This window comes from Pseudoliparis swirei, chromosome 1, assembly GCF_029220125.1.
Source record: "Pseudoliparis swirei isolate HS2019 ecotype Mariana Trench chromosome 1, NWPU_hadal_v1, whole genome shotgun sequence".
In the NCBI taxonomy this organism is placed as follows: Eukaryota; Metazoa; Chordata; class Actinopteri; order Perciformes; family Liparidae; genus Pseudoliparis; species Pseudoliparis swirei.
Window position 1 is genome coordinate 4089289 of NC_079388.1, and position 101569 is coordinate 4190857.

At 49.1% G+C, this 101569-nt stretch overlaps 2 protein-coding genes and 1 long non-coding RNA gene across 4 annotated transcripts; 2 read left to right on the top strand and 1 right to left on the bottom strand.

Moving 5' to 3' along the window:
- The first annotated feature begins 2686 nt into the window (after nt 1-2686).
- si:ch73-196l6.5 (riboflavin transporter 2) lies at nt 2687-6201 on the top strand. The gene is made up of 3 exons (XM_056416386.1): nt 2687-3696; nt 5561-5684; nt 5789-6201. Exons 1-3 carry the CDS (start codon nt 2687-2689, stop codon nt 5996-5998), a joined length of 1344 nt encoding a protein of 447 aa, XP_056272361.1. The 3' UTR covers nt 5999-6201.
- An 8125-nt stretch (nt 6202-14326) lies between these two features.
- LOC130193810 (nuclear factor of activated T-cells, cytoplasmic 1-like) lies at nt 14327-58779 on the bottom strand. 2 transcript variants are annotated; one of them, XM_056414569.1, is made up of 10 exons: nt 58327-58779; nt 56120-57101; nt 55682-55841; nt 50281-50486; nt 45370-45542; nt 43451-43591; nt 34396-34451; nt 30162-30294; nt 27555-28079; nt 14327-16166 (listed from the first exon to the last, which is right to left on the bottom strand). In XM_056414569.1, exons 1-10 carry the CDS (start codon nt 58343-58345, stop codon nt 16111-16113), a joined length of 2451 nt encoding a protein of 816 aa, XP_056270544.1. In that variant the 5' UTR covers nt 58346-58779; the 3' UTR covers nt 14327-16110. The 2 variants fall into 2 exon arrangements, with proteins under 2 accessions (XP_056270544.1, XP_056270551.1); XM_056414576.1 differs by lacking the exon at nt 58327-58779 and adding an exon at nt 58113-58313.
- Nucleotides 17397-24151, top strand: LOC130193825 (uncharacterized). The gene is made up of 3 exons (XR_008831713.1): nt 17397-20885; nt 21110-23145; nt 23476-24151. It is a non-coding gene; the product is annotated as an uncharacterized LOC130193825 (long non-coding RNA).
- Nucleotides 58780-101569: the final 42790 nt, after the last annotated feature.

Consider the following 101569-nt stretch of genomic DNA (forward strand, 5'->3'; position numbering starts at 1 on the left):
GCAGGCAGTCGTGTTTTTCTGTGCTGCATGCTGGGTGTTTGAAGCGGCTTCAAGCCGCCCTGTGAGTTCTGATGGAAAACAACCGGAGGTGGAAGAATTCGTGTTTCTGCTCTCAGAGGATCTGCTCCGAAGTCGATCAGCGTTCATCTCGCAGCACACGATGTCCACGAGGACGTAAACATTCACGTAACGCCCGTTTAAGTGCCGGCGCGGTCACACAGCAATCCTCGATATTTTCTTCATTTTATTGTTTTAAGTCTCTTCTCTGCTGCTGTGATGAGTTGAGTTAGGAAAACAAATGAACAGACTTTCATTCATAGTCTTCACATCGCAGTGTTTACCTGTAACCATCCTGACGGCACGTTGTACCTCTCCATCCTGATGGGCGACCTTGTGTGGAGCCTCTTCTCCCCGGGAAGGTCGTCTTCACATGAATAATGCTCTGGTGTGATTTGCAGAGATTTGGAGATATCGGCAATAAAGTAGAGTCTGTAGGGCTTTTAGTTTGTAGGGCTTTTAGTTTGAAGGGTTTTAATTTGTAGGGCTTTTAGTTTGTAGGACTTTTAGTTTGTAGGGCTTTTAGTTTGAAGGCCTTTTAGTCTGTAGAGCTTTTAGCCTGTAAGGCTTTTAGTTTGAAGGGTTTTAATTTGTAGGGCTTTTAGTTTGGAGGACTTAGTTTGTAGGACTTTTAGTCTGTAGGACTTTTAGTTTTTAGGACTTTTAGTCTGTAGGACTTTTAGTCTGTAGAGCTTTTAGCCTGTAAGGCTTTAAGTTTGAAGGGTTTTTAGTTTGTAGAGCTTTTAGCCAGTAAGGCTTTTAGTTTGAAGGGCTTTTAGTTTGTAGGGCTTTTAGTTTGAAGGGCTTTTAGTTTGTCATGCTTTTAGTTTGTAGGACTTTACGTTTGTAGGGATTTTAGTTTGTGGGGCCAAAAGCAAAGCAACATTTCTTTGTATAAATAGTTACTCTATCATACTTTTCAGGTCCATCCACGTCTCTCTCTCCTCAGACGTCTCCCTGTTGTGTATTCTGCTACTCATTAAAGAGGAAGTTCCTGTTCTCCTCCAGAGGAAACGGCTCTTTGAACCCAACGTAACACTTTGGTGATTGATTTATCTCTGTGAACGTTGTTCTTCGTAAACGTTCAGTTGACCCGCTGAGCCACGACTGGAAGCTCCTCTGGTTCATGAGTGTGAATACCGGAAGACTTTGAATACATCTTCATGGTCCCATAATTCATAAGGAATTGCAGAAAATACATTTCTATGAAAGCATTAGTAAATGACGTGTGAAATGGATCGTCAGTGATCAGTAAACATGGAGACGAGTAACGCGTGAGGAGAATATGTGGATATGTTCAGGTTCCTCCTCTGAGACTGCAAAGGGAACGTCTTTGAGTTAAAGGCCATTAAAGACGCCGTTGATTTTTTAACCTTGTTCTGAATTTTTATTAAAAATTGACGAATTGATTAGTTGAGGAAATAATAATAATAATCCACGGATTAATTGACAGAACTCGTTACATAATGACTAACATGTGCTAATAAGAACTAAAGACGCGAGTGATCCATGAGGCAATTAAAGGGTTTTGCCAGAAGTAGGTGATAAACCAAAAATATTGGACAAATTCTCTTTGCAAATTAATTTGTGATGAAATGTATACAGAGCTAAATTTACTAAGTTAAGGGGGACATTTGGCTCTTTTATGTCCAATTAAGTGTAATTGATAAATCAGCTTCAAGACCTACAGAAGTTGCCCCGTGTCCTATTTCCTTGCTGTCTAGTGGGAATGAGGGGGGGGGGGGGTGTGTCATAGAGGGGTAATAGAGGCATCATAGAGGGGTCAAACAGGGGTAATAAAGGGGTAATAGAGGGGTCAAACAGGGGTAATAGAGGGGTCATATTTGGGTAATAGGGTGATCATATCGGTGTATTAGAGGGGTTAAATAGGGGTAATAGAAGGGTCATAGAGGGGTCAAACAGGGGTAATAGAGGGGTCATATTGGGGTAATAGGGGAATCATATCAGTGTAATAGAGGGGTCAAATAGGGGTAATAGAGGGGTAATCGAAGGGTCATAGAGGGGTCAAACAGGGGTAATAGAGGGGTCATATTGGGGTAATAGGGGAATCATATCAGTGTAATAGAGGGGTCATAGAGGGGTCAAATAGGGGTAATAGAGGGGTAATAAAGAGTTATCGAAGGGTCATAGAGGGGTCAAACAGGGGTAATAGAGGGGTCATAGTTGGGGTAATAGAGGGGTCATATAGGGGTCATAGTTGGGGGCATCGAGGGGTCATATCGTGGTCATAGAGAGCTCATAGAGGCGATTAGATAGAAGGTGGCGTGCAATGCATTCTGGTACATGTAGGCAGGGCTCAGCAAGCCGGAGAAATCATCTTTCTCTGGAATTTGAAGCTTCAAGTTGATGGAGTTTATCATCTGTGGAACATGAATAATGAATACATGAATACAAGAATACATGAATACAAGAATACAAGAATACATGTACCAGAGTTCATAGCAATCAATAAAGGAGCTGTTAAGATATTTCACTGAAAACCTGAACAGAGTCTCGGAAAAAAAACACGTTTCAGCCTTGAGGTCAGAGTTCATTTGATAAAGTGTTGGATCAAACTAAAAGTGATTTTTGGAGGGGTGTTTGTTTCCTGGCCGTAGACGCCTCCACCATGTCCCTCCTCACCCACCTGTGGGTGTGTCTGTTCGGGATGGGCTCCTGGGTCTCCATCAACGGGCTGTGGGTGGAGCTGCCCCTCGTCGTCCCCCAGATCCCCGAGGGTTGGTACCTGCCGTCGTACCTCTCCGTCCTCATCCAGATGGCGAACGTCGGGCCGCTCCTCGTCACGCTGATGCACCGCTTCCGGCCCGGCGCCCTGAACGAAGCGGCCGTCATCTACGCCGTCATCGGCCTGGGCACGGCCGCCAGCTTCCTGCTGGCTTTCTTCTGGAAGGAGACCGCGGTGGTGGCGGGCGCCCCTCGCAGCGTGGCCCTGCTCGTCTTGACTTTCTTCCTCGCCACCGTCGACTGCACGTCCTCCGTCACCTTCCTGCCCTTCATGATGCGTCTCCAGCCTCGGTACCTGACCACCTACTACATCGGGGAGGGCTTGAGCGGCCTGCTGCCCGCCTTGGTGGCTCTGATCCAGGGAGTCGGAGTGGTCAACTGCATCAACGGCACGCGGTCTTTGGACCACACCTTGAACTCCTCCGACAGCTCGGTGACCTTTGACCTCCAGGCTCAATATCAGCCGGCCAACTTCTCCGCCGAGGTGTTTTTCTTCTTCCTCAGCGCCATGATGCTGGTGTGCCTGGCGGCGTTCCTGCTGCTGAACTACCACCCGTCCGTGGCCAGAGAGCGCCCCGTCGGGTACACCGACAGGGGGAAGGACAAATCTCAGCGGGACAGGAAGTGGGCGGAGCAGAAGCCCATGATAGATCCGTACAGAGCCGCGAGCCAGAAGCCCAGGAGCGGCTTCGGGACCGGCTCGTACAGCTGGACGCAGGTGTTTTACATCTTTGCGATCCTGGCCTGGACCAACGCGCTGACCAACGTGGTGCTTCCCTCGGTGCAGTCCTACTCGTGTCTGCCCTACGGGAACAACGTTTATCACTTATCGGCCACCATGGCTGCCGTGGCAAACCCTCTCGCCTGCTTCGTCGCCATGTTCTTCCCCATAAGGTCAGTGTGTGTTTGATTCACCTTTTCAACGACAGTCATCGTGATATCAATATATCAACATTATAAATGTGCCTTCAAGATAATAACTAAGATTATAATAAGGATGATTAATAATAATCTGGGCAGCCTGCGAGACCCTGTATCATCGACCCTCAGTTTGCATTATATATACACTACCGTTCAAAAGTTTGGGGTCATCCAGACAATTTCATGTCTTCCATGAAAACTCACTTTTATTTATCAAATTAATTGAAAATTGAATAGAAAATATAGTCAAGACATTGACAAGGTTAGAAATAATGATTAATATTTGAAGTATTAATTTTGTTCTTCAAACTTCAAGCTCAAAGGAAGGCCAGTTGTATAGCTTATATCACCAGCATAACTGTTTTCAGCTGTGCTAACATAATTGCACAAGGGTTTTCTAATCATCTATTAGTCTTCTAAGGCGATTAGCAAACACAATGTACCATTAGAACACTGGAGTGATCGTTGATGGAAATGGGCCTATACACCTCTGGAGATATTTCATTAGAAACCAGACGTTTCCACCTAGAATAGTCATTTACCACATTAACAATGTATAGTGTGTATTTTTGATTAATGTTATCTTTATTGAAAAAACAGTGCTTTTCTTTGAAAAATAAAGACATTTCTAAGTGACCCCAAACTTTTGAACGGTAGTGTAATAATTACCCCCGTTTGATTCTCTGCCAACCAGTCAAGTTGTAGTTTGTGTCCATGTCTGTCCAGGAATGTCATCATTTTATCCAAAAAGACATTTGCGTGAAATTGTTGAGATTAGCTAGCGGCAACCTCCAAAAAGCTGATGCGGAAGTGTCTTAAAAGTTGCATTCTCTCTAATGGCCATCAGGGGGCGACAATTTCAGTTGCAAAAAGAAGTCTGGTTGTATAGAAGTCTATATAAAGACTTCTTTATTGATTTCTTCCCTCAGTAAACATTGTAAACATGAGTTCATGTCTCAATCTCTAGTTTCAGGTTATCCTAAAAACAGCAGGATTGTTCATTTAGTAAATTATGGTCCATTAAGTGTCAAATAGACCACAATGTGGATACTTTAAGGCGGGCTTACTGTGATTGACAGAGCCATGTACGTCGTTTTTACATCACTCCTCCACATTCCAAATATGGACACTTCCATTCATTGGTTGCAAAAAAAGCCAGGACGCTGACGGCCGTATTTCAAGATAATCGACAGTGAAATCGCCGATCTCGAGGCTTCAAAACTACAGTCCACTAATTAATCTGTGACATCACGCTGACGACGTCCACTTCTAATATACGGTCTATTCAATTAGCGAATTCATTCTCGATTCATGGATAAAAAGTGACCTTTAATCATCAATTTCTACTCAGTTCATCCTTCAGTCCAGGTGGACATCCGTGCTAAATTTGAGGAAATGTCCCTCTCAAGGTGTCCCTGCTTTCACGAGAAGGGGACTAACAAAAAAGAAAGTTTGTAATTGAATTCTTTCTTTCAATCATTTTATTTTTACCAAACAACAAAAAACAAAAACATAGAAATGAAAATTCAGACAAGGACAGAAAATCACGGACATAAATCGAACATAAATCAATTGATTTATATCGGAAACCGAATAGCCCCGCCCCCTTGTTTAGAAATAAAGTCCAATCCAATGTGTAGGAATATTGTGTAGCATATTTTGTCGCCAGTCTTTACCTACATAAACCTAAAGGACTAATTCAGTTTGTCTGAGAAAGCTGCATCATTCTTTGAGCTTATAAACTTATTAAATCACAGATCAACTTGCCCTATTTTCTTTAATAGTATAATTCATTCACGTGACAGTTGCTCAAGAGCAATGTGTCGTTTCCACGCAGATCTCTGCTGCTGCTGGGAGTTCTCACGGTGACCGGAAGTGGGGTCGCAGCCTACATCATGAGCATGGCAGCGCTCAGTCCGTGTCCGCTGCTGGTTCACGAGACTTCCGGCGGCGTCGTCATCGTGAGTAGAACGCTGCTCGGCCTCATCTAATGTGACCTCCATTGTGTTCCTCAAACACCTCATTCGGTCATGGAGATATTTATCGGCTTCCCTCCCTCCACCAGGTGCTGGCCTGGGTCCTGTTTATTCTCACTCTCTCCTACGTGAAGGTGATCATCGGCCTGATCCTGCGAGACGAGGGCCACAGCGCCCTCGTGTGGTGCGGAGCGGTAGTGCAGCTGGGCTCCCTGCTGGGAGCCGTGACCATGTTTCCCGTGGTCAGCGTGTACAGCTTCTTCTCATCCGGGGACCCGTGCAACACCAGATGTAAATGAAGACATTTCTACGTAACATTTTTCTTCCTTTTTTTGTTTTTGTTTGTCATATTTTATGTCATTTGTTACAAGAAAAGCTATAATGTAGTAATATATACCGCGCTGCTTCGGATAGGATGAACATTAACACTGGTATTGGAACCTTATGAGAATACACCACTTACGAGTTAAACTCTTACAATAAAATAAAGTATCTAAAAGTGTATACTGTGCAGTGAAATGTTGTCAGTGTTATTATACATGATGTGATTATATTATACAGCAATGCATCCTATTCTATAAAATCAGCATGCTGAAAGAATAGCTCTCATGTGAGAAGCATGTATCTCTAAATTTAAATATATATATAAAACAGACCATTTAAAGCTTCAAAAAGATGCATTTTCCAGCTGATCCAACACACTTTATTTATCTCAAGAAGTTGGAGAATGTTCTCAACACATAGAGAAACACTTTTATCACACACATTAAAACATGTTGCATCATGCTGACAGACATGTAGTAAATGTTCACCTCTTGGAGGAGAAGTATAAAATCAAAATAAATACTTGTACTACTTAAGTAAACGTACTTATTTACATTCCTCCACTGTGTAAAGCTATCCCTGACAGCTGTATGTGTGGCTGCACTATTTAGCTATAATTATAATTATGGGGGATAAAACACATATTTGCACATGTTAGTTCTCCTGGAAAAAAGAGAGCATTTAGAAATTCACCAATACATTACATGAGAATATATATTTCATAAAGAGTGACGTTACAACAAAAATACAGACGCATATTTGCTCTTTGTTTTACTCGTATGCTTTCCTCTGTTATTTGACAAGTCTTCGGCCGAGACTCTTTATTTGTGTATTTAAACTAACATCAACTGACTAGAAGGCTAAAAACACGTTCGCAACAGGATGTCAAAAAACAATAATTCTGCAATCACATTTTTTTTCTTTGTATTTAATGTACATTTGCCATCTTCATATTGTTTATTCTATGTTATGGCATTAATCTATAAAGGTATAATCCAACATTACTAAGAGAACACAACACACTTCTTTACATTTGGTCCGAAGCAGAGAAAACAACCCCAGACCAAACACATGACCACAGCTCAACCTAAAACCATCAAAATATGCTTTTTTTCTGATTTTAAAATGTATATAAAATGTAAAAAAGCATTCAAGATATCAATCTTCTCTGAATTCTGAAGTCCTCCTAATTTACATAATATTTCCATTTGATTATATCATCATTTCCATACTCTATTATGCATTTCCTCAGGCAACTAAAGTTTCTATATAAGAACTATATCTAAATGTGCGTTCACACCAAAAGTGAAGCGATTTTTTTCGCGCGACCGAATCCCATGAAAAATCAATGGACAGACGCGTGTGGCTGCGATAGACGCAATATTTTTCCGGGCGGCGCGTTTGGGGCGTTTTGGGCGACGCGATGTGGGCGACGCGTTGACAGCGGCGCAATTTTCGCCCCTAGTTGAAATATTTCAACTTTGAGGCGGTAATCTCGCAACTCGGGCCAATTAGTTCTCGAGTTACTCCGCGCATCATCGCTGTTGAATCAGAACAAGACGGATAATAATGTTATGAATACAATAACATATACTTTATATTATAATGTTATGAACACAATAACATATATTATATATAATAATGTTATGAACACAATAACATATATTATATATTATAATGTTATGAACACAATAACATATATTATATATATAATGTTATGAACACAATAACATATTATATATTATAATGTTATGAACACAATAACATATATTATATATATAATGTTATGAACACAATAACATATATTATATATTATAATGTTATGAACACAATAACATATATTATATATATAATGTTATAAACACAATAACATATATTATATATTATAATGTTATGAACACAATAACATATATTATATATTTAATGTTATGAACACAATAACATATATTATATATATAATGTTATGAACACAATAACATATATATTATATTATATATACAATAACAGCGTTTAGATGTTCCGCTCTCGTAGCGCTGGAAGCGGAAGTCTTTCAGACGTAACAGTAACTTCATCGGTGAAAGTGACCGAGCTGAGTGAGCCTACGGGTGATGTCATATATAAATATATATATTACATTAATGTCATGAACCCAAACACGAGGGCGTTAGTGTGTGGGACGTCCACAGCAAGTATAAAGCAGAACTAGTGGTTAGTTATTCCGTGGTGGATGAAGGAAATGATAAGGGTATTTACGGAGACGAGACACGGAGATAAGCCCCGCCCCTCGCGGAGCGTCTCGACGCTTATGGCGAGAACACGGTGAATGGTCGAGCGAGTAAACTCACGCGTTTTGGGCGACGCGAAAAATCGCATCGCTTTTGGTGTGAACGCACCTTTAGAATACACGTGTGTTCGCATTCAGGTCAATTGACCGTCCCTAAGAGTTCAAGAGATGGCCGTGTTGCTCGGCATTGTCCCATTTGTTATTAATTTTAGTAGAAGAACATTTTTATCACTTTAAAGCTGCTAGAGTTTAAATTCAGAGCACAACTATATATCCTCCACATGGCTAAAGATGCTAACAGCTACCCACACAAAGAACAACAGTGCTGACAGATACCAGCACATTACTAATGGAGGAACTGGGGGGGGGGGGGGGGGGTCCTGGTTCCCGCAGGATCCGAGAGCAGACTCGGAGGCAGAAGGCTAGGTGCAGGAAAGGGTTTATTAGGAAGACAGCTGGTGATTTGGGTTATTTGGAAGACAGCTGGTGATTTCTAGGGCAGGATGTGATCGGTCCAGGAATCCTCGGCCCAAGGAACAGAAGTTAGTACAACGGCCAAGCGGCCGAGAGTCACACTACCACTGAAAGACTGGAGGACACCGGTTTGAGTAGGGAGACATGGAAGGTTGGGTGCACCTTTGAAGCTGGACCGCAGAGGGATTGCTGATCTTATCCACCTTGAAGGGTCCAATGAAGTAGGGTGCCAGTTTGCGGGACTCTACCTGAAGGGGTAAGTCCACACCTTCTGACCAGGCGATAGGTGGGTGCAGGAATTTGGCGAATCCGAACGCAGACTGGACCTCCCACCAAAATCCGCCGGTACTTTAAAAAACTGTCTTGAACGGAGGGCACCGCCTCCTCCTCCTCCTGGAACGGAAACAGGGGTGGTTGGTATCCTCAGGGGACCATGAAGGGGGACAGGCCCCAGGAATAAATGGTCCACGGCCGTTAGTACGCTGGTGTTCCCTTCAGGCCAGTGATGCAATCCACTGCTATGTGGGACCAGGGTCGGCTGGGACTGGGCAGAGGGTGCAACTGGGGTGGGTGGGAAGCCTTGCGGGCACACAGACTGAGCAGGCCGACACAGAGGCACGGCTGTCTGGGGGCGACGGTGGGTCAGTGCGGAGCTGGTTCATCTTCCACTCAGACGATCGGCGGTTCGATCCCCGCTCACGGCCGAGTCGATGTGTCCTTGAGCAAGACACTTAACCCTGAATTGCTCGCTGTAGCTGTGTCTACGGTGGATGATTGTAAGTCGCTTTGGATATAAGCGTCAGCTACATGAAATGTGATGATGTGGAAGGTACCTGCTTGATGGAACACTTTAAGGCTCTCATGGCCGACCTGGCTACGTCAAGCACTGGGAAACTCAGATGACCAAATAGGCTTTGGGAAGCTGGGTCAGTTTACTTCTGTCTAGCTTCCTTTAGTGTAAAACTAGCTGCATTGTCTTGTATTAAAGGATAGAATACAAATACAGTTGATGTTGTTATTATTAATAAAAGTAATATTATCTTTGTCTTTGTGACCATACGTCTCGTAGGGTCCATTGGACCTGGCTGTGTGTGATGCCTCCTGGCACGGCCCTGGTGCGTTTTCTTAGGAGTTGTTCCTGATCCCATGTGAGGTCAAAGGTCACGGATGTCACATGTGTACAGATTGAAAAGCCTGCTGAAGCAAATTCGTAATTTGTGATGTTGGGCTGTATAAAATATTCAACATTTAATTAATTGGAACGATTTTTGTTCATGTTGTTGTAGCATTTTCATATAATCATATAATAGTTTAGATTAATTGTATTGCTGTTATAATTATTATGACTATCATATCCTTAGAATTATTTGTTTTATAATAATTGTTATTATTAGTAGTTAGAAATGACTCCATTACATCGTATTTACAGATGGTTGTTGTGCTGCTACATTAATGCTCCGCATGGAAAGTAGAGAGCCTTTAGGTAGGCAGACAGCTGTCCCTGGGTGTAGAGGTAAAACATGGGGTGCACAACACTCGCAGAGGACAGACATAATAAATAAATGGAAATGAAGAGACAATTATTCAACCCTTCCAAACTACCCACAATGCTCTGTAGTATAGTAACCGGCAAGTAGCAGCACATGGTGATGATGGAGGTGGCGAGGACGGTCCTCAATGCCCTCTTCTTGACGGGGTGCATCTCGTCTTTTCCCGGGCCGCACTTCGTCAGCGCCCTGGCGACCCTTGCGCTGCAATACACCATCATCATCACCAGGAGCACCATCACACTCTGTGGGATATATCTCCACAACACTCCACTGGGCGATAAGGGAGAGCCCGAAGAAAGGATGGTCATCGAAGCCAAGGGCACGGAGAGGAACCACACCGTCAGGGCACACAGCTCCCTGCATCGGTATGTCTTCAGGGAAGGATAGAAGGTGGGGTGAATCACCGCCACGTATCTCTCCATGCAGATGAAGCACAGACCCATCGGCCCCCCGATTTGGACGTACGCTAACAAAAACCGGGCGATTTTACCATGTTTTGAGTTCATTAACAAGGCGATGAGATGACAGATGGAGATCAAGTACTGCACGTTGTGGAAGAGAGCTAAATTGAAATTCAGGATATCTGGCTTTTTGGAGTTGAAGGTGATGAGCAGCAGTTTGATGATCACCGGTTGTCCCATGATGAGAGTAATGACGTCGACCAGCGAGGCGATCACGATCATGTTCTTGTCAAACTCACAGAACCTCCCGCGATGGTCTGACTCATTGCTGGAGTTCGTCATCGTACCAGACGGCTGGAAGAAACAAGATGGACGTTTAGAAGTCTATATTTACTTTGTTTCATCTTTGAATATGAAAGCAAAGGAACATACACACAGAGAAACATAAACTGAGCTGAAAGAAGTATTTAAACTTGTAATCAGTATTTTCTATACAATTTGAATTCTATAAAATACACCGATTCACAGGGACGTATTATAATGAGGTAGAAATACTTTGTGTGGCAGCGGGGTGTGGTTCAGGGAACGGTGTCAGGACCATGTCCAATCGGCCTCAGCTGGCGGTTGATTGTTAATCAGCACCAGCTGAGGCTGATCTGTGTGTTTGTGTCGGTCTCCATAAAGGAGCAGTAGGGACTGAAGCGTAAGCAAGTGGAGAGAAGAGGCACAGTCTGCAGTCTTAATAAAAGATATGACCAAGTATCCATCTTGTCTGCTCGTCCTTTAGTGCTTGGGGAAGAAACCCAGCTGTGACGACCACAAACCGGTTACACTTTGTTACTGGACTAACCCTAACCCTAACCCTAACCCTTTTGGCTAACGTTCGCTAGCTCTCGTAAATCGCATGAGTCATTAGTGTCGGAGACGGATCGCTAGGGAGTTAGTGAGCTGAGGACGTGTTGACAGTTGTGAGATTGTTGATTTGAGTCATCTTAGTTGTACTCATTACAGCACTAGTTGGCTAACGTGAGCTAACTTAACGTTATCTTGCCACATATGATGGACAGGAGCTGCGAGAGCGCAGCCACGTCGGAGTGCGCAGGATGAACAGGACATTTGTCCGTTTCCAGTAATGACGACTGGGTTGTTACTTTCTGCTTCAGTATTGATCATGTTTTGATATTTGAGTCATGTTGTGGATGATCAGTTATGGTGGAAGCACGCGCCCAGATTCAGCTTGAGCAGAACCTTTTCCTGTTGCGTTCAGGGCCCAGAGGAGTTTACGAGGCAGGTTCTCAAGACACTGACCTGATGCACCAAGTTTATGTTTTAATGAACACAATATCTAGTCTGAATGAGCATACTTATAAACTGCTACAACTCCTTCATAGTGGCATATTGCTTTACTGAGAATTATGATGAGACGTTCATAGTAGATGCAAAAGTATACTTATGTATAATATATGATGTTGAACATTGTTGCTCCTGATGGATCACAGCCAACACAATTATGTTCAACACAACTCCTTGTGCTTAGTCATGGTGCCACAGCACTTACCAGAATAAACTTCATCAATATGACCTTTTGATTTTTTTATTTAGAGTATTTACTTCTACATTTAATTTCAATATTAAAGTACATTTAATATCAGAATATTACTTTTGATACTTATTACAGTAACTATCAGATATAAACTCAAGTAGTATTCTAGGTGACTTTGACTGGAGTCATTTTCCAGTAAGTTGTCTTTACTTTTAATCAAGTAGTGCTTTTAGGTACTTTATACACCACTGGTGATGCAAAAGTAATACAACCTTTCATCCAGTAGAAATTTATTTATCTAAAGATATATCTATATTCTCATATGTCTTGAACCAAAATAAAGCAAATCGCTTGATTCTCTAAAAATGCTCCAAAGCAAACTTGTTTGCAGTAAAATCATAGGCAGAATATTTAGTTTGGTGAAGACACCATAACATTTGTATAAATATAATATAAATATATGTACTTTTATAAATTATGTTACATTCATTTAAAAGACGTATAAGCAGATATACTAACTGAGTAATAACCCTTGAACTGTCAATTCATACCTTTAATCAGATAATTATATATCATTTAGTATTAAACACTCGCTCGGCTTACCAGGTGTTGCTCGGACCTTCCAGAGTGCGGTTTGAATCCACTATGAGGGAGAAATGAGGCTTCATTTTCATAACAGGTGTGAGGCAGCCGAGCAAAACCAACAAACATTACGCACTGATTTTCCTAATTGCAGTTTCTGTGGAGATCAGCCCCAAACACACACACACACACACACACACACACACACACACACACACACACACACACACACAGTCACTCCCCGTGCAGACCACACGGTGGCAGTGTAGCCCGCAACAGACACCTCAAAGAATATCAGATCTGTAAGAAACTGTAGCTGTTGGGACAGGTTCTGAGGGGTTATTCTTCAGGGAGCTATCGAGCATGAAGATTATAAAACACTGACGACTGCTTGTGGCTGCAGGAAGGAGACGAACGGCGTGTAAAGATGGATGCCCTGGGGTATCGGGAGGTCCCCGTGTGATAGTTGTGGGTTTACTTTTGTAGATGTGAGGTCCATTGGACCTGGCTGGGTCTGAAGCCATGGCCCTGCTGATGCCCCGCCCACTCCTCCTCTCTACCTCCATCTGCCTGATGGATCATGGAGGTCTGGATCGTGGTCCATGCCGACTACCAACTATTCATACACTCTGTCATACTCATTGAATGTGTTGTGACTCTGTAATGATTCCTTCTGGTCACATGACATCTATTGTTCTGTCCATCCTGGAGAGGGATCCTCCTCTGTTCTCTCCTGAAGGGTTCTTCACTTTTTTCCCTGTGAAAGGGTTTTTTGGGAGTTTTTTCAGATCCTATGTGAGGTCAAAGGTCAGGGATGTCTATGTGTACAGATTGTAAAGACCTCTGAGGCAAATTTGTAATTTTTGATAATGGGCTATACAAAAGAAACTGAATTTAGTTGAATCTCTGCTTTAAAAAAAGGTGCCAAATTACAAATTTAGAGCGCCATGGCTGCTGCGTTATCATCTGTATACCAGATGATATGGGAGCAGAGCGTGGGAGCAGTGCGGCGGCCATCAGCTCTCTGGGAGTCACTGAACTCTCCAGGCGAGAGCTTCTCGTGTTTCCCGTTTGCAGGACATTAACTGAGCAACAGCAGCATCCGATTCAGAAGGAAGGACGTGGCAACGAGGAGCTCTCGTACGCACCGTCCAGAGCTCTGGACTCATTCGACAACTTTTTTGTCGAATGTTTTTTTTCAGGAAGCATTTCTCTCCCAAACGTACAACTCCAATAATTCTGAAGGGAAATCATCACGCTGACTCGCAGAACTTGTTTTGTGTGCATGCAAAACCGTCGGTACGTCCTTTAACATGAAATCCAGCCCCGTGCAGCTGTAACCGCGACTGTGGACGATGCCACACGTCTTCCTCATTACCCCCCCCCCCTCCGCTGTGATATTGATCCACGTAGATATTTGAGATATTAATCAAACTAAATAAAAAGGTAAGAAACAAATGAATCGGATGAAAGAGATGAAGACGTATTTATTGACAATTACACAAAAATAGATCACAAAGCAGAGTTAGGAGTTGTTCACCAGCAACAACAACAACAACAACAACCAGCCTCCGCGGTAAACATTCCAGTATGGCTTCAGTTACAAAGATTAAGACTCATAAATACATATAAACCAGAGTGTGAGAGCTCAGTTTTACTATGAGAGCAAACGAAGGAGTAGATAGACCACGGTCTGCAGGGGACCGTGGAGAACGTATGATGAATGGAGAGCACATGCTAAGAGAATAAATATGAAAGTACAAAAAACAAACATTAAAGAATGTATATATTTGTATTGCTGTTCCCTGTTACTAAGTATTCATCGGGTTAGAGGCCCTCTCTCCTTGAGAGACCACCATGTTGCATAGCTTCCAGGCCAGCTCTGACCGGCTCTACTGTAGCTCACTCCAAGGCAGTCAGTATGCATAAGGGAGGTCTCATTATTACATTGTTTTGTTTACATTTGACATGAGAGGCAAGTCAGAGAATGAAAATCTGGTGATCTATTTTTCCTTTTTTCATCTGTGAAACAGGTGGAGAAAAAAAATCATCTGGTGAGGGAACTTATTTCGTTCTATTCGCTCCCAGGATCATCGACCTGACATCAAGCGTTTGTTGTTGTAATACTCATTCCGACCACAAGAGGCTGAAGAGCATCACTGCCACTGGCTCTGAATAGCCCCAATTTACATAACGTGCTAATACTCTGTGAATATGTACCTGTGTTTCGAGCTCATGAAGTACAACATGCATGCTCTTAGATGTTTAGAACATGGTGCAGTGGAGCCTCTAGTGGCGGAAATGAGTATTACAACAACAGACAACGTGTCGCTCGCCTCTGTGGGTCCAGTAGAATACATCTAAATGAGATCTGGGTAACTTTGAATCACCTGAAACGTTGTCGTGACCTCAGGCGACAAACTTACGAGTCATAACACACGTTTACTGATCAAGTGCTTATCTTTGGCTGAAAATACAGAAAATGTATTCATTTAGTAATAAACCTGAACTTAATTTGTCCAAACAAAGGCCGACAACATATTATTTAAAGTGAGACGATGCAACTTCTAAAATAAAAGACACATTCTTCCTTTCACAAATGAAAAGTTGACCTTGAGATGAAACGCAGCGTTGACCCGTTGACCTCGGGGCTCGTGTTGCTACAGCCTCACTCGGTCTGCTCCGACCGGCAGCTTTCGGTGGCTAATGTGACACCGTCTTTAAACGTCAATATCATCCCATGATTACCACTTCGTTGCCTCTATGACATCATCGCGCTGCGGAACATCTTTTGGAGTCGAACACGTTTTTTCAGTTTCCAGTCATAAAGGCACTTCTCTGATGAAACCGTCTCTGTGAAGCCACATATGCCGTGTATATATATATATATATTTATATACAAATTACATAACTCAAAAGGCACTGAATCATTTACAATCTGCAGCAAAAAAAAAACATATAAAAACGTTGGTCCTCTGAGAGCATAGGTCGTTGTTGAGGCCGGGGGGTCATGTGACGTGTCCCCGTGTGAAGGCGTCGCGTAGGAACGAGGCCTCCGGGTCACCTGACTCCTCGACGTTTGTTCTGCGCGTTTCCTTCTCGCCGCTGCTTCCTGCTCGCTGCAGTCCGAAGCGCGACGAGCGCGGCATCGAATCTTTTGTTTGGCGTTTCCTACATTGGGGGGTGGGGCGGTGGCGGGGGTCAGGGGGGTTTCCCATGTCAGTGTTGTGTCGCGCGGGGGGGGGGGGGGGGACTACGCCTGGCTATGGACGGAGATGCTCGACAGATCGTTCCTGATGATCTCGTTGACTGCAGAGGAAGAGAGAAACGAGGCGGTCAGTATTCACGATGTCAAACTCCGTGGGCCACATCGGCATCATGGGCCGGTGTAACTGAAGCAGTGTGTAAGCTACCCCCCCCCCCAACATATTGTTAAATAACTCTCTTTGCATTTGATTATTGTTTATTCAAGAGTAGAGATATTGTACACATGAACATTTCTTGAGTGTTATAACACAAATCCATTTAATTTGAAACCTTCAAAATAAAAGCACAGGATATAAAGGTGATCATATGTCTTTCAAGCCGTCAGGGGCCGCAGAAAACGACGCGGTGGGCCGCATTCGGACCGCGGGCCATGTGTTTGACACACATGAGTTAGAACATCGGCGCTCATCATGGACCCTCCTGAGTTCTGAGGTGAGGCCCCCCTGTCATAACCCACTGGTTGATTACTTAGTTGGTTCCCTGTTAATAAAATAAACTATAATGAATAAAGAGCGGTGAGAAAAACAAAAAAAGGTATGGACTCCAAACAACAAGCCAAAATAAGATGGGTTATGATATCCAGGTTATAATATCTATGTTATAATATCTATGTTATAATATCCAGGTTATAATATCTAGGTTATAATATCTATGTTATAATATCCAGGTTATAATATCTAGGTTATAATATCTATGTTATAATATCTATGTTATAATATCTATGTTATAATATCTATGTTCTAATATCTATGTTATGATATCCATGTTATAATATCTATGTTAGAATATCTATGTTAGAATATCTATGTTCTAATATCTAGGTTCTAATATCTATGTTATGATATCTATGTTATAATATCTATGTTATGATATCTATGTTATGATATCTATGTTAGAATATCTATGTTATGATATCTAGGTTCTAATATCTAGGTTCTAATATCTATGTTATGATATCTATGTTATAATATCTATGTTATGATATCTATGTTATGATATCTATGTTATGATATCTATGTTATAATATCTAGGTTCTAATATCTATGTTATAATATCTATGTTATGATATCTACATTATAATATCTAGGTTCTAATATCTATGTTATGATATCTATGTTATAATATCTAGGTTCTAATATCTATGTTATAATATCTAGGTTATGATATCTATGTTATATCTATGTTATAATATCTAGGTTATGATATCTATGTTATAATATCTACAGGCATGAAAACGGGTCAGGGGTGAAAAAGGTGAGGAGGATAGGCGCGGGGGTGTGTGCTGGTGGTGACTTCCACGAACATCGATGTTGGACGTTGTATGATAATCTATAGGTCCTCCATTCTGACACCAAGTCAGTGATCGGGCCCTATAATACTATAATAATAGTAATATTGTATATAATATGATCGTTCATGAACCAATTTCCTTTTTGTTGTTGTTGGCGTGAACAAGTCTTCAAGTCTTGTGCTCTGCTGAGCCACGAGTCTGTTCCTCGAGTCTGTTCTGCCTCTACCTGGTTGTCACGATCTTCTATACCATACCTGCCATAAATATCATGATACAATACCATAAAAACAGTATACCATAAATACGATACTGGTATATTTATCTATAATAGTAATAAATAAAATATCTGTATGGTTCACTTTTTACCAACTTTTTCAACACTTAACAAATAGCAGTAATATTAGTATTAATACAGCAAGATATTAATGAAACTACATGGAGCCATCATAGCATTGATTATACACTATGAGGCCGTTAGTCTCTGACCAGAGGATACAGAGTTCATCAGGAAGAGCAGCTGTAGAGTTACACAACTTTACAGACTGAACTTAAACATTTCACTTCTGGCATCTTTTTTTATTTTTATTTTTAAAGCCGAAAATTCCGCCACTTACACAAACAGCTCGACACGGAGCAGCGCGTGCGCTCTGATCGCTCTTTTAATGAAGTATTGAGACTAAAAATATGCTAAATCACATCGCTCTTAACGTACGGGTACTTTGTTAGCATCGCTCCACCGTGCAGCGCGACAGCAGCAGAAGTAGCGTCTAACATTCAAGCTAACCTAAACCACCAAACGCTGAAGACATCTTGACGCTGATTGGCCGAGACGCGACACGTCCCATCAAAGATGTTTTATTGCGAAGAGCACCACTCCACATTTTCTCCGCGTCCCACTCCAATCTCATAAACGCCGGCCGGCCAATTGACCCCCCCCCACCCCCATACTCCAAAACAAAAACTCTTCGGATCTACACGATTCACGTAAGTCACCTATTTTGGTTTCAAAACGGCGAATTTCGCCGAAAGGTGAGGGATTCTCATGCCTGTATCTAGGTTATAATATCTATGTTATGTCTATGTTATATCTATGTTATGATATCTATGTTATGATATCTAGGTTATGATATCTATGTTATATCTATGTTATATCTATGTTATTCAGCCAGAGGGGGTCTGAGCTGCGTTACTTCCTGTCCAGCTGAAGGACCCTGAACATGTGAGATCCTCAGACCCCCACGAGAGATGATGATGATGCAACCTCGTAAGGATCCAGGTGCACTTGTTTATCTCTATCACTGAGTTATTTGTGGGGCGGTCCAAGTGCAACTGAGCGGGCGGACTGAAGATAAGCCAGGAGAATATATATATATATATATATACAGAGACATATCTATTCTCCCCTCCCTCAAGGGGATTGATCGAGTTCATTCCTTCGTTCTGTGACCTCATTTCTCACGTTGAGGAGATCCAGATCCTCCGTCTCTAATCATCTTCTCATCATCGCCCCTTTTCTCAGGTCTTCTTCTTCTTCTTCGCAGGCCGTACGCTCCTCACAGAGCCGAGGAGGCTGCCATGGTTTAGAAAACAAACAGAACCAACGTGTCGTGATTAAAGCGGATTGGGTTCGGCCTCGCTGATGTTATTAATATTATTAATAGAGCATCTCACAAGAGTGTGTCACACAAACACTCTGACGGTGACATGCTGGACTCTACGCCTCCAAAACCACAACTCAGCGTTCATGTTCAGTTCCTCGTAGGAGCCATACATGATATGAGTTATTTTAATTATTCTAGTTGTTTGCTTATTTAATTTAGATCTTTATATATGTTTATATATTAGGATAGCTTTTTCTGCTGATAGTTTTTAGTTTAGTTGATTTATTTGTTGTTGTTGTTGAGATGCATTCAGTCTTTTGGTTGTTCATTGGTTGGTTCATTGGGTAGCGCTGGGGGCTCCTGGGTGACTGATGGAGTAGACCAGCATGCACCTGGGGAGGCTTATGTTTGTTTTTACTAGGGCTGTCAGCGTTAACGCGATAATCTATGCGATTAATTTGGCCGCGTTAACGCACTAAAATATTTTAACGCAATTAACGCAACTTTGTTTACTTCCGGTGTGCCTTGAAGTTTTTACACTCCTGAGTGTCAAACCGCGGCAGTACGGTTTAACACTGTTTCCGTTTTTAAAACAATTATTTCTCCACGAAAATAAGGAGCAGGAATCAGTTTAAACTCGTGGATGAATCAGTCGGGTTTCCTCCTGCTCCTCCTTCCTCCCGTCTCCCCCTCTGATACACAGCGGAACGGAGGGGCGACGTGTCGGGGGACGCGGCGCGGAAAGAACTCGTCACACGAAACCTTCAACGTGATTTGTCAATCCGTTTGTCTGTCAACATTTAGCGAAAAAAACAACCAATGAACACTCAGTAAATCACAAAGGACCTCCCACCACACAGGTGAGGCTCATTAGCAGCCTGTCAGTCAGAGAACCAGAGAACACGGCGCGAGGACAATGAGCCTTATTACAGAGCTGAGATTGTTCTGGAATGTTTGATGTAGAACACGTGGGTATGTGTCACATGCAAACGCCTTTAAAAGGTGAATTTACATGTTTTTGTAAAATGGAGAACATGAGCCCAGCCTCCAGAGGGTGAACAGGACATATGTGAATGTCAGTCAGTTCCCAAGGCCACTGGTTCTGCTGTTGTTTAATGTTAAAGATGACAGGACCAATGGGGTCTCAATATACTTTTTTTTTTTTTACTAATCTGGATGTTTCACTGAAGAAACAGTTTATCATCCACAATATTAAATACCTCGCTGGCACTTTATAGGTAGGAGCCTCTTTGAAAACACAGCTCTGTGGGAAGTTTTGTCTTTAAAAAGAAGAAAAAAAAACTTGTAATCGCGATTAATGAATTTCAAAATGTGCGATTAATTAGTTAATTTTTTTAATCGATTGACAGCCCTAGTTTTTAACAGTGAAGAAGAGGCAGCATGAGGAGCTCCTTTGTTTATTTGTTTGTTTTGTTTCATAAATGATCATAAAACAGAATCCTGAATGGACAAAGCTTTCTTTTGGCTGTGTGAACCCCGGAGCCCCCGGAGCCCCCGGACCCCTGGAGCCCAGCGGCCGTTAGCTCCACGTTGGCGTGTGGACAGAGGGCCACGGCAGTATTCTCAAACTCCAGCAGGTGAATCTGTTCACTGTCGTGTGGGCTTCTGGGTAAAAAGGTTTTCTGGGCAAATAACATTGACTGAAACAAAATGGTGCCATTGGTTGCATTCTGGGAAATGTAGGCTACGCATACTAGTGACTCAAATGCTCCAATTTCAGCCATTTGTTTTAAAAGTCTTCTGAGGCCCTGAACCTTACGCAGGTGCTAACACATCCCTGGAGAACCTTTAAAAAGGACCATGAACTAGACATCGGGCCCTGGGCCTGCCGCAGGTCGCCACTACGGGGTAATGACTCAGAATGTTCAGTTTATTTTGTTGTTGTTGTTATATTTAGTGCGATTACGCTGTTGTGAACACACATTAAAGACTCAATAACGATGCGTTCAGGGACGCTCATGCATCGAAGGGGACGGCTGTCCATCAAAACCCTTAAAACAAAAATCTATGAACATCCTTTATTATCAAATCCACCTGAAGACTTGTGCTGTTTGTATGTTTGTGTTTCACAGAAGCTGAATCGACACATGCAGAGCCACTTGATGTCTGGATGAGAACGCTGAGAACTTAAAGTTAAATTAAACGTAAACTCTGCCGTGACATCGCCAGAAAAAGACACACACGCGAACCAGAAGACGTAAACAGCCTAACCTCGTCTCCTCCCTCCTCGGCCCTGAACTGACTGACCTCCTCTCCTCTATGTGACCTGGCTTTGACCTCCCGCGCATCTGGAGGTGGAAGGACACGAGCGTTGAGTTCAAGAGCCTCAAAGGGTGACGTCATTACAACGAGCCCGGCGGCACATTTAGGACATCGAGACCACGTCGAGACCCCCGAGACGCGGAGACGCCCGTCCGGGAGCGAGCGGCTACTTATCCTCGAGCGAGCCGCGTGACATAATTCAGATATTAAATATATAAAACGTAGACCGGCCGGGCTTCAGACTCTTTATCTCGAGGCTGTTTGTGAGTCCGTTGCCATGGCCCTGTTTTCATTGGGCCGTCACATTTGTCGCGGAGGATCTAATTAGAAGAAGAAAAAAAAGAAAAGAGGCAATGTATTGATCTCGAAGTGTGATCGCAGCAACGTCCTAAAAATAGGCCGAGCACCAGCGTGACATCTGGGTCATCGATTTACGAGAGAGGCGAGAGGGAGATGCTTCAAACGGGGCGGCGGCCTCCAGCCGGGGTTCACTCAGGGAGATGGAACTGACTTGCGATTCAAATATGAGAAGACCAATCAACTTTGTTTTAAAGGGTATTATCAGGAACGCCTTTTCTTGAAGGAAATGGCGTTCGGTCGCTGTAGGGATCCCTCTCGTCGTGCAGAAATGGGATTAAAATGGTGGAAAATATTCTAAATACAGTTGAAAAAACCATCTCACTTCCATGTCCACATGTTCTGGAGGTTTCCATCCTGTCTCAGTTGCTCAAATCTTCACATTTTCTTTGTCCCATGCTGAGGAAGATCTCATGACTGAAGGACCAGATCAGTCTCAATGACCTCCGGTCTTTAGTCCCAGGTCATAAACTTTGAGTGTCGCGTCCCAAACAAGTCAAAATGTGCTCCTCACCTGGAATTGTAAACTTCCACATCCGAAAGTTCATTTTTATAGCTCGTTGTGCGCAAAGAACGATATTATTTTGGCGCTCAGTGACGCAACGTCAGTTCTTCGCAGTTCTCTCTTGCGGCCTGATTGGACGTCGGCTCTGCGGAATTCCTAGTGGGGGTTCAGGAAATGGAGGGACGCGTGTTGCTTCGTGGAACGTTCTGCATCTGTGGGCTTGAAGGAAGGTCTGGAGTCAGGGAGTCAAACGAGTCACGAGTCGTTAGCGAAGTCAAAGTCCTTTTGGGTTTTGTCGAGTCTAGAATGTCGGATTCGTGCGACTCGAGTCCAGACGTGGACCTCGTGTTGACATCTTTACTCCACTGCTGACAGAAGGTACCCGAAAGTCTCCTATTGAGTAAACAATAGACGGTATTTTCATTATTCGTGGTCTCTCTGATAACGCTGTTATTGTTTGTGCTACGCAAACGTCTTCGAGAACCAGACGGCGATGTGTCTCGACGGTTGGGCGTTGGACATGAAGTAATCCAGGAACCGGTTTCCTGTCCCGTGGAGGTCCACAGCAGCCGGACCCGACCGATACAACCCGGATCCCTGAACCAGGAACCCCCCCCACCCCCCCGACAAACCAGGAACTCCCAAACAATTAGCGGTGCCGCCGCCGGTCGCCTCGTTAAGGGCTGAACCGCGTCAACGCGACACCGGAGCAACACAAGCAGGAGGAACCGGGTCAGACGGCCAGAAACATCAAGCAGATCAGCCGAGGGACCGGGGCTGAGACAATGAGAGAGTAATAGGCTGGGGAGGGGGGGGGCAGAGGACACCACAAGCCCCACCCTCTCTACTGCCACGTTGAGTCCAGGCCACAAGCCACGAGATGTTCTTGGCCCTCGCAGCGAGGCTCCTACCGGGTTCCTGAAGTCCCACGGAGCGGGTCCGGAGTTCGCCTCGCGCTCTGCCAGAGACTTCCCCTGAACCCAGGTAGACGTGCCGTCTGCAAACAATGGCTTTTTGTAAACTCTAAAGTAATGCAATAATAGAGAGAGAGGGCGGCGTAATGCGACCGCAATAACAAAAAGTTGAGAATATTAGGAACATCTTTCAATTGTTCTAATTCAACCCCGTCACAAAGTTCAACTTGAGTCGTATAACTCGAAAGTTAATAAGAGTAAGAGAATTAGAAAGTGGTCTTTTGAAAACCAACGCTCATTGTCAGACTCATACTTGTATTCTAGAACATGTTTATGGGCTTAAATGTTTTTAAAAACCACTTTATTTGTATCAAGCTGTTTTCGTGCCTGTTTCTTTAAGGACACCTCCAGCTCTGATTGGCTGAGCAGACGTAGGCGTCGATGAAGATGCGAAACTCCCCTGATGCACTTCCCCGAAGGACACGCACCATTCATGAAAAGAAATGCTGATAATGAACGTTCACCACACATCTGACGTGGGACTGAACTTGTAAATCATACAAACGAGTTCTTCCTCCTGCCAAGTGGCTCCAAATGATTTGCAGTGAGTTCTTACTGTGTAATAAAAGTTTTCCCATGATCCCCCAAAGTCTCCGCTCATCAATTGTGCCGCGGTGACGTCTAACAAGGCCGCAACACGCCGTAAAAAATAAATAAAAAGCCGTCCTGAACGCTGCTTGGCTGCGATCGGGGTTCACGGTGTTTCACTCGCGTTGCCTCACCGCTCTCTCATGCTAGCGGGGTAACGGACGGCTTTGGCCCTCAGGCCGCGGCCCCGGAGCCGGAAGGGAAAGCACGCGAGTCTGGAGATCAGCAGAGTTTTATGGCGGCGCGGCCGGCCTCCATCTCCGACCTGCTAGCGACCCGGAGGAGGGACTCCGGAGAGACGTCGGCTCTGGTTACTGACCAGCTGACCGGGACACGTCTATTAAAAAGGACGTTTTCCGCAGAAAAAATTGTGCGTCAAATTCTTCCTAAATAAAATAAAATCGCACAACATTAAGTCCAATGGGTGCTTCTGCTCAATATTGAGCAACGGGTCTGAATACTTACGACCATGGGATATTTCAGTTTTTCTTTTTTTAATAATTTTGCCAAAAATTCTACATGTCTGTTTTTTTCTGTCCAGATGGGGAGCTGAGTGAACATTCATGAGAAATAAAATGAACTTTTTTGATTTTAGCAAATGGCTGCAATGAAACAAAGAGTGAACATTTTAAAGGGGTCTGAATACTTTCCGTACCCACTATAAATATATGTTAGTATTGGATCCATTACACAGGGTTCACATGGTGACCAATGGGTGTCCAGGACTTTAACCTGTTAAGCACCGAGCTTTTTTTAGGCCTCTGCTCTGAAAATTGCAAACCCAAACTGCAACCACTAGGGCTATTTAAATAATTTTTTAACATTGTTACCAGTGGCGGTTCGTCCATAGGGGGCGCTAGGGCGCCGCCCCTCTTAAAATTTGTAGATGAAAAAAAACAAGAAGAAAAAAAAAAACATCCTGTCAAATAACATTATATGCCAAATCATTTAAATTGTAAATATACCGTGTTGACGCGCTAAATGTGTGTGGGAGACCGTCAGCCTGTCAACAACCACTTAAGTTAATGTGAAAAAATATAATATATCGCCATTATCACGGAGAGAAGCCCCTCCCCTTTTTCGAGGCGATCTAACGTGTGTGTACGGCATCGAGAAAATATTTCAGTCGTTTCGGCAAAGACCGGCTTCTCATTGGCGGATGAAACGTGAATCTTGGGTCGCAGAAATGTGCGCTCGTTGGCCAATGACATTGTTTTATTATTTCACGTGACTGGACTATTCGGCCAATCAGAGACCGGTATCGTTCCCTCAGCCAGAGAGCTCCACGGAGCTACAGAGCAGGTTGCTAACGGAGCTGTCAGCTGGAGCTCAGTGAGTAATGCGCTGTTTAATTTCCCCTGTCTGTTGTTCCAAAGGGACTGAAACTCTCTGGACTACAACGGGGTGAGGGATCTAAAGAGCTGCAGACAAGTGTAAAGCACAAATCTTGCCGCAGTTATCTAGCTAACAGCATGAAGCTAACTCTCTAACAGCCTGAAGCTAACCCTGTTTGCAGAGCAGCAGAAGGAGACCGAACTGGCATCGAAACACAACGAAGAAGTTCTGAAAAACAGACACATTCCCTCAAGAATAATGGAAACAGGCTGGTTCCAGACATGATTGACTTTAACCAGAGAGTAAAGTGACAACTTTAAAGAGAGGAGGCTACTTGTCTTTCCAGTAGTGGGTCTACTCTGTCAAACACCCAATGTAACATGTGATCTCTTTCTGACTCTCTTCTGCTCTGAACCTCTTTCATGTGAGGGTGAAACTCTTTTATTTTGCAAACCTCTGAAACCCAGCCCAATGTTCCTTAAAGCTGCTCTGAACCTCTCATGCCCAAAGTTACAGTGTGTTGATAGTTGTTGTTGGATAGTGTTGAGCACGCTGTGTTCTTGAAATAAAGCTTTGTTTTTTACAATATTCTACTCAAAACCTCTTTTCTTCTCATTGTTGAGTGATATTTAAACTGCGCCCCCCCCCCCACCAAAATTCACCAGCCGCCACTGATTGTTACCCTTTTAAACATGTTTTTCTTCTGTTCAGATGTGTACACATCAGTCTATATGTTACTGGGTAAGAGTAAATGAAGATGGCACACAAAAAATATATAAAAATGTCAGGTCCGAATTGAAAAAAAGCACTTTCAGGATGATTATATGTTTGTAATGAGGCAGTTGAAAAATTAAACCAAATTTCCATGACCAAACATGTTGTGAAATCTCCGTGTATACACAACTATAAACCTTAAAATGAAACAAACGAATGAGACAATAGTTTGATTAAAAGAATAAATATGTGTATAAATGTTTATTCTTTTAATCGAACTGCGTAAATGAAAAAAGGACTTTTCCAAAACCTTTGGGATAAAAAAATTTTTTCACAGACTTTTAAAATAAGCATTTTTAAATTCCATGACTTCTCCCGGTTTCCCGTGACCGTACGAACCCTGTAAATCATCGTCCGCAAACACGAACGTGATCCTGCTCGTATTTTCAGAATATGTCAGAATATGGAGCGTTTCAACGAGCCGCGGTGACGGCGGCGCCACACCTGAGCGAGACCGCAGCGCGAGGAGCTCCTCGTGACGCGAGGAGCGACATCGAGTCTGGAGCGCTCCGGAGGCTCTCCGTCAAGCTGCCACAGGAAACGAGCGCAGCCGGCAGGGCCCGGCTCCTCAGGAAGGGTCCGTGACGGCGGACCGGCTTTAGAAACCGAGACCCCAACGACACCTAGAGCCGCAGAAACCTTCCAGAGGCCGACTGAGTGTAATCAAATCTTTAACTACAGCCGGAGAAAATATCCCCGCGGACCGAAGTGTTAATGCATTTACCCAGAATGCTCAGAGGAAGTGGCATGGGAGCAGTCTGCGGCCCCGACGACGGCGTCTCGCTCGCCAGGAAGCCGGGCCAGACGTGGGGGAGGGGAGGAGGAGGAGGAGGGGGGGTGGTGACGGATCAAAGCCCGCCGATAGCTGCTGCTTCTCGTCGCCTCGTCCGCCGCGCTCCGCTCTCCTCGCCGGCTCTGGCGCGCGGCCGGAGAGCGTTCCCTTCTCGCCCCGCGGGGGAAGATCGCTTATCCAACTTATTTGAAATCAGCGTGGAGCACGCGGCCTCGCGGACCTCAGCGGCGAGCAGCGGAGGATCGTGAAGTTTGAACGCTCCTAAGAAATAAGAAAAGCGTAAAAAAGCTGCTCTTTTTGAGATGAGTAAAAAAGGAGAAGCCAGTATTCACGATACCGGCGAGCCGGAGGCGCGACTCGTTTTTACAGCCGAGGATATCAAACGCTTCCTCCGATCGAGTTACCTCAGGAGTGAGACGGAAAAGCGGGAGAACTCGTAAAGAGATATGAGAAAGACGTTTGACTTTGGACGGCCTCTAAACCTTCAGCACGCCACGGCGGCCTGACCGCGGCATCAGGGCTTCACCAGATTGAGAAGGAAAACACCGACGGAGGAGCAGGAGCTACGACAGTAAATATAGAAATTCTTTTTATGTTGCAATGTTTTTTTAAAGTTTTGGTATTTGCTCTTATTCTGGCACGCAGTGGTTTGTGCACATGGAGGAAGATTCTGTGACCTCCAGATGGAGAAGAGCCTTTCCCCCGGTCTTTATGCTAAGCTAAGCTAAGCTAAGCTAACTAGCTGCACTATCAAAATGGTCATTTATCCATCAACAAGAAATCGAATGAGCGTCCTGTGAATGACGAACGTTCTCCAAAACTAAAGCTCCAGGCCGGACGGACGCGTCTCGGTTCTGGTTCTGAACGCGATCGGCGCTCCGGATATTAAAATCATTTTGTGTAATAACAAAATAACTTTGTTCACGCACCATCATCCAGGTACATCTGGTCCAGCTCCTGCGGCTCTTGCTTAATGCTGACGGCCGGCGGGCGGGAGCCCCGCCCCCTCGGCGGCGCCTCGGCTCCCGGGCTGCCCGGCGCCGCGCAGACGTCCGGAGAGAACGGGCCGTCCGTCGGCGTGGAGGGCTGCGAGGTCATGGGGGAGGAGGAGGAGGAGGAGCTGCTGGGCGGGTAGAAGCCGAGCGGCTGGCGGCGCCTGGGCGTCGCGTGGATGATGGAGGCGTGAGAGGTCGGGGCCGGCGGCGGGCCGGCGGCGAGGGACACGGAGAAGGCCGGCGGCGGCGACAGGTCGTGCAGTTTGGGGCTGGTGCTCGGAGAGGACGAGGCGGGCGGCGGCGAGGGCTTGTAAGGCCCGCCTCCTACGCACAGCCTGAGGTCAGAGGTCACGCTCGGGGTCACGACCTGCGGGGGGAAGTACGGCTTTGACAGGCCGCGCTGGCCGCACACCAGAGGGGCGTCGAAGTCGTCGCGTGGCTCCGTCTTTATCGTCAGGGCTGGGGGGGGAAACAAGAAGAGAGGCGGAGCTTGTGAGTGAGGAGGTAGCCGGCCGAGCGAGTGGGTTTGTGGCTAGGAGACCCGCCGCCAAACAAACACGCTCATCAATGAGACTCTGTGTCCGGGCTCTCCCACCCGGCTGAGGGAGAAGGGGAAAAAAAGAAAAGAGAGAAAAGGGGGATGACTCATCACACACGAGGAACATCCAGCTGCCGCTGTAATAAAACGGCTCGTTTTCTTTGGACGCCGCTCCGGCGCTAATACCCACTAAGTGTGAGATATGAAATGTGCTGCCGCTTCACACTCGGCGGGGTTCGGGCAATTTAAAATAAATTACCGCTCGCTCATCGAGACAGAGAGGAGAACGTTTAACCGAGCGCGAAAGCTTTCTCCGAGAGACAAAATGTAGCTGAGAAAGACAAAATGGAGGCGGAGGAAGTGTCGAGGGTACAACGTGAGGACCGGGCCCGGCTCTGACCACGACGGCCTCTTCCCGGCAAACCGGATCAACTCCCTCCTTGTGGGCGGAGCCTCTTTACATTACGAAACGGAGCGAGAAGAAATAACTCTTACTTTATTATATTCCATCTACGATTCCGCTGCTTATTTCTGGGCATTCTTTTCCCGCCTTTAATTCAACAAAAGATCTCGAGGCCGGAATCGAAAACGCTGAAGTTATTTGGCATTCCGCTGTCACCATTCGGCGCTCCTCCTCCTCCTCCACCTCTTATGGTTCATGTTGGAGTCGTCTATCTACATCTCAGTGTTTGTGATCTCTTAATTCAGATATGAACCTTACAAAGGGCGTAGCGGGCGAATTCATGCCCCCTAACTGTTGCCTGCCCGTGGAGGAGAGAGGCAGACAGGAAGAAGTTTGGTATCCCAGAGTTTGACAATCAGCCGAGATAAACCTGCTGCTGCGAAGAAGAAGAGGTGACGAGACGGGAGAGAACAAATCTGCTTTTCTTTCTATATTTATTTTTTTATACACTTTTCTTGACTTCCTCCTTATAGTTGAGCGTCAGGAGACACTGACCCTCCTAGCCCTCCTCTCCTCTCGCTCCCCTCTTTCTCTCTCTCTCTGCATCCCGAGGACAATGCTCCACTCTCTCCGCGGGGCTCTCCGTCGCCCACGGACACGGCGGGGCCGCTTCGCTTGAATCGACGCTTTGATCCACCCACTGGAGGATTTTTTTTTCGCTCGGAGCGCAATTAGCGGAGCGTTTTACATTTCAGCTGCTGGGTCCGTGTTTATATTTAGCTTGGCAATAGGTTCCCTGTTCAAACAACGGGCCCCTCCACACACCCGGCCCTGTGCCTCCAGTCGCTGGAGTGGACAGGTATGGAAAAGAACAGATTTTATAGAGTTTTTATTTATTTTTAACAATGAAGGAATAAATAGCGTTGCTTTGTTCCTCCCGAAGCAGACCGCCAGACGAGGGGGATACAAACCGTTTGAGAAACGCCGGACCAAATGTTTCTCATGAGTCTGAAAGGCAGCGAGCGACTAGAGGCCGCTCAGCGCCGCGCTTCAACCTCCGCCTCTCACAAGGCCTTACACCGGCATGCTTTATGATGGCCAGCAGGGGGCGACGCCATTGGTTGCGTGGAAGTCTATGAAAGCCGCATTCTCTCTCTTTACCACCAGGGGGTGACTTCTATGGTTGTATAGAAGTCTATGCGTCATGTGTTCAAGCCGCATTCTCTCTCCTGACCACCAGGGGGCGACTCCTCTGGTTGTATAGAAGTTTATGCTTCATGTGTTCAAGCCGCATTCTCTCTCCTGACCACCAGGGGTCGACTCCTCTGGTTGTATAGAAGTCTATGATTCATGTATTGAAGCTGTATTCTCTTTCCTGACCACCAGGGGGCGACTCCTCTGGTGATCAGTAGAGAGAATACAGCTTCAACACATGAAGGATAGACTTCTATACAGCCAGCCTTTGACTAACACGCCTCTGCAACTTGGCGTGGGGACGTCGGCCTCGTAGTAAATTCAAGGATTTCTATTATTTTCTTTCCACAGTTCAACGAGTGTGTTTTGAAGTTCCCTGGACGCAGAATGAAGAGACTGTATTTACCGCTGGCCGGGACGTAGGTGAAGCGCTGGTACTGGCTCCGTTTCCTCTTGCCGTTGCAGACGTAGAAGTTCACGTGAACCGGCGTGGAGAGCCGCTGGCTCCGGTAGGGAGGGATTTCAACCAGCAGGCAATTCTGCAACATAGGAAATGTAAAATGAAGAAGTGTATTCTGTGTCATCATTATTGTACTGGATAAAGTTTTCTCATTTGATTTACGGTAAAGGGTTTTCTTTTTATTTATCGTGTACTTTCCTGGACGTCATTCTGATGCTATCTAGCTTTAATTAAGCCGTTTTAAAAATAAATCATATTTGGTTCTTATTCTAAATATTAAAAAGCGCCAATTGCCCTCTTGCACATGAAGAAACCACACTGAGGAAGAGAAAATTGCATTCAGAAGGATAAACTGAGATTTATCATGATTTATAATCCTTTATAATTGAATAAATTCATAAATTGGTGCTTTGCAGATGTTATTTGTGGTTTTACGGTGGAGAAACTTTATGTTTTTATTGTTTTTTGTTGTTATTGCTTTTATCTTTTTCCAATTTTTGCTTTCACACGGTTGGCAATTTGCTGCTAAGCCTGACAAGCGATAAAATATTAGCGCCTATGATTAGTATTTTATTGAATGCCTGAGAAGCGAGAGCTAAATAATATAGATGGAAAAATACTTTATTTTATTTATAGATTATCCTCACACAACCTTCTTTTCCACACACACACACACACAGTTTTTTGCCCCTCAGGGCTTCCGTAGAATTCTTTCTGAGGGCGCGAGGTCTGGATTGTACGCCGTCTGGCGTCCTTCAAACCCAGAGCCTGAAGTTGTGTGTGTTAAAGGCGGTGGATCAAATCTGAAAGTCTGGTTCTAATCCCAAACTCAGGAGCCACGAAAAGGCCGCGGAGGTCGTTTGCTCAGCGATCGCATTCGGGATGGTCTTGATGTTTTATTTCCCCAGCTTGGCTTCCTGCTGCTCCAGGAGAGCGCCGAGGCCGGGAGCGACCGCGTTCCTCAGCCCTCCGGGTGGATGCCGGAGTCTGGAGGTGCCGCTCGGTAGTGGGAGAGGAAGTCGTCCGTCTCCGGGACGTTGCTCCGGCCCCCGGCTGCCCAGGTGAGAGCCGACTCGCGTCGTCTTAAATCACCGCTCTCGTAAAACGGGATTGAAACCAGACGAGGCTTCTCCACTTCAGAGAGCTAGCTGATAAAAAACAACAACTCTGGAATCGCTTCAGCGTTCGCACCGCGTAGATCTGGACCTGGTCCAGGTCTGAATCTGATCCAGGTCTGGACCTGGTCCAGGTCTGACAGGATGGATCTCTGCATATGAAGTGTAACGCAGGCCAAATGCAGAACATGCACGAGTGGAAATCGTTCGCGTCGGAAAGCTTTCTGGAATCTCCTCAACCGGCCGGGGGCGGTCTGTCCGGCCGATCCTCAAACCCTGAACCTGACGGACGTGATTTGGGGAGGAAGATAACATGTGACACGTTGAGCGAGGAGGAGCCTTCCTGGACTCCTCCAGTGAGCTCCTCAAGGCCACATCGGAGTCAGTGGGATTCATCCGATTCAAAATAAGTAAAAGGGAAACATCCCTGGGGGGGGGGGGTATTCAGAATGTGCAGTTTGGTCCACGTCAGCTGAGGTTAAACCTGACGGAGGTCAAACCTGACGGAGGTCAAACCCGACGGAGGTCAAACCTGACGGAGGCAGCGCCGGTGTTTAAAGTGGGACCAGTCCAGCAGACTGAGGGAGGGAGGCCCTTTGTCTATTCAAGCTAACAGATGGGCCCCAGCAGTCACTGTGTATCAGTGGCAGCTGGTGAAATTGGGGGGGGGGGGGGGGGCGCAGTTGGGTGACGCGGTTTAAATAGCACTCAGCAATGAGAAGTAAAGAGGTTTTGAGTAGAATATTGTAAAAAACAAAGCTTTATTTCAAGAACACAGCGTGCTCAACACTGTCCAATAACAACTATCAACACACTGTGACTTTGGGCATGAGAGGTTCAGAGCAGCTTTAAGGAACATTGGGTTGGGTTTCAGAGGTTTGCAAAATAAAAGAGTTTCACCCTCACATGAAAGAGGTTCAGAGCAGAATAGAGTCAGAAAGAGATCACATGTTACATTGGGTGACAGAGCAGACCCACTACTGTAAAGACAAGTAGCTCCTCTCTTTACAGTTGGAAAACTTCTCCATAACTCTCTGGTTAAAGTCAATCATATCTGTAACCAGCCTGTTTCATTATTCTGGAGGGAATGTGTCTGTTTTTCAGAACTTCTTCGTTGTGTTTTCGATGCCAGTTCGGTCTCCTTCTGCTGCTCTGCAAACAGGGTTAGCTTCATGCTGTTAGCTAGTTAGCTTCATGCTGTTAGCTCGTTAGCTTCATGCTGTTAGCTAGATAACTGCGGCAAGATTCGTGCTTTACACTTGTCTGCAGCTCTTTAGATCCCTCACCCCGTTGTAGTCCAGAGAGTTTCAGTCCCAGGACTTTGGAACAACAGACAGGGGAAACTAAACAGCATTACTCACTGAGCCTCCAGCTAACAGCTCCGTTAGCAACCTGCTCCCGTAGCTCCGTGGAGCTCTCTGGCTGAGGGAACGATACCGGTCTCTGATTGGCCGAATAGTCCAGTCACGTGAAATAAGAAACGATGTCATTGGCCAGGGCGCACATGTTTGCGCCTCAAGATTCACGTTTCATCCGCCAATGAGAAGCCGTCCTTTCCGCAACGACCGTGAAATGTTTGCTCGCTGCCGCGCACACACGTTTGGCCGGCGCCCGAAAATAGGGAGGGGCTTCTCTCAGTGAAGATGAGTGGCGATATGTTATTTATGTCACATTTAACTTAAGTGGTTGTTGACAGGCTGACGGTCTCCCACACACATTTAGCGCGTCAACACGGTATATTTGCTCTTTAAATGATTTGGTATATAATGTTTTTTGACAGGATATATTATATTTTTTTCTTCTTCTTTTTTTTTTCATCTCAAAATTTTAAGAGGGGCGGCGCCCTAGCGCCCTCTATGGACGCACCGCCACTGCTGTGTATGTATATGTGTGTGTGAGAGAGAGAGAGAGTTTCGCAATGCAAAGACACAGAGCAGGTGCACCGCCTCACATACAGACACTCTAATCCCCTCATCTGTCTCCCAAACTCCCACCACGACCTCTCTCTCTGTGTGTGTGTGTGTGTGTGTGTGTGTGTCAGGCCAAGACGGGACACACTGCCGAGCTCAAACTCTCTCAGGAGGAAGGTTGAACTTTTGAAAACCTTTTCCACACGTCTCTAAACACCCCCCCCCCCCCCCTTAATCTAGATCCATGATTCAGAAATGATCAAGTCTCTATCAGCTCATTTCATTTGAAGCCTAAAGAAGCGAGCGAGACAAAAAAAGTCGTTGTTTTCTCTCCTGTGACTTAAGAACTGATGTAAAGAAAAAATATTTTGTCAGGTTTATTCACGTCCCTGACATTGTTGTTGTAATACTCTTTTCAGACACAAGGGGCTGAAGGGCCTCACCACCCTCAGAACCTGAGATGTCCAATAAGGACGTGTTTACTTCCAGGTGAAATCCTTCATAGGATCCCATTCATTTTTAATTCCATAAAGAAATTAATCATTTGGAAATTTGAAAAGATAAAATATATGAAAATATACACTACTAGTTCAAGGTTTTTTCAACATTTGAACAGTGTCTTTAGCTGAAAGTATGAAGATCTCAGAAGCTATTAAAGTATGAAGACTTTCTCCATTGGGATCCCATTCAAAATAATAACCATAACATATTTATAATAAGCGCATTTGAAGAGTTGATATATGAAAAGATAAAGCCATCGATTCCCTGAAGGAGCTGATTTTTTAAATATTTGAACGGTTTTGGTAGCTGGAGATATGAAGGACTAGAAGAGGGCCACATAGGTAGGGAAGAAATAGAATAATAAGTTTAAGTAAAGAAGTGAAGAACAATAGTTGGACTGCTGAAGCTTTCCAACTAATAATATTAATAACATTAATAATAGTAATAATAATAATAGTAGTAATAATAATAATCATAATAATAATATCCACTTTATTGATCCCATAGTAGTATCACCTGCCAAAAATATTCTTTTTCAAAAATGATTTTGGTCTCAAGTTTGTTGAGTTCACTGTGTGAGAGCAGCCGCCTTGTTGTCGTCATCATCGCTTTAATCCTGAAACGACACCAGACGGCGGCACATGCGTCACTTACAGGCTTCGAGGCGTCTCGGTCGACCTTGGCCTCAGTCTCCCAGAGGTGGTGACCGTCTGAAAGAGAGAGAGAGAGAGTGAGGAGTGTGTGATGGGAAACCAGATCATAAACTTGGCAAGCAACTGAAACGAAGAAATGGTGAGCGGGTTGTTATTGTTATCCGTTGCATCAGGGATAGAGAACGTCATAATCCTCAGGCGAACAACCTTCGAACTAGAAGACGAAGACGAAGAGCCGGAGAGACAAGCGGCCTCTGTGGTGGAGGAGAGAAACCTCCACTTCATCGCCTCGTGGAGGCCCAACAGCTGGCGGGCTCGTTAATGCTCGCCTGGAAACTGACAACTCCACTTTCTAAAAACCTCTTACTCCTCGTAGGAATCTCTAATCTCTCCGTCAGCCCCATGTAATTATTGTTAATGGTATTTCGGTGATGTGTTTTTCTCCCGCAGAACGTGGCATCGCTCGAGCTGTCGGAAAAGAAAAAAAGCTTTAATTCGTCCTCCTGCCCAGTGAGGCATCAGGAAAGCTATATTTTTTTTACCAGTTTACTACACAGAAGGAAACCATTGCTATTTCTTCTCCTGACTCATTAAAAGTCTCCATAAAAGTGACGTTTTCGTGGCAAGCAGCTTGAAGAAGGAGAAGGTCAGCTGTGGCCTGACTTCCTCGAGGGAAACGAAGCGAGCCGCGTGCGCCTCCTCGTCGCTCTGATAAGCGGAGCGTTGGAACGGAGCCGACAGGCGGGGAGGAGCGGTGAGGTGGCAGAGACGGAGGAGGTGCGGCTCGACAGCGACAGCTTCTATTATGTCTCAGAAGACTCTGGAAACCCGTCTCTCCTTTTCTCTCCGGAGGTTCTCCGGCTGCTCTCCAGGAAGAAGAGATATCATTTCGTATCGCCTAACAGAGAGAGAACTCTACGGAGGAGGTGAAAGGTTTATTTGACCTCTGAGGTCATTAATGGCAGAATTCTGAAATGCTCCGTTTTTGGTGCCTGTCTCTTTAAGACCTCCAGAAAATCCTCGGTGTGCTGTGATTGGCTCACGAGGAAAATACGGTGCAGCTTTTGCAACGGCAGTTCTCAAGTCCTCCGTACATCCTGAAAGTGTGTGATTCAACATTGAATCACACACTTTCTGATTTTTGAGCCCGCAGAAAATGGATTTCGGTCGTATTAGTTCACAGTTTGATAAAGTTTTTCACGATGTCCCGTTTAATAAAAGTCTGACTTGGAACTCAGAACTCAAATACATTTGTTTACATGTCCTCTACCCCCAAAAGGACAAAAACGTGTAGCCAGGAGACGTCTCCACCACTTTTTTCTAAATGCATAATGCATAATGTAAACTGTGCAGCGTTGAACCTCCAGAGGAATCCCCGAAACATGTGGACACGTCTGCTCGAACAAAACCACGGCATCACAGAGCGCCACAGGAACCACGGGGCCGGCGCTCCACATCTGGCCCAGCAGTGTGTGTGTGGTGAGTCACACGAGGAAGCCTCTGTGCAAACAATGGGAATGAAAAGGGAAGAGCGGCTGTCGTGCAGGAAGTGGTACAAGATCCTGCACGCTGCGTCCCCGGGGTACCGCTGCTTTGTCGCATATTATATATATTATATATATTATATATCAACAAGGCAGGAAATGGCCACTGTCAATCTTTTTTTAATATCCTATTCTACTCTAAAACTTTAACTTCACCCACTAAACTCCACCAGAGTCTTCCTCATGAAGCCGTCTTCCGTCTGTGAGTCTCCAGAAGAGACGCCTCTGATCCACAGGAGGTAAACATGTTATTCAGATCTCCCTCTATGTCTCTCTCCGTTTCTCACCGCCTCTCTCTCTCTTTCCCTATCTCTCTCTCTCTCCCTCGCTCTGTCTCTCTCTCCCCGACTCTCTGTCTCTTCCTCTCTCTCTCTGTCTCTCTCTCTTTGTTTCTCTGTCTCTCTCTCCCCATCTCTCCGTCTCTCCCTGTCACTATCTCTCTCTCTGTCTCTCTCTCTCTCTCACTCGCTCTCCGTCTCTCTATCTTTCGCTCCCCGTCTCTCTGTCCCCGTCTCTCTCTCCCCGTCTCTCTCTCTCCGTCTCTCTCGCTCCCTCACTCCCCATCTCACTGTCTCTATCTCTTTCCCTCCCTGTCTCTCTCTCTCTCCGTCTCTTTCTCGCTCTCTCACTCCCTGTCTCACTGTCTCTATCTCTTTCCCTCCCCGTCTCTCTCTCTCTCTCTCTCTCCGTCTCTCTCACTCTCTCGCTCCCCATCTCTCAGTCTCTCTCTCTGTCTCTCTCTCTCTCACTCGCTCCCCGTCTCTCTCTCTTTCGCTCCCCGTCTCTCTCTCTCCGTCTCTTTCTCGCTCTCTCACTCCCTGTCTCAGTCTCTCTCTCTTTCTCTCCCCGTCTCTCTCTCTCTCCGTCTCTCTCTCACTCTCTCGCTCCCCATCTCTCAGTCTCTCTCTATCTCTCCGTCTCTGTCTCTCTCTGCGTCTCTCTCTCTCTGTGTGTCTCTCCCTCCCTCTCCCTCTCTCTCACATTATTTCCACATCCTCACAGAGATAGAAGAATCAAATTCTGCACTTTGTTTTCCGCGACTACCTTTTGCCAGGAAACTTCTGGAGCTGAACCGTTGACCGCGTGGGACGCCTTTGTTTGAAAAGAGCAGAAAGAGGATAATTGATAACCGCAGAATATAATTGATAACCGCAGAATGTTCCAGAGTTACAGGGCAACATCTGCACAGCACCGATCCACAGAGAGAGAGGCTCCTCCCCTTCCCCTCCCACCCACTCTCGGCTCAATATGCCTTCTGACTCCCTGGCCCACTGTGCTGGACGACATCCAATATTATCTAAGTTAAACAACGCAGCCTCAACCCCCCCCCCCCTAAAACCACCATATAAACCCGGTACTCCTCTCCGGCGCTCCCCTCGCCTTGGCCGCCGTCCCAGCCGACGCAGAAGTATCGCAATTCACATTTTGTTAGCGACGGTCTACACAAATCACGGCCGCCTCCGAACAGACATAACACAGAGCCGTCAGCGGCACGGCGGCGGCGGCGTGTTGTGCCGAGTCGTGGCGGCCGAGGGGGATCAAACAATGTACAATGCACTTATTTGTCATGTTTGGCTGCGTGAAGGGAATCAAACGGCTCCTTGTGCTCCTTAATTGGGGCGGAGGCAGCCGTCTGTGCCCAGAGAGCCCGAGACCTCATAACGTACAGTAAATATAAACACATGCTGGACCCGGCACATGTGGCGCGCTGAAAGAGTTCCCTTGTCCTCCTCCGGCGGACGGCTTCTTCCCACCCTGAAAACACGTGGACGGTGGAAAGTTGCACGCGAGCTGCGGCGGCTAAATAAATGGCGGGCGGTCGAGGACGCGGCACCGACATCGACTCTCGTGGAGAAAATCGAACTCTATTTTTTAAACGAGCCTGCGTGTTTTTTTTTAGGAATTATGCAAACACAATACCCGCTGTTTACGGGGCTGTAATTGATTTGTTGATGAGGACGGCCATTGTTCCCAGAAGCGTCGTATGCAGCCAAACCGCCGAGCGACTTCGAGTGGAAGCCGTTGTTCAGAACCAGAATGCCGACCGCCGACCGCACCAAACGGAACCGCCGAGCTCCAACGTGTCACGTCCCCCCGCGGCCCTCGTGGGGCTTAACGGGGGGAGATGGTTATCTGCATGTTTTTTTACAGGTAATTCGAGACGCCATCTGGCAGCCCGGCCCTGTAATCCTCTCACAGTTCAACGTTCGGGTTCCTGTTACTTGGCCTGATTCGGCCGACAGTTGAGGCACAATTACATGTTTGACGCTCGAAGTCATCCGCTCACGAAAAGATGGACAGGTGAGGAGAGTCAACACACCACAAACTAGAATGGGCACTCGGTAGAGCGCATACCTTCGCATATCACAAGATCGGGCATTGAATTATGAACATTTTGGCATTAGTTGCATGCCAATTGGATACAAATTGACAGTGCTATGATAAAAATAGGATTTTGACGTTTTCATGACCTTGACCTTTGACCTGATCGATCCCAAAATCTAATCAAATGGTCCCCGGATAATAACCAATCATCCCACCAAATTTCATGCGATTCAGTTTAATACTTTTTGACTTATACGAATAACACTCACGCACGCACACAAATACACGGCGATCAAAACATTACCTTCTGCATTTTCAATGCGAAGGTAAAAAACAACAACAACACACAGTTAGCCAACAGCTGAGGAGTTTGCTAGCGCAGGGAGGCGGTGACTCACAGCGATACGGAGTCCTGAGATGTGAAAGTTTCTCCTCAATAACAAAGAGGTGATACAGGCGAATCCATACGCTTCCTGCGGTGGCCATGTTTTTAAGTATTAGCCAGAAGAGGGTACCGTTAGCTAAACAAACACAAAGTAACCAAACTAACTGTACTGCTCGCTGGCTAGCTTGATTGGCAAATTGTAAATTCACCTTAACTGTAAACATATTTGGGGTGATACTTTTTGCCTGGAGCAAAACAACAAGGCTCGTTTGTAACGTGTCCTACTTATCGAGATAGTCACACGGCTCGACTCCTTTTCGGGCCTCTGGCTGTCGTAGCCTCCGGCTAGCTCCGCTAACGCGCCGAGTACGATGAGTGCAGACGTTGATACCTGCTAATAAGACGTAAGATATAAATACAGTTCTAGAATACAACTGGAGAACGCATTTCTGGGAGTGTCTGTCGGAGCGAGCCTTATTGTGTGTTAGTTATTAGCATGAAAAATAGCAGAGCGCTAGCAGCTAGCCACCTGTGATAACAAACCAACCACCGCTTAGACCAGGGGTCAGGAACCTTTTTGACTGGGAGAGCCATAAAAGCCAAATATTTCTAAATATATTTCATTGAGAGCCATATAGTATTTTTAATGTATAATAAATTAAATATGTCTTGCTTTTAATGCGACTTCTGGTGCTGCATGACTTTCATTTCTCTGCCCCGATGTGCGCCGGCATCGGAGCTCTTTTTGGGGAGAGGGGGGTGGTTTACGGACCACACTCTTTTCTTCTTCTCGACGCGATCTTTGCACTTCCATTTCTTTTTGCCTTTTGGCAGCTTCTGTCAGACGATGAGTTACGTCCGAGGTCTCCGAGCCCAGAACGGTGAAACCACAAGAGCAGCCGAGGTGAGCGGAGGACAGGAGGACTCGATGGAGCCGGTGTGACTTATCAGAGACGGCATCTTCTGGGCCGGCCGTGGGCAAATGAAAGCAAGGTGAGAGACTGAGTCGGGTTTAGATTACAGGCCGATGTCTGCAGCGCCAAGGCCGTACAGTAACCTCTGATGACTGATTGGCTGTAACCAGGGGTGACAACTCAACTGATGCTATCTCGGGGCTATTTCAACCGGGGCCGCGTTGAGGCGGGAGACAGGAGCAGAGATGTTGCTCTCATGCTGAGCAACAGGTGACAGACTGGGTCTCTGGGGTGGAGAAGTGTGTGTGCGTGTGTGTGTGTGTGTGTGTGTGTGTGTGTGTGGAGGGGGGTGGGGTCGGGGTGTTTAGGGATTCCCTTCTGCATGAGTCATAGAAAGCAAGAACAACACACTCAAAAGTGTGAATTTGAAACAATTAGAGGCCTCACTGTGTGTGCGCGCACACACACATACACACACACACGCACCAGTGGAAACTTAATTTAGACCTTCAAACACTAAAACAGGAAAACAAAACAAATTTAATTCTCTATTCGTCGACAGGCTTTTAAAGCTGGGTGACCCGTACACACACACACACACACACACATGTTCACGCGCGCACACACACACACACATACACGCTTTGCGAATGTTACTTTGCAGAAGTGCTTTATAGGAAAAAACGGAGAAATTAAACCCTTAAACTCTTAGCGGCAACGACATCCACCACTCTGGATTTACGAGCTCCAACGTTAACCACTTCTCAGAGTGCTGCCTTGGCTCGAGTAAAATAACAATAAAAACAGATTAAATTTCCAAATTCTGTCACAGAAATACGGAAATTAGTCGTCTTTCTTCTTTGAGCTATTTGTGTATCTTATTACCCCCCCAACGATGTCATTTCACCCCAGGGGATCAAGGACGCCTCGACTTGTCCACCGTATCTATTTATACAGAGAGCAGCTGTAAAGAGCCGCGGGGAGCCCACAGCTCCCAGTGGATGAGCCCACAGCTCCCAGTGGATGAGCCCACAGCTCCCAGCTGGTGAGCTGGTGGCACAGAGGCAGCGAGGATAAAGAGGTGGGAAGATGGAGGGGATCAGCAGTGCTGTGGGAGCTTCGGGGTGTTGCCATGGGAGGATGGTCCTTGAATCTGATGAGGGGAAACCCTCGTGAAAAACAAGGGAGCACACCAACAGTCCAGAGCACATGGACCCAAAGACACACACGTCAAGTTAGGTCGTCACGTGGTCATTTCTTTGTCGACTGTCCAATCGATTGGAGTTAATTGCTCCACAGAGGCAGAAGTGCACTCATTGGTCGGGTTCAACTTTAACCCTTGTGTTGCCTTAGGGTCATTTTGACCCGAATCAATATTACACCCTCCCCCCGCCTTTGGGTCATTTTGACCCGATTCAATGTTTCACCCTCCTGTTACCTTTATATTTACTAACATATTTTACCCTTTGGGTTCAATTTGACGCCAGCAATTAAAACCTCCAGAAAATTATTAGAATTAATATTGTTTTCCAAGTTTAAGTGTGAGGCACTTTATGTTTGTTTGTTGACTACCGAAAGAACACCGACATTAAACATTGAATGGGGTCAAATTAATCCGAAGGCGGGGGGAGGGTGTAATATTGATTCGGGTCAAAATGACCCTAAGGCAACACAAGGGTTAAGCTGGAGAGCCAGCGTCATCGTGAGCGGGTCACGCGGGGTCGGACTCGGAGCCTTGTGGGAAATAAAGAGGATAAAAAAAAGTTTATTCTTAACTTCCACTTATTAGCTTTCCCCATATGTTTCTATTATTAGAAGATTTCAATTATTATTAGAGCTTTTTCATTTCCAAGAACTCCAGAACAAGTCCAGACGGATTGAATCATTCCTGATATTCACAGCAAGTTTTTTATCTCACCGCAAATGTTTCTGCTCAGAAAATTGATTTAATGATAAAAAAAGACGATTTAATCTGTTGACTTGATGCAAATTGAGGATTTCTGTTTAGTTATTCATTTATAATGTCATAAAATACAATGACAGGCATACACAACTTAATTAAAAAACCTCAATAGAAGCATTAAATCAACAATAACAAAACGTTCCCTATTGAAATGAGTGATGTCAATTGAAGAGGAACATTTTTTTATTATACATTTTAAATATTTTTAAATGATTCATTTCCTTCCTATAGATTTGAGGAACTATTTTATTTTGTAGCGTATTGCAATGTCTTTACTTTATTCTTTGCATTACTTATAGAACCTGAAGTTGTTTTCAATGTAAAGCTAACACATATGAGCCATCTTCTATCATACAAAAAATACACTATTTATAATTTAAGTTCAAACCTCTGATAATCTTGAGTGTAGCTAGCTAACCCGTTCAGAGCCCCTGTGGAGGGCTGTGATTGGCTGTCCACAAGCCAACCACAGATAAGGTGGACTGCAATAGGGCCACGCCCCCTTTCCAGCAAACAAGTTTAAATCTTCCTTCCATCCATCATCCAAACTGCTGATCCTTCAGTTTGAATCTTATTATTTGCAAAAAATTAAATTTAATTGAATTCAAAATATTAGGAAATAAATCACGAGTGTTTCTCATTAAATATCTGCTTTGATTTAAAGGTTCAAAATAAAAAGGAGATGATCTTTAGTAATCGACTAATAGCTTCACCATTGTGATGGGCGGAGGATCAGAACGCCTCCGAAAGGGAAGTGGGGAAATTAACAGGGAATACTGATCTGACAGCAAGGGCTCGATCTCACCAGACGCCACTCTCAAAAATGCGACGTTAGCTAGCATTTCTGCTAGCTAACAAGGCAGCCAATTGGATCAAGCAAGAGGCGGGCCTTATAACTTTACCACTTCCTTCCTCTTTTCCTCTGGTATTCGCCGTACTCTTTCCCTTTTTTTAAATATATATATCATGAACCCCAAAACTCCTCCCACAGCACAGCAAGGACAAGAGGATGCGACGTCTGCTTGAATCCATTATGTAAATCAAGTTTTATCGCCCGGAAAAGGGGGCGTGGCTCTATTGCAGTCCACCTTAGCCACAGGCGCACAACGCCGTTGTGCTCGGCGCGTCTTTTGAAGCGGCTGCGCTTTTACAAGTCGCGTCTGGTGTGATCGTAATATTATAAAATCAACATGAATAAACACAGTCACAGAGGGACATTATTGTTGCACGACTCAAACACTCAGGAAGAGATCGGGGTCAATCAAAGAGGGTGGTGAAGAACACGGCGTGCTCGATCACTTCCTGTTTTGAGAAACAACCTCACCACTCCATTGTGCGGTGCTGGAGGGGGGTGTCGTGTGTGTGTGGAGGGGGGGGGGGTCTACTGTACACCCTTCAAGTCTTCCTTTCACAGGTGGAACAATGAAAAAGGCTTCCCCTTCTAGTCTTTGTTTATTTTCTTGTGCATGAGTCACCGATAGGATGGCGAGTGTTTACTTCCCCCAGACCGACCTCACGCTGCTCTGCTGGAGCTCATCAAGGAAATTGCTGTTTGTAAACCTCCTATCAACATCTGGAAGCAGTCCCCTCTCCCTCCAAACCCAAAAGGGCTTAAAGTATGAAGAAAAGAGAAGCAAATACAGAGGCACGGCACACACACGCACACACGCACACACACACACACACACAGCGCACGCTGCAGTTGTGATCCATTCCTCCGCTCAACAGGCAATGGAAACTTCTGCAAATGTAAATCTGCGAAGGTTAAAAAATACAGCCCAATAATGTGCTCCACATGTGGCACGCTGGCAGGACGGTGGATACTTTGACGAGGGAGGGAGGGAGAGAGGGAGGATACTGGGGTTCCTCCAACAACGGAGAGAGGGAGACACACACACACACACCTGCTCTCACGAGTCTTTTACCTTGAGCCTTCTCCACGAACACCACCTTGGAGTCGTGCTGGAAGTTGTGTCCGTCGATGAGCATCCTCTCGCCCCCGTGGGCGGGACTCGTCTCCAGGCTCCGCTTGTCCACCAGCGGCAGCTCCTGGGCCGACCTCTGGGCTGTGGGGGGGGGGGGGGGGGGGAGAGAGAGAGAGACCGGCTTCATGATTCAGCCAACACACACACACACACGCTCCCCGTGCAGACCTGAGCATCCAGGCCGAAAGCACAGAGCCTCCTCCTCCTCCGCGAGTCGAGCTGCCTCTTCTTTGCCGGGGAACGACACACTTGTGTTTATTTGTGTTTATGTGTGTGTTTTTTCTCTCTCAAATTGCGGTGGATGTTCCCGCCTCACATATTTGGTTCAGGAGTCGTCGTTTGTTCTCTCCTCTCTCGCCGCTCGGCTCCTCCCGACCGATCGCTCGCCACGCACACACCTGCAAACCTTTGTTTCCCGTCTAATTGCGACCCGGATGTCTGCGGCCGGCTTCTTTTCGGGGAAATGCAGCCGGTAATTTCCCGGTGATTGGACGGGATGCGTAAACGGCGGTCCGGTGAAACCTGAACGTTTTCCTCCCGCGAGGATCCTCTTCTGAGTCGTTTGATTCGACCCTCGTTCTGATTTTGATAAAACTCCAATTCTCCGTTTTTGGGAAAGCATGAATGGTTCCCACATCTCTCCGTTTCGTTCCGCCTCGCTCACACACACACAAGTGAATTCTGGTTAAAACAATTGCTCCGTGGCAGTGGTTCAGAAACTAACAATGGTCTATTTCAAGAGGCTGAGATCCTGGTTTAACTACTGTCTTTCATTTACCTCATAAGACTCTCTGGCAGCTCCCACCGCCGAACCACATGAACAGGCTCGTCTGCGGAGTTCACCCCGGAGCAGAGACAAAGGTCAACTCTGGTCCAGTGACAAAGGTCAACTCTGGTCCAGTGCAGAGAATCGAGTTATCGAACAGGGCCGACATTGACTCCACCCAGACCAAGTCCCTCTCTCTCTCCCTCCCTCTCTCCCTCTCTCTCTCTCTCTCTCTCTCTCTCATGAAAAACAAGGGCGTTTTTGTCTACCAATATGTATCATTAGATAATGTCTCATTTGCATATTGTATAATTTGTAACACAGTAAAGACACCATTAAACGGTCCTAACGTTGCGATGGGTGAAGCATCACCGGGTCATCACCATCGATCAGTGGTGGTTAACTTCCAACGATCTGTTGCCGCAGCACAAAGGTATTCACTCTCTGGCTGATGATTGTGACGACGACCCGGACGGTGAATTATTTTGTTTAATACTCTGATGTCGAGACGGATCTGTTGTTCATGATGTATTACGATCGGGGGGGAAAAGATGTGTTGACTGAGTCCTTTTGAATTATGAGCAGGGTCCTATCACTGCCACCATAAAAGGTGTTATTAATTATATAAAAGACATTCGATAAATATATAAAAGGCATTATTAAATATATAAAAGGCATAATTAATTAATTAATTAATATGTTATACATACATAAAAAGGCATTAAATAAACATAAAAAAGCCATTACATAAATATTAGATAAATATATAAAAGCCATTTCATAAATATATAAAATATATAAGGTAAATATATAAAAGTGGTTGGAAAAATATATAAATTATACTGGTTAAATATACAAAAGACCTGAGATAAATATATAAAAGCAATTAAATAAATAATAAATAAATATATGGAAGACATTACATTAATATATAAGATAAATATATAAAAGGCATTAAATAAATATATTAAATATATAAGATAAATATATAAAAGTGGTTAGAAAAATATATAAATTATACTGGTTACATATATAAAAGGCATTAGATACAAAATATACAAGAGGCATTAGAGGACGGAAATGTGGGACTCACAGCACTCAATGGGGTTGGATGAGACCTGCAGGGACGCCGTCCTCCCCGTGGCCTGGTTGATGTGCACTCTGAACACCATCCTCACGCGCGTGTTCTTGCGCCCGATGTCCGTCTCGCCCTTCCTCAGCTCGATGTCCGAGTTGCGCAGCTTCAAGATCCCCGCGCAGTCGATTCTGCGTCGGCGAGGAGACAAAAGAAGGAGAGTCCGTCAGTCCACCACGTGCATTAATGACAAGCGCACGCTCCTCACACTTCATCAGGCCGGGAGCGACGCACCGCAGCCAAAACCAAGAGAGTTCTCTCCCCGGACTCCCTGACAGGAGAGTAATGCCGACAGCCCGCTCACCTCGGCGCATCCCCTCTCGGGTGGAATTCAAATCCTACAGAAACAGTATTCATCACACAAGGAATATATCTGTGTGACGGCCCCCAAGAGGGGCTGAAATACTGCTCCCCCTTCCACAAACCATTACAGCCACCGACATGGCTGTAATGATTACTTTTACAGTGTCAAAGTCTTCATCAGACACTTATAACACACCCCCCCCTCTCTCTCTCTCTCTGCACTCGACCCCACAGTTTCACACTTAAATACCTCAAACCTCTTCCAAAAGAAACTCCTTCTGGCATTCCCATCGCCGCGCTACTCGACGCCGCATTCCTCACGAGCCCAGTAAATGTCAACTATACACACATTTGAACACTCCCTAACATTCTTCTCGCCAGACGCCGGCGTCCGCCGCACTGGCGAAGCAATCAGGTGTCGATGCCGAGGACCCCCGGCCGCTCCGCGAGCCGAGTGCAAAGAAAGCACACGTCGGTGCTGGAGACGCGTTGTGCGTTAATCAGGAGTTAACTGGAGGCGTTTGTGGGCTCATGCAAACTGATGATGATGAATGACCCCCCGCCCCCCCTTCCCTTTCAATCATCATGAACTACTACCTCCAGAAATATAATAATGCCCGTCTCTGGACCACGTAATAAAACATCTATAAGTCAGACACACGTCAGACGGAATAAATCTCCCACAAATCCCTCTGCTGCCGTGTGAGCGCCGCGTCCCCCGTGAGCAGAGGGAGCGTCGGGTAACGGGAGCTCGTGTGCTGCGTCCATCATAACGCAGGGACGCAAACGCCAGGCCGGCTCTAGAGCCAGGTCTCAGGCAGGTCTCTAATGTCTGGGCTGCAGGTTTAATGGTGAAATGACATGAGACGCTATGTCAGGGTCTCTAGTGTCAGGTCTCTAATGTCATGGTCTCTAGTGTCAGGGTCTCTAGTGTCAGGGTCTCTAGTGTCATGGTCTCTAGTGTCAGGGTCTCTAATGTCAGGGTCTCTAGTGTCAGGGTCTCTAATGTCAGGGTCTCTAGTGTCATGGTCTCTAGTGTCAGGGTCTCTAATGTCAGGGTCTCTAGTGTCATGGTCTCTAGTGTCAGGGTCTCTAGTGTCAGTGTCTCTAGTGTCAGGGTCTCTAGTGTCTCTAATGTCAGGGTCTCTAGTGTCATGGTCTCTAGTGTCAGGGTCTCTAATGTCAGGGTCTCTAGTGTCAGGGTCTCTAGTGTCAGGGTCTCTAATGTCAGGGTCTCTAGTGTCATGGTCTCTAATGTCAGGGTCTCTAGTGTCAGGGTCTCTAGTGTCAGGGTCTCTAGTGTCAGGGTCTCTAATGTCAGGGTCTCTAGTGTCAGGGTCTCTAATGTCTCTAGTGTCAGGGTCTCTAGTGTCAGGGTCTCTAGTGTCAGGGTCTCTAGTGTCAGGGTCTCTAATGTCAGGGTCTCTAGTGTCATGGTCTCTAGTGTCAGGGTCTCTAGTGTCAGGGTCTCTAATGTCATGGTCTCTAATGTCATGGTCTAGTGTCAGGGTCTCTAGTGTCAGGGTCTCTAGTGTCATGGTCTCTAGTGTCAGGGTCTCTAATGTCATGGTCTCTAATGTCATGGTCTCTAGTGTCATGGTCTCTAGTGTCATGGTCTCTAATGTCATGGTCTCTAGTGTCATGGTCTCTAGTGTCAGGGTCTCTAGTGTCATGGTCTCTAGTGTCATGGTCTCTAGTGTCAGGGTCTCTAATGTCATGGTCTCTAATGTCAGGGTCTCTAGTGTCAGGGTCTCTAGTGTCAGGGTCTCTAGTGTCAGGGTCTCTAATGTCATGGTCTCTAGTGTCAGGGTCTCTAATGTCTCTAATGTCAGGGTCTCTAATGTCAGGGTCTCTAGTGTCAGGGTCTCTAGTGTCAGGGTCTCTAATGTCATGGTCTCTAATGTCAGGGTCTCTAATGTCATGGTCTCTAGTGTCAGGGTCTCTAGTGTCATGGTCTCTAATGTCAGGGTCTCTAATGTCATGGTCTCTAATGTCAGGGTCTCTAGTGTCATGGTCTCTAGTGTCAGTGTCTCTAGTGTCAGTGTCTCTAGTGTCAGGGTCTCTAGTGTCAGGGTCTCTAATGTCAGGGTCTCTAGTGTCATGGTCTCTAATGTCATGGTCTCTAATGTCATGGTCTCTAATGTCAGGGTCTCTAATGTCAGGGTCTCTAGTGTCAGGGTCTCTAATGTCAGGGTCTCTAATGTCAGGGTCTCTAGTGTCATGGTCTCTAGTGTCAGGGTCTCTAGTGTCATGGTCTCTAGTGTCAGGGTCTCTAATGTCATGGTCTCTAATGTCAGGGTCTCTAGTGTCATGGTCTCTAGTGTCAGGGTCTCTAGTGTCAGGGTCTCTAATGTCATGGTCTCTAGTGTCAGGGTCTCTAATGTCAGGGTCTCTAATGTCAGGGTCTCTAGTGTCATGGTCTCTAATGTCATGGTCTCTAGTGTCAGGGTCTCTAGTGTCAGGGTCTCTAATGTCTCTAATGTCAGGGTCTCTAGTGTCATGGTCTCTAGTGTCAGGGTCTCTAGTGTCAGGGTCTCTAATGTCAGGGTCTCTAGTGTCAGGGTCTCTAGTGTCAGGGTCTCTAGTGTCAGGGTCTCTAGTGTCAGGGTCTCTAGTGTCAGGGTCTCTAATGTCAGGGTCTCTAGTGTCAGGGTCTCTAGTGTCAGGGTCTCTAGTGTCAGGGTCTCTAATGTCTCTAATGTCAGGGTCTCTAGTGTCAGGGTCTCTAATGTCAGGGTCTCTAGTGTCAGGGTCTCTAGTGTCAGGGTCTCTAGTGTCAGGGTCTCTAATGTCAGGGTCTCTAGTGTCAGGGTCTCTCGTGTCAGGGTCTCTAGTGTCAGGGTCTCTCGTGTCAGGGTCTCTAGTGTCAGGGTCTCTAGTGTCATGGTCTCTAATGTCAGGGTCTCTAGTGTCAGGGTCTCTAGTGTCATGGTCTCTAATGTCAGGGTCTCTAGTGTCAGGGTCTCTCGTGTCAGGGTCTCTCGTGTCAGGGTCTCTAGTGTCAGGGTCTCTAGTGTCATGGTCTCTAATGTCAGGGTCTCTAGTGTCAGGGTCTCTAGTGTCAGGGTCTCTAATGTCTCTAATGTCATGGTCTCTAATGTCAGGGTCTCTCGTGTCAGGGTCTCTAGTGTCAGGGTCTCTAGTGTCAGGGTCTCTAGTGTCAGGGTCTCTAGTGTCATGGTCTCTAATGTCAGGGTCTCTAGTGTCAGGGTCTCTAGTGTCATGGTCTCTAGTGTCAGGGTCTCTAGTGTCAGGGTCTCTAGTGTCAGGGTCTCTAATGTCATGGTCTCTAGTGTCATGGTCTCTAGTGTCAGGGTCTCTAGTGTCAGGGTCTCTAGTGTTTTCTTTTGCTCAGAATGGTTGTATCTACACATGGAGAGCGACGGGTCCTCTTCACCTTCATGTTTCTACAGGAGCCCAGAAGGGACAAACCCAACAGTGGCTCTGGAGAGGCCCCAGGAGGCCCTCCGAGTAACGCTGCCCCTCTTATTCTCGAAGAAAGGAGGAGTGAGCGAGGGGTGTTCAGGTGCAATCTGCAGCCACACAACTAGACGCCACCCACAGCCTACACACTGTGCCTTTGAGTCCAGCCTCAAGGGGAGGCAGTCTGTGTGGACAGAGTTATGGCTTTAGAAGAATGTGTTGAGAGATCTGGTGATATCATGAAACGCTCTCAACGCATCATAACGGTCACAGTTCGATGGACAGAAATGATTAAGAATGAACATCATGCTGTATAGAAGAAGACTTGAAACTAGAGATTGAGACATAAACTCATGATTACAGTGTTTACTGAGGGAATACATCAAGCGAAGTAGAGTCACTATATAGACTTCTATACAACCAGAGGAGACTTTGATACAACCTGCAATCTCTCTACTGGTAATCAGTAGAGAGATTGCAGGTTTAACACATGAAGCATAGACTTCTATACAACCAGAGGAGTCGCCCCCTGGTGGTCAGGAGAGAGAATGCAGCTTTAACAGATGAAGCATAGACTTCTATACAACCAGAAAAGCCCCCCCTGGTGGAGAGTAGATATATTGCAGGTTTAAGACATGAAGCCTAGACTTCTATACAACCAGAAGAGTCACCCCCTGGTGGCCAGTAGAGATATTGCAGGTTTAAGACATGAAGCATAGACTTCTATACAACCAGAAGAGTCGTACCCTGGTGACCAGCAGAAAGAATGTAGGTTCAAGACATAACGCAGCGACTGCTATACAACCAGAGGAGTCGCCCCCTGGTGGTCAGCAGAGAGAATGCAGCTTTAAGACAGGTCTACAATGACTTCTTCACTCTTCAGAACCGGGGGCCGCCAGCTGGTCTGGACCGATCCCGACTTGGACTGGTCTCAAATGACTCGAGTCTTGAAGTCATTTAAGACTTTCAAGGTTAGTCAAGAAAACATCAATAGTTGAACAAACTGTAGAAATGAAGTCCAAAACAAGTATTAGAAATAACTCCAGCAAATAACTCCAGCTGCACAAGAGTTTAATTACCCCCCCCCCCCCTCCCCATCTATGCCAGTCCAGACCTCCGGCCGACGCCTGTCTGCATACTCACACGGCCCGCATGTTGTTCTCTGGCAGCAGAGGGATCTCCAGGATCTTGGTGTTGTTGTTGTGCAGCGCCTCGTGGCTCGGCGTGGACACCGTCTTGCCGGTGATGCGGTGGACCTGGTAGAAGGCGTGAGGCCTCAGCAGCCGGTCGTCGGCCGTGCCGATGAACAGCTGCAGGGTCAGAGGCTCGCTCTCCACGTAGCCGTGGAGCTGGGAAGAGAAAAGGAACGACGCAGTTGCGGTGAAGCCAAAAATAACACACAGAAAACACCACTGGCATGCCGAGAGGGAAGGCGAGGGTCTTCCAGAGGTCAGCACCTCAGTGGGGTGGGTTCTTAAACAAAGCCCCCATTTAGGAGCTCGTAATCACCCGTTGCATCAACGGCCTGTGACAACTTCCTCCATCAGTTACTGTCAGGCTCGCCGACATGCCGGCCCGACAGAAGCGGAACCTCGGGGGCAGTCGCCGCCGCCCACGGCGAGCGGTGTTGTGATTGTAGACGAGGCTGAAGCTCGTGTTTCAGAGACGTCTACGCGGCGTCAGTCTCAACGAGCCGCGGGCCAATCGGGGGGGGGCGAGGAAATCTCCGCCGCTCTGATTTGTATCAGTCAAAATAAGACCCGGAGCTCCCTGAGCACTGCCAGAGCTCCGTAGGTGTTGCTTGACGGGGAGGCCTCCCGCCGCCGTGACCTCAGACATCCGCACTGCAGGGCGCCGGCACGACGCCCAGAGCCACAGGCGGAAACCCGAGCGGAGCGGCGACCGCCGGGCCGCCGAGAGAGAGCGGCGTACGTGACGGGAAGGAGAGCGGAGCACACGGCGCGTTGACGTCAGGGGAAACACACGGCGGAGTAAATAATAAAATGCATTGAATGTTCAGATTATAGGGGTTAAAGTTGCAGTGGAGGAGTTTATTGTGTCAATTAATCTGTCATTAAAATCAATAAAGATGTATATTTTGAATCAGAGATGAAATGTGACGACCCAACACACCATCAACCACTTCTACACAAATAGTGTAGTTTTTAGTCTAATCCATTATAAAGACCGGAATAAAGATGTAAGGAATAATATTGAAATAATGAATACAAAAACGTAATTCTGTATTTTTGGTTTGTTGTTGGGGATCAAAAGGTTTGTTTTTATTCCCAGTGAGTCCATGAAGAGGATAAACTAATATATGTTATTGTTCGATCTATAAGAAGTTCATGTTCAATCCATGCAATAATTACTGAGAAATAAACTTAATGACTGTATTTGATGCTGTAGCGATATAAATAATCTAAGAGAGGGAGGCTCAGCCCGGCAGGAGGAGGAGGAGGAGGAGGAGGAGGAGCCGGAGCAGGAGCCGGAGCCCAGTCGGGGTTAGGAGCCCTGTGTATTTGTGTAAGGAAATGGGTCGCTGCCCAGCAATGCTGTTTATTTAGGCAGCAGGAAGTGGAGTGATGGAGCGAGGAAGCCCGCTCACGAGGTCACTATCAAAACAGTGATTACAAACAGATTGACGATTATCCGCTTTGAATTATTATCAGTAGTCGATTAACATCCTGTGGATGATTTTGGCTGCGGGTCTGCGTCCACGTCGGCATGGAGACATTAGGCCTGAGTCCTGTTGGTCCTGAAGCAGCTGCAGCAGACACTGGTTGTGATTTGTCGACTGAATTAAAATCCACCCGATTCCGATTCATGTGAAGCCTCCCGGCAGCTTGACGTTGGCCGAAGCCGAACTTCACTCCCTACTTCACATTATCACCCGCAAGAGGAATGCTGAGACCACTGCTCAAGGCTCCAGAGAGGAGGAGAGAGGGGCGGCCGGGGCTCCCTATCAGAGACCCTCCTAGCTTTAGAAGGATGATAACACACACACATATATATATATATATATACACACACATATATAAATATACAGGACTGTCTCAGAAAATTAGAATATTGTGATAAAGTTCTTTATTTTCTGTAATGCAATTAAAAAAACAAAAATGTCATGCATTCTGGATTCATTACAAATCAACTGAAATATTGCAAGCCTTTTATTCTTTTAATATTGCTGATTATGGCTTACAGCTGAAGAAAACTCTAAAATCCTATCTCATAAAATTTTAATATTTCCTCAGACCAAGTAAAAAAAAAGATTTATAACAGCTGAGTGTTTGTCAAGGCTCAGGAAACCCTTGCAGGTGTTTCGAGTTAATTAGACAATTCAAGTGATTTGTTTAATACCCTACTAGTATACTTTTTCATGATATTCTAATATTTAGAGATAGGATATTTGAGTTTTCTTAAGCTGTAAGCCATAATCAGCAATATTAAAAGAATAAAAGGCTTGCAATATTTCAGTTGATTTGTAATGAATCCAGAATGCATGACATTTTTGTTTTTTTAATTGCATTACAGAAAATAAAGAACTTCATCACAATATTCGAATTTTCTGAGACAGTCCTGTATATATATATATACATATAAATATATACATATAAATAAATATATATATATAGATATAAATATATACATATAAATATACATATATATAAATATATATACATATATAAATATATATAAATATATAAATATATATATATATAAATAAATATACACATATATAAATATAAATAAATATACACATACATATATATACATAAAATAAATATACATATATATATATACAATTATAAATATACATATATATATATATAGAAATAAACATATATATAAATAAATATATATAAACATATATTCATATATAAATAAATACATATATATTTATATATAAATATATATATATATATATATATATATAAAAATAAATAAATGTGGTGTTTGAGAGACAGTGCCACGGGCAATTCATCCTGTAACGCTTTTCTATTCACATGATTTTCATTAATGACACTTGGAAATCAAAATCTGATAAAGGCACATGACAAGTAACTATTAATCTGCAAAAATGCACGAGAAAACAGATAATCTTTTTAAGCCGAGGGCTGATCATAAAAGCGGGGGTGGGGGGGGGGGACATGGGGTGCTTCCCCTCCACCACAGTGCAGCATGAAGGTCGGAGCATTCACTGCGGTGGGGACTGCTCACAGCACTTCAGAGAGGGGCAGAACTTCAGCCCGCCGCGGGTGTGGTTGAGGGGAAGCAGCGACGGCGGCGGCGTTGAGAAAGAACAGAAAATAGTCGTGCTGGATGCTGGGATGAAGGAGGAGGGGGGAAAAAGAAGAAGAAGAAAGTGCACCACACAGAAACAGGAGCCTCCAGAATAAACTCGAGGCGGGCTTTTGAGTCGGGAGCGGCTTTCGTCAGCCAGCGGCGGCTCGCAGGCAGCGCCGTGTGCACCATGTAATCAGGAAGCCTCGTCCGGCGGGCTCCCTCCGACATCTCCATCCTGCCAGAAACGTGTGTGGTTTGGAGTATGCTGCTGCCGCCTCCGCGGGACGCAGAGCGCGATGATGTCAGCCGCACACACACACACACACACACGGGGGAACTTTCCCAAACAAAGGGAAGTCTGTGTGGTTGGGCTCGGTAGCTGGCAGTAAAGTAAAGGGGGTGGGGGGGGGAGGTTTGGGTTTGGGTTTTAGAGGAGAACACACACTTTGTTTTTCAGCCGGGGTGAACCCAGGCCCCCTGTCATTAAATCATTAGCACCTTCCCTTGGACCAACACGGCCGTGCAGATGTGCAGATGTGCGGCTGCAGCTGCAGCGCGTCGGCTTCCCACCGTCATATTCCACATCCGCATACTAAAGATTAGCACGTATACGACCGTCGATGTTTTTTGTAAGATCTTCCTGAAGCGTCCTGCACGTGTGTCACAAGTCATCAATAACACATTTAAGGGATCCTTTAAAAAACAAAATATATATATATATATATATATATTTATATAAATGTGGTGTTTGAGAGACAGTGAAACGGGCAATTCATCCTGTAACGCTTTTCTCGTCACATGATTTTCATTAATGAAATTTGGAAATCTAAATTTGATGAAGGTCAAGAAGAGGCACATGACAAGTAAGTATTAATCTGCAAAGATGCACGAGAAAACAGATAATATTTTTAAGCCAAGGGCTGATCATTGTTGACATATTTTAAATGGTTTACGAACATATTATACTTCACTGTTTTTTTTTAAGAAACCTTGTTTCAATTCACAATGTTAAAAGTGAAATTATAAACGGTTTTAAAATTCAAACCGTAAGGAATCAATACGTGTCCTCGTAATTGTCGGCGGACTGATCATACGCGTTGTGGTGGAAGCGTAACAAGCTAAACACATATTATATAAAACAGTGGCCACATGGAGAATAGCTCCTGAGGGATATCCGTCTCGTTAGCTGCTAAACGCGCCGCCGTGTCGCTAGTAGTCGCTAGCTTTATCTCTCTTGGTCGACTTCGAGTAAAACGGTAAATTTAGTTAAATCTCTCACTTTCTTTAGCCTCTCATCATCTGCTCTTAGTTGGTATGAAGTATAGAACTAGGAGACGGCTGTTTGGCTGCGGCGCAGCGTTAGCATTCCCCCCTTCAAACTAAAGGGGCGTTGTTAGCTAACGGCTGCACATGCTTTAAAAAAAAAAGGTATTTTTATTAAAAGTGAAAAGGCAGGAAACTCTGGCCATTATGTGACGAACGTCTGGTCAACGTGTAGACGCGTTGTAATGTTTTAATAAAATATAAACGGTATTAATTAGAGTGACAGCCCGGCTCACTTTGCCCGGCTCCTTTTTATTTACTGCTGAGGTCAGCCGCGTGGAGCGACGCTCGGGGGACCAGATGGGTTTAAAACTAAAACATATCTGCAGTTGTCCACATTTTCTTCTCCTTGAGACTCGACCACCAGAGCGCCTGCGGTTGAAAAGCACATGACGAAGCTCTTACCGGCCATGCTACATCACTTTGTATCTGTCTGCGCGGCGCTGGACGGACGCAATGGAAAAGTCTGAGTCACCATCGTCTGGACCGGACGGAGTGGACCGGTCTGCTCAGAGCATACCTCTGGTATTCCATTCAGAAATGTGCCATCTTCGAATAACAGGACAGGAACACACGATGTATTTTAACAGGAGGGCTATACCAAAAAAAGATATTTAACAAATGGGAGGGGGGGAGGAGAGTGTCGAGAAGTGATGAGGTAAAGGAGCCGGAGTGAAAATAGGTCTAATGGCTGCACCGTGTGTTGCTCTCATCATCACAGGAAACCAAAGTCTAGTCCACTGGTTTCTCAACATAGGGTTCGGGCACCTCAGGGGGTCATGATATAAAACGAGATGACGAATGTGACATTTTTTTCTTTTCTTTTATAGGTATTTTTGTTGGGTTTTTTTTCTCTATTTTTTTCTTGTGAAATACTGGATCATTCCTGCGAGGAGAAGACATCCCAAATCAGAATAATTTAAGAAGCACTGACCTGAACGACCGGGTGCCCCCCCCCCAGGGCCTTCACGGCCCCCCTGCTGCCCTCCGTCTCGTAGTGGGCTCGGTGGTGGGACTTGGGCTGCACGTCGATCTGCAGGCTGTACGGCCCCGAGCTGGACGCCAGCTGCCAGTCGAGAGCCGGCAGGGATGAGCTGCCGGGGGAGGGGGGGGGGCGACAAGACAAGTTAGGGGGCGGGGCTTATTGTGATGACCACGAGATCATCAAGGTAGAAGAATGTGAGCACTGTGGTGACCAGGCGCTCGTGAGAAGCCGGGTTATGTTCAAACTTATACGTTCAGTCTATGTATGAAGAACCCTTCTTATCATTTTCTTAAAGTTTGTGAAACAGTTTTAATTAAAAACTTTATTAAATCGGCAGCACTTGATCTGGGTCACAATCCTCACATGCAGCTCAAGCCTCTTGCCCACCTGATGTACTGCTTTGGCTTGGACCAGGAGTACGGCTGCTGCGGCACATCCAGGAAGCCGCCGCAGTAGACCTCCTTCTTCAGCGGCAGGCGGGCGGAGGGGTGCTCGTCCTGGCTGAGCTCTCCCGGACTCGGGTCCTCGCCTCCCGGCTCCACCTTCAGGCTGACCGCGGGGCTGTGCTCCATGCTGGTTTTACGGGCCTTGATGGGGATTCCCTCCGCCAGGTCCACCTCGGTGGTCAGCGCGTTGATGGCCGCCAGGATGGCCGAGTTGGTGTACTGGTTGGTGTTGGGCAGCCAGCTCTCCTCGGTGAGGCTGAGGCGAGGGGAGGTCTGCGGGGACGGTCCGGGGGAGACGTTGGGCGAGTACGGGTAGTGCTTGTGCGGTGCCCTGCTGCCGTTGAAGCTGTACTTCCTCTTGGCGCCGCACGGCGAGTTGGGCCTGGAGCCGCGCTGGCCCAGCCAGCTGTCGTCCGTCACGCTGGCGCGCGGCGAGGCGGAGGGGGAGTGGCGTGGGGATCCTCCGCCGCCCGGCAGGGTGAGCACGGAGCCCTTGGGCGACACCGAGGGCGACTGCCACGGGGAGTTCTGGGGCGAGGTGTCGTAGTTGTAGGAGAAGCTGGATTCGTAGGAGGAGGCGTCGGAGTGGCCGCTGCGAGACGAGACGCTGCTCGCCGGGCTCAGGCAGCTGGGGTCGCGGTAGCCGTCGGCGCAGGGCAGCGTCAGCGTCACCACGGAGTTGACCCGCCGGGCGACGGGCGGGTCGCTCGGCTCCACCTCGTCCTCGGGAAACTGGCCGTAGGCGGTGATCTCGATGCGAGGGCTGTCCAGGGCGGGCGCTCCTCCGTTGGGGCGGGGCGACGAGTAGTAGCCCGACGCCCTCATGTCGGCCCGGCCGGACTGGAGGCCGTGGTACTGGGAGGGAAGACACGGGCCGCCCAGCGGGAGGGACAGACTGACGTTCGGCGTGTAGCCGTAAGCCTCTGGAAGACAAACACACTCTGTCACCATGACAACCAAACACACCCTCACTCCCCTGAGTCCCGTGAGAGCTGCTGCGGAGCCGGGGGGCTCCGGGGCCGCCACGATGGCATGATGGTCGCCAGATTTCACCCCAATTCTGCATGCGAGTTCAAACTCTACCGGGGATCCGAAAACGCACGAAGGCCAGCGCCGCAAAAACAACTCTGAGAGGCTCCGATTAGGAAAAAAGTGGGAGCCACAATAAAAAAAGTGCCAAAAATAACCCCCGGCTAAAAATAAACCAAAGGACAAACCAGGTGTTTGTTTTTCTCCACGTTGCCAGATTTCTACCACATGCTGCCGAAAAGTGAAAACACAACACTTAATGCGCTCGTTGGCCAGTTAGTGGTCACCAAGCACCAACGAGGGGCATGATGATTACTTTATGTGCCCCTGTAAAGGTGTGCCCAGCGGGGTGGGTGTGTGTAGGGGGGGGGGGGGTCCGTTGGGTCACATGAAACTCAGCCTGTCTGTGGCGAAGGCTGAGGTCATAACCAGGGGGGCAGAAGGATGGGGGGGGGGGGTCCGACATGGGAACCGGGAGCTTTGGTTGCGCTGAGCGCGACCACAGCGGGAGCGCGCTGATGCGGATGGAGACGTCTGCTGCAGACAGACAGCCTGCAGTCACCGCAGCTCCTGTCTGCAGTGAATTAAGGAGAATTAGGGGCCCCGCGCGGTGAAGACGATGACATCAGCGGCGGGCGGCGGCACCGAGCGAGCGGCATTAAAACGCGTGCGGCGAGGAGTCGCGCGGTGCCAGTGTGTGACAGGCGCGCCGAGAGGTTCGTTTACTTTCATTAGAAATAGCTGTGTTGATGAGCATAACAGGTAGCATAGAGAGGGGGGGTAGAGGGGGGTGGGGGCGACTTTACCCACAATGCCATGCGGGTCGTCAAGCGCAGGGTTTAAAAAAAAGTTATTTCTGACTATTTTTGGGAGCACCTATTAGTCATGAGTGGAGCCACGCCCACCTTGACCCAAACCACAGGGAGCGGCGCGTACTGGATCTCGTCACCGCTGGAGACCCTCAGCCAACACCTCATCCAGAGGGTCGCATCCGGCCGTAAAGTGTCGCACGATGAGGAGAAGTTTCATAAATGGCACGTTAACTTTGCTTTGCTGCACCGGGATAACGATAGAAAATAAAAAGGAAAAGGCTGCTGGACTAAGTAAAGTCCCACTCACCCTCCTCGGCGGATTTCATGTTGGAGTCGGCGCAGAGAGAAACGTCGCGGATCACAGGGCGCGCGCAGCTGGGAGCGGTGCCGGGTCCATGGAGCGGACTCTCGATGTAGTCCACAGCTGCTGCTCGGGACCCTCTCCCCCCGCGGCCAACAGGAAGTACAAGTGGACAGAAGCTAAACTAAAATAAGAAAAAGAGGCTGTAACTACTTTTAAAAAAGTCGCGATATACAAAATGTTAAAAAAATAAAGAAAAAAAAGTCGCGTCCAAAATGAAGAAAAAAAATAAAGAATCCTCAAAGAGACGTCAAAGGATTCAAACAGCGGAGCGGCCGATGCGCGTCCTCTGGGAGGATATATTCCCGCGGCTCGTCGGGGGGACCCGGGCTCTGCTGCTCGCTCCGGCGCGCACAGACTGCTGCGCTTTTTAAACTTGGGGATCACCTCCGCCGGCTGGCTGGCGGCGCCGCGCACCGCCCCCCCCCCTCCCCTCCCCTCCCCTCCCCTCGCGCTCTGACGCACTCTCTACACGCCCGACCTCCAGACGGGTCCAGCGGAGGGATCCTCTGGAGTTCTCTTTTCTTTTCTTTTCTTTTTTTCTCTAACAGAGGCGGAGGAGACCAATTAAGCGAAGCTGGCAGCGGAGACCCGGAGCTTCTCCGAGAGGAGTCAAATAAGGCTCTGCGCGGGAGAGAGGGAGGCCAACCTCCAGTAGTTGGAACAAACATCCGAGACAGCAGAGTATGAGAGGAGGAGGAGGAGGAGGAGGAGGAGGGGGGGGGGAACAGTTTCCTAAAAGTACCATCATGCATAAAACGACATGATGTGTTGGTGACGGATGCTTAAAAAAGAAACTCAGACTATCAGCCCCTCTGTCTTCATCAACACGCTGCTCCTGAATCTAGAGATGTGTGTGTAGTCCCAACGAGCATGTTCACTGTCCACCCTGATACAGCAGATGGACGTGACGTTGAAGGGCGCTGTTTCCTCCTCTTCTTCACATTGCAACAGACTGCAGGTGAAAGCTGCTCTGGAAGCTGCTCCGTAACACATGAAGCCCGCCGCCCCCTTCAGATGTTCTGTGTGTCTGGAGCTGCTGCTGCGGAGGCTCTCCTCTTCCTCCTGACTGCGGAGGCTCTCCTCTTCCTCCTGCTGCGCAGGCCGTCCTCACAACACATCATTATCCATACTTTCATGGAAGTGTTATATAAAAATCAAGCGGCGCGTATACCCGGTGATTTGACACGGTGAACTGGGAATCTTCTAAACGTTTTTCCGTCGGCCGCTCTCTCTCTCGGACGCGCTCGGCCTCTCGCTATCTTCGTCGGGTCCGGAGCTCGCGGTCACGTGGAGGCCCTCGGAGGGACCACCACGAGACCGCCACCACCACGAGACCACGACAAGACCACGACGAGACCACGACGAGACCACCACGAGACCACCACGAGACCACGACGAGACCACGGCAAGTCACCACGAGACCACCACGAGACCACGGCAAGTCACCACGAGACCACCACGAGACCACCACGAGACCACGGCAAGACCACCACGAGACCACCACGAGACCACCACGAGACCACGGCAAGACCACCACGAGACCACCACAAGACCACGACGAGACCACCACGAGACCACCACGAGACCACCACGAGTCACCACGAGACCACGACGAGACCACGACGAGACCACCACGAGACCACGAGACCACGACAAGACCACCACGAGACCACGACAAGACCACGACAAGACCACCACGAGACCACGACAAGACCACGACAAGACCACGACAAGACCACCACGAGACCACGACAAGTCACCACGAGACCACGAGACCACCACGAGACCACGACAAGACCACCACGAGACCATGACAAGTCACCACGAGACCACGACAAGTCACCACGAGACCACGACGAGACCACCACGAGACCACGACAAGACCACCACGAGACCACGACAAGACCACCACGAGACCACAAGACCACGACAAGACCACCACGAGACCACGACAAGTCACCACGAGACCACGACGAGACCACCACGAGACCACGACAAGTCACCACGAGACCACGACGAGACCACCACGAGACCACGACGAGACCACCACGAGACCACGACAAGACCACCACGAGACCACGACGAGACCACCACGAGACCACGACAAGTCACCACGAGACCACGACGAGACCACCACGAGACCACGACAAGTCACCACGAGACCACGACAAGACCACCACGAGACCACGACAAGTCACCACGAGACCACGACAAGTCACCACGAGACCACGACGAGACCACGACGAGACCACCACGAGACCACCACGAGACCACCACGAGACCACGACGAGACCACCACGAGACCACGACAAGACCACCACGAGACCACGACAAGTCACCACGAGACCACGACAAGACCACCACGAGACCACCACGAGACCACGACAAGACCACCACGAGACCACGACAAGACCACCACGAGACCACGACAAGTCACCACGAGACCACGAGACCACCACGAGACCACCACGAGACCACAACAAGTCACCATGAGACCACGACAAGTCACCACGAGACCACGACGAGACCACCACGAGACCACGACGAGTCACCATGAGACCACGACAAGTCACCACGAGACCACGACAAGACCACCACGAGACCACGACAAGTCACCACGAGACCACGACAAGACCACCACGAGACCACGACAAGTCACCACGAGACCACGACGAGACCACGACGAGACCACCACGAGACCACCACGAGACCACGACAAGACCACCACGAGACCACGACAAGACCACCACGAGACCACGACAAGACCACCACGAGACCACGACAAGTCACCACGAGACCACCACGAGACCACCACGAGACCACGACGAGACCACCACGAGACCACGACAAGTCACCACGAGACCACCACGAGACCACCACGAGACCACGACAAGTCACCACGAGACCACGACAAGACCACCATGAGACCACCACGAGACCACCACGAGACCACGACAAGACCACCACGATACCACCACGAGACCACGACAAGACCACCACGAGACCACGACAAGACCACGACAAGTCACCACGAGACCACCACGAGACCACCACGAGACCACGACAAGACCACCACGAGACCACCACGAGACCACGACAAGTCACCACGAGACCACCACGAGACCACGACAAGTCACCACGAGACCACCACGAGACCACGACAAGTCACCACGAGACCACGACAAGTCACCACGAGACCACGACAAGACCACCACGAGACCACGACAAGTCACGACGAGACCACCACGAGACCACGGCAAGTCACCACGAGACCACGACGAGACCACCACGAGACCACCACAAGACCACCACGAGACCACGGCAAGTCACCACGAGACCACCACGAGACCACGACAAGACCACCACGAGACCACCACGAGACCACGACAAGACCACCACGAGACCACGGCAAGTCACCACGAGACCACGACAAGACCACCACGAGACCACCACGAGACCACGACAAGACTACCACGAGACCACCACGAGACCACGACAAGACCACCACGAGACCACGACAAGTCACCACGAGACCACGACAAGACCACCACGAGACCACCACGAGACCACGACAAGACCACCACGAGACCACGACAAGTCACCACAAGACCACGACAAGACCACCACGAGACCACGACAAGACCACCACGAGACCACCACCAGACCACGAGACCACCACCAGACCACCACGAGACCACCACGAGACCACGAGACCACCACCAGACCACCACGAGACCACGAGACCACCACGAGACCACCACGAGACCACCACTAGACCACCACGAGACCACGACCACCACGAGACCACGACAAGACCACCACGAGACCACCACGAGACCACGACAAGACCACCACGAGACCACCACGAGACCACGACAAGTCACCACGAGACCACCACGAGACCACGAGACCACCACGAGACCACCACGAGACCACCACGAGACCACCACGAGACCACGAGACCACCACGAGACCACGAGACCACCACGAGACCACCACGAGACCACGACAAGTCACCACGAGACCACGGCAAGTCACCACGAGACCACCACGAGACCACGACAAGACCACCACGAGACCACCACGAGACCACGACAAGACCACCACGAGACCACCACGAGACCACCACGAGACCACCACGAGACCACGAGACCACCACGAGACCACGACGAGACCACCACGAGACCACCACGAGACCACGACGAGACCACGAGACCACCACGAGACCACTGTGACCACCACGAGACCACGACGTGACCACCACGAGACCACGACGAGACCACCACGAGACCACCACGAGACCACGACGAGACCACGATGTGACCACCACGAGACCACGACGTGACCACCACGAGACCACGACGTGACCACCACGAGACCACGCGTCTCGTTGCCCACGTTGCTCCGTGGCTGTGTGAACGTGTACAGCTCCGGTCCTGGATTGTGATTGGCTGAGCCACGTCGGACGCCACTGTGAAAATAACGTGATACGCATCACAACTTCAGTGTTATTACCGCGCTCAACAATCTTGCTCGAGTAGCCACGCCTAACGGTGATGTCACAGTGTACCGACACAGTACCCGTCTCCACCACTGGAGCAAGAGGGAGACGTTCATTGGAGGACAGATGGCTCTTTAATACAAAAACTGAAGCTCACGCCCGTTAATAAGGTTTCAAGGCAGCGACACAAAGATGAGCAGCAATGAACCGGCTCACTTTAACAAGAACACCTCGTGAGAACATTTTTAGTCACTAAAAGATTTATGTAGGTTTACCATGTGAACATATAGACTCCTGTTCAAAAGCTTGGGGTCACTTATTTTTCAAAACACTGTTTTTATTACATTACATTACATTACATGTCATTTAGCAGACGCTTTTATCCAAAGCGACTTACAATAAGTGCATTTCAACCTAGAGTACAAACTAAGAACAACAAGAATACAGGAAGTAACATTTCCTCAACATAGTCGAACTACAAAAGTACCATAAGTAAGTGCTATCTAAGTGCCACTGAAGTGCTAATCTGTGTTTTAATCCAGATATAGTCGGAAAAGGTGTGTTTTCAGTCTCCGACGGAAGATGTAGAGACTTTCTGCTGTCCTGATGTCAGTGGGGAGCCTGCTCCACCACTGAGGAGCCAGGACAGCAAACAGTCTGGATTTCGAGTGATTAGCTCGAGGTGCAGGAGGCACAAGTCGATTGGCTGTTGCCGAGCGGAGCGAACGTGCCGGGGTGTACGGTGTGACCATATCCCGGATGTAGACGGGCCCGATCCGTTCAGAGCACGGTACGCCAGGACCAGTGTTTTGAAGCGGATGCGAGCAGCCACCGCGGTAACCAGTGGAGAGCGCGGAGGAGCGGAGTGGTGTGGGTGAATTTCGGGAGGCTGAAGACCAGTCGAGCTGCTGCATTCTGGATGAGCTGCAGGGGTCGGATGGCCTTAGCAGGTAGACCAGCCAGGAGGAGTTGCAGTAGTCGAGGCGTGAAATGACCAGAGCCTGGACCAGAACCTGCGCCGCCTTCTGAGTAAGAAGAGGACGTATTCTCCTGATGTTGTGCAGCATGTACCTACAGGAACGCGTCGTCGCAGCGATGTTGGCCGTCAGGAGAGTTGACTGTCGAGTGTCACCCGAGGTTCCTGGCAGTCCGGTAGGGGCCAACACAGAGCTGTTGAAGGTGATAGTCAGGTCGTGGGTGGGGAGCCTTTCCTGGAAGGAATAGTAGCTCAGTCTTGTCAGGGTTGATCTTCAGGTGGTGAGCAGACATCCACTGAGAGATGTCAGTCAGACAGGCAGAGATTCGTGCCGCCACCCGTGTTTCGGACGGTGGAAACGAGAAGATCAGTTGGGTGTCATCAGCATAGCTATGGTAGGAGAAGCCATGCGAACGAATGACAGAGCCGAGAGAATTTGTGTACAGAGAGAAGAGGAGGGACCCAGGACGGAGCCTTGAGGAACCCCAGTAGTGAGAGGACAAGGATCAGACACAGATCCTCTCCAAGTTACCCGGTAGGTGCGGTCTTTAAGGTAGGAAGAGAAGAGAGCGAGTGCAGTGCCTGAGATCCCCAGGTCCTGAAGAGAAGAGATCAGGATCTGGTGGTTCACGGTGTCAAATGCTGCAGAAAGGTCGAGAAGGATAAGGACAGAGGAGAGAGAGGCTGCTCTAGCAGTGTGAAGCTGCTCAGAGACAGCAAGGAGGGCCGCCTCTGTCGAGTGGCCGGCCTTGAATCCAGACTGGTGAGGGTCAAGAAGGTTGTTACTGTGGAGATAGGAGGACACTTGGCTCAAGATAGCTCGCTCCAGAGTTTTGGAGAGAAAAGGAAGAAGAGAGACCGGTCTGTAGTTGCTGACTTCAGACGGGTCGAGCGTGGGTTTCTTCAGGAGAGGGTTGACTCTCGCCTCCTTCAGAGAGTTAGGGAAACAGCCAGTTGAGAGGGAGCTGTTAATAAGATGGGTGAGGAAGGTCAGAAGGTCAGGAGCAATAGCCTGGAGAATGGGAGACGGGACGGGGTCAAGGGCGCAGGTGGTCGGTCGGGCGGAGGTCACCAAGCTAAGAACTTGATTGGGAGACAAGGGGGTGAAAGAGGAAAGAGAGGGGGATGAAGAAGTTAGTGTTGGTGAGGTGATAGAAGATGGATTTGTAAAGGAGGAGCGTATGTCGTCTATCTTGTTTGTAAAGTAGCCACAAAGTGGCTCGGCAAAAGGGTGGAAGGAGGAGGGGACAGGGGATCAAGGAGGTTGGAAAAGATAGAGAAGAGTTTTTGGGGTTAGAGAAGGAAGACTGAATTTTGGTCAGGTAGAACGAGCTTTTGGCTGCAGAGATAGAGGAAGAGAAGGAGGAGAGAGAGATTGATAGAAGAGCAGTCTTCCGCTTGATTCGATTTGCGCCATTTTCTTTCCGCCGCAGGGTGGCTCTCTCGGCCAGCACCGAGTCCGACAACCACGGAGCCGGAGAGGATTTCCGAACCGTCGTGTCTTAAAAGGACAAAGAGAATCAAGAGATGAAGACAGGGAAGAGAGGAGAGTGTCTGCGGCAGAGTTAGGATGCATGAGTGAGAAGCAGTCAGTTGAGGGAGAGCAGATAGGACAGAGGAGGCAAGAGAGGAGGGACAGAGGGTGCGAATGTTGCGGCGCACAGGTGCAGAGTCTGTAGATATGGGTGGGTTGTCAGTACCAGAGAGCGAGAGAGAGTAAGAGATGAAGAAGTGGTCAGAGACATGGAGAGGAGTCACAGTGAGGTTAGAGGTAGAGCAGTTTCTTGTGAAAATGTAGTCAAGGTGGTTGCCGGCTTTGTGAGTAGGAGGGGAGGGACTGAGTGAGAGGTTAAAGGAAGACAATAAGAGTAAGAGATCACATGACTTCTCTGTCTGGATGTTAAAGTCACCCAGAAGGATGAGCGGGGGGCCGTGTTCCGCGAAGTTCGATAGGAGGACGTCTAGCTCGTCCAAGAAATCTCCCAAAGAACCAGGGGGACGGTAGAGAACAACAATGTGAAGTTGGACCGGATGAGTAACGGTCACCGCATGAAACTCAAAAGTCAGTGGGATAAAGAGTGGAAGCGGGTAGGGACAGAAACACCATGTGGGTGAGATGAGTAAACCTGTACCTCCACCCCGACCAGAGGGTCTGGGTGTGTGGCTAAAGGAGAAGGCAGAGGAGAGAGCAGCCGGGGTAGACGTGTTGTCTACTGTGATCCAGGTCTCAGTGAGAGCCAGGAAGTCAAGCGACTGCTCCACAGCAAAGCCAGAGATGAAGTCGGCCTTGCGGTTGGCTGACTGACAGTTCCAGAGGCCTCCTGTGACCAGGTGCTGGGTGTGAGTAGAACGGGTAGGAAGGATAACAGAGGAGGGGTTCCGGTACATGAATGAGCGAGTCCTATAGTAACTACGAGTAGAGATACGCACAGGTATGGAAAAGACACACATATTCAAAAAATGGGGAAATACTCAGCCACCCTCAAAGACTCCAACGGAAGACTCCTATGTCTTTGTCCTCCGAGTCTTGACTCCAACGGAAGACTCCTATGTCTTTGTCCTCCGAGTCTTGACTCCAACGGAAGACTCCTATGTCTTTGTCCTCCGAGTCTTCGTCCGATGAGTCACACTGACGCTACAGCTGACGCCAAAACCCCACCCGGTTATGAGCCCAAGTTAGTGCCAATTACCTCCAGCCGCTGACACCGCCCTTGGCTTTTGGTATTCAAATGACACTCAATAGAAACCAGGTGACGATCGTCATCCAATCAGTGAAGATTCAGGTGTCGGAACACAGGACACACCTCTCTACCAAAACAACTCCTTAAAACAGGACAGACTAACAATCTAGCAGCTTTAATCAACAAATACAACAGTAACTTTAGCAGATAAAACTAGTTTAAAGAAGATACTTAGCAGGATCCAAGTAGTCAGTAGTCTCGCCTCACAGGTAGAAAATGCACACTGCAGACTTGGCCCGGAGATCTTTTAAAGACACTCAGCCAGCCACGCTGACACCGCCTTGGCTTTTGGTATTCAAATGACACTCAATAGAAACCAGGTGACGATCGTCGTCCAATCAGTGAAGATTCAGGTGTCGGAACACAGGACACACCTCTCTACCAAAACAACTCCTTAAAACAGGACAGACTAACAATCTAGCAGCTTTAATCAACAAATACAACAGTAACTTTAGCAGATAAAACTAGTTTAAAGAAGATACTTAGCAGGATCCAAGTAGTCAGTAGTCTCGCCTCACAGGTAGAAAATGCACACTGCAGACTTGGCCCCGGGAGATCTTTTAAAGACACTCAGCCAGCCACGTTGACACCGCCCTTGGCTTTTGGTATTCAAATGACACTCAATAGAAACCAGGTGACGATCGTCATTCAATCAGTGAAGATTCAGGTGTCGGAACACAGGACACACCTCTCTACCAAAACAACTCCTTAAAACAGGACAGACTAACAATCTAGCAGCTTTAATCAACAAATACAACAGTAACTTTAGCAGATAAAACTAGTTTAAAGAAGATACTTAGCAGGATCCAAGTAGTCAGTAGTCTCGCCTCACAGGTAGAAAATGCACACTGCAGACTTGGCCCGGAGATCTGTTTAAAGACACTCAGCCAGCCACGTTGACACCGCCCCTTGGCTTTTGGTATTCAAATGACACTCAATAGAAACCAGGTGACGATCGCTCGTCCAATCAGTGAAGATTCAGGTGTCGGAACACAGGACACACCTCTCTACCAAAACAACTCCTTAAAACAGGACAGACTAACAATCTAGCAGCTTTAATCAACAAATACAACAGTAACTTTAGCAGATAAAACTAGTTTAAAGAAGATACTTAGCAGGATCCAAGTAGTCAGTAGTCTCGCCTCACAGGTAGAAAATGCACACAATGAAGATAACATTTAATGAATCATAAAGCCATTCTCACCATAGTTAATGTGGTAAATGACCATTCTCTTGTGTTTAATGAAGTCTCTACAGAGGTGTGTAGAGGCCCATCTCCAGTGTTCAAATGGTACATTGTGTTATCGCCTTAGAAGACTAGCGGAGGGGTAGAAAACCCTGGGAAACCCTTTTTATGTGAGCGCAGCTGAAAACAGTTATGCTGCTGAGAGAAGCTATAAAACGGGCCTTCCTTTGAGAGACAAGAAGAACTATATTAATATTTACAATAAAAATCATTATTTATAACCTTGTCAATGTCTTGACTATATTTTATATTCATTTTAAATTAATTTGATAAATAAAAGTGTGAGTTTTCATGGAAAACACCAAATTGTCTGGGTGAGCCCAAACTTCTGAACGGTCGTGTGTATATATATATATATATATTAGAGCTGTCAAAAAAAAGTAACTAATTAATCGCACATTTTGAAATTCATTAATCTCGATTAAAAGTTTTTTTCTTCTTCTTTTTAAAGACCAAACTTCACACAGAGCTGTGTTTTCAAAGAGGCTCCTACCTATAAAGTGCCAGCGAGGTATTTAATATTGTGGATGATAAATTGTTTCTCAGTGAAACATCCAGATTAATAAAAAAAAAAAGTATATCTGAGACCCCATTGGTCCTGTCATCTTTAACACTGAACACAGCAGAACCAGTGGCCTTGGTAACTGACTGACATTCACATATGTCACGTTCACCCTCTGGAGGCTGGGGGCATTTTATACATTTTACACACACAAAAAAATTCACCTTTTAAAGTCTTTTGCATATGACACACCCCCACGTGTTCTACATCAAACATTCCAGAACAATCTCAGCTCTATTCAATGAGGCTCAGTTATCCTGGTGCCGTGTTCTCTGCTCTCTGACTGACAGGCTGCTATAGAGCCTCACCTGTGAGGTGGGAGGTCCTTTGTGATTTACTGAGTGTTCATTGGTTGTTTTTTTCGCAAAATGTTGACAGACAAACGGATTGACAAATCACGGTGAAGGTTTCGTGTGACGAGTTCTTTCCGCGTCACCCGACACGTCGCCCCTCCGTTCCGCTGTGTATCAGAGGGGGAGACGGGAGGAAGGAGGAGCAGGAGGAAACCCGACTGATTCATCCACGTGTTTAAACTGATTTCTGCTCCTTATTTTCGCGGATAAATAATTGTTTTAAAAACGGAAACAGTGTTAAACCGTACTGCCGCGGTTTGATACTCAGAGGAGTGTAAAAACTTCAAGGCACACCGGAAGTAAACAAAGTTGCGTTAATTGCGTTAAAATATTTTATTGCGTTAACGCGGCCAAATTAATCGCATAGATTAACGCGTTAACGCTGACAGCCCTAATATATATATATATATATTTGCCTCACAGGTTTTGATCCGTGAGCCGTTTCCCCGCTAGCTAACGGGCTGTTTGGCGAGGATGACGGCGTCGCACACTTTACTCTGCGTCCTTCGTGGCGAAGCCTCTTTTGCGCGATGAGTGACTCGCCGCTCGTGTCATCGGACCGGAGACCTTGCGTCTCGTGTCCAGGAAACACGTAAACGCAGTTTCAGTCCCCGCACGTCGCCTCGGCGTCACGAAGCCACAGCAGATGTTTGCGAGCGCTCGGCCCGGCATGACGTGGTTTGGCCGCGACGAGGTGGAAAAGACCTCAACTCGCCTTTCTTTCCACAGCTCTAGCCCTCAGAATCCAGCTCCTGCCGTTATTTGCGTCCAGAAAAACCCAAAGGAACATTGGAGAGCGTTGTAAGTTATTCAGAAACAACCCCAAAAAATGCTGGCGCTCCCCAACGCTGAATCACCTGTTTGTTTTGGAAAAACCAATCGGAGGGAAACGGAAAATGAAAAAACGTATAACTGTACGTCTTTGTGTTGGAGCTTCCACACACACACACACACACACACACACACACACACACACACACACACACACACACACACACACACACACACACACACACACACACACACACACACACACACACACACACACACACACACACACACACACACACACACACACACACACACACACACACACACACGTGTGCTCTCATAACTGCTGTTTAATACAGAAAAAAGGTGCAGAAAAAAAAGACTCCGGAGACGAAGAGGAATAAGTATCCAGAGTGGAGATCAAAGACACGTGTGTGTGTGTGTGTGTGTGTGTGTGTGCGACACACACTTTATGAATCATGTGACTACTTGAAAATGAAATGTTGAGGTTAGGAGGTCAGACGTCTGACCACCTGGTGATGTCATCATTGAGTCACTGCTCTTAAAAAAACCTTTATATGTTATGTTAGTCAGTTAGAGCTGTTTGGGCGTAAATAACTATATTTGTGTCTGTTTACCCCCCCCCCCCCCCCCACACACACAATCTTACAGTCAGACTTCCTGCCTCCCGTCAGTGTTTCAATGTTCTCCTTTTTTCTCCTCTGTGACGGAATCCCCTGCTCTGTTTCCTGTTGTGAAGGCCCGTTGCTAGGCGACGGCCGAGGGAGGAGCGCTTATAGCCCAGGGAGTCAGTCTCTCTCTCACTCACTCCTCACTCCACATGGCCGTGAACATGAAGCTAGACGGTGTGGCGGCCATCGAGCGGCTAGTGGCCCTGAGGCCTGTGTGTGGGAACCTGGACGACCTCCTCACTCACTCACTTACTCCTCCCTCACTCCTCACTCACTCCTCACTCACTCACTCACTCACTCCTCACTCACTTCTCCCTCCCTCCTCACTCACTCACTCCTCACTCACTCCTCCCTCCTCACTCACTCCTCACTCACTCCTCCCTCACTCCTCCTCCTCCTCCTCCCTCCTCACTCCTCCTCCTCACTCCTCCTCCCTCCTCCTCACTCCCTCCCTCCTCACTCACTCCTCACTCACTCCTCACTCACTCCTCACTCACTCCTCACTCACTCCTCACTCACTCCTCACTCACTTCTCCCTCCCTCCTCACTCACTCCTCACTCACTCCTCACTCCTCACTCACTTCTCCCTCCCTCCTCACTCACTCCTCACTCACTCCTCACTCCTCCTCCTCACTCCTCCTCCTCCTCCTCACTCACTCCTCCTCACCACTCCTCCTCCTCCCTCCTCCTCACTCCTCCTCACTCCTCCTCCTCCCTCCCTCCTCACTCACTCACTCACTCCTCACTCACTCACTCCTCACTCACTCCTCACTCACTTCTCCCTCACTCCTCACTCACTTCTCCCTCACTCCTCACTCACTCCTCACTCACTCCTCACTCACTCCTCACTCACTCCTTACTCCTCACTCACCTCACTCTCACTCCTCCTCCTCACTCACTTCTCCTCACTCCTCACTCCTCCTCACTCCTCCTCCTCCTCACTCCTCTCCTCCTCACTCACTCCTCACTTACTCCTCACTCTCCTCCTCCTCACTCACCTCCTCCTCACTCACTCCTCCTCACTCACTCACTCTCCTCACTCCTCCTCCTCCTCCTCCTCACTCACTCCTCCTCACTCCTCACTCCTCACTCACTCTCCCTCCTCCTCACTCCTCACCTCCTCACTCACTCACTCCTCACTCCTCACTCACTCCTCACTCACTCACTCCTCACTCACTTCTCCCTCCCTCCTCACTCACTCCCTCCTCACTCACTCCTCACTCACTCACTCCTCACTCACTCACTCACTTCTCCCTCCCTCCTCACTCACTTCTCCCTCCCTCCTCACTCACTCACTTCTCCCTCCCTCCTCACTCACTCACTCACTCCTCACTCACTCACTCCTCCCTCACTCCTCACTCACTCACTCTCTCACTCCTCACTCACTCCTCCATCACTCCACTCCTCACTCTCTCACTCACTCCTCCCTCACTCACTCACTCCTCACTAACTCACTCCTCACTCACTTCTCCCTCCCTCCTCACTCACTCCTCACTAACTCACTCACTTCTCCCTCCCTCCTCACTCACTCCTCACTCACTCACTGGCCGGCCTGTGTGTGGGAACCTGGACGACTCCGGTCGCAATTAAATATAACATTAAAATAAACCCGAAAGCATGATTTACTGATTGGATTTAGCTTCACTCTGGTTGGAAAAACACATTTATATTCTAAGTGGAGCCGATAAAAAGAGAGCAGGAAACAACTCATAATTTAATAATAATCCCAGAAAAAAAGAGTCCAGGTTCAACAGAGGATCACCCCGTAGGAGGAAGGGAACAGGAAGGATGCTAGCACAACGTCCAGAGGGGGGTGACGCTCATTAGAGAATTCCCCCTAATAAATAACATGAGTATATAAGGTAATGTAATAATTGGTTTTGGCCAAGTCATAATTTAATAATAATCACAATCCATGACACAAATAATTATCCCGTAGGAGGGTGAGGCTATTATTAGCACAGTCCAGAGTATTGATTAACATTCACAAGAATTCCCTCTAATAATTAAAATAAAATATAAATAATGCTGGAAGAAAATTTAAGTGATGCTATGACCAATATATATATATATATATATTTACGTCTTACATTTTCAAAAGTGAGATGAGTACCAGAATTAAGTAAAAATTATAGTTATAATATCCTAAAATATTAATTGTTTGGAAATAAGATGTTTACAAGTGTATCTGAAGAACTGAACGGGTTGAAAGTGTCCGGTGAAGTGAGAAAGAATTTCAGCTTTAAGTTTAAATGACATGAGACAGTTGAAATGTCCATTTTTAAGCACTTTAATAAACTGTTATTCTTCATAAAATAAGGTGCAACTCAACTTGTTCCGCATGACGTGATTGGCTGATGTCTTCATTTGAGGTGTTAAAGAAGAAAGAAAAAAAAGTTCACAATCCGTATGAAAGTATTCATGACAAAAACTGTTTAAAAAAAGTAGATTAAGGGGTGAACATTTTAATTAATTTGCTCCTCAAAGTGTCAGTTGAGGAGTAAGAAATTAAAAGTTTTTCACTCACTTAGAATTAGAATAACAAAATGTTGGAAAAGATTTTTTGAGTACTTTCTTTTTGACAAAGATTCAGATAATTGTTTGGAATTTGTAAATCACAGTATAGCTGATATGGCAACTAATGTATTTTGTATACGTATAAATAATTGAATGTTTTCCCTGGAATGAGGGACAGCCTCAACTCTTCAGTGGAGGAATATCATTAGCAGTAACTTTATCTGTGCCGGTTGTTGTTCCTCGACTCCAGGGCGGAGCTTTGGAAAGCTCTCCCGACCTCAGTCAGATGGAACATGGCGAGAGCCGCCACTTAGCCGCTTAGTAACCAGATAGCTTAATGGCAGCTCTCCCTCCAGCGGATAAATAAAAAAAGCAGCAGAAATGTGAAAAATAGACTTATTTCACAAATGTTCCATGAATCTCAAGTTCTGGCTGCGTACGTTTCTTTTTGAATCCCACTTATAGGATTGATAAAATAATCTAGTTCAGACGGAGAAATGTTTACCCATCAGCGCCTCGTCCTGGAGGACTTCAAATTAAGTTACGGGCGACAATTTGAGATGAAACAATAGATTATAAATGTCCACTTTGACAATGTAGAAGCTCCACGGGTGAGTTTCTATTAAACCCGAGCAGCATGCATGCATATATATATATATATATATATACATTTTAAAAAAGCAGCATGCATGTGAAATAAAAAAGCAGCATCCATGTGTGTATATATAGATATAATATATATATATGTATTTATATATAATATATATAATATTTATATTATATAAATATTATATATATATTAATATATATATTATATATATATATTATTTACGTATATTAACATATATATATTAATATTTACGTATATTAACATATATATATTAATATATTATAATATAACTAAATAAACGAGAACACAGTGGGAGCATAATTCTAATAAATAAACACTACATTGCACATCCTTAGTTAATTGAACCAATCAGAACGGCCTCATGCTGCGTGACGATGTGTTGCGTGGACCGGTATCTCTTATTGTCAAGTTGTTGACAAAAACATTTTCCTTCCTGTGATTTTTGACAAAAACATGACCAGTTTTATTTATTTATTCTCTCCATTTTTAAGAGCACCTTGAAGCAGCCTGGACACGTGAAACTACGGGAGCACTTAGCCTCGTCCTTCTTTTCTATTTAAAGATATTTACAGAAGAATCATAAAACGTCAGTTCTCTGCTTTGCTGCCTCACTGGAGAACTGATGTCGGGCTTAAAAATCTGCAACTGGAGTGATAATGGGTGAACAGAGGAGTGAACTCACCCCTCCTGCATTGGCCTCTTCACTCAGGATGAAAAGCATAACTCTGGAAGTTTCCCGTTATCTTTTTAAGGCGTATGACTAAAGGAATTAAAAGTGACCAGGAAAAGTTAATCAGTGGCATTAGAGCTGAATTATGTAATCAGCTTTGTAAACGTCGCTCAAATTGGTTAAATCTGTATTTCACTCGTGTTTTTCCCCTTAAAATTGAATATTATACATGAAAGCAGCCTCAGAATGATCTCAATGGTACAAGAATAAAGATAAAATAAAAAGTAAACATGAAAAGATTGATCCAACTGTTTGAACAAAGTTCTAATCAATCAATAGTCACATGGACATTATCCGGCCCATCAGAGCTCCTCATGCAGAACATTAACCACAGCCGCTCTGGGACACGCACCAAGCTGATCTCTGTTGGAGCGCTTACATCCAGTTAAATACAGTTAGATACCGTTAACTTCTGGATACATGTGGCTAGATGAGACCTGTAGCCGCTAGATGAGACCTGTAGCCGCTAGATGAGACCTGTAGCCGCTAGATGAGACCTGTAGCCGCTAGATGAGACCTGTAGCAGCTAGATGAGACCTGTAGCCGCTAGATGAGACCTGTAGCAGCTAGATGAGACCGGTAGCAGCTAGATGAGACCTGTAGCAGCTAGATGAGACCTGTGGCAGCTAGATGAGACCTGTAGCCGCTAGATGAGACCTGTAGCAGCTAGATGAGACCTGTAGCAGCTAGATGAGACCTGTAGCCGCTAGATGAGACCTGTTGCAGCTAGATGAGACCTGTAGCCGCTAGATGAGACCTGTAGCCGCTAGATGAGACCTGTAGCAGTTAGATGGGACCTGTAGCCGCTAGATGGGACCTGTAGCCGCTAGATGGGACCTGTGGCCGCTAGATGAGACCTGCAGCAGCTAGATGGGACCTGTAGCCGCTAGATGAGACCTGTAGCCGCTAGATGAGACCTGTAGCCGCTAGATGGGACCTGTAGCAGCTGGATGCGACCTGTAGCCGCTAGAGGAGACCTGTAGCAGCTAGATGGGACCTGTAGCAGCTAGATGAGACCTGTGGCAGCTAGATGAGACCTGTAGCAGCTAGATGAGACCTGTAGCCGCTAGATGAGACCTGTAGCAGCTAGATGAGACCTGTAGCCGCTAGATGAGACCTGTAGCCGCTAGATGAGACCTGTGGCAGCTAGATGGGACCTGTAGCCGCTAGATGAGACCTGTAGCAGCTAGAGGAGACCTGTAGCGGGTAGATGGGACCTGTGGCCGCTAGATGGGACCGGTAGCCGCTAGATGGGACCTGTGGCAGCTCGATGAGACCTGTAGCAGCTCGATGAGACCTGTAGCAGCTAGATGGGACCTGTGGCAGCTAGATGAGACCTGTAGCAGCTAGATGAGACCTGTAGCCCCTAGATGAGACCTGTAGCCGCTAGATGAGACCTGTAGCAGCTAGATGAGACCTGTAGCAGCTAGTTGAGACCTGTAGCCGCTAGATGAGACCTGTAGCCGCTAGATGAGACCTGTAGCCGCTAGATGAGACCTGTAGCCGCTCGATGAGACCTGTAGCCGCTCGATGAGACCTGTTGCAGCTCGATGAGACCTGTAGCCGCTAGATGAGACCTGTTGCAGCTAGATGAGACCTGTAGCAGCTAGATGAGACCTGTAGCAGCTAGATGAGACCTGTAGCCGCTAGATGAGACCTGTAGCCGCTAGATGAGACCTGTAGCCGCTCGATGAGACCTGTAGCAGCTCGATGAGACCTGTAGCAGCTCGATGAGACCTGTAGCCGCTCGATGAGACCTGTAGCAGCTCGATGAGACCTGTAGCAGCTAGATGAGACCTGTAGCAGCTAGATGAGACCTGTAGCCGCTAGATGAGACCTATAGATGGGACCTGTGGCAGCTAGAGGAGACCTGTTGCCGCTACATCATACCTGTTGCAGCTAGACGAGACCTGTGGTTGCTATATGATACTAGTTGCCGCTAGATGAGACCTGTAGCAGCTAGATGGGACCTGTAGCCGCTAGATGAGACCTGTAGCAGCTAGATGAGACCTGTAGCAGCTAGATGAGACCTGTAGCAGCTAGATGAGACCTGTAGCCGCTAGATGAGACCTGTAGCCGCTAGATGAGACCAGTAGCCGCTAGATGAGACCTGTAGCAGCTAGATGAGACCTGTAGCCGCTAGATGAGACCTGTAGCCGCTAGATGAGACCTGTAGCCGCTAGATGAGAACTGTAGCCGCTAGATGAGAACTGTAGCCGCTAGATGAGACCTGTAGCCGCTCGATGAGACCGGTAGCCGCTCGATGAGACCTGTAGCCGCTCGATGAGACCTGTAGCCGCTCGATGAGACCTGTAGCCGCTCGATGAGACCTGTTGCAGCTCGATGAGACCTGTAGCCGCTAGATGAGACCTGTAGCAGCTAGATGAGACCTGTAGCCGCTAGATGAGACCTGTTGCAGCTAGATGAGACCTGTAGCAGCTAGATGAGACCTGTAGCAGCTAGATGAGACCTGTAGCAGCTAGATGAGACCTGTTGCAGCTAGATGGGACCTGTAGCCGCTAGATGGGACCTGTAGCAGCTAGATGAGACCTGTAGCAGCTAGATGAGACCTGTAGCAGCTAGATGAGACCTGTAGCAGCTAGATGAGACCTGTAGCCGCTAGATGAGACCTAGCCGCTAGATGAGACCTGCAGCTAGATGAGACCTGTAGCAGCTAGATGGGACCTGTAGCAGCTAGATGAGACCTGTAGCAGCTAGATGGGACCTGTAGCCGCTAGATGAGACCTGTGGCAGCTAGATGGGACCTGTAGCAGCTAGATGAGACCTGTAGCAGCTAGATGGGACCTGTGGCAGCTAGATGGGACCTGTAGCTAGATGAGACCTGGCAGCTAGATGGGACCTGTGGCCGCTAGATGAGACCTGTGGCAGCTAGATGGGACCTGTAGCCGCTAGATGAGACCTGTAGCTAGATGGGACCTGTAGCAGCTAGATGGGACCTGTAGCAGCTAGATGGGACCTGTAGCCGCTAGATGAGACCTGTAGCAGCTAGATGAGACCTGTAGCAGCTAGATGGGACCTGTAGCCGCTAGATGAGACCTGTGGCAGCTAGATGAGACCTGTGGCAGCTAGATGAGACCTGTAGCAGCTAGATGGGACCTGTAGCCGCTAGATGGGACCTGTAGCAGCTAGATGAGACCTGTAGCCGCTAGATGGGACCTGTAGCAGCTAGATGGGACCTGTAGCAGCTAGATGGGACCTGTAGCAGCTAGATGAGACCTGTAGCCGCTAGATGGGACCTGTGGCAGCTAGATGAGACCTGTAGCAGCTAGATGGGACCTGTAGCCGCTAGATGGGACCTGTAGCAGCTAGATGGGACCTGTAGCAGCTAGATGAGACCTGTGGCCGCTAGATGAGACCTGTAGCAGCTAGATGGGACCTGTAGCAGCTAGATGAGACCTGTGGCCGCTAGATGAGACCTGTAGCAGCTAGATGGGACCTGTAGCAGCTAGATGAGACCTGTAGCCGCTAGATGAGACCTGTAGCAGCTAGATGGGACCTGTAGCAGCTAGATGGGACCTGCAGCTAGATGAGACCTGTAGCCGCTAGATGGGACCTGTAGGACCTGTGGCAGCTAGATGAGACCTGTGCCGGCAAGATGAGCCCTGTAGCAGCTAGATGAGACCTGTGGCAGCTAGATGAGACCTGTGGCTAGATGAGACCTGTGGCAGCTAGATGGGACCTGGCCGCTAGATGAGACCTGTAGCCGCTAGATGGGACCTGTAGCCGCTAGATGGGACCTGGACCTGTGCTAGATGGGACCTGTGGCAGCTAGATGGGACCTGTAGCAGCTAGATGGGACCTGGCAGCTAGATGGGACCTGCAGCTAGATGGGACCTGTGATGAGACCTGTAGCAGCTAGATGGGACCTGTAGCCGCTAGATGGGACCTGTAGCAGCTAGATGGGACCTGTAGCCGCTAGATGGGACCTGTGGCAGCTAGATGAGACCTGTAGCAGCTAGATGGGACCTGTAGCAGCTAGATGGGACCTGTAGCCGCTAGATGAGACCTGTAGCCGCTAGATGGGACCTGTAGCTAGATGAGACCTGTAGCCGCTAGATGAGACCTGTAGCAGCTAGATGGGACCTGTAGCAGCTAGATGGGACCTGTAGCAGCTAGATGAGACCTGTGGCAGCTAGATGGGACCTGTAGCTAGATGGGACCTGTGGCTAGATGGGACCTGTGGCAGCTCGATGGGACCTGTAGCAGCTCGATGGGACCTGTGGCCTAGATGGGACCTGTGGCAGCTAGATGAGACCTGTAGCAGCCGCTAGATGGGACCTGTGGCAGCTAGATGGGACCTGTAGCAGCTAGATGGGACCTGTAGCCGCTAGATGGGACCAGTGTACCTGTAGCAGCTAGATGGGACCTGTGGCAGCTAGATGGGACCTGTGGCAGCTAGATGGGACCTGGCAGCTAGATGGGACCTGTGGCAGCTAGATGGGACCTGTAGCTAGATGGGACCTGTGGCCGCTAGATGAGACCTGTAGCAGCTAGATGGGACCTGTAGCTAGATGGGACCAGCTAGATGGGACCTGTAGCAGCTAGATGAGACCTGTAGCCGCTAGATGGGACCTGTGGCCGCTAGATGGGACCTGGCAGCTGGATGGGACCTGTGCAGCTAGATGGGACCTGTGGCAGCTAGATGGGACCTGTGGCAGCTAGATGGGACCTGTAGCAGCTAGATGAGACCTGTAGCAGCTAGATGAGACCTGTAGCAGCTAGATGGGACCTGTAGCTAGATGAGACCTGTAGCCGCTAGATGGGACCTGTAGCAGCTAGATGGGACCTGGCAGCTAGATGAGACCTGTAGCCGCTAGATGGGACCTGTAGCAGCTAGATGGGACCTGTGGCAGCTAGATGGGACCTGGCCGCTAGATGGGACCTGTAGCTAGATGGGACCTGTAGCCGCTAGATGGGACCTGTAGCAGCTAGATGAGACCTGTAGCCGCTAGATGGGACCTGTGGCAGTGGGACCTGTAGCCGCTAGATGGGACCTGTAGCAGCTAGATGGAGACCTGTAGCAGCTAGATGGGACCTGTAGCAGCTAGATGGGACCTGTGGCAGCTAGATGGGACCTGTAGCAGCTAGATGGGACCTGTGGCAGCTAGATGGGACCTGTGGCAGCTGGATGGGACCTGTGGCAGCTAGATGGGACCTGTGGCAGCTAGATGGGACCTGTAGCAGCTGAGACCTGTAGCCGCTAGATGGGACCTGTGGCCGCTAGATGGGACCTGTGGCAGCTAGATGGGACCTGTGGCAGCTAGATGGGACCCAGCAGCTAGATGAGACCTGTAGCCAGATGGGACCTGTGGCAGCTAGATGGGACCTGTGGCAGCTAGATGGGACCTGTGGCAGCTGGATGGGACCTGTAGATGGGACCTGGCAGCTAGATGGGACCTGTGGCAGCTAGATGGGACCTGCTGCTAAGATGGGAGACCTGCAGCTAGATGGGACCTGTAGCAGCTAGATGGGACCTGTAGCCGCTAGATGGGACCTGTGGCAGCTAGATGGGACCTGTGGCCGCTAGATGGGACCTGTAAGCTGGAGATGGGACCTGTGGCAGCTAGATGAGACCTGTAGCCGCTAGATGGACCTGTTAGATGGGACCTGTGGCCGCTAGATGGGACCTGTAGCCCTAGATGGGACCTGTGCAGCTAGATGGGACCTGTAGCTAGATGAGACAGCCGCTAGATGAGGCCTGTAGCAGCTAGATGGGACCTGTGGCCGCTAGATGGGACCTGCTTAGCTAGATGGGACCTGTAGCAGCTAGATGGGACCTGTGGCCGCTAGATGGGACCTGTAGCAGCTAGCTGGGACCTGTAGCAGCTAGATGAGACCTGTAGCCGCTAGATGAGACCTGTAGCCCCTAGATGAGACCTGTAGCAGCTAGATGAGACCTGTAGCAGCTAGATGGGACCTGTAGCAGCTAGATGGGACCTGTAGCCGCTAGATGGGACCTGTAGCCGCTAGATGGGACCTGTTGCAGCTAGATGGGACCTGTAGCCGCTAGATGGGACCTGTAGCCGCTAGATGAGACCTGTGGCAGCTAGATGAGACCTGTGGCAGCTAGATGGGACCTGTGGCAGCTAGATGGGACCTGTGGCAGCTAGATGGGACCTGTGGCCGCTCGATGGGACCTGTGGCCGCTAGATGGGACCTGGCAGCTAGATGGGACCTGTGGCAGCTAGATGGGACCTGTGGCCGCTGGATGGGACCTGTAGCAGCTAGATGGGACCTGTTGCAGCTAGATGGGACCTGTGCCAGCTAGATGGGACCTGTAGCCGCTAGATGAGACCTGTGGCCGCTAGATGGGACCTGTGGCAGCTAGATGAGACCTGTAGCCGCTCGATGTGACCTGTAGCCGCTCGATGAGACGAGTAGCCGCTCGATGGGACCTGGAGCAGCTCGATGTGACCTGTAGCCGCTCGATGTGACCTGTAGCCACTGGATGGGACCTGTAGCAGCTAGATGGGACCTGTAGCAGCTAGATGAGACCTGTAGCAGCTAGATGAGACCTGTAGCCGCTAGATGGGACCTGTGGCCGCTAGATGAGTCCTGTAGCCGCTAGAGGAGACCTGTAGCCGCTAGATGAGACCTGTGGCCGCTAGATGAGAGCAGTAGCCGCTAGATGAGACCTGTGGCCGCTAGATGGGACCTGTGGCAGCTCGATGGGACCTGTAGCAGCTAGATGGGACCTGTAGCCGCTAGATGAGACCTGTGGCAGCTAGATGGGACCTGTGGCAGCTAGATGGGACCTGTGGCAGCTAGATGGGACCTGTAGCCGCTAGATGAGACCTGTGGCAGCTAGATGGGACCTGTAGCCGCTAGATGGGACCTGTAGCCGCTAGATGAGACCTGTGGCAGCTAGATGAAGGACCTGTAGCAGCTAGATGAGACCTGTAGCAGCTAGATGGGACCTGTAGCAGCTAGATGGGACCTGTGGCAGCTAGATGAGACCTGTAGCAGCTAGATGGGACCTGTTGCAGCTAGATGGGACCTGTGGCAGCTAGATGGGACCTGTAGCAGCTAGATGGGACCTGTGGCCGCTAGATGGGACCTGTGGCCGCTAGATGGGACCTGTAGCCGCTAGATGGGACCTGTGGCAGCTAGATGAGACCTGTGGCAGCTAGATGGGACCTGTAGCAGCTAGATGGGACCTGTAGCAGCTAGATGAGACCTGGCAGCTAGATGGGACCTGTAGCCGCTAGATGGGACCTGTGGCCTAGGCTAGATGAGACCTGTAGCCGCTAGATGAGACCTGTAGCCGCTAGATGAGACCTGCTGGCAGCTAGATGGGACCTGAGATGGGACCTGAGCAGCTAGATGGGACCTGTAGCAGCTAGATGGAGACCTGTGGCAGCTAGATGAGACCTGTAGCCGCTAGATGGGACCTGTAGCAGCTAGATGGGACCTGTAGCCGCTGGATGGGACCTGGCAGCTAGATGGGACCTGTGGCCGCTAGATGGGACCTGTAGCCGCTAGATGGGACCTGTGGCCGCTAGATGACCTGTGGCCGCTAGATGAGACCTGTAGCAGCTAGATGCAGCTAGATGGGACCTGGATGGGACCTGTAGCAGCTAGATGGGACCTGTAGCAGCTAGATGGGACCTGTGGCCATAGATGGGACCTGGCAGCTAGATGGGACCAGCCGCTAGATGGGACCTGTGGCAGCTAGATGGGACCTGTGGCAGCTAGATGGGACCTGTAGCAGCTAGATGGGACCTGTGGCCGCTAGATGGGACCTGTAGCAGCTAGATGGGACCTGTAGCAGCTAGATGGGACCTGTGGCAGCTAGATGGGACCTGTAGCTAGATGGGACCTGTGGCAGCTAGATGGGACCTGTGGCAGCTAGATGGGACCTGTAGCAGCTAGATGGGACCTGTGGCCGCTAGATGGGACCTGTGGCTAGATGGGACCTGGCTAGATGGGACCTGTTGCTAGATGGGACCTGTAGCCGCTAGATGGGACCTGTAGCAGCTAGATGGGACCTGTGGCAGCTAGATGGGACCTGTGGCCGCTAGATGGGACCTGTGGCCGCTAGATGGGACCTGTAGCAGCTAGATGGGACCTGTAGCCGCTAGATGGGACCTGTAGCAGCTAGATGGGACCTGTAGCAGCTAGATGGGACCTGTGGCAGCTAGATGAGACCTGTGGCAGCTAGATGGGACCTGTGGCAGCTAGATGGGACCTGTGGCAGCTAGATGGGACCTGTGGCCGCTAGATGGGACCTGTGGCAGCTAGATGGGACCTGGCAGCTAGATGGGACCTGTGGCAGCTAGATGGGACCTGTGGCCGCTAGATGGGACCTGTGGCAGCTAGATGAGGACCTGTGGCCGCTAGATGGGACCTGTAGCAGCTGAGATGGGACCTGTAGCAGCTAGATGAGACCTGTGGCAGCTAGATGGGACCTGTGGCAGCTAGATGAGGACCTGTAGCAGCTAGATGAGACCTGTAGCAGCTAGATGGGACCTGTGGCAGCTAGATGAGACCTGTAGCCGCTAGATGAGACCTGTGGCAGCTAGATGAGACCTGTAGCAGCTAGATGAGACCTGTAGCCGCTAGATGAGACCTGGCAGCTAGATGAGACCTGGCAGCTAGATGAGACCTGTAGCAGCTAGATGGGACCTGTAGCAGCTAGATGGGACCTGTAGCAGCTAGATGAGACCTGTAGCAGCTAGATGGGACCTGTGGCCGCTAGATGGGACCTGTGGCAGCTAGATGAGACCTGTGGCAGCTAGATGGGACCTGTGGCAGCTAGATGAGACCTGTAGCCGCTGGATGGGACCTGTGGCAGCTAGATGAGACCTGTGGCAGCTAGATGGGACCTGTGGCAGCTAGATGGGACCTGTGGCCGCTAGATGGGACCTGTGGCCGCTAGATGGGACCTGTGGCAGCTAGATGAGACCTGTGGCAGCTAGATGAGACCTGTAGCCGCTAGATGGGACCTGTAGCAGCTAGATGGGACCTGTAGCAGCTAGATGAGACCTGGCAGCTAGATGGACCTGTAGCAGCTAGATGGGGGACCTGTAGCAGCTAGATGGGACCTGTAGCAGCTAGATGAGACCTGTGGCCGCTAGATGGGACCTGTGGCAGCTAGATGAGACCTGTAGCCGCTAGATGGGACCTGTGGCAGCTAGATGGGACCTGTAGCAGCTAGATGAGACCTGTAGCAGCTAGATGGGACCTGTTGCAGCTAGATGGGACCTGTGGCAGCTAGATGGGACCTGTGGCAGCTAGATGGGACCTGTGGCAGCTAGATGGGACCTGTGGCAGCTAGATGGGACCTGTAGCTAGATGGGACCTGTTGCAGCTAGATGAGACCTGTGGCAGCTAGATGGGACCTGTGGCAGCTAGATGGGACCTGTGGCCGCTGGATGGGACCTGTTGCAGCTAGATGGGACCTGTGGCAGCTAGATGGGACCTGTAGCCGCTAGATGGGACCTGTGGCAGCTAGATGGGACCTGTAGCAGCTAGATGAGACCTGTGGCCGCTAGATGGGACCTGTGGCAGCTAGATGAGACCTGTAGCAGCTAGATGGGACCTGTAGCCGCTAGATGGGACCTGTAGCCGCTCGATGAGACCTGTGGCAGCTAGATGGGACCTGTAGCAGCTAGATGAGACCTGTAGCAGCTAGATGAGACCTGTGGCCGCTAGATGGGACCTGTAGCAGCTAGATGAGACCTGTGGCAGCTAGATGGGACCTGTAGCCGCTAGATGAGACCTGTAGCCGCTAGATGAGACCTGTAGCAGCTAGATGGGACCTGTGGCAGCTAGATGGGACCTGTAGCCGCTGGATGGACCTGTAGCAGCTAGATGGGACCTGTAGCCGCTAGATGAGACCTGTAGCAGCTAGATGGGACCTGTAGCAGCTAGATGGGACCTGTGGCAGCTAGATGGGACCTGTGGCAGCTAGATGGGACCTGTAGCAGCTAGATGGGACCTGTGGCAGCTAGATGGGACCTGTGGCAGCTAGATGGGACCTGTAGCAGCTAGATGGGACCTGTAGCAGCTAGATGGGACCTGTGGCAGCTAGATGGGACCTGTAGCAGCTAGATGGGACCTGTGGCCGCTAGATGGGACCTGTGGCAGCTAGATGGGACCTGTAGCAGCTAGATGGGACCTGTGGCCGCTAGATGAGACCTGTTGCAGCTAGATGAGACCTGTGGCCGCTAGATGGGACCTGTGGCAGCTAGATGAGACCTGGCAGCTAGATGGGACCTGTAGCAGCTAGATGGGACCTGTAGCAGACCCAGCTAGATGAGACCTGTAGCCGCTAGATGAGACCTGTAGCAGCTAGATGGGACCTGTAGCCGCTAGATGGGACCTGTGGCAGCTAGATGAGACCTGTGGCCGCTAGATGGGACCTGTAGCAGCTAGATGGGACCTGTGGCAGCTGGATGGGACCTGTGGCCAGATGGGACCTGTAGCAGCTAGATGGGACCTGTGGCAGCTAGATGGGACCTGTAGCAGCTAGATGGGACCTGTAGCAGCTAGATGGGACCTGTGGCCGCTAGATGGGACCTGTAGCAGCTAGATGAGACCTGTAGCCGCTAGATGAGACCTGTAGCAGCTAGATGGGACCTGTGGCAGCTAGATGAGACCTGTAGCCGCTAGATGGGACCTGTGGCAGCTAGATGAGACCTGTAGCCGCTAGATGAGACCTGTAGCAGCTAGATGGGACCTGTAGCCGCTAGATGGGACCTGTAGCAGCTAGATGAGACCTGTAGCCGCTAGATGGGACCTGTGGCAGCTAGATGAGACCTGTAGCCGCTAGATGGGACCTGTGGCCGCTAGATGGGACCTGTGGCAGCTAGATGGGACCTGTAGCCGCTAGATGGGACCTGTAGCAGCTAGATGGGACCTGTAGCCGCTAGATGGGACCTGTGGCAGCTAGATGGGACCTGTGGCCGCTAGATGAGACCTGTGGCAGCTAGATGGGACCTGTAGCAGCTAGATGGGACCTGCCGCTAGATGAGACCTGTGGCCGCTAGATGGGACCTGGCAGCTAGATGGGACCTGTAGCAGCTAGATGAGACCTGTAGCCGCTAGATGGGACCTGTGGCAGCTAGATGAGACCTGTAGCAGCTAGATGGGACCTGTAGCAGCTAGATGGGACCTGTAGCCGCTAGATGGGACCTGTGGCAGCTAGATGAGACCTGTAGCAGCTAGATGGGACCTGTAGCAGCTGGATGGGACCTGTGGCCGCTAGATGAGACCTGTAGCAGCTAGATGGGACCTGTGGCAGCTAGATGAGACCTGTAGCAGCTAGATGAGACCTGTAGCCGCTAGATGGGACCTGCAGCAGATAGATGAGACCTGTAGCAGCTAGATGGGACCTGTGGCCGCTAGATGGGACCTGTAGCAGCTAGATGGGACCTGTAGCAGCTAGATGGGACCTGTGGCCGCTAGATGAGACCTGTAGCCGCTAGATGAGACCTGTAGCAGCTAGATGAGACCTGTAGCCGCTAGATGGGACCTGTAGCCGCTAGATGAGACCTGTAGCAGCTAGATGGGACCTGTAGCCGCTAGATGGGACCTGTGGCAGCTAGATGAGACCTGTGGCAGCTAGATGGGACCTGTGGCAGCTAGATGGGACCTGTAGCAGCTAGATGGGACCTGTGTGGCAGCTAGATGGGACCTGTAGCAGCTAGATGGGACCTGTAGCCGCTAGGACCTGGCCGCTAGATGGGACCTGTGGCCAGCTAGATGGGACCTGTGGCAGCTAGATGGACCTGTGGCCGCTGGATGGGACCTGGCCGCTAGATGGGACCTGTGGCAGCTAGATGGGACCTGTGGCAGCTAGATGGGACCTGTAGCAGCTGGATGGGACCTGTGGCCGCTAGATGAGACCCAGCCGCTAGATGGGACCTGTGGCAGCTAGATGGGACCTGTGGCCGCTAGATGAGACCTGTAGCAGCTAGATGAGACCTGGCAGCTAGATGAGACCTGTAGCCAGATGAGACCTGTAGCCAGATGAGACCTGTTGCAGCTAGATGAGACCTGTAGCAGCTAGATGGGACCTGTGCCGCTAGATGAGACCCAGCAGCTAGATGGGACCTGTAGCCGCTAGATGGGACCTGGCAGCTAGATGGGACCTGTGGCAGCTAGATGGGACCTGTAGCCGCTAGATGAGACCTGTTGCGGCTAGATGGGACCTGTGGCAGCTAGATGGGACCTGTGGCAGCTAGATGAGACCTGTAGCAGCTAGATGGGACCTGTGGCCGCTAGATGGGACCTGTAGCCGCTAGATGGGACCTGTAGCAGCTAGATGAGACCTGTAGCTAGATGGGACCTGTAGCAGCTAGATGGGACCTGTGGCCGCTAGATGGGACCTGTGGCAGCTAGATGGGACCTGTAGCCGCTGGATGGGACCTGTGGCAGCTCGATGGGACCTGCAGCTAGATGAGACCTGTAGCCGCTAGATGAGACCTGTGGCAGCTAGATGAGACCTGTGGCCGCTAGATGGGACCTGTGGCAGCTAGATGAGACCTGTAGCAGCTCGATGGGACCTGTGGCAGATGAGACCTGTTGCAGATGAGACCTGGTAACCTGTTGCAGCTAGATGAGACCTGTATAGCCTGATGGGACCTGTGGCAGCTAGATGGGACCTGTGGCATAGATGAGACCTGTAGCAGCTAGATGGGACCTGTGGCAGCTAGATGAGACCTGTAGCAGCTAGATGAGACCTGTAGCAGCTAGATGAGACCTGTAGCCGCTAGATGAGACCTGTTGCAGCTAGATGGGACCTGTAGCAGCTAGATGGGACCTGTAGCCGCTAGATGAGACCTGTGGCAGCTAGATGAGACCTGTAGCAGCTAGATGGGACCTGTGGCAGCTAGATGGGACCTGTAGCCGCTAGATGGGACCTGTGGCAGCTGGATGGGACCTGTGGCAGCTAGATGAGGACCTGTGGCAGCTAGATGGGACCTGTAGCCGCTAGATGGGACCTGTAGCAGCTAGATGGGACCTGTGGCCGCTAGATGAGACCTGTAGCCGCTAGATGGGACCTGTAGCCGCTAGATGGGACCTGTAGCCGCTAGATGAGGACCTGGCAGCTAGATGAGACCTGTGGCTGATGAGACCTGTGGCAGCTCGATGGGACCTGTAGCCGCTGGATGGGACCTGTTGCAGCTAGATGAGACCTGTGGCAGCTAGATGGGACCTGTAGCCGCTAGATGAGACCTGTGGCCATAGATGGGACCTGTGGCCGCTAGATGGGACCTGTAGCAGCTAGATGGGACCTGTGGCAGCTAGATGAGACCTGTTGCCGCTAGATGAGACCTGTAGCAGCTAGATGGGACCTGTAGCAGCTAGATGGGACCTGTGGCAGCTAGATGGGACCTGTGGCAGCTAGATGGGACCTGTAGCAGCTAGATGGGACCTGTGGCAGCTAGATGGGACCTGTAGCAGCTAGATGGGACCTGTAGCCAGATGAGACCAGTGGCCGCTAGATGAGACCCATAGCAGCTAGATGGGACCTGTAGCAGCTAGATGAGACCCAGCAGCTAGATGAGACCTGTAGCAGCTAGATGAGACCTGTAGCCAGATGAGACCTGTAGCCGCTAGATGGGACCTGTAGCAGCTAGATGGGACCTGTGGCAGCTAGATGGGACCTGTGGCAGCTAGATGGGACCTGTGGCCAGCTAGATGGGACCTGTGGCAGCTGGAGATGGGACCTGGCCGCTAGATGGGACCTGTAGCAGCTGGGATGGGACCTGCAGCAGCTAGATGAGACCTGTAGCCGCTAGATGAGACCTGTGGCAGCTAGATGAGACCTGTAGCAGCTAGATGAGGACCTGTAGCAGCTAGATGAGACCTGTAGCCGCTAGATGGGACCTGTAGCAGCTAGATGAGACCTGTGGCAGCTAGATGGGACCTGTGGCACGCTAGATGGGACCTGTGGCAGCTAGATGGGACCTGTAGCCGCTAGATGGGACCTGTAGCAGCTAGATGGGACCTGTGGCCGCTAGATGAGACCTGTGGCCGGCTAGATGGGACCTGTGGCAGCTAGATGGGACCTGTGGCAGCTAGATGGGATATAAGCCGCTAGATGGGACCTGTGGCAGCTAGATGGGACCTGTAGCCGCTGGAGTGGACCTGCCACAGAAGTGGCCGTAAGATGGGACCTGTAACCCGTAGATGGGACCTGTGGCAGCTAGATGGGACCTGTGGCCAGCTAGATGGGACCTGTTGCAGCTGGGACCTGTGGCCGCTAGATGGGACCTGTGGCAGCTAGATGGGACCTGTAGCAGCTAGATGGGACCTGTGGCAGCTAGATGGGACCTGGTGGCCAGCTGGATGGGACCTGTGGCCGCTAGATGGGACCTGTTGCAGCTAGATGGGACCTGTAGCAGACCTGTGCAGCTAGATGGGACCTGTAGCCGCTAGATGAGGACCTGTGGCAGCTAGATGAGACCTGTAGCCGCTAGATGGGACCTGTGCAGCTAGATGGGACCTGTAGCAGCTAGATGGGACCTGTGGCAAGCTGGATGGGACTGTGGCAATGGAGTGGGACCTGTGGCACGTATAGATGGGACCTGTGGCCCGTGAATGAGGACCAGTGGCCGCTAGATGGGACCTGTAGCCAGCTAGATGGGGCCTGTAGCGCTGAGTGGGACCTGTGGCCGCTAGATGGGAACTGTGGCCGCTCGGTGGGACCTGTAATAACTCAATTTGGGACCAGCCTGTGGCAGCTCGGGTAGGACAGTGGCATCGGGTAGGACCTGTAGCAGCTCGGTGGGACCTGTGGCCCGTAGGTGGGACGGTGGCCGCTCGATGAGGACCTGTGGCAGCTAGATGGGACCTGTGGCCACTAGATGGACCTGTAGCCGCTAGATGAGACCTGTTGCAGCTAGATGGGACCTGTGGCAGCTAGATGAGGAGACGTAGCCTAGATGAGGACCTGTTGCAGCTGGGTGAGACCTGTGGCAAGCTAGATGAGACCTGGCAGCTAGATGAGACCTGCCCTTCGCTAGATGGGACCTGTAGCAGCTGGAGATGAGGATATAACGGCTAGATGGGACCTGTTGCAGCTAGATGGGACCTGTAGCCGCTAGATGGGACCTGTAGCCGCTAGGATGGGACCTGTAGCCGCTAGATGAGACCTGTGGCAGCTAGATGAGACCTGTGGCCGCTAGATGAGACCTGTAGCAGCTAGATGAGACCTGTAGCCGCCAGATGAGACCTGTAGCAGCTAGATGAGACCCAGCAGCTAGATGAGACCTGTAGCAGCTAGATGAGACCTGTAGCCGCTAGATGAGACCTGTAGCAGCTAGATGAGACCTGTAGCAGCTAGATGAGACCAGTAGCCGCTAGATGAGACCTGTAGCAGCTAGATGAGACCTGTAGCCGCTAGATGAGACCGATGAGACCTGTAGCCGCTCGATGAGACCTGTAGCAGCTCGATGAGACCTGTAGCAGCTCGATGAGACCTGTAGCCGCTAGATGAGACCTGTTGCAGCTAGATGAGACCTGTAGCAGCTAGATGAGACCTGTAGCCGCTAGATGAGACCTGTAGCCGCTAGATGAGACCTGTAGCCGCTAGATGAGACCTGTAGCAGCTAGATGAGACCTGTAGCCGCTAGATGAGACCTGTAGCCGCTAGATGAGACCTGTAGCAGCTAGATGAGACCTGTAGCAGCTAGATGAGACCTGTAGCAGCTAGATGAGACCTGTTGCAGCTAGATGAGACCTGTAGCAGCTAGATGAGACCTGTAGCCGCTAGATGAGACCTGTTGCAGCTAGATGAGACCTGTAGCAGCTAGATGAGACCTGTAGCAGCTAGATGAGACCTGTAGCAGCTAGATGAGACCTGTAGCCGCTAGATGAGACCAGTAGCCGCTAGATGAGACCTGTAGCCGCTAGATGAGACCTGTAGCAGCTAGATGAGACCTGTAGCAGCTAGATGAGACCTGTAGCCGCTAGATGAGACCTGTTGCAGCTAGATGAGACCTGTAGCAGCTAGATGAGACCTGTAGCCGCTAGATGAGACCTGTAGCAGCTAGATGAGACCTGTAGCCGCTAGATGAGACCTGTAGCAGCTAGATGAGACCTGTAGCCGCTAGATGAGACCTGTTGCAGCTAGATGAGACCTGTAGCCGCTAGATGAGACCTGTAGCAGCTAGATGAGACCTGTAGCAGCTAGATGAGACCTGTTGCAGCTAGATGAGACCTGTAGCCGCTAGATGAGACCTGTAGCCGCTAGATGAGACCTGTAGCAGCTAGATGAGACCTGTAGCAGCTAGATGAGACCTGTAGCCGCTCGATGAGACCTGTAGCCGCTCGATGAGACCTGTAGCCGCTCGATGAGACCTGTAGCCGCTAGATGAGACCTGTAGCAGCTCGATGAGACCTGTAGCAGCTCGATGAGACCTGTAGCCGCTCGATGAGACCTGTAGCAGCTCGATGAGACCTGTAGCCGCTAGATGAGACCTGTAGCTAGATGAGACCTGAGTAGCCGAGACCTGTAGCAGCTAGATGAGACCTGTAGCCGCTAGATGAGACCTGTTGCAGCTAGATGAGACCTGTAGCAGCTAGATGAGACCTGTAGCAGCTAGATGAGACCTGTTGCAGCTAGATGAGACCTGTAGCCGCTAGATGAGACCTGTAGCCGCTAGATGAGACCTGTAGCAGCTAGATGAGACCTGTAGCAGCTAGATGAGACCTGTAGCCGCTAGATGAGACCTGTAGCAGCTAGATGAGACCTGTAGCCGCTAGATGAGACCTGTAGCCGCTAGATGAGACCTGTAGCAGCTAGATGAGACCTGTAGCCGCTAGATGAGACCTGTAGCCGCTAGATGAGACCTGTAGCAGCTAGATGAGACCTGTAGCAGCTAGATGAGACCTGTAGCTAGATGAGACCAGTAGCCGCTAGATGAGACCTGTAGCCGCTAGATGAGACCTGTAGCCGCTAGATGAGACCTGTAGCCGCTAGATGAGACCTGTAGCAGCTAGATGAGACCTGTAGCAGCTAGATGAGACCTGTAGCAGCTAGATGAGACCTGTAGCCGCTAGATGAGACCTGTTGCAGCTAGATGAGACCTGTAGCAGCTAGATGAGACCTGTAGCAGCTAGATGAGACCTGTAGCAGCTAGATGAGACCCAGCTGGATGAGACCCAGCTAGATGAGACCTGTAGCCGCTAGATGAGACCTGTTGCAGCTAGATGAGACCTGTAGCAGCTAGATGAGACCTGTAGCAGCTAGATGAGACCTGTAGCCGCTAGATGAGACCTGTAGCTAGATGAGACCTGTAGCAGCTAGATGAGACCTGTAGCCGCTAGATGAGACCTGTTGCAGCTAGATGAGACCTGTAGCCGCTAGATGAGACCTGTAGCAGCTAGATGAGACCTGTAGCCGCTAGATGAGACCTGTAGCCGCTAGATGAGACCTGTTGCAGCTAGATGAGACCTGAGACCTGACCCAGCGATGACCCAGCTAGATGAGACCTGTAGCCGCTAGATGAGACCTGTAGCAGCTAGATGAGACCTGTAGCCGCTGGATGAGACCTGTAGCTAGATGAGACCTGTAGCAGCTAGATGAGACCTGTAGCAGCTAGATGAGACCTGTAGCCGCTAGATGAGACCTGTAGCAGCTAGATGAGACCTGTAGCCGCTAGATGGGACCTGTAGCCGCTAGATGAGACCTGTAGCAGCTAGATGAGACCTGTAGCAGCTAGATGAGACCTGTAGCCGCTAGATGAGACCTGTAGCAGCTAGATGAGACCTGTAGCCGCTAGATGAGACCTGTAGCCGCTAGATGAGACCTGTAGCAGCTAGATGGGACCAGTAGCCGCTAGATGAGACCTGTAGCTAGATGAGACCTGTGGCCGCTAGATGAGACCTGTAGCAGCTAGATGAGACCTGCAGCAGCTAGATGAGACCTGTAGCCGCTAGATGAGACCTGTAGCAGCTAGATGAGACCTGTAGCAGCTAGATGAGACCTGTAGCAGCTAGATGAGACCTGTAGCAGCTAGATGAGACCTGTAGCCGCTAGATGAGACCTGTAGCAGCTAGATGAGACCTGTTGCAGCTAGATGAGACCTGTATAGATGAGACCCAGCCGCTAGATGAGACCTGTAGCAGCTAGATGAGACCTGTAGCAGCTAGATGAGACCTGTGGCCGATGAGAAGCTACAGATGAGACCTGTAGCAGCCAGATGAGACCTGTAGCATGAGACTAGATGGGACCTGTGGCCGCTAGATGAGACCCCTGTAGCAGCTAGATGAGACCTGTAGCCGCTAGATGAGTCCTGTAGCCTAGATGAGACCTGCAGCCGCTGAGAACCTGTAGCCGCTAGATGAGACCTGTAGCAGCTAGATGAGACCTGTAGCCGCTAGATGAGACCTGTGGCAGCTCTAGATGAGACCTGTAGCAGCTAGATGTGACCTGTAGCCGCTAGATGAGACCTGTAGCCGCTAGATGAGACCTGGCCGCTAGATGAGACCTGTAGCCGCTAGATGACACCTGAGACCTGTGGCCAGATGAGACCTGTAGCAGCTAGATGAGACCTGTAGCAGCTAGATGAGACCTGTAGCAGCTAGATGAGACCTGTAGCTAGATGAGACCTGTAGCAGCTAGATGAGACCTGTAGCCGCTTGAGACGATGGAGACCTGTAGCCGCTAGATGGGACCTGTGGCAGCTAGATGAGACCTGCTAGATGAGCAGCTAGATGAGACCTGTGGCAGCTAGATGAGACCTGTAGCAGCTAGATGAGACCTGTAGCAGCTAGATGAGACCTGTAGCAGCTAGATGAGACCTGTAGCAGCTAGATGAGACCTGTAGCAGCTAGATGAGACCTGTAGCCGCTAGATGAGACCTGTAGCAGCTAGATGAGACCTGTAGCAGCTAGATGAGACCTGCAGCTAGATGAGACCTGTAGCAGCTAGATGAGACCTGTAGCAGCTAGATGGAGACCTGCAGCTAGATGAGACTGTAGCAGCATGAGACCTGTAGCCGCTCGATGAGACCTGTAGCCGCTCGATGAGACCTGTAGCCGCTCGATGAGACCTGTAGCAGCTAGATGAGACCTGTAGCCGCTAGATGAGACCTGTTGCAGCTAGATGAGACCTGTAGCAGCTAGATGAGACCTGTTGCAGCTAGATGAGACCTGTAGCCGCTAGATGAGACCTGTAGCCGCTAGATGAGACCTGTAGCCGCTAGATGAGACCTGTAGCCGCTAGATGAGACCTGTTGCAGCTAGATGAGACCTGTAGCCGCTAGATGAGACCTGTAGCCGCTAGATGAGACCTGTAGCAGCTAGATGAGACCTGTAGCCGCTAGATGAGACCTGTAGCCGCTAGATGAGACCTGTAGCATGAGACCTGAGCTAGATGAGACCTGCAGCGATGAGACCTGCAGCAGCTGGATGAGACCTGTAGCCGCCAGATGAGACCTGCAGCTAGATGAGACCTGTAGCTAGATGAGCAGCTAGATGAGACCTGTAGCCGCTAGATGAGACCTGTAGCCGCTAGATGAGACCTGCAGCTAGATGAGACCTAGATGAGACCTGTAGGCTAGATGAGACCTGTAGCAGCGATGAGACCTGTAGACCGCTAGATGAGACCTGTGCAGCTAGATGAGACCTGTAGCAGCTAGATGAGACCTGATGAGACCTGTAGCAGCTAGACAGCTAGATGAGACCTGTAGCCGCTAGATGAGACCTGCAGCTAGATGAGACCTGTAGCAGCTAGATGAGACCTGTAGCCGCTAGATGAGACCCAGCTAGATGAGACCTGGCAGCTAGATGAGACCTGTAGCTAGATGAGACAGTAGATGAGACCTGTGGCCGATGAGACCTGTAGCGCTAGATGAGACCTGTGGCCAGATGAGACCTGCAGCTAGATGAGACCTGGATGAGACCCAGCAGCTAGATGAGACCTGTAGCCGCTAGATGAGACCTGTAGCAGCTAGATGAGACCTGTTGCAGCTAGATGAGACCTGTAGCAGCTAGATGAGACCTGTAGCCGCTAGATGAGACCTGTAGCCGCTAGATGAGACCTGTAGCAGCTAGATGAGACCTGTAGCCGCTAGATGAGACCTGTAGCAGCTAGATGAGACCTGTAGCAGCTAGATGAGACCTGGCAGCTGATGAGACCTGTAGCAGCTAGATGAGACCTGTAGCTAGATGAGACCTGTTGCAGCTAGATGAGACCTGTAGCAGCTAGATGAGACCTGTAGCCGCTAGATGAGACCTGTAGCCGCTAGATGAGACCTGTAGCAGCTAGATGAGACCTGTAGCCGCTAGATGAGACCTGTTGCAGCTAGATGAGACCTGTAGCAGCTAGATGAGACCTGTAGCAGCTAGATGAGACCTGTAGCAGCTAGATGAGACCCAGCCGCTAGATGAGACCTGTAGCCGCTAGATGAGACCTGTAGCAGCTAGATGAGACCTGTAGCCGCCAGATGAGACCTGTAGCCGCTAGATGAGACCTGTAGCCGCATGAGACCTGTGCCAGCTAGATGAGACCTGTAGATGAGACCTGTAGCAGCTAGATGAGACCTGTAGCAGCTAGATGAGACCTGCAGCTAGATGAGACCTGTAGCAGCTAGATGAGACCTGGCCGCTAGATGAGACCTGTAGCCGCTAGATGAGACCTGTGGCAGCCAGATGAGACCTGTAGCAGCTAGATGAGACCTGTAGCCGCTAGATGAGACCTGTAGCAGCTAGATGAGACCTGTAGCAGCTAGATGAGACCTGTAGCCGCTAGATGAGACCTGTAGCAGCTAGATGAGACCTGTAGCAGCTAGATGAGACCTGTAGCAGCTAGATGAGACCTGTAGCAGCTAGATGAGACCTGTAGCCGCTAGATGAGACCTGTAGCAGCTAGATGAGACCTGTAGCCGCTAGATGAGACCTGTAGCCGCTAGATGAGACCTGTTGCAGCTAGATGAGACCTGTAGCCGCTAGATGAGACCTGTAGCCGCTAGATGAGACCTGTAGCCGCTAGATGAGACCTGTAGCCGCTAGATGAGACCTGTAGCCGCTAGATGAGACCTGTAGCCGCTAGATGAGACCTGTAGCAGCTAGATGAGACCTGTAGCAGCTAGATGAGACCTGTAGCAGCTAGATGAGACCTGTAGCCGCTAGATGAGACCTGTAGCAGCTAGATGAGACCTGTAGCCGCTAGATGAGACCTGTAGCAGCTAGATGAGACCTGTAGCAGCTAGATGAGACCTGTAGCCGCTAGATGAGACCTGTAGCAGCTAGATGAGACCTGTTGCAGCTAGATGAGACCTGTAGCCGCTAGATGAGACCTGTAGCCGCTAGATGAGACCTGTAGCAGCTAGATGAGACCTGTAGCAGCTAGATGAGACCTGTAGCCGCTAGATGAGACCTGTAGCAGCTAGATGAGACCTGTAGCTAGATGAGACCCAGCCGCTAGATGAGACCTGTAGCGATGAGACCTGTAGCAGCTAGATGAGACCTGTAGCCAGATGAGACCTGCGCTAGATGAGACCTGCCATAGATGAGACCTGGCAGCTAGATGAGACCTGTAGCAGCCGCTAGATGAGACCTGTAGCAGCTAGATGAGACCTGTAGCAGCTAGATGAGACCTGTAGCCGCTAGATGAGACCTGGCCGCTAGATGAGAGAGACCTGTAGCAGCTAGATGAGACCTGTAGCCAGATGAGACCTGTGGCCGCTAGATGAGACCTGTAGCCCAGATGAGACCTGCAGCAGCTAGATGAGACCCTAGATGAGACCTGTAGCAGCTAGATGAGACCTGTAGCCGCTAGATGAGACCTGTGGCCGCTAGATGAGACCTGTAGCAGCTAGATGAGACCTGTAGCCGCTAGATGAGACCTGTAAGCTAGATGAGACCTGTAGCAGCTAGATGGGACCTGTAGCCGCTAGATGAGACCTGTAGCCGCTGACCTGAGATGGCGCTAGATGAGACCTGTAGCAGCTAGATGAGACCTGTGGCAGCTAGATGAGACCTGTGGCAGCTAGATGAGACCTGTGGCTAGATGAGACCTGTTGCAGCTAGATGAGACCTGCAGCCGATAGATGAGACCTGTAGCAGCTAGATGGGACCTGTGCCGCTAGATGGGACCTGTAGCAGCTAGATGAGACCTGTAGCTAGATGAGACCTGCAGCTAGTTGAGACCTGTAGCAGCTAGATGTGACCTGTAGCCGCTAGATGAGACCTGTAGCCGCTAGATGAGACCTGTAGCAGCTAGATGAGACCTGTAGCCGCTAGATGGGACCTGTGGCAGCTAGATGAGACCTATGGCCGCTAGATGAGACCTGTAGCAGCTAGATGAGACCTGTAGCAGCTAGATGAGACCTGTAGCAGCTAGATGAGACCTGTAGCAGCTAGATGAGACCTGTAGCAGCTAGATGAGACCTGTAGCAGCTAGATGAGACCTGTAGCCGCTAGATGAGACCTGTAGCCGCTAGATGAGACCTGTAGCCGCTAGATGAGACCTGTAGCCGCTAGATGAGACCTGTAGCAGCTAGATGAGACCTGTAGCCGCTAGATGAGACCTGGCCGCTAGATGAGACCTGTAGCAGCTAGATGAGACCTGTAGCAGCTAGATGAGACCTGTAGCAGCTAGATGAGACCTGTAGCAGCTAGATGAGACCTGTAGCCGCTAGATGAGACCTGTGGCAGCTAGATGAGACCTGTAGCAGCTAGATGAGACCTGTAGCAGCTAGATGAGACCTGTAGCAGCTAGATGAGACCTGTAGCCGCTAGATGAGACCTGTAGCAGCTAGATGAGACCTGTAGCTAGATGAGACCTGTAGCCGCTAGATGAGACCTGTAGCAGCTAGATGAGACCTGTTGCAGCTAGATGAGACCTGTAGCAGCTAGATGAGACCTGTAGCAGCTAGATGAGACCTGTAGCCGCTAGATGAGACCCAGCAGCTAGATGAGACCTGTAGCAGCTAGATGAGACCTGGCAGCTAGATGAGACCTGTAGCAGCTAGATGGGACCTGTAGATGAGACCTGTAGCCGCTAGATGAGACCTGTAGCCGCTAGATGAGACCTGTAGCAGCTAGATGAGACCTGTAGCAGCTAGATGAGACCTGTAGCCGCTCGATGAGACCTGTAGCAGCTCGATGAGACCTGTAGCAGCTCGATGAGACCTGTAGCAGCTAGATGAGACCTGTAGCAGCTAGATGAGACCTGTAGCTAGATGAGACCTGTAGCCGCTAGATGGGACCTGTGGCAGCTAGATGAGACCTGTAGCAGCTAGATGAGACCTGTAGCTAGATGAGACCTGTAGCAGCTAGATGAGACCTGTAGCAGCTAGATGAGACCTGTAGCCGCTAGATGAGACCTGTTGCAGCTAGATGAGACCTGTAGCAGCTAGATGAGACCTGTAGCCGCTAGATGAGACCTGTAGCAGCTAGATGAGACCTGTAGCCGCTAGATGAGACCTGTAGCCGCTAGATGAGACCTGTAGCAGCTAGATGAGACCTGTTGCAGCTAGATGAGACCTGTAGCCGCTAGATGAGACCTGTAGCCGCTAGATGAGACCTGTTGCAGCTAGATGAGACCTGTAGCAGCTAGATGAGACCTGTAGCCGCTAGATGAGACCTGTAGCCGCTAGATGAGACCTGTAGCCGCTAGATGAGACCTGTAGCAGCTAGATGAGACCTGTAGCAGCTAGATGAGACCTGTAGCCGCTAGATGAGACCTGTAGCAGCTAGATGAGACCTGTAGCCGCTAGATGAGACCTGTAGCAGCTAGATGAGACCTGTAGCCGCTAGATGAGACCTGTAGCAGCTAGATGAGACCTGTAGCAGCTAGATGAGACCTGTAGCAGCTAGATGAGACCTGTAGCAGCTAGATGAGACCTGTAGCAGCTAGATGAGATCTGTAGCAGCTAGATGAGACCTGGCAGCTAGATGAGACCTGTAGCAGCTAGATGAGACCTGTAGCCGCTAGATGAGACCTGTTGCAGCTAGATGAGACCTGTAGCAGCTAGATGAGACCTGTAGCAGCTAGATGAGACCTGTAGCCGCTAGATGAGACCTGTAGCAGCTAGATGAGACCTGTAGCCGCTAGATGAGACCTGTAGCCGCTAGATGAGACCTGTAGCAGCTAGATGAGACCTGTAGCCGCTAGATGAGACCTGTTGCACCGCTAGATGAGACCTGTAGCAGCTAGATGAGACCAGTAGCCGCTAGATGAGACCTGTTGCAGCTAGATGAGACCTGTAGCCGCTAGATGAGACCTGTAGCCGCTAGATGAGACCTGTAGCCGCTAGATGAGACCTGTAGCAGCTAGATGAGACCTGTTGCAGCTAGATGAGACCAGTAGCCGCTAGATGAGACCTGTAGCAGCTAGATGAGACCTGTAGCCACTAGATGAGACCTGTAGCCGCTAGATGAGACCTGTAGCAGCTAGATGAGACCTGTAGCCGCTAGATGAGACCTGTAGCAGCTAGATGAGACCTGTAGCCGCTAGATGAGACCTGTAGCAGCTAGATGAGACCTGTAGCCGCTAGATGAGACCTGTAGCAGCTAGATGAGACCTGTAGCAGCTAGATGAGACCTGTAGCCGCTAGATGAGACCTGTAGCAGCTAGATGAGACCTGTAGCCGCTAGATGAGACCTGTAGCCGCTAGATGAGACCTGTAGCAGCTAGATGAGACCTGTAGCAGCTAGATGAGACCTGTAGCCGCTAGATGAGACCTGTAGCAGCTAGATGAGACCTGTAGCCGCTAGATGAGACCTGTAGCAGCTAGATGAGACCTGTAGCAGCTAGATGAGACCTGTAGCAGCTAGATGAGACCTGTAGCAGCTAGATGAGACCTGTAGCAGCTAGATGAGACCTGTAGCCGCTAGATGAGACCTGTAGCCGCTAGATGAGACCTGTTGCAGCTAGATGAGACCTGTAGCAGCTAGATGAGACCTGTAGCTAGATGAGACCTGTAGCCGCTAGATGAGACCTGTAGCAGCTAGATGAGACCTGTAGCAGCTAGATGAGACCTGTAGCCGCTAGATGAGACCTGTAGCCGCTAGATGAGACCTGTAGCAGCTAGATGAGACCTGTAGCAGCTAGATGAGACCTGTAGCCGCTAGATGAGACCTGTAGCAGCTAGATGAGACCTGTAGCAGCTAGATGAGACCTGTAGCAGCTAGATGAGACCTGTAGCCGCTAGATGAGACCTGTAGCAGCTAGATGAGACCTGTAGCAGCTAGATGAGACCTGTAGCCGCTAGATGAGACCTGTAGCAGCTAGATGAGACCTGTAGCCGCTAGATGAGACCTGTAGCAGCTAGATGAGACCTGTAGCCGCTAGATGAGACCTGTAGCAGCTAGATGAGACCTGTAGCAGCTAGATGAGACCTGTAGCAGCTAGATGAGACCTGTTGCAGCTAGATGAGACCTGTAGCAGCTAGATGAGACCTGTAGCCGCTAGATGAGACCTGTAGCAGCTAGATGAGACCTGTAGCAGCTAGATGAGACCTGTAGCAGCTAGATGAGACCTGTTGCAGCTAGATGAGACCTGTAGCAGCTAGATGAGACCTGTAGCCGCTAGATGAGACCTGCAGCTAGATGAGACCTGCAGCCAGATGAGACCTGGCCGCTAGATGAGACCTGTAGCCGCTGATGAGACCTGTAGCCGCTAGATGAGACCTGTAGCTAGATGAGACCTGTAGCAGCTAGATGAGACCTGTAGCAGCTAGATGAGACCTGTAGCAGCTAGATGAGACCTGTAGCAGCTAGATGAGACCTGTAGCCGCTAGATGAGACCTGTAGCAGCTAGATGAGACCTGCAGCTAGATGAGACCTGTAGCTAGATGAGACCTGCAGCCTAGATGAGACCTGTAGCTAGATGAGACCTGTAGCAGCTAGATGAGACCTGTAGCAGCTAGATGAGACCTGTAGCCGCTAGATGACCTGCCGCTAGATGAGACCTGTAGCAGCTAGATGAGACCTGTAGCAGCTAGATGAGACCTGTAGCCGCTAGATGAGACCTGGCAGCTAGATGAGACCTGTAGCCGCTAGATGAGACCTGTAGCAGCTAGATGAGACCTGTAGCCGCTAGATGAGACCTGTAGCAGCTAGATGAGACCTGTAGCAGCTAGATGAGACCTGCAGCTAGATGAGACCTGTAGCAGCTAGATGAGACCTGCAGCTAGATGAGACCTGTGGCCAGATGAGACCTGCCGCTAGATGAGACCTGTAGCGCTAGATGAGACCTGTAGCAGCTAGATGAGACCTGTAGCTAGATGAGACCTGTAGCCGCTAGATGAGACCTGTAGCAGCTAGATGAGACCTGGCTAGATGAGACCTGTAGCAGCTAGATGAGACCTGTAGCCGCTAGATGAGACCTGTAGCAGCTAGATGAGACCTGTAGCAGCTAGATGAGACCTGTAGCCGCTAGATGAGACCTGTAGCCGCTAGATGAGACCTGTAGCAGCTAGATGAGACCTGTAGCAGCTAGATGAGACCTGTAGCAGCTAGATGAGACCTGTAGCAGCTAGATGAGACCTGTAGCAGCTAGATGAGACCTGTAGCCGCTAGATGAGACCTGTAGCAGCTAGATGAGACCTGTAGCAGCTAGATGAGACCTGTAGCAGCTAGATGAGACCTGTAGCCGCTAGATGAGACCTGTAGCAGCTAGATGAGACCTGTAGCAGCTAGATGAGACCTGTAGCAGCTAGATGAGACCTGTAGCCGCTAGATGAGACCTGTAGCAGCTAGATGAGACCTGTAGCCGCTAGATGAGACCTGCAGCTAGATGAGACCTGTAGCAGCTAGATGAGACCTGTAGCCGCTAGATGAGACCTGTAGCAGCTAGATGAGACCTGTAGCAGCTAGATGAGACCTGTAGCCGCTAGATGAGACCTGTAGCCGGTCGATGAGACCTGTAGCCGCTAGATGAGACCTGTTGCAGCTAGATGAGACCTGTAGCAGCTAGATGAGACCTGTAGCCGCTAGATGAGACCTGTAGCAGCTAGATGAGACCTGTAGCAGCTAGATGAGACCTGTAGCAGCTAGATGAGACCTGTTGCAGCTAGATGAGACCTGTAGCAGCTAGATGAGACCTGTAGCAGCTAGATGAGACCTGTAGCCGCTAGATGAGACCTGTAGCTAGATGAGACCAGTAGCAGCTAGATGAGACCTGTAGCAGCTAGATCAGAGCTGTAGCAGCTAGATGAGACCCAGCAGCTAGATGAGACCTGTAGCAGCTAGATGAGACCTGGCAGCTAGATGAGACCTGTAGCAGCTAGATGAGACCTGTAGCAGCTAGATGAGACCTGTAGCAGCTAGATGAGACCTGTAGCCGCTAGATGAGACCTGTAGCCGCTAGATGAGACCTGTAGCAGCTAGATGAGACCTGTAGCAGCTAGATGAGACCTGTAGCAGCTAGATGAGACCTGTAGCAGCTAGATGAGACCTGTAGCCGCTAGATGAGACCTGCAGCTAGATGAGACCTGGCAGCTAGATGAGACCTGTAGCAGCTAGATGAGACCTGTAGCCG

Bases quoted from the DNA above. Each gene is read 5' to 3' on its own strand.
- si:ch73-196l6.5 (XM_056416386.1), top strand. From the start codon at position 2,687: ATGTCCCTCCTCACCCACCTGTGGGTGTGTCTGTTCGGGATGGGCTCC. The intron at 3,697-5,560 runs GTCAGTGTGTGT...GTTTCCACGCAG, and splicing joins GCCATGTTCTTCCCCATAAG to ATCTCTGCTGCTGCTGGGAG. The intron at 5,685-5,788 runs GTGAGTAGAACG...TCCCTCCACCAG, and splicing joins CTTCCGGCGGCGTCGTCATC to GTGCTGGCCTGGGTCCTGTT.
- LOC130193810 (XM_056414569.1), bottom strand. The intron at 50,487-55,681 runs GTCAGTGCTTCT...TTCTCTTCCCAG, and splicing joins GGGGGCACCCGGTCGTTCAG to CTCCACGGCTACGTGGAGAG. The intron at 28,080-30,161 runs GTAAATACAGTC...TTCCCCCCCCAG, and splicing joins CACCTACGTCCCGGCCAGCG to CCCTGACGATAAAGACGGAG.